At 41.3% G+C, this 144,179-nt stretch overlaps 2 protein-coding genes and 1 pseudogene across 6 annotated transcripts; 1 reads left to right on the forward strand and 2 right to left on the reverse strand.

The window, feature by feature from the left end:
* Nucleotides 1–15,269: 15,269 nt before the first annotated feature.
* Nucleotides 15,270–101,534, reverse strand: USP18 (ubiquitin specific peptidase 18). Of its 5 annotated transcripts, XM_055315649.1 has the most exons (11): nt 101,399–101,534; nt 65,774–65,860; nt 64,583–64,679; nt 55,251–55,396; nt 44,040–44,119; nt 43,598–43,744; nt 43,113–43,208; nt 42,458–42,625; nt 28,577–28,708; nt 27,519–27,568; nt 15,270–15,899 (listed from the first exon to the last, which is right to left on the reverse strand). In XM_055315649.1, the coding sequence occupies exons 2-11, from the start codon at nt 65,829–65,831 to the stop codon at nt 15,854–15,856; spliced, it is 1,020 nt and encodes a 339-aa protein (XP_055171624.1). In that variant the 5' UTR covers nt 65,832–65,860; nt 101,399–101,534; the 3' UTR covers nt 15,270–15,853. The 5 variants fall into 5 exon arrangements, with proteins under 5 accessions (XP_055171624.1, XP_055171625.1, XP_055171623.1 ...); XM_055315650.1 differs by lacking the exon at nt 65,774–65,860; XM_055315648.1 differs by lacking the exon at nt 101,399–101,534 and having other exon boundaries at nt 65,774–66,033.
* Nucleotides 86,312–87,984, forward strand: LOC129503510 (meiosis-specific nuclear structural protein 1-like; annotated as a pseudogene).
* Nucleotides 101,535–123,649: 22,115 nt separating the features above from the next.
* On the reverse strand, nt 123,650–142,511 carry TUBA8 (tubulin alpha 8). Its single transcript, XM_055315448.1, has 5 exons — nt 142,386–142,511; nt 131,479–131,701; nt 129,566–129,714; nt 127,215–127,895; nt 123,650–123,963 (listed from the first exon to the last, which is right to left on the reverse strand). Exons 1-5 carry the CDS (start codon nt 142,386–142,388, stop codon nt 123,670–123,672), a joined length of 1,350 nt encoding a protein of 449 aa, XP_055171423.1. The 5' UTR covers nt 142,389–142,511; the 3' UTR covers nt 123,650–123,669.
* Nucleotides 142,512–144,179: the final 1,668 nt, after the last annotated feature.

Below are 144,179 nucleotides of genomic sequence, written 5' to 3' on the forward strand. Positions count from 1 at the left end.
TGGCCGTGGCTGGAGCAGGACACACATCGATCCGATGAGGGTCGAACGGGTCAGGGTGACACCCACCCTCAGTGCTTTATATATTTCTAAATTCTATGCATTTTATTTGAGACAATTTGCAATTTGTAAACATACATAGTATGATGACCCCCAGATAATGCCCCCGGTCAAGCCAGGGCCCTGCACTGACCACACAGGGCCCCAGGGGCAGGTGTCACAGCAAACCCCAGACTGGGGTCACTTTTGTCTGTAGACATCTCCATGTGCATCTTAGAGAAAGGTGATGCCCTGTGTCTGCAGGCCCCCCAGGCCATCCCCCTCATTCCCCACCCCCACACCATCCCCCTACAACATCATCCCCCATGGCATCGCCCCCATACTATCCCCCCTACACCATCCCCCTCACAACCCCACAACATCCCCCCTACACCATCCGCCATATTCCACCACCATCATACCCCTGCCTCCACACCATCTGCCCCACCCCCCCACCCCCACACCATCAGCCCCCACAAGGACCCAGTGCAGCTGCTCCCTGTGGGACATGCTCAGCCTCCCCGGGCTTCTCTGGATACCCTGCTCCCATCAGAAGCACGGGTGTCCCATAGAGTACCCAGGGGTTGCAGGGAGGAGGGAAGGCAGGGAGACCCGACAGGGTGGGTGTAGGTGGGTGGAGCAGAGGACGCACTGTGCCCTGCCTCCTCCCACTGTCCTTCTTGGAGGGCGGCACACCCTGCACAGGACACCAGCCCGTAACCCAGAGGGACCTGGGCTGGCCTGGCCCCGGGATCTGTGGGGGCTGGGGTGATTTGAGCCCCCCCCCAGGCCCAACACAAAGACTAATGGGATCCAGCCCCCCATGGCCCTGGCCAGCCCTGGATTCTGACCCCGGCTGAGCGAGCCCTCTCACAGCTGGATGTGGCCTCCTGGGCCCTGGGCGTGCCCCACAGGTCCAGGTCGCTGACAGAGGGCAGCCCTGGGGATCCCGGGACACCCCAGGGTGGGGAGAACAGGGGTAGGCTGGTGGGCCACACCCGCACCCACACCAGGAGGCAGGCTCCTCCAGGTGCTGGGGCCCCAGGGCCCCGAGGCCGGGGTCCAACTGCCCTGCGGGGACACAGCGCAGAAGCACATGAGCTGCAGGTCCAGGTCAGCTCTGCTGTCCTCAGAACCGTCTCTCAGGCCGCAACTTCAGGACACACACCCCCACCCAGTGTCCACACATGCTCCCAGGTGGGGGACTCCAGCACCCGCCCTCCCACCCCGTGTGATTTTTGCCCTCCCCTAAAGGACAGAAAGGTTTCCCTCCCCAGGGGAAGGCACACACCCTCGGCTCTGAGCCCGTTTGCTGTAGAAAGTCAATAAAGTGTTGTGGTGCGAAAATGCACAGCCAGCCCGTTTCTCTGTCTCCCAGAACTGTGTGCATGGGGCGTGGAGAGACCTCCAGAGAGGAGGAGGGGGCACCACCCAGGCCCCAACCAGCCCCGGCAGGGGCACCACCAGGCACACACAGCTGACGTCCCCACATGCCTTCCAGGGGCGGCCAGACGCCAGGGTCAGGACCCCACAGACGTTACTGTGACTCAGCCTGTAGCCCGCAGGCCAGGAGGGACTGGGAGAGAGTGACAGCCAGGGAGCCTCAGGTCACCAGGGTCTGTGCAAAGCGACCTGGGAGGTTTATGCTTCCTCAGTCCAGGGGCCCGGGGCTGGACGTTTCCAGGGCACTTCCTCCCCTCCCTGCATCCACTTGCCTGTGTGCCTGGGGCACAGAGGGCCTGCGGGGCGGCCAGCGTGGCCCTGGAAGGGATGTCAGGACAGCAGGCCCTTGTGTTGTGCCCAAGATTGCGAATCTGAGAAACCACCAAGGAGCTGACACCGATGCAAACACACGAGGGTTTATTTACAAGCTCGGGCTTGGGTCCAAGTGCACCTGACACAGTGGAGTAGAGACTTGGACCCGAGACTAAGAGGCGAAGCAGCTTTATAGGGGCCAGTGGCCCATGGGATACACAGAAAGTTGCACAGTCATGTCGGTCCACACACAGGTGGCCGATTGAATTACACCTTAGCCTATAGTATCCACTTGAGCTGGCCTATTACTTTGGTCAGAATTGGCATGCAGTTTTGGCGGGCACAAAGCAGGGTTACATTGTTATGAGGCGATTTCCAATTAGGGTGTCCCCAGCGGCTTGACTAGGGTGAGGCAGCGCCTTAAGCAATAAGCAGGTCATGTGGGGGTCATACGGGAGGTGGCAGGTGTAGCACAAAATGGAATCAGTCCTGCTCTGCTTGTCCTGGGGTAGGGGATTTTTGTTAAATTTCCTGGGTCCCACACTTGGTGCTCGCACCGCTGGGCCACCAGCACCAGGTGGACTCAGCGTGCACACCTTGTGGTGCTGGATCTCTCACACCAGCGTGTGGAGGACACCCTCCTCCCCCTAGCGAGTAGGGGCTGGGTGAGCATGGGGCTCGGCCTGAAGGCCAGGCAGCACAGGGGACCGAGGAACCCCAGCTCCGTCCCCACCCCGACTCCCACACACAGGCAGCCCCAGGGCTCCCCGCCACGGGCAGCCGGCTCCTCAGGAGCTCCCCCCAGGGCGGCCCCGAGGTCTGGCTCCCTGCTGGAGAGGCATCAGTGAGAAGAGAAGCAGCCGGCACTCGGCGGGACCCCCTGCTGGACATGGGAATGTGGCTGAGCCGGACCTTCCAGGTCAGCTGACCCTCCAGCCAAAAGTCACTGCACGAGCGAGCCCCGGGTCGGCCAGGAGAGCCCAGCTAGCCGCCCAGCACCAGCACCTGAAATGATGTTGTGCCAACCATTTCAGCGTTAGGGTGACTCAGCCAGAGGATCAGATAGCTGCACGTGATAGACACACACACCCCAAAACCAACAAAAGTCGGAATCCCCCCGAATGTTGTCAAACAGCAACCAGATGGTTACATACACGATGCTGTAGTCCCCAATAGGATACATGGAAGACAGTATAAACCATGACTGCAGAGGTGCTGGAGGCACGGAGATGTGCCTGCTGGGTTTCAACAAGGAGCGCAGAGGGGCAGGAAGCATCCTATGGGGGGGGGGCCCTCCTAGGAAAGGACACCAGGTCCCTGTGAAGGCTAAGGATGGTGAAATCTGTCCTATTCTCTTTCAGCTTCTGGTTTTCCTCCTATTTTGTTCTTCCTAATTCTACTTTAGCCTCCACCCTGCACCCAAGCCAATGACCAAAGAGGCTTCGTTATGACATCGGATCCTAAAAGGAGGCCGAGCTCTGGCTACCAGGTTCGGGAATGATCATCACCTAGGTTTATGCTGATCCACCAAACTCATGCCTTCAGGGCTCTTCTCTCCCTGCAGAACGAGGGGAACCACAGGTCTTACAATGAAAGACGCCCACTTCCACTCGGGTGGGACTGTCCCTTGTGGAGGACATCATCTGGGCCAAGTAGTGCAAGAGGGGCGATCAAGAATAGGTCGCAGGTGGAGGAGGGGCAAGATGGCGGAAGAGTAGGGTCCCCAGGTCACCTGTCCCCACCATATTACCTAGATAACCTTCAAATCATCCTGAAAATCTACGAATTCAGCCTGAGATTTAAGAGAGACCAGCTGAAACGCTACAGTGAGAAGAGTTCGCGCTTCTATCAAGGTAGGAAGACGGGAAAAGATAAAGAAACAAAAGGCCTCCGACGGGGAGGGGCCCAGCGAGGAGCCGGGCTGAGGCCGGGACGAGTGTCCCCAGGACAGGAGAGCCCCGTCCCGGAGAAGCAGGAGCTGCACCAACCTTCCCGGGCGGAAAGGGGCTCGCAGGGAGTTGGAGCAGGACCCAGGAGGGCGGGGATGCCCTCGGGCTCCCGGGGACACTAACAGACACCTGCGCCCCGGGAGAGTGCGCCGAGCTCCCTAAGGGCTGCAGCGCACACGGTGGACCAGGTGGACCCGGAGCAGCTCGGAGGGGCTACGCAGAGGGGGCTGCGGGGCGGGAGCGCGAATCCAACAGCGCAGGCCCCTGATCACTGGGCGCCCGGACACAGCCCAGGATCCGGCCTCCCCAGGACAGGCAGAAGCCGGGAGGGCCCAGGACAGCAAGGACGCTCCTGCCCCAGCTGAGCAGATCAGCGGCCCCGCCCCGGAGCCTCCAGGCCCTGCAAACGGAGAGCTCCGGAGTTCCTGCGGAGCTGAATCCAGGCTTCCAGAGTTGCCATAGCAACTGGGGCTGTTCCTCCTGGGGCCTCACGGGGTAAACAACCCCCACTGAGCCCTGCACCAGGCAGGGGCAGAGCAGCTCCCCCAAGTGCTAACACCTGAAAATCAGCACAACATGCCCCTCCCCCAGAAGACCAGCTGGACGGACCAGTTCCAGGGGAAGTCAAGGGACTTAAAGTCTACAGAATCAGAAGATACTCCCTCGTGGTTTTTTGTTTTTTTTTCTTTTTCTTTTTTTCTTTTTCTTTTTTGATTTCTGATTGCTTCCCCCACCCCCCCTTTTTTTTGACCTTTCTTTCTTTTTCTTTCTCTTTTTCTTCTCTTTTTTCCTTTTTTTTTCTTTTTCTTTTTTCTCTTTCTCTTTTCTTTCCTTCTCTCTCTTTCTCTCCTTTTCCCAATACAACTTGTTTTTGGCCACTCTGCACTGAGCAAAATGACTATAAGGAAAACCTCACCTCAAAAGAAAGAATCAGAAACAGCCCTCTCTCCCACAGAGTTACAAAATCTGGATTACAATTCAATGTCAGAAAGCCAATTCAGAAGCACTATTATACAGCTACTGGTGGCTCTAGAAAAAAGCATTAAGGACTCACGAGACTTCATGACTGCAGAATTTAGATCCAATCAGGCAGAAATTAAAAATCAATTGAATGAGATGCAATCCAAACTAGAAGTCCTAACGACGAGGGTTAACGAGGTGGAAGAACGAGTGAGTGACATAGAAGACAAGTTAATGGCAAAGAGGGAAACTGAGGAAAAAAGAGACAGACAATTAAAAGACCATGAAGACAGATTAAGGGAAATAAATGACAGCCTAAGGAAGAAAAACCTACATTTAATTGGGGTTCCCGAGGGCGCCGAAAGGGACAGAGGGCCAGAATATGTATTTGAACAAATCCTAGCTGAAAACTTTCCCAATCTGGGAAGGGAAACAGGCATTCAGATCCAGGAAATAGAGAGATCCCCCCCCTAAAATCAATAAAAACCGTTCAACACCTCGACATCTAATAGTGAAGCTTGCAAATTCCAAAGATAAAGAGAAGATCCTTAAAGCAGCAAGAGACAAGAAGTCCCTGACTTTCATGGGGAGGAATATTAGGGTAACAGCAGACCTCTCCACAGAGACGTGGCAGGCCAGAAAGGGCTGGCAGGATATATTCAGGGTCCTAAATGAGAAGAACATGCAACCAAGAATACTTTATCCAGCAAGGCTCTCATTCAAAATGGAAGGAGAGATAAAGAGCTTCCAAGACAGGCAGGAACTGAAAGAATATGTGACCTCCAAACCAGCTCTGCAAGAAATTTTAAGGGGACTCTTAAAATTCCCCTTTAAGAAGAAGTTCAGTGGAACAATCCACAAAAACAAGGACTAAATAGATATCATGATGACACTAAACTCATATCTGTCAATAGTAACTCTGAACGTGAACGGGCTTAATGACCCCATCAAAAGGCGCAGGGTTTCAGACTGGATAAAAAAGCAGGACCCATCTATTTGCTGTCTACAAGAGACTCATTTTAGACAGAAGGACACCTACAACCTGAAAATAAAAGGTTGGAGAACCATTTACCATTCAAATGGTTCTCAAAAGAAAGCAGGGGTAGCCATCCTTATATCAGATAAACTAAAATTTACCCCGAAGACTGTAGTGAGAGACGAAGAGGGACACTATATCATACTTAAAGGATCTATCCAGCAAGAGGACTTAACAATCCTCAATATATATGCCCCGAATGTGGGAGCTGCCAAATACTTAAACGAATTATTAACCAAAGTGAAGAAATACTTAGATAATAATACACTTATACTTGGTGACTTCAATCTAGCTCTTTCTACCCTCGATAGGTCTTCTAAGCACAACATCTCCAAAGAAACGAGAGCTTTAAATGATACACTGGACCAGATAGATTTCACAGATATCTACAGAACTTTACATCCAAACTCAACTGAATACACATTCTTCTCAAGTGCACATGGAACTTTCTCCAGAATAGACCACATACTGGGTCACAAATCGGGTCTGAACCGATACCAAAAGATTGGGATCGTCCCCTGCATATTCTCAGACCATAACGCCTTGAAATTAGAACTCAATCACAAGAAGAAGTTTGGAAGGACCTCAAACACGTGGAGGTTAAGGACCATCCTGCTAAAAGATAAAAGGGTCAACCAGGAAATTAAGGAAGAATTAAAAAGATTCATGGAAACTAATGAGAATGAAGATACAACCGTTCAAAATCTTTGGGATGCAGCAAAAGCAGTCCTGAGGGGGAAATACATCGCAATACAAGCATCCATTCAAAAACTGGAAAGAACTCAAATACAAAAGCTAACCTTACACATAAAGGAGCTAGAGAAGAAGCAGCAAATCGACCCGACCCCCAGCAGAAGAAGAGAGTTAATTAAAATTCGAGCAGAACTCAACGAAATTGAGACCAGAAGAACTGTGGAACAGATCAATAGAACCAGGAGTTGGTTCTTTGAAAGAATTAATAAGATAGATAAACCATTAGCCAACCTTATTAAAAAGAAGAGAGAGAAGACTCAAATTAATAAAATCATGAATGAGAAAGGAGAGATCACTACCAACACCAAGGAAATACAAACGATTTTAAAAACATATTATGAACAGCTCTACGCCAATAAATTAGGCAATCTAGAAGAAATGGACGCATTCCTGGAAAGCCACAAACTACCAAAACTGGAACAGGAAGAAATAGAAAACCTGAACAGGCCAATAACCAGGGAGGAAATTGAAGCAGTCATCAAAAACCTCCCAAGACACAAGAGTCCAGGGCCAGATGGCTTCCCAGGGGAATTCTATCAAACGTTTAAAGAAGAAATCATACCTATTCTACTAAAGCTGTTTGGAAAGATAGAAAGAGATGGAGTACTTCCAAATTCATTCTATGAGGCCAGCATCACCTTAATTCCAAAACCAGACAAAGACCCCACCAAAAAGGAGAATTACAGACCAATATCCCTGATGAACATGGATGCAAAAATTCTCAACAAGATACTAGCCAATAGGATCCAACAACACATTAAGAAAATTATTCACCATGACCAAGTAGGATTTATCCCCGGGACACAAGGCTGGTTCAACACTCGTAAAACAATCAATGTGATTCATCATATCAGCAAGAGAAAAACCAAGAACCATATGATCCTCTCATTAGATGCAGAGAAAGCATTTGACAAAATACAGCATCCATTCCTGATCAAAACTCTTCAGAGTGTAGGGATAGAGGGAACTTTCCTCGACATCTTAAAAGCCATCTACGAAAAGCCCACAGCAAATATCATTCTCAATGGGGAAGCACTGGGAGCCTTTCCCCTAAGATCAGGAACAAGACAGGGATGTCCACTCTCACCACTGCTATTCAACATAGTATTGGAAGTCCTAGCCTCAGCAATCAGACAACAAAAAGACATTAAAGGCATTCAAATTGGCAAAGAAGAAGTCAAACTCTCCCTCTTCGCCGATGACATGATACTCTACATAGAAAACCCAAAAGTCCTCCACCCCAAGATTGCTAGAACTCATACAGCAATTTGGTAGCGTGGCAGGATACAAAATCAATGCCCAGAAATCAATGGCATTTCTATACACTAACAATGAGACTGAAGAAAGAGAAATTAAGGAGTCAATCCCATTTACAATTGCACCCAAAAGCATAAGATACCTAGGAATAAACCTAACCAAAGAGGTAAAGGATCTATACCCTAAAAACTATAGAACACTTCTGAAAGAAATTGAGGAAGACACAAAGAGATGGAAAAATATTCCATGCTCATGGATTGGCAGAATTAATATTGTGAAAATGTCAATGTTACCCAGGGCAATTTACACGTTCAATGCAATCCCTATCAAAATACCATGGACTTTCTTCAGAGAGTTAGAACAAATTATTTTAAGATTTGTGTGGAATCAGAAAAGACCCCGAATAGCCAGGGGAATTTTAAAAAAGAAAACCATATCTGGGGGCATCACAATGCCAGATTTCAGGTTGTACTACAAAGCTGTGGTCATCAAGACAGTGTGGTACTGGCACAAAAACAGACACATAGATCAATGGAACAGAATAGAGAACCCAGAAGTGGACCCTGAACTTTATGGTCAACTAATATTCGATAAAGGAGGAAAGACGATCCACTGGAAGAAAGACAGTCTCTTCAATAAATGGTGCTGGGAAAATTGGACATCCACATGCAGAAGAATGAAACTAGACCACTCTCTTGCACCATACACAAAGATAAACTCAAAATGGATGAAAGATCTAAATGTGAGACAAGATTCCATCAAAATCCTAGAGGAGAACACAGGCAACACCCTTTTTGAACTTGGCCACAGTAACTTCTTGCAAGATACATCCACGAAAGCAAAAGAAACAAAAGCAAAAATGAACTATTGGGACTTCATCAAGATAAGAAGCTTTTGCACAGCAAAGGATACAGTCAACAAAACTCAAAGACAACCTACAGAATGGGAGAAGATATTTGCAAATAACATATCAGATAAAGGGCTAGTTTCCAAAATCTATAAAGAACTTATTAAACTCAACACCAAAGAAACAAACAATCCAATCATGAAATGGGCAAAAGACATGAAGAGAAATCTCACAGAGGAAGACATAGACATGGCCAACATGCACATGAGAAAATGCTCTGCATCACTTGCCATCAGGGAAATACAAATCAAAACCACAATGAGATACCACCTCACACCAGTGAGAATGGGGAAAATTAACAAGGCAGGAAACAACAAATGTTGGAGAGGATGCGGAGAAAAGGGAACCCTCTTACACTGTTGGTGGGAATGTGAACTGGTGCAGCCACTCTGGAAAACTGTGTGGAGGTTCCTCAAAGAGTTAAAAATAGACCTGCCCTACGACCCAGCAATTGCACTGTTAGGGATTTACCCCAAAGATTCAGATGCAATGAAACGCCGGGACACCTGCACCCCGATGTTTCTAGCAGCCATGTCCACAATAGCCAAACTGTGGAAGGAGCCTCGGTGTCCATCGAAAGATGAATGGATAAAGAAGATGTGGTTTATGTATACAATGGAATATTACTCAGCCATTAGAAACGACAAATACCCACCATTTGCTTCAACGTGGATGGAACTGGAGGGTATTATGCTGAGTGAAGTAAGTCAATCGGAGAAGGACAAACAGTGTATGTTCTCATTCATTTGGGGAATATGAATAATAGTGAAGGGGAATATAAGGGAAGGGAGAAGAAATGTGTGGGAGATATCAGAAAGGGACACAGAACATAAAGACTCCTAACTCTGGGAAATGAACTAGGGGTGGTGGAAGGGGAGGAGGGCGGGGGTGGGGGTGAATGGGTGACGGGCACTGAGGGGGACACTTGACGGGATGAGCACTGGGTGTTATTCTGTATGTTGGCAAATTGAACACCAATTAAAAATAAATTTATTTAAAATAATATAAATAAATAAATAAATAAATAAATAAATAAATAAATAATAAATAAATCAGAGTGCAGGTGTCCTGCGTTTCATTGCATCTGTATCTTTGGGGTAAATCCCCAACAGTGCAATTGCTGGGTCGTAGGGCACGTCTATTTTTAACTCTTTGAGGAACCTCCGCACAGTTTTCCAGAGTGGCTGCAGCATTTCACATTAACAAAATATTTAAAAAGAAAAAATGATATAATCTCAAAAGAGAAAAACAAGAATCAGAAATGTAGACGATAAAAAAATCTAATTGATCTGATAAGAGGATTGCCACCCAACTTTCTTTTGAGGACCATTTATATGGTAAGTAGTTCTCCACCCCCTCATTTTCAGTCTTAAGTTGTCTTTCAGTCTAAAATGAGTCTCTTGTAGAAAGCATATATATGGGTCTTGCTTCGTTATCCTGTCTGTTACCTTGTGCCTATTGACTGGAGCATTCAGCCCTTTCAGGTTCAGAGTAACTATTGAAAGAAATTAATTTAGTGCTATTGTATTTCCTGAACATCTCATTTTATCTAATATTATGTTTATCTAATATTTCTTCCTCTGTATGTTAGGAATATCTTGTCTCTTTCAGGATTTTCTTTTTTTCTCTGAAATTTGTAAGCTTTACTATTATATGTCAGAGTGTTGCTCTATTTTTATTGATTTTGGGAGGGGTCCTTTCTACCTATTGAATATGAATGCCTACTTGCTTCCCCAGACTAGGGAAGTTCTCAGCTATGATTTGCTCAAGTATACCTCTGGCCCTCTGTCTCTCTATATCTCTCTGCACTCTCATAAATTCCAATAATTCAGATTTTTTTCATACCATCAGTTATCTCTCAGAGCCTCTCCTCATGGGTTATTGTTTTTCTCTCTTTTCCTCAGTTTACTTCCTTTTGATCAACTTGTCTTCTATGTCACTTATTCTCTCTTCTTCTCATTTACCCTGTTAGAGCATTCATTTTAGACTGCATCTAAGAGTATATTTAATCTCAGTATGATTAGATCTCATTTCTGGGTGAAAAGATTCTCTACAGTATTTTATGATTTTTTTCTTTTTTTGTATGTTTTTTATTGGAGTTCATTTTGCCAACATATAGTATAACACCCAGTGCTCTTCTCATTAAGTGTTTTATAATTTTTTTCTTTTTTAAAAAGATTTTATTTTATTATTTATTCATGAGAGAAACAGAGAGAGAGAGAGGCAGAGACACAGGCAGAGGGAGAAGCAGGCTCCACGCAGGGAGCCTGATGTGGGACTTGATCCTGGGACTCCAGGATCATGCCCTGGGCCAAAGGCAGGCGCCAAACCACTGAGCTTCCCAGGGATCCCCCTATGATTTTTTTTCAAGCCCAACCTGTAACTAAAATTGTTATGAACTCCATCTCCGACATTTTACTCAACTCCATATCCATTAGGTCTGATTCTTTTGTTGTCTAGTCATTTTGTCTAATGAAGAATGACTGTATGAGTGAACATAATAAAAAATATCAACCACACCCTAAGCAAAATGCACACTAGATAAATCTGAAGAGGTAAGGAACAGGAAAATAAAAAAGACAAAGACAAAGATAAAACAAAAAAAGAAAGAAGAAGAAGAAGAAAGAAAGAAAGAAAGAAAGAAGAAGAATAAGAAGAAGAAGAAGAAGAAGAAGAAGGAAGAAGAAGAAGAAGAAGAAGAAGAAGAAGAAGAAGAAGAAGAAGAAGAAGAAAGAAGAAGAAGAAGAAGAAGAAGAAGAAGAAGAAGAAGAAGAAGAAGAAAGAAGAAGGAGAAGGAGGAGAAGGAGAAGGAGAAGGAGAAGAAGAAGAAGAAGAAGAAGGAAGAAGAAGAAAAAGAAGAAGAAGAAGAGGAAGAAGGAGAAACTTCAGGGGGCAGGATATAATCTCACAGAATGGACAAAACAGGGTGATCCAGTTGGTCCTGAATATATTTTGGTCTCTGTGTTAGAAGATACTAAAATTCAAAATTATAAAGGAAGCAAAAAACTGTATATATACAAAAATAAAATTGAATACAGTGAAAGGGAGGGGGCACTTGGCGGGATGAGCCCTGGGGGTTACGCTATATGTTGGCAAATTGAACTCCAATAAAAAAAATTTTTTAATGAATACAGTGAAAGAAGCCAAAAACGAAGAATATATCCATAACATGTAATTGTAAAATATAAAAGTTTTTTAAAAAAACTTAAAAACAAAAAGTTGATAAGAAACTAGTTGAAAAGGGAAAAGAAAGTGGAATATTTTTAACTGAAAGGTAAACAAATTATAAGAAAAAAAACCTCAAGTTCTATATACTATTTCCCCCTAGCCATGGAGTTTTACAGTCCTTTTTGGTCAGTAAACTTGCTTTGCGTCTATTCTTCCAGCTGGTTCTCTGGGGAAGGGGCCTGCTGCACTGATTCTCAGGTGCGTGTGCCTGGGTAGAGTTGCACCACTCCTTGCCAGGGGGCCGGGCTCAGTGTTTTTGTTGTTGTTGTTGTTGTTGTTGTTGTTGTTGTTGTTGCGTATGGCTTTTGTCCCCTGAAGGCTTTCTGTGCCTCTTTAGAGGATGAAAATAAAAATAGCTGCACCCGATCTAGACTCAGAACTACAAGATTGGAGTGTGTGCCAAACTCTGCAGATTCCTGTTGACCACCCACCCAGATCCTACCTGAGAGAAGGCAGAGGAACACTGATTTGTGCAATTTGCAGGGCTCTGGTAAGGAGAGCTTTTGCCCCCTCGTGCAAAGACCCACTCAGCCCCTCCTTGAGGAAGCAGAGGGTCATCTCCTTTCTGTCCATTGCAGGGCCCTGGCACCAAGAGCATTCATCTGATGAAGTATGTACCACTCCAACACTCCTGGAAAAGGCAGAGTGTTGATGCACTGCAGTCCTTTGCAGGGACCCAACACTGAGAGTGGTCACTCAATCCCCTACATAACAGTTTGTGATTTATGGAAAAACATGCTGAGAGCCCCCTCCCAGCTAGCTAACCTAAATTCATTTCCTGCTCCAGTGCTTGGAAACTATGCTGGATCAGGCACCCCTGTTCTTTCTGTGGCTCCTGGGATATTGAGACCCCACTGTCCCACCTGCAATTCTGCCCCACTTCACCACTGAACACCCTTCAGGCAGGGAAATCTCTCACAGGAGATTTCTATAGGTCCTGATTTTGAGCTCCAGGGCTGCATCACTTTTCTGTGGCAGCTTACAAAGGCTCTCTCTCCCCTTTCTCTTCTCCTCAGTCCTACCTTACAAAAAGTGGGCACTTTTCTATTTGTAGAGTTCCAGCCATTCTTTCCTTACATCTCAAGTTGAATTCATATGTGTTCAAGATAGCTTGATAGTTATCTAGCTAAATTGAGGGGACTAGCTGAAATGAGGACCCCTACTCTTCCACCATCTTGGCTCTTCCTCATGTTAACTGGAATTTAAATAAAAACTTGGGAAAGGGATCCCTGGGTGGCGCAGCGGTTTGGTGCCTGCCTTTGGCCCAGGGCGCGATCCTGGAGACCCGGGATCGAATCCCATATCGGGCTCCCGGTGCATGGAGCCTGCTTCTCCCTCTGCCTATGTCTCTGCCTCTCTCTCTGTGTGTGACTATCATAAATAAATAAATTTAAAAAAAATTTAAAACTTGGGAAAGAAGAAGCCTAGGAGCACCTGGATGGTTCAGTTGGTTAAGCATCTGACTCTTATTCTAAGCTTAGCTCTTGATCTCAGTGTTAGGAGTTCAAGCCCCATGGTGGTCTCCATTGCTGGGCATGGAGCCTACTTTAAGAAAAAAGCCCCAAAAGTAACTGATGTTAATCAGCATCAATTTAGCAGTATCTACTACTATTTTTAGATACTCATGTCCTTTTTTTATTTTAAAGATTTTTATTTATTTATTCATTCATGAGAGACACAGGGAGAGAGAGAGAGAGAGAGAGAGAGAGAGAGAGAGGCAGAGACACAGGAAGCAGGCTCCATGCAGGGAGCCCGACATGGGACTCAATCCCACCAGGATCAGGCCCTGGGCTGAAGGTGGCGCTAAACTGCTGAGCCATGCAGGCTGCCCTAGATATTCATGTCCTTGACCTAAATAATTTCATTTCTCAGTACCCACAGAAATATTTATACATGCACAAAAATATGTCTAAAGGTGGTCATTTATTCTGCATTTTTTAAATACTAAAGAAATGGAAATGCCCTTAACATTCACCAATAGATGGGAATCTAAAAATATAATCATCTATCTATGGAATAAAACACAACTTTTGCAAGAGGATTTTCTAGGGCACTGTTAAATGAATAATTTATTATGTAAAAATCATATAAGTGATATATGTATGCAAATGCATAGAAAACAGCCTGTTGACATACACACCTTGTACTGCATTAGTGTCTCACAAAAATTCATGTCTTTCTGGAACTCTAAAATGTGAACTGATATGGAAACAGAGTCTTCACAGATATAATCAGCTAAGTAAAAATGAGGTCACAGTGGATTAGGGTGGGCCCTAAATGCAATGATTGGTATACAAAGGTCATATGAAGACCTACAGGAAAAAGGCCATGTGAAGATGGAGACATGGTGTGACATTAGGTACCAGTCAATGAATGGCAAGGCCTACTGGCAACCACAAGAAATTAGGAGAGAAGCATGGAACCTCCCTCAGAGGTGCCGAAAGGAACCAACTTTGCCAATACTTTACTTTGAACTTCTAGCTTTCTGAACTGTAAGAGAGAAAAAATCCTGTGGTTTTAAGCCATTCATTTTGTGATAACTTGTTATGGTAGTTCTAGGAAGCTAATTATATACCTGTTTAACAATGGTTTGCTCTAAGGAAGAGATTCTGTGTATTTCTATATGCTTGAACATTTTACATTGAGAGTTTATTATTGCATTGCTAACTTTTTGCCAACAAAAATAAATTATCCACATTTTATGTTGGAAGTTTTGACTCTGCCATTTATCAAGTATGAAATCTTGAGCAAGTCATTAAACATCTGAATGTTTCAATTTCTTCTTTTGTAAAATGGGGATAGTAATGTCTACCCTCCTCACCTTCCTGGTTGGTACTGGAGTCCTGCCTGGGCCCTTTTTCTCTCGCTGTCCACATACATTCTTTCTCCAAAATGGCTCTAGTGACTATGAACACCTTTCCATTCACAGTACCATCTCTGTCTCTAATTCATGTCACCAGCCCCCAACAGATTCATTTTGCCAAAAGCACCATATGTTCCTTTCCTCTTTGAACCCCTTCAACACTTCTTCATTACCTATTAAATTAGATCCAAACTTCTTACTTGTTTAAGACCTTCTCCATTCTGAGCGCCACCTACCCACCAGCCTTATCAGTCTCCACTGTTTCCTTGGTAGAGGGAAGCCAGGTTTGTGGATAATCTTTGAATCTTGAACCTTGCCTTTTTAAGCTATGCCATTGTGTATGCTTACTCGTGTGAATGGATTATCCTCCATCCTATCTCTCTTTCCATCCACAATAGAAATATTTTACTGTCCTTTGAATTTCTGTAGCATTTTCTGTCTTTAAATTCTGTAGACCTTAAGTTTCTTAATGTATTTAATCACACTCCCCCCCCCCATTAAACTGCAAACTCCTTCTGAGAAAAAGACCTTTATTCACTCTGGTGCCTAGCACACCATCTTATGGAGAGAAGGTGATCAATACATATTTGTCAAATAAATGAATAACAATTAAAAAACACTTGACTTTCGCAGAACTGATATGGGTTCTAAAATTGTTTTAAATCATAAACAAATGTAATATCCTGCCAGTACATACCAGGACAGTCACGCTAGCTGTAAAATACAGAAATACATCCCTACCACTGCCCCTTGCCACCTGAGAGCCTCCCACTACCACTGTTGGCCTGGTTTCTCCTCCTCCAAGGGGCGTGTGGACTCTTGCACTCCCCTAACTAAAGAACTGATGCCTTCCACAGCAGGCAGCATTCAGGTCCCTGCTCCAGCCATATGGCCGGGGTCCACAGGTGGAAGTCTCCATTCTGGCCAATCAAGACCCATGCAAAGTCACTGTCGAATATTTGATAATTACCCCTGATTATATGTAAAGTTTACACAATTTGAAAAATGAGGTTTCTTCTCACTGCAAAATCTCTTGAAAGAGTCAGCAAATCCAGGGATAGAAAGGAAAATGAAACTTTGTCAGTCTCTGAAGGTCTAGGGTACATCCATTAGGACTCAATCTTCATGTAAACCAGAAGGTAAGCAGTTTCCCGCCTAGAAAGAAAAAAAAATGCATCAACATAACAGAGATGAATCATTTATAGTCAATGGATCCATTTATTAATTCATGATGGCACAAGCATCAGAAAAGTTTCTGGTTGCTGGATCAAGTCTTCATCTATCCAATACCTCAGAGGGGGAAAATGGATAACTTGAAAAAATAGCCACTAATCTTCTACTAGTTGACATCTCTATCAGGGGTTGACAAACCAACAGCCCACAAGCCAAATATCACCATGTTTCTGCGAATGAATTTAGCTGTAACACAGCCACACCCATTCATTGAGGTATTGTCTGTGGCTGCTTCTTGCTACAGGTTAGAGTTGAGGACTTGCAACAGAGACTTTATGGCCCACACAGCTTTATTTACTCTCTGGCCATTTACAGAAAAAGTTTGCCAAACACTGATCTAAATAAAGGGAGAATTGATCACAGACAACCAGAAAGTGACAGAGAATGGGCATCTAAGGAAGATGTTCAGAAGAAAGAAAAGATAAAAACCAGAAGACTATAAGAGGATTTCAAAAACAAATTTCATCTACTTCATTATTTTTCACATAATCAGGCCTACTCCTGCTCCTGAAATCATTTCAAATATCACCTCTGGTATACAATGTCACTGCTAACCCAGAAACTCAACTTAAAAAAAAAAACTTACAAAGTCTCCCTGTTTTAACCTCATCCAGGAGGAGAGAGGTAAGATGGCGGAGGAATAGGGGACCCTAATTTTGCCTGGTCCCTGGAATTCATCTAGATAGCTATCAAATCATTATGAACATCTGCAAATTCAACTGGAGATCTAAGAAAAGAATTGCTGCAAATGTACAAATACAAAAATGACCACTTTTTGCAAGGTAGGAGGTGTAGAGAAGTGAATCTGAGGTGATATATCAGAAGATAAATCCTGTAAGACAATACTGGAGAGTGATAATAGCAGCAGAGTGCAAAATTGGAACCTTTAGAAGTCTGCTCTGGTGAAGGACGTCCCTGCCTGCAAGGTGCTCAGGTGGCGAAGGAGGGCAGAATCCTAGGTGGAACAGTGTGTCTCAGGATCCCCAGGGCCACAAAAAGAACGGGGGTGCCTGAGCGCAAAAGAGTTCCCAAGCATTGGAGCAGGGAACCCAGCTGCCAACAGTGAGCCCAAGGAGTGGGTTTTCTGTTTGGTGTTGCCATAAATCATGAAGTGTTGCACGGCTGGGTGACTACTCTCCAAGGAGGGGCCCAGCAAGAGGCAGAACAGCAGCAAGACCACGCTCCATGACATGGGAGAAGCAGTGCAGGTGCATGCCACTGCAAGAGTTTGTAAAGTTGGAGACTCAAAACAAGGTCTCATGCCTGAGATAAAATGTTCCATCACAGGCTGGGTGAGCTTGGAGTGTGGAAGGAAACCAGGGAGACAAGAGTGATTAACTGTTTTACCCTGAGGGCACACTAAGGAGTGGGGGACATGAGCTTTCAGCTCCAAGACTGGAAATTTGGGCACCAGAATTTTTATTTTCATCCCTCAAATTGGTGCTCAAAGCCTTCAGGGAACAAAAGCCACAGAGAACAATTGAGAGCTGATTATACTGAGCATGGCCCCCTTGGCAAAGGGAGCGCAATACTGCCCAAGCAAAGACACGAGAATCAATGCAACAGGCTCTAGAATATTAGTAAGAACATCTAGATAATACCAAGTTTACTGATCATAGAGAACTGCAAAATTCCAGCACTAGGCATGTTTCTTTCTCATGATTCTTTAGTTTTTCATTTAAATTTTTTTCCATTCCAACTTATTTTTTATTTTAGCAACTCCTTTTTTAATTTATGTTTTATATATCTATTTTTAATTTTTGGCTTCCTTTCACTGTATTCAATTTTATTTTTGTATACACATAAGTTTTTCTTTCTTTACAATTCTGGGATTTAGTTTTTCTAATAGATCAAAATACATGCAGGATCTAATTTATTGCTCTGTTTTGTTCACCTTCTGTGTGATTTTATTCCTTTTTTTCTTCTTTTCTGTAGCTTCTTAGTTGATCTCTTCTTAGTTGTTTAGTGTATATCTTTCTGGATTGTTGCCATTTTTATCCTTTTTGCTCTCTTTCATCTATTCTTCTCCAGACACAATGACAAAAGAGAACTCAACCAAAAAAAAAAGAGAGAGAACAAGAGCTAAGGACTGATTCAGTATGGATAGAAGTAAGATGTCAGAACTAGAATTCAAGACAATGACTACAAAAATACCAGCAGGACTTGAAAAAAGCATAGAAGACAATGGAGAACCCCTTTCTGGAGAAACAAAACAACTAAATACTAATCAGGTTGAAATAAAAAAGATATAACTGAGATGTGATTTTTTTTAAAATGGAGGCTCTAACTGCTAGGATAAAGGAGGCAGAAGAGAAAGTCACTGATACAGAAAAAAATGATGGAAAATTTAATAAATGAGAAAAAGAGAGAGAAATAACTACTGGATCATGAAGGGTAGAATTCAAGAGATAAGTAACACCACAAAGTGAAATAATATGAGAATACTTGGCATGCCAGAGAAAGAAGAAAGAGGGAGGGCAGACAGTTTATTTGAGCAAAATTATAGCTGAGAACTTCTCTAATCTAGAGAAGGAAACAAGTATTCTGCAGGAGACAGAGAGAACCAAAATCAATAAAAACAGATCAACACCTCGAAATACAATACTGAAGCTTGAATATTTCAAAGACAAACGGAAACTCTTGAAAGCAGCTCAGGACAAAACGTCCTTAATCTACAAGGATAGAAACATAAGGCTGACAGCAGACTTATCCACAGAGACCTGGCAAGCCAGAAAGGACTGGCATGATAAATTCAACATGCTAAATGGGAAAAATATGCAGCTGAGAATACTTTATCCAGCAAGGCTGTCATTCAGAATACAAGGAGAGGTAAAGATTTTGCAGGACAAACATATGCTAAAAGAATTTGGATCACTAAACCAGTCTTGCAAGAAATATTAAAGGGGGGATCCCTGGGTGGCGCAGCGGTTTGGCGCCTGCCTTTGGCCCAGGGCGCGATCCTGGAGACCCGGGATCGAGTCCCACGTCGGGCTCCCGGTGCATGGAGCCCGCTTCTCCCTCTGCCTGTGTCTCTGCCTCTCTCTCTCTCTCTCTCTCTCTCTCTGTGACTATCACAAATAAATAAAAAAAAAAAGAAATATTAAAGGGGATCCTTTCAGAAAGAGAGAGCCTAAAAGTAACACAGATCAGAAAGGAACAGAAACAATCTACAGAAACAGCAATTTTACAGGTAATACAATGGCACTAAATTGTGGAAGGAGACTTGGTGTCCATTGAAAGATGAATGGATAAAGATGTGGTATATGTATACAATGGAATATTACTCAGCCATTAGAAACGACAAATACCCACCATTTGCTTCAACGTGGATGGAACTGGAGGGTTATACTAAGTGAAATACGTCAATCGGAGAAAGACAAACATTATAGGGTCTCATTCATTCGGGGAATATAAAAAATAGCTAAAGGGAATAAAGGGGAAAGGAGATAAAATGAATGGTTAATGTTAGAGAGGGAGACCGAATATGAGAGACTCCTAACTCTGAGAAACGAACAAGGGGTGGTGGAAAGGGAGGTGGGCGGGGGGTGGGGGTGACTAGGTGATGGGCACTGACGGGGGCACTTGATGGGATGAGCACTGGGTGTTATGCCATATGTTGGCAAATTGAACTCCAATAAAATGAAATAAAAAAAACAATGGCACTAAATTTATGTCTTTCAATAATTAATCTGAATAGAAGTGGACTAAATGTTCCACCAAAAGACATAGGATATCAGATTGGGTTAAAAAAATATCAGAAAGGGACACAGAACATAAAAACTTCTAACTCTGGGAAATGAACTAGGGGTGGTGGAAGGGGAGGAGGGCGGGGGGTGGGGGTGAATGGGTGACGGGCATGGAGGGGGACACTTGACGGGATGAGCACTGGGTGTTATTCTGTATGTTGGTAAATTGAACACCAATAAAAATTAATTTATAAAAATAAAAAAATAAATAAATAAATAAAATAAAATAAAATAAAAATAAAAAAATAAAACAAGCAAGATCCGTTCATATGCTGTGTGTAAAAGACACATTTTAGATCCAAAGGCACCTCCGGGAGGAGGTGGCAAGATGGTGGAAGAGTAGGATTCTCCAAGTCACCTGTCCCCACCAAATTACCTAGACAACTTTCAAATCATTCAGAAAACCTACGAATTCAACCTGAGATCTAAAGAGAGAGCAGCTAGAATGCTACAGTGAGAAGAGTCTGCCCCTCTATCAAGTACAACTTGTTTTGGGCCACTCGCACTGAGCAAAATAACTAGAAAGAAAAATTCACCTCAAAAGAAAGAATCAGAAACAGTCTTCTCTCCAACAGAGTTACAAAATTTGGATTACAATTCAATGTCAGAAAACCAATTCAGAAGCACTATTATAAAGCTACTGGTGGCTCTATAAAAAAGCATAAGGATTCAAGAGACTACATGACTGCAGAATTTAGATCTAATCAGGCATAAATTAAAAATCAATTAAATGAGATGCAATCCAGGGATCCCTGGGTGGCGCAGCAGTTTAGCACCTGCCTTTGGCTCAGGGCGCGATCCTGGAGACCCAGGATCGAATCCCAGTGCATGGAGCCTGCTTCTCCCTCTGCCTATGTCTCTGCCTCTCTCTCTCTCTTTCTCTCTCTGTGTGACTATAGTAAATAAATGAAAAAAAATTTAAAAAGTGAGATGCAATGCAAACTAGAGGTCCTAATGATGAGGGTTAACGAGGTAGAAGAACGAGTGAGTGACATAGAGGACAAGTTGGTGTCAAGGAGGGAAACTGAGGAAAAAAGAAAAACAATGAAAAGATCATGAGGATAGGTTAAGGGAAATAAATGACAGCCTCAGAAGGAAAAATCTATGTTTAATTGGGGTTCCCCTGGCACAAAAACAGACACATAGATCAATGGAACAGAATAGAGAACCCAGAAGTGGACCCTGAACTCTATGGTCAACTAATATTCGATCAAGGAGGAAAGACTATCCACTGGAAGAAAGACAGTCTCTTCAATAAATGGTGCTGGGAAAATTGGACATCCACATGCAGAAGAATGAAACTAGACCACTTTCTTGCACCAGACACAAAGATAAACTCAAAATGGATGAAAGATCTAAATGTGAGACAAGATTCCATCAAAATCCTAGAGGAGAACACAGGCAACACCCTTTTTGAACTTGGCCACAGTAACTTCTTGCAAGATACAGCCATGAAGGCAAAAGAAACAAAAGCAAAAATGAACTATTGGGACTTCATCAAGATAAGAAGCTTTTGCTTTCGCACATCAAAGGATACAGTCAACAAAACTCAAAGACAACCTACAGAATGGGAGAAGATATTTGCAAATGACCTATCAGATAAAGGGCTAGTTTCCAAGATCTATAAAGAACTTATTAAACTCAACAGCAAAGAAACAAACAATCCAATCATGAAATGGGCAAAAGACATGAAGAGAAATCTCACAGAGGAAGACACTGACATGGCCAACATGTACATAAGAAAATGCTCTGCATCACTTGCCATCAGGGAAATACAAATCAAAACCACAATGAGATACCACCTCACACCAGTGACAATGGGGGAAATTAACAAAGCAGGAAACTACAAATGTTGGAGAGGATGCGGAGAAAAGGGAACACTCTTACACTGTTGGTGGGAATGTGAACTGGTGCAGCCACTCTGGAAAACTGTGTGGAGGTTCCTCAAAGAGTTAAAAATAGACCTGCCCTACGACCCAGCAATTGTACGCTTAGGGATTTACCCCAAAGATTCAGATGCAATGAAACTCTGGGACACCTGCACCCCGATGTTTCTAGCAGCCATGTCCACAACAGCCAAACTGTGGAAGGAGCCTCGGTGTCCATCGAAAGATGAATGGATAAAGAAGATGTAGTTTATGTATACAATGGAATATTACTCAGCCATTAGAAATGACAAACACCCACCATTTGCTTCAACGTGGATGGAACTGGAGGGTATTATGCTGAGTGAAGTTAAGTCAATCGGAGAAGGACAAACAGTGTATGTTCTCATTCATTTGGGGAATATGAATAATAGTGAAATGGAATATAAGGGAAGGGAGAAGAAATGTGTGGGAAATATCAGAAAGGGAGACAGAACATAAAGACTCCTAACTCTGGGAAACGAACTAGGGGTGGTGGAAGGGGAGGAGGGCGGGGGGTGGGGGTGAATGGGTGACGGGCACTGAGGGGGACACTTGACGGGATGAGCACTGGGTGTTATTCTGTATGTTGGTAAATTGAACACCAATAAAAATTAATTTATTAAAATAAATAAATAAATAAATAAATAAATAAATAATAAATAAAATAAAATTATCAGACTAAAAAAAAAAAGACTCCTAACTCTGGGAAATGAACTAGGGGTGGTGGAAGGGGAGGAGGGCAGGGCATGGGGGTGAGTGGGTGACGGGCACTGAGGGGGACACCTGACGGGATGAGCACTGGGCGTTATTCTGTATGTTGGTAAATTGAACACCAATAAAAAATAAATTTATTATTATAAAAAAAGATATGAAGAAGAACACTATATCATAATAAAAGGGCGTATCCAACAAGAGGATCTAACAATTGTAAATATTTATCCCGTAACTTGGGAGTAGCCACATATATAAATCAATTCATAACAAATTTAAAGAAGCATATTGGTAATAATGCATTAATAGCCGAGAACTTAACATCCCACTCACAGCAATGGGGATATCATCTAAGGATATCAAAAGGAAACAAGGGCTTTGAATAACACACTGTACCAGATAAACTTCACAGATACGTTCAGAGCATTCCATCCTAAAGCAACAGAATACATATTCTTCTCCAGTGCACATGGAATATTCTCCATAATAAATCACAAATCGGGTCACAAATCAGGCCTCAACCAATACCAAATATTGGGATTATTCCCTGCATATTTTCAGACCACAATGCTTTATAATTTGAACTCAATCACAAGAGAAAATTTGAAAGGAAAACAAATGCATGGAGATTAAAGAGCATCCTACAAAAGATTAGGAATGGGTCGACCAAGAAATTAAAGAATATTTTTTTAACGCATGGAAACAAGGAAATGAAAACCTTTTTGATGGAGCAAAGGTGGTCCTAAATGTAAGTATATAGCAATAGAAGCATTTCTCAAGAAACAAGAAAGATCTCAAATATACGACCTAACCTTACACCTAAAGGAGCTGTAGAAATAACAGCAAATAAAGCCTACATCAAGCATAAGAGAAATAATAAAGATTAGAACAGAAATCAGTGATCTAGAAACCAAAAGAAAAATAGAACAGATCAATGAAAGTAAGAGCTGGTTCTTTGACAGATTTAGCAAGATGGATAAACCCCTAGCCAGACTTATCAAAAAACAAAGAGAGAAAGGCCCCAAATCAATAAAATCATGAATGAAAGAAGAGAGATCACAACAACCACCAAAGAAATACAAACAATTATAAGAACATATTGTGAGCAACTATACACCAACAAATTAGCAATCTGGAAGAAATGGATGCATTGCTGGAAACCTACAAATTATCAAAACTGAAACAGGAAAAAATAGAAAACCTGAACAGACCAATAACCATCAAGGAATTTGAAGCAGTCATCAAACTCCTACCAAGAAACAAAAGTCCAGGGACAGATGGCTTCCCAGGGGAATTCTACCAAACATTTAAAGAACAACTAATACCTATTATTCTGAAGTTGTTTCAAAAAAGATAAATGGAAAACAATTTCCAAACTCATTCTATGAGGCCAGCATTACCTTGACCCCAAAACCAGAGACAAAGACCCTATCACAAAGGAGAATTACAGACCAATATGTCTGACAAACATTAATGTCAAAATACTCACCAAGATACTAGCCAATAAATGTATATTAAAAGGATTATTCACCAGACCAAATGGAATTTATTCCTAGGATGCAAGGATGGTTCAACATCTGCAAATCAATCAATGTGATACACCACATTAATAAAAGAAAGGACAATAACCCTATGATCCTCTCAATAGATGCAGAAAAAACAATTGTTTCAAAGTGTTTCAAAGAAAAAAACAATTTATTTATTAAAACTCTCCACATTGTTAGGGTAGAGGGAACATACCTTAATATCATAAAAGCCATTTATGAAAAGCCCACAGTGAATATCATTCTTAATGGGGAAAAACTAAGAGCTTTTCTGCTAAGGTCAGGAACACAACAGAGATGCCCACTCCCACCATTTTTGTTGAACATAGTACTGGAAGCCCTAGCCTCAGAAATCAGATTAAAAAAAATAAAGAAAAGGCATTCAAATTGGAAAAGAAAAAGTCAAATTCCACTCTTTGCAGATGACATGATACTCTATGTAGAAAACCCAAAAGACAGCATCCAAAATTGCTAGAACTCATACAGCAATTCAGCAATGGGGGAGGATATAAAATCAATGCACAGAAATCAGTTGCATTTCCCCTATACACTAACAATGAGGCAGAAGAAAGAGAAATCAAGGAATCCATCCCATTTTCAAATGCATCAAAACCCACAAGATACCTAGAAAAAAACCTAACCAATGAGGGAAAGGATCTTACTCCAAAAACTATAGAATATTCATGAAAGAAATTGATAAAGACACAAAGACATGGAAAAATATTCCACGCTCATGGGTTGGAAGAACAAATATTGTTAAAATGTCTATGCTACACAAAACAATCTACATGTTCAATGAAATCCCTATCAAAATACCATCAACATTTTTCAGAGCTGGAACAAATAATTCTAAAATTTGTATTACTCAGCCATTAGAAACAACAAATACCCACCATTTACTTCAACATGGATGGAACTAGAGGGTATTATGCTGAGTGCAGTAAGTAAATCGGAGAAGGATAAACATTATATGGTTTCGTTGATACGGGGAATATAAAAAATAGTGAAAGGGATTATAGTGGAAAGGAGAGAAAATGAGTGGGAAATATCAGAGAGGGAGACAAAACATGAGAGACTCCTAACTCTGGGAAATGAACAAGGGGTTGTGGAAGGGGAGGTGGGCAGGGGGATGGGGTGACTGGGTGATGGGCACTGAGGGGGGCACTTGACGGGGTGAGCACTGGGTGTTATACTATATGTTGGCAAATCAGACTCCAATAAAAAATATACAATATATATATATATATTTTAAGAATTTAAAAAATAATAATAACATAAAATAAAAATAAAATTTGTATGGAACCAGAAATGACCCCAAATAGCTAAAGGAATGTTGAAAAAGACTAAAGCTAGTAGCATCACTATTCTGGACTTCAAACTGTATTACAAAGCTGTAATCATCAAGACAGTATAGTACCCACCCAAAAACAGACACATACACCAATGAAACAGGACAGAGAATCCAGAGTGGACTCTCAACTGAATGTTCAACTAATCATTGAAAAAGCAGAGAAGAATATCCAATGGAAAAAAGACAATCTCTTCACCAAATGGTGTTGAGAAAATTGGACAGCCACATGCAGAGGAATGAAACTGGACCATTTTCTTATACTACACATAAAAATAAACTCAAACTGGATGAAAGACCTGAATGTGAGACAGGAATCCACCAAAATCCTAAGGAGAACACAGGCAACAACTTCTTTGACTTTGGCCACAGCAACTTCTTGCTAGACTCCTCTCCAAAGGCAAGGGAAACAAAGGCAAAAATGAGCCACTGGAATTTCAAGATAAAAAGCTTCTTCACATCAAAGTAAAGAGTAGACAAAAGCAACAGACAACCTACAGAATAGGAGATGATATTTGCAAATAACGTATCAGATAAAAGACTAGCATCCAAGATCTATAAAGAACTTCTCAAACTCAACACCCAAAGAACAAATAATCCAGTCAAGAAATGGGTAGAAGACATGAACAGACATTTCTCCAACGAAGACCTACACATGGCCAACAGACACATGAAAATAATATTCAGCATTACTCAGCATCGGGGAAATACAAATCAAAACCACAAAGAGAAACCACTTCACACCAGTGAGAATGGCTAAAATTAACAAGTCATAAAACAACAGATGTTGGTGAAAATGCAGAGAAAAGAGAATTCTCTTACACTGTTGGTGAGAATGCAAGCTAGTGCAGCCACTTTGGGAAAACCGTGTGGAGGTTCCTCAAGAAGTTAAAACAGAGCTACCCTATGACCCAGCAATTGTACTACTGGGTATTTAGCCAAAAGGACACAAATATAGTGATTCGAAGGGGCACTTGCACCCCAATGTTTAAAGCACAATGTCCACAATAACCAAACTATAGAAAAAGCCCAGATGTCTTTTGACAGGTGAATGGATAAGGAGGATGTGATAAATATATAGATAGATAGACATAGATATAGATATATAATGCAATAGTACTCTTCCATAAAAAAAAACTGAAATCTTTTGCAATGGCATATATAGAACCAGAGGGTATTATGCTAAGCAAAATGTAAGAAAAAGATAAATACCATATGATTTCACTCATATGTGGAATTTAAGAAACAAAATAGGATCTAGGGGAAGGGAGAGAAAAATAAAACAAGACGAAATCAGAGAGGGAGACAAACCATAAGTCTAAATCTAAGAAACAAACTGAGAGTTGCTGGAGGGGAGGTGGGTGGGGGAATCGGGTAACTGGTGACAGATAGGCTATAAGGAGGGCACATGATGTAATGAGCACATGTTATATACAACAGATGAATCACTGAACTCTACCTCTGGATATAATAATACACTATTTAAATTAATGAATTTAAATAAAAAATTTAAAAGACCTTCATCCAGCTATTTTCTCTACCTGCCCTCTGCAGTTGTTGATTTTTAAAGATGTACTTATAGCTACTTACTAAATGCAAGCCACTGTACCAGGCAAAGAAAAAGAAAAGAATGACCCTTGCTCCCAAATACATGGCCTGTTATAAAAGTTATATAAACAAACAATTACAAACAGGGTGGTCCTTGCTATAAAGGAAGTATGCTTAAAGTGCAGGGCAAGCATATGAAAAGCCCCTAAAAATCTTCTGGAGTCAATCAACAAAGGCTCTACAGAGTAGGAGAAGCCATCAACAGAGATATTATAGCATGAGTGGGATTTTGCCTCAATAATAAATTAGGAGAGGGCAAAACAGAGCAGGAACTGAATGTGAAAGCCATAGACGACATGACATTTGAAGCACTACTTATACTTTAGTATTATTGGAATCTAAATTGTGAAAAATGCATGGTTTGGTGAGATATGTAATGAGAGAGGAGGCTAAGCAGTCACTGGGGAGTTTTCCAAATATAAGTGGCAGCTGAATCCATGAGAGTTTCATACAGCAATAAGAACCTTGTGTACAGGATGCCTGGGTGGCTCAGCAGTTGAGCATCTGCCTTTGGCTCAGGGTGTGATCCCGGCTCCCAGTGGAGAGCCTACTTCTCCCTCTGCCTATGTCTCTGCTTCTCTCTGTGTGTGTCTCTCGTGAATAAATAAATAAAATCTTAAAAAAAAAGAACCCTGTGTGAACTCATTGGGCTTCCATCACACAAACACTTTTCTTACCAGCGGTAGTTATGATTTCCATAAGTACACTGGATGTCTTCCCAGGATACCTGGAAGTACATAAATAGATGAAGTGAAGCATCCAGCTGACATATGTTAAGCACCCAGAGAGTACAGGGTGCTACCATTTACCCTTCCTCAGTCACCCAAACAACCCCACCCCTAGTACCTCCCAAGACCTGGATCATCCAGTGTCAGGATGCCATGTTTATAAAGATGCTTTTAATATCCTTGGTCTCTCCATTTAAACTTGATTGTGCTTGGTTTTTGCATATATCTAACTCTTCTTTCTTTCCCACAGAGCATGAAGCTAGAACACCAAAAACCTGGATACTGTGCTACGTGGACTCTCACAGGGCTATACGCTAGATGGGGACTTCATGCAGAAAAGGACTTTAAGCAGAATCATACCTATAAATATAACAAACCAATGGTTGCTAGAAAGGTGGGGAGTGGGGATGGGAAAAATGTGAAGGGGATTGGAAGATACAGGCTTCCCATTATGGAATGAGTAAGTCACAGGAATAAAAGGCACAGCATAGGGCACCTTCATTGCTCAGTCAGTTGAGCATTCAACCTGATTTTGGCTCAGGTCATGATCTCAGGGTCATAAGATTGAGACCCATGTCAGGGCTCTGCACTGAGCATAGAACCTGCTTGGGATTCTCTCCCTCTGCCCCTCTCTCACCCCCACTTACTCGCACTCGCTCTCTCTCTCTCTCATAAAGAAAAAGGCACAGGGTAAGGAATGTAGTCAGTGATGCTTTGATAGCATTGTATGGGAACAGATGGTAGCTATACCTCCAGTGAGCACAGCATAATGTATGAACTTGTTGAATCATTATATTGTACACCTGGAACGAATGTAATATTGTGCCAATTATGCTTTAGTTTAAAAAGCTTTTCATAAAGAAAAGGACTTGTTTTTAAAGGCCCCATGCACAGAAATAACTGGCTCACAATGGGGCCTGACCTTGAGAACACATCTAGTCCTGGGCTCAGAATTTATTAGAGGTGGCTAACCCAGGACAAAATGAAATTTTGGACAACATTCTCACCCAAGAAACATTGGAATCATTGAAGCAGAACCAGTTTCCATCCACAGAATTCTGGATATATGCACAGTAATGACCAAAGTCAGCTGCTCCCACATGGGCAACCACAGCAAAGAGTTGATATTGTCTTCCAAGCTGGAAGGACATAAGGCACAGTATTATGCACCATCATCCCTCCTTTTCTAACTGTAGTCTAGAATAAAGAAACATTATTCATCACATATTTATTCAGTGCCTACTGTGCCAGGCACTGGTACTTCAAGGGTCCTAGAAAATAGTCCTTGAACTCAAGAATTTCACAATTAATTAAGCCACAATTCTATTGCCATGCCCCCGAAAAGGAGAAGGAACAATCACCTGGGGAAAGCTCCCCAGAGAAGATATGCTTTAATTGATCCCAAAGGATGAACAAGGCTAGCAGACAAGTTATAGGTACAAGGGATACTCAAATGGACCTAAAAATTGCAAAGACTTGGCAGCACGGCAAAACACAGCATGCTGAGAAAGTGGAAGTCAGAGGTGGTGCTGGGAACTCACAGGAGATGAAGCTACAAATGTCAAGTCAATAATTGGAACTTTATTGTAGTTTCATTTTTTAAAATTCCAGTTAGTTAACATAGAGTGTAATATTAGTTTCAGGAATAGAATTTAGTGATTTTTGAATGAGAATTAGAGTGACTGAGTGTCATCAGATGGGTTTAAGCAGAGAAGGAACATCATCAGATTTGTGCTTGAGGAAAACACCAGAATAACATGGTTTGAAAAATGGAATGAAAAGTCATGTGAGACAAATGAGGTAAGTTAGGGCACTGCAACAGTTCAGAGAAGAAATGGTGATAACCTAGATACTTACCATCATTAGTAATCATTAAATAATAATAATCATTCTTAACCTCATCATTATTAGCCAATTCTTGGCATTCACTATGCATTTAGCTACGTCTTTATATGAATTACTTCATTCAGTATTCACAACAATCAAGTAAGATGGATGCTAATATAAATCTTATTTTACAAAGGTGGAATCTAAGCTCAGGGAGGTAAAGTAAATTACACAAAGGTCAGAGCTTATAAATAGAAGAGGCGGGATTCCAACCTGGGCCTCACTTCAAAGTCCAAGCTATTAATCCTCACTCTATACTAAGAAAATGAGAATAAAGGTGGGGATGAAGGGACAAATTTGTGTAAAACTAGGGATAAATAACCAAAAATACTTTGTAAATGAATGGATATTGGGCAGAGGGCAAGTAGGAGGCATCACTGCTTAGAAATTAGGAACATATTGGTGCTGTAAAGTTAAATTGGAACAGAGCTATTTAGGAGTGAACATAATGAACTTGGGGACTATGTGACAACATTTGGTAGGAGGTGAATACATTGGTCTGGAGCTCAAGTGTAATACCTGGACAAGAGATACAGATTTGGAAGTCTTCAGATTGAAATGACTGTTGAAACCACAAGAATTAATGAGATGAAAATTTGAAAAATGGAAAACAGAAAGAATGAATTTTTTTGTTTTTTATATTAATTTATTTTTATTGGCATTCAATTTGCCAACATATAGAATAACACCCAGTGCTCACCCCATCAAGTGCCCCCCTCAGGGCCCATCACCCAGTCACCCCCACCTGCCACCCACCTCTCCTTCCACCACCCCTAGTTCATTTCCCAGAGTTAGGAGTCTCTCATGTTCTGTCTCCCCAGAAAGAATGAAAGTAAAACTAAATACCACATTCCAAATCTGGGAAGGGAAACAGGCATTCAGATCCAGGAAATAGAGAGATCTCTCCCTAAAATCAATAAAAACCGTTCAGCACCTCAACATTTAATAGTTAAGCTTGCAAATTCCAAAGATAAAGAGAAGATCCTTAAAGCAGCAAGACATAAGAAAACCTAACTTATATGGGGAGGAGTATTAGGTTAACAGCAGACCTCTCCACAGAGACCTGGCAGGCCAGAAAGGGCTGGCAGGATATATTCAGGGTCCTAAATGAGAAGAACATGCAGCCAAGAATACTATATCAAGCAAGGCTCCCATTCAGAATAGGAGAGATAAATATCTTCCAAGACAGGCAGGAACTGAAAGAATATGTGACCTCCAAAACAGCTCTGCAAGAAATTTTAAGGGGGACTCTAAAAATTCCCCTTTAATAAGAAGTCCAATGGAACAATCCACAAAAACAGGGACTGAATAGATATCATGATGACACTAAACTCATATCTTTCAATAGTAACTCTGAGCGTGAACGGGCTTAATGACCCCATCAAAAGGTGCAGGGTGTCAGACTGGATAAAAAAGCAGGACCCATCTATTTGCTGTCTACAAGAGACTCATTTTAGACAGAAGGACACCTACAGCCTGAAAATAAAAGGTTGGAGAACCATTTACCATTCAAATGGTCCTCAAAAGAAAGCAAGGGTAGCCATCCTCATATCAGATAAACTAAAATTTACCCCGAAGACTGTAGTGAGAGATGAAGAGGGACATGATATCATACTTAAAGGATCTATCTAACAAGAGGACTTAACAATCATCAATATATATGCCTGGAATGTGGGAGCTGCCAAATAAATCAATCAATTAATAACCAAAATTAAGACATACTTAGATAATAATACACTTATACTTGGTGACTTCAATCTAGCGCTTTCTACACTCGATAGGTCTTCTAAGCACAACATCTCCAAAGAAACAAGAGCTTTAAATGATACACTGGACCAAATGGATTTCACAGATATCTATAGAACTTTACATCCAAACTCAACAGAATTCACATTCTTCTCAAGTGCACATGGAACTTTCTCCAGAATAGACCACATATTAGGTCACAAATCGGGTCTGAACCTATACCAAAAGACTGGGATTGTGCCCTACATACTTTCAGACCATAATGCCTTGAAATTAGAACTAAATCAAAACAAGAAGTTTGGAAGGACCTCAAACACGTGGAGGTTAAGGACCATCTTGCTAAAAGATGAAAGGGTCAACCAGGAAATTAAGGAATTAAAAAGATTCATGGAAACTAATGAGAATGAAGATACAACCGTTCAAAATCTTTGGGATACAGCAAAAGCAGTCCTGAGGGGGAAATACATCGCAATACAAGCATCCATCCAAAAACTGGAAAGAACTCAAATACAAGGGCTAACCTTACACCTAAAGGAGCTAGAGAAAAAACAGCAAATAGATCCTACACCCAGCAGAAGAAGAGAGTTAATAAAGATTCAAGCAGAACTCAATGAAATCGAGACCAGAAGAACTGTGGAACAGATCAACAAAACCAGGAGTTGGTTGAATTAATAAGATAGATAAACCATTAGCCAGCCTTATTAAACAGAAGACAGAGAACACTCAAATTAATAAATCATGAATGAGAAAGGAGAGATCACTGCCAACACCGAGCAAATATAAACGATTTTACAAACATATTATGAACAGCGCTACGCCAATAAATTAGGCAATCTAGAAGACATTGACGCATTTCTGGAAAGCCACAAACTACCAAAACTGGAGCAGGAAGAAATAGAAAACCTGAACATGCCAATAACCAGGGAGGAAATTGAAGAAGTCATCAAAAACCTCCCAAGACACAAAAGTCCAGGGCCAGATGACTTCCCTGGGGAATTCTATCAAACGTTTAAAGAAGAAATCATACCTATTCTACAAAAGCTGTTTGGAAAGATAGAAAGAGATGGAATACTTCCAAATTCGTTCTATGAGGCCAGCATCACCTTAATTCCAAAACCAGGCAAAGACCCCAACAAAAAGGAGAATTACAGACCAATATCCCTGATGAACATGGATGCAAAAATTCTCAACAAGATACTAGCCAATAGGATCCAACAACACATTAAGAAGATTATTCACGATGACCAAGTATGATTTATTTCTGGGACACAAGGCTAGTGCAACACTCATAAAACAATCAATGTGATTCATCATATCAGCAAGAGAAAAACCAAGAACCATATGATCCTCTCAATTGATGCAGAGAAAGCATTTGACAAAATACAGCATTCATTCCTGATCAAAACTCTTGAGAGTATAGGGATAGAGGGAACATTCCTCAACATCTTAAAAGCCATCTACGAAAAGCCCACAGCAAATATCATTCTCAATGGGGAAGCACTGGGACCCTTTCCCCTAAGATCAGGAACAAGACAGTGATGTCCACTCTCACCACTGCTATTCAACATAGTACTGGAAGTCCTAGCCTCAGCAATCAGACAACAAAAGACATTAAAGGCATTCAAATTGGCAAAGAAGAAGTCAAACTCTCCCTCTTCGCCGATGACATGATACTCTACATAGAAAACCCAAAAGCCTCCACCCCAAGATTGCTAGAACTCATACAGCAATTTGGTAGCGTGGCAGGATACAAAATCAATGCCCAGAAATCAATGGCATTCCTATACACTAACAATGAGACTGAAGAAAGAGAAATTAAGGAGTCAATCCCATTTACAATTGCACCCAAAAGCATAAGATACCTAGGAATAAACCAAACCAAAGAGGTAAAGGATCTATACCCTAAAAACTATAGAACACTTCTGAAAGAAATTGAGGAAGACACAAAGAGATGGAAAAATATTCCATGCTCATGGATTGGCAGAATTAATATTGTGAAAATGTCAATGCTACCCAGGGCAATTTACACGTTCAATGCAATCCCTATCAAAATACCATGGACTTTTTTCAGAGACTTAGAACAAATTATTGTAAGATTTGTGTGGAATCAGAAAAGACCCCGAATAGCCAGGGGAATTTTAAAAAAGAAAACCATAGCTGGGGGCATCACAATGCCAGATTTCAGGTTGTACTACAAAGCTGTGGTCATCAAGACAGTGTGGTACTGGCACAAAAACAGACACATAGACCAATGGAACAGAATAGAGAATCCAGAAATGGACCCTGAACTTTATGGTCAACTAATATTCGACAAAGGAGGAAAGACGATCCACTGGAAGAAAGACAGTCTCTTCAATAAATGGTGCTGGGAAAATTGGTCATCCACATGCAGAAGAATGAAACTAGACCACTCTCTTGCACCATACACAAAGATAAACTCAAAATGGATGAAAGATTTAAATGTGAGACAAGACTCCATCAAAATCCTAGAGGAGAACACAGGCAACACCCTTTTTGAACTTGGCCACAGTAACTTCTTGCAAGATACATCCACGAAAGCAAAAGAAACAAAAGCAAAAATGAACTATTGGGACTTCATCAAGATAAGAAGCTTTTGCACAGCAAAGGATACAGTCAACAAAACTCAAAGACAACCTACAGAATGGGAGAAGATATTTGCAAATAACATATCAGATAAAGGGCTAGTTTCCAAAATCTATAAAGAACTTATTAAACTCAACACCAAAGAAACAAACAATCCAATCATGAAATGGGCAAAAGACATGAAGAGAAATCTCACAGAGGAAGACATAGACATGGCCAACATGCACATGAGAAAATGCTCTGCATCACTTGCCATCAGGGAAATACAAATCAAAACCACAATGAGATACCACCTCACACCAGTGAGAATGGGGAAAATTAATAAGGCAGGAAACAACAAATGTTGGAGAGGATGTGGAGAAAAGGGAACCCTCTTACACTGTTGGTGGGAATGTGAACTGGTGCAGCCACTCTGGAAAACTGTGTGGAGGTTCCTCAAAGAATTAAAAATAGACCTGCCCTACGACCCAGCAATTGCACTGTTAGGGATTTACCCCGAAGATTCAGATGCAATGAAACGCCGGGACACCTGCACCCCGATGTTTCTAGCAGCCATGTCCACAATAGCCAAACTGTGGAAGGAGCCTCGGTGACCATCGAAAGATGAATGGATAAAGAAGATGTGGTTTATGTATACAATGGAATATTACTCAGCCATTAGAAACGACAAATACCCACCATTTGCTTCAACGTGGATGGAACTGGAGGGTATTATGCTGAGTGAAGTAAGTCAATCGGAGAAGGACAAACAGTGTATGTTCTCACTCATTTGGGGAATATGAATAATAGTGAAGGGGAATATAAGGGAAGGGAGAAGAAATGTGTGGGAGATATCAGAAAGGGACACAGAACATAAAGACTTCTAACTCTGGGAAATGAACTAGGGGTGGTGGAAGGGGAGGAGGGCGGGGGGTGGGGGTGAATGGGTGACGGGCACAGAGGGGGACACTTGACGGGATGAGCACTGGGTGTTATTCTGTATGTTGGTAAATTGAACACCAATAAAAATTAATTTATAAAAAAAAAAGATTTGTGTATAATCAGTAAAGACCCTGAATAGCCGGGGGAATTTTAAAAAAGAAAACCATATCTGGGGGCATCACAATTCCAGATTTCAGGTTGTACTACAAAGCTGTGGTCATCAAGACAGTGTGGTACTGGCACAAAAACAGACACATAGATCAATGGAACAGAATAGAGAATCCAGAAGTGGATCCTCAACTTTATGATCAACTAATATTCGATAAAGGAGGAAAGACTATCCACTGGAAGAAAGACAGTCTCTTCAATAAATGGTGCTGGGAAAATTGGACATCCACATGCAGAAGAATGAAACTAGACCACTTTCTTGCACCAGACACAAAGATAAACTCAAAATGGATGAAAGATCTAAATGTGAGACAAGATTCCATCAAAATCCTAGAGACACAGGCAACACCGTTTTTGAACTTGGCCACAGTAACTTCTTGCAAGATACATCCACGAAAGCAAAAGAAACAAAAGCAAAAATGAACTATTGGGACTTCATCAAGATAAGAAGCTTTTGCACAGCAAAGGATACAGTCAACAGAACTAAAAGACAACCTACAGAATGGGAGATGTTTGCAAATAACACATCAGATAAAGGGCTAGTTTCCAAAATCTATAAAGAATTTATTAAACTCAACAGCAAAGAAACAATCCAATCATGAAATGGGCAAAAGACATGAAGAGAAATCTCACAGAGGAAGACATAGACATGGCCAACATGCACATGAGAAAATGCTCTGCATCACTTGCCATCAGGGAAATACAAATCAAAACCACAATGAGATACCACCTCACACCAGTGAGAATGGGGAAAATTAACAAGGCAGGAAACAACAAATGTTGGAGAGGATGAGGAGAAAAGGGAACCCTCTTACACTGTTGGTGGGAATGTGAACTGGTGCAGCCACTCTGGAAAACTGTGTGGAGGTTCCTCAAAGAGTTAAAAATAGACCTGCCCTATGACCCAGCAATTGCACTGTTAGGGATTTACCCCAAAGATTCAGATGCAATGAAACGCTGGGACACCTGCACCCCGATGTTTCTAGCAGCAATGTCCACAATAGCCAAACTGTGGATGGAGCCTCGGTGTCCATCGAAAGATGAATGGATAAAGAAGATGTGGTTTATGTATACAATGGAATATTACTCAGCCATTAGAAACGACAAACACCCACCATTTGCTTCGACGTGGATGGAACTGGAGGGTATTATGTGGAGTGAAATAATTCAATCAGAGGACAAACATTATATGGTCTCATTCATTTGGAGAATATAAATGATAGTGAAATGGGATAGGGGGAAGGGAGAAGAAATGGGTAGGAAATATCAGAAAGGGAGACAGAACATGGAAGACTCCTAACTCTGGGAAATGAACTAGGGGTGGTGGAAGGGGAGGAGGGCGGGGGGTGGGGGTGAATGGGTGTCGGGCACTGAGGGGGGCCCTTGACGGGATGAGCACTGTGTGTTATTCTGTATGTTGGCACATTGAACACCATTAAAAAATAAATTTATGGGATCCCTGGGTGGCGCAGCAGTTTGGCTCCTGCCTTTGACCCAGGGCACGATCCTGCAGACCCGGGATGGAATCACACGTCGGGCTCCCGGTGCATGGAGCCTGCTTCTCCCTCTGCCTGTGTCTCTGCCTCTCTCTCTCTCTCTCTCTCTCTCTCTCTCTCTCTCCTTTAAAAAAATTTAAAAAATTTTATTATTTTAATATATAAATAATATATAAATTTTATATATATATAAATACTATGGGCAGCCAGGGTGGCTCAGTGGTTTAGCACTGCCTTCAGCTCAGGGCCTGATCCTGGAGACCCGGGATTGAGTTCCATGTCATTCTCCCTGCATGGAGCCTGTTTCGCCCTCTGCCTGTGTGTGTGTGTGTCTCTCTGTGTGTCTCTCATGAGTGGATAAATAAAATTTTTTTAAAAACTAAATACCGGGACCCCTGGTGGCTCAGTGGTTGGGCCGGCTGCCTTTGGTTCTGGTCATGGTCCCGGGATCCGGGATCGAGTTCTGCGTAGGGCTCCTGCGAAGAGCCTGCTTCTTCCTCTGCCTATATCTCTGCCTCTCTCTCTCTCTCTCTCTCGAATAAATAAAAAAAAAACTAAATACCAATAAAAGGATGGGCAGGGAAGGATCCAGCAATGTAGTAAGATACCCTAGGAGGAAAGCCTAGAGTAGATTTTGAAGGAAAGTAGGATCAATAACAGAATATTACAAAAAGATCAAGTAAAGAAGGTATCCGTTAAATTTGGCAGTAAGTCATTCTACTTCCTCAAATTTCAGATGGGAGAGAATTTTCTGTGAAAAGGGAATAGTGGTAGGAGAGACAGAGTTCTGACTGATTGTGAGCAGGATCTCCACATTAGTCAGGAATCCTTTATTCTTTATTCTTCTATCTGAACATAGTCAAATATTGTCCCTAACCTGCGACTTTGAAATGCAATCAGTGAGGGAGACAGGGGTTGGTGAGTGTAGTGCAAATGAAGCTAAGTTACCCAAAAAGGAGAGCTCAAATTATCCTCTTTTTTCACTTGGGAACTTTATGCTAGATTTTTTTAATGCAGGGCAATATCTAGATCTGTTTACAAGAAATACAAGGATAAAGGTACATGTTAAATAACACCAGTCAGCAAACTCTGGATATATATAAAAACCTTCAACCAAATAAATTGCAAGGGCAAGAAAAGGAAGGGAGAGAAACTTAAGGTAAAAGAAGAAAGAAAAGCAGGTATGAAGAAAGGAAAGGAGGGAAAGAGAGGAGGAAGAAAGGATGGAAACAAACAAATGCAAGTGTAGCCCTTGTTGGGATCTATATTTAAACAAACCAATCTATTGGGCACAGAAATCTAAGTATTGACTAGGCATCAATGATATTAAGAAAGTAGGACATGCACTGTTGGTGGGAGTGAAAACTGGTACAGCCACTGTGGAAAAACAGTATGGAGGTCTCCCAAAAGGTTAAAAATAGAACTATTCTATGATCCAGTAATCACATTACTGGGTATTCACCCCCAAAAATACATAAACACTAATTCAATGGGATATATGCACCCCAATGTATATAGCAACATTATTTACAATGGCCAAGATATAGAAGCAGCCCAAGGATCCATCCTTTGATGAATGGTAAAGATGTGGTGTACACACACACACACACACACACACACACACACACTGGAGTATTACTCAGCCATAAAAAGGAATGAAATCTTGCCATTTGCAACAATATAGATAGAGCCAGAGAGTATAACGTCAAGTGAAATAAGTCAGTCAGAAAAAGAAAAATGCTGTATAATATTCTCAGACCATAACGCCTTGAAATTAGAACTCAATCACAAGAAAAAGTTTGGAAGGACCTCAAACACGTGGAGGTTAAGGACCATCCTGCTAAAAGATAAAAGGGTCAACCAGGAAATTAAGGAAGAATTAAAAAGATTCATGGAAACTAATGAGAATGAAGATACAACTGTTCAAAATCTTTGGGATGCAGCAAAAGCAGTCCTGAGGGGGAAATACATCGCAATACAAGCATCCATTCAAAAACTGGAAAGAACTCAAATACAAAAGCTAACCTTACACATAAAGGAGCTAGAGAAGAAGCAGCAAATAGACCCGACGCCCAGCAGAAGAAGAGAGTTAATTAAAATTCGAGCAGAACTCAACGAAATTGAGACCAGAAGAACTGTGGAACAGATCAATAGAACCAGGAGTTGGTTCTTTGAAAGAATTAATAAGATAGATAAACCATTAGCCAACCTTATTAAAAAGAAGAGAGAGAAGACTCAAATTAATAAAATCATGAATGAGAAAGGAGAGACACTACCAACACCAAGGAAATACAAACGATTTTAAAAACATATTATGAACAGCTCTACGCCAATAAATTAGGCAATCTAGAAGAAATGGACGCATTCCTGGAAAGCCACAAGCTACCAAAACTGGAGCAGAAAGAAATAGAAAACCTGAACAGGCCAATAACCAGGGAGGAAATTGAAGAAGTCATCAAAAACCTCCCAAGACACAAGAGTCCAGGGCCAGATGGCTTCCCAGGGGAAATCTATCAAACGTTTAAAGAAGAAATCATACCTATTCTACTAAGGCTGTTTGGAAAGATAGAAAGAGATGGAGCACTTCCAAATTCATTCTATGAGGCCAGCATCACCTTAATTCCAAAACCAGACAAAGACCCCAACAAAAAGGAGAATTACAGACCAATATCCCTGATGAACATGGATGCAAAAATTCTCAACAAGATACTAGCCAATAGGATCCAACAACACATTAAGAAAATTATTCACCATGACCAAGTAGGATTTATCCCTGGGACACAAGGCTGGTTCAACACTCGTAAAACAATCAATGTGATTCATCATATCAGCAAGAGAAAAACCAAGAACTTTATGATCCTCTCATTAGATGCAGAGAAAGCATTTGACAAAATACAGCATACATTCCTGATCAAAACTCTTCAGAGTGTAGGGATAGAGGGAACTTTCCTCGATATCTTAAAAGCCATCTACGAAAAGCCCACAGCAAATATCATTCTCAATGGGGAAGCACTGGGACCCTTTCCCCTCAGATCAGGAACCAGACAGGGATGTCCACTCTCACCACTGCTATTCAACATAGTATTGGAGGTCCTAGCCTCAGCAATCAGACAAGAAAAAGACATTAAAGGCATTCAAATTGGCAAAGAAGAAGTCAAACTCTCCCTCTTCGCCGATGACATGATACTCTACATAAAAAACCCAAAAGACTCCACCCCAAGATTGCTAGAACTCATACAGCAATTTGGTAGCGTGGCAGGATACAAAATCAATGCCCAGAAATCAATGGCATTCCTATACACTAACAATGAGACTGAAGAAAGAGAAATTAAGGAGTCAATCCCATTTACAATTGCACCCAAAAGCATAAAATACCTAGGAATAAACCTAACCAAAGAGGTAAAGGATCTATACCCTAAAAACTATAGAACACTTCTGAAAGAAATTGAGGAAGACACAAAGAGATGGAAAAATATTCCATGCTCCTGGATTGGCAGAATTAATATTGTGAAAATGTCAATGTTACCCAGGGCAATTTACACGTTCAATGCAATCCCTATCAAAATACCATGGACTTTCTTCAGAGACTTAGAACAAATTATTTTAAGATTTGTGTGGAATCAGAAAAGACCCCGAATAGCTGGGGGAATTTTAAAAAGGAAAACCATATCTGGGGGCATCACAATGCCAGATTTCAGGTTGTACTACAAAGCTGTGGTCATGAAGACAGTGTGGTACTGGCACAAAAACAGACACATAGATCAATGGAACAGAATAGAGAACCCGAAGTGGACCCTGAACTTTATGGTCAACTAATATTCGATAAAGGAGGAAAGACTATCCACTGGAAGAAAGACAGTCCCTTCAATAAATGGTGCTGGGAAAATTGGACATCCACATGCAGAAGAATGAAACTAGACCACTCTCTTGCACCAGACACAAAGATAAACTCAAAATGGATGAAAGATCTAAATGTGAGACAAGATTCCATCAAAATCCTAGAGGAGAACACAGGCAACACCGTTTTTGAACTTGGCCACAGTAACTTCTTGCAAGATACATCCACGAAGGCAAAAGAAACAAAAGCAAAAATGAACTATTGGGACTTCATCAAGATAAGAAGCTTTTGCACAGCAAAGGATACAGTCAACAAAACTCAAAGACAACCTACAGAATGGGAGAAGATATTTGCAAATGACATATCACATAAAGGGCTAGTTTCCAAAATCTATAAAGAACTTATTAAACTCAACACCAAAGAAACAAACAATCCAATCATGAAATGGGCAAAAGACATGAAGAGAAATCTCACAGAGGAAGACATAGACATGGCCAACATGCACATGAGAAAATGCTCTGCATCACTTGCCATCAGGGAAATACAAATCAAAACCACAATGAGATACCACCTCACACCAGTGAGAATGGGGAAAATTAACAAGGCAGGAAACAACAAATGTTGGAGAGGATGAGGAGAAAAGGGAACCCTTTTACACTGTTGGTGGGAATGTGAACTGGTGCAGCCACTCTGGAAAACTGTGTGGAGGTTCCTCAAAGAGTTAAAAATAAACCTGCCCTATGACCCAGCAATTGCACTGTTAGGGATTTACCCCAAAGATTCAGATGCAATGAAACGCCAGGACACCTGCACCCCGATGTTTCTAGCAGCCATGTCCACAATAGCCAAACTGTGGAAGGAGCCTCGGTGCCCATCGAAAGATGAATGGATAAAGAAGATGTGGTGTATGTATACAATGGAATATTACTCAGCCATTAGAAACGACAAATACCCACCATTTGCTTCAACGTGGATGGAACTGGAGGGTATTATGCTGAGTGAAGTAAGTCAATCGGAGAAGGACAAACAGTGTATGTTCTCACTCATTTGGGGAATATGAATAATAGTGAAGGGGAATATAAGGGAAGGGAGAAGAAATGTGTGGGAGATATCAGAAAGGGAGACAGAACATAAAGACTTCTAACTCTGGGAAATGAACTAGGGGTGGTGGAAGGGGAGGAGGGCGGGGGGTGGGGGTGAGTGGGTGACGGGCACTGAGGGGGACACTTGACGGGATGAGCACTGGGTGTTATTCTGTATGTTGGTAAATTGAACACCAATAAAAATTAATTTATTAAAAAAAAGAGTCTTATGGTTTGTCTCCCTCTCTGATTTCATCTTTCTTTCTCTCTCCCTTCCTCCATGATCCTCTGTTTTGTTTCTTAAATTCTACATATGATTGAGATCTTATAATTATCTTTCTCTGATTGACTTATTTCACTTAGCATAATACCCTCTAGTTCCATCCGCATCGTTGCAAATGGCGAGATCTCTCTCTCTCTCTTTTTTTTTTTTTTTTTTTTGGTGGCTGAGTAATATTGCATTGTATGTATACCACATCTTCTTTATCCATTCATCTGGCACCTGCACCCCAGTGTTTATAGCAGTAATGTCCACAATAGCCAAACTGTGGAAAGGGCCCAGATGTCCATTAACCAAAGCCTTTTGGATCTTTTTTAAAAAATATTTTATTTATTTATTCATGAGAGACAGAGAGAGAGAGGCAGAGACACAGGGAGAGGGAGAAGCAGGCTCCATGCAGAGAGCCCAACGTGGGACTTGATCCCAGGACTCTAGGATCATGCCCTGGGCCAAAGGCAGGCACCAAACTGGTGAGACACCCAGGCATCCCGGCCTTTTGAATCTTAAAAGAAAAGCAGCTGCAAACAGCAAATGTTGGTGATAGTAGTATGCTGATAACAACCCATCACTGTTATTCAAGAAAACATAGATTTCCATCATTAAAATACTGTTTAAAAAAATAAATGTTTCTTGAGCATATGTTTTATGAATCACACCAAGCAGCTGCTGGTGAGTTTTCCTCCCTGTATGTACCCCGAGCACAGCCAATAGAGGCCATGATTTATGAGACACTATAATAACACAGATGAGATGTCCAAAAGTGCTCTGTTGAGCAGGTGACTTCAAGCACCTTAGGGGAAGAGAGGCAAAATCAAGCAAAGGATCTGAAGAGATGGAGGATAGAGGGGAATTAAGGAGTTTCTCACCTGTTCCTCAGCATCATGGAGGTCTTCCTCCATCAGAAGGACCTGACTTAAATCCAAGCTCTGTGGGAAATAGAGTGAGTGGCAGATTTTTTCTGTCCGTGAATTCCTGATGGAGAACCGCAAGAGGTGGATTGTCAAGGTCTGGGGTAAATGGGTCAGCTTCAAGACCTGAAAAAGCAAAATTACTGTGGAGATGAAACCCTAAGGCACTTGAAATAGGTAGGTTTAGAGAAATGTCAGGGCCGATGGTGTGTTCTTCTTCCCCAAAAAGGATCAGAATGATATAATACAGAGTTAAGGGCCTCCTTCTGCTGAATCTGTTGAGCTCTCCCACAGAAGGCATGAGCAGCCCTAGTGTTCTGCACAGGAACCAGAGCCCAGGGGAACCACAGAGTCTGCTCTAGAGAGTCAGTCTAACCTTGCATGTAAAACTCTGCCTCCTGATCTTGGACCTTCTCTTCTCTTTTAAAACGCTCTGCCCCTCTCAGTGAGGGGCCTCTGAAAGTCAGAGGCCCCAGATTCCAGATATTAGCCTGATACATACTTCTTCCCTCAACAAACACATGGGACCCTCAAGGCCTCTGAAGACTCTATCAGGAAATCCACTAAAGGCAACCCCAAATTAGGGAAGCTTCTGGTTTCAGACAGTGAGTACCTGTTTCCCACAAGTCTTCTTCCCACATTTCTCACAGAAGCATTTGCTTTTGCCTGATAACTCCCTGGGCTGGAAGAAACATCGAAGGGCATCCTCCTGTCCCAAGAGATCAAAGAAAAAGCAGAGAGGATATTTACCATCTAGAGTACATCCCCTCACCCTACAGATAAGGATTTAAGTTTTCTTTCTGGTTCTTTCCATGTACCCTCTTAACACCTGGCCCAGTGTAGTGCATGTGGCAGGATCCCCCAAAGTATCTACTGATTGGAAAGAAAAATAGAAGGGAGCACTTGCTAAGGTAGCAGTATGAGGAAAGGAAGTAAAAGGAAACAAATTTTATTTCCACCAAATCAAAGGAGAAACTTAGAACTGTGCAAAGGAAATAGAAATTACTTTTTTAAAGGCAACAGTGATTAAAGAAGCAAGGGCACATTGGCAGCACTGGGTGTATGGAAACAGCAAGTTAACCAAGAAAAATCCCTCACCAGTGTTTTCAGGGGTTTTGAGTCCATATCAAAAAGAGGAAGGGGGAGGGTCAGCATGCTACTGTTTCTGCTCCTCTCCACAGTACATTCAAGGCAAACCAAGGACTCCTTCACCCGAATTGTATACAGAGCCTTCAGCCTCTCTACCTGTTAAAAGAGAGAAGGTGAGAGGAAAGAAGGGTACAGAGCCATAAACAAACCAGGTCAGGTCAATTTCCAGAAATGGTAGCCAGCAGACAGAAGCTCCAAAAATGGCAGCCACTGATGTTCTTTGCTCTTTGAAAAGGAGCAAAGTAATAACAGTAATAGTAATATGGAATTGTGATAAGCATTTTATGTGGATTTCTCTTTTAATCCTCTCTATACATTATATTAATGATTGCTGAATGAGCTAAATGAACAGCATCTTAAACTTCTGAGTTCTCTGATTCTAGTATCTCACCAAGTCCACATCTGTGATTTGGTCCTTAATTAGGTTCCAAACTGTGAGGTAGAGTTGAGCAGCATCATGCTGGACAAACACTGGCCAAAGAGAAAAATAACAGCCCGATCAGTGAGATCACCAGGGACATTTTTCATGCATACCCTTGTGCCATAGCTACCTAGATGTACATGAACACTCATCGCTTTGTCCTCTCCTAGCCTCCCCTGCTTTAGTTAGGCACTAAAAATGAAAAATAAGCTTGTTATTTATTTTTTAGAACTCCTGTTAAAACTTAAAATCCAATCCAACTGCATCACAGAAGTTTCCTTTCCACTGACTGGTCACCCATGCCTACTGGCCTCTACTGGGGGACCTAGCCAGATAAAAACAACATTCAATAGTGGATTCTCTCCTATTCCAAGCCAAGCCGGCATCCTAATTGGACTCTAGTGGCCACTTGTTTCTCTGTACCTTTATTTAATCTCTTTTTAATTCCCCAGAAATTGAGCAGTTTCCCAAAACTCATATCTGACCCAGGTCTTCCCCAAAGGTATCTAGGAGAACAGGAAAGGAAAGAACCATCTCAGTGTTGATGCTGGCTAAGAGGAAACAGGAATGAAGCAGTGAATTCTCCATATGTTATGTAAATAAATGTAAGCCCAAAAGACAGATGTAAATGAATTTCTGTCATTGAAAAGAAACATAGGACAACAAAGAACATGAAAAACACACTGAGGACTATTTTACAAAAAGATGGATGTCTGCCAACATGCAAAGATATTGCAAGAAAAGGTAGTTCCTGTAAATGTATTAAATATTCATATCATCGGGGGGAGGGGCAAGATGGCGGAAGAGCAGGGTCCCCAAATCACCTGTCCCCACCAAATTACCTAGATAACCTTCAAACCATCCTGAAAATTTACGAATTCGGCCTGAGATGTAAAGAGAGACCAGCTGGAACGCTACAGTGAGAAAAGTCCGCGCTTCTATCAAGGTAGGAAGACGGGGAAAAAGAAATAAAGGAACAAAAGGCCTCCGAGGGGGAGGGGCCCGCGAGGAGCCGGGCTGAGGCCGGGGCGAGTGTCCCCAGGACAGGAGAGCCCCGTCCCGGAGGAGCAGGAGCTGCACCAACCTTCCCGGGCGGAAGGGCTCGCAGGAGTTGGAGCAGGACCCAGGAGAGCGGGGATGCCCTCGGGCTCCCTGGGACACTAACAGACACCTGCGAGCGCAGGAGAGTGCTCCGAGCTCCCTAAGGGCTGCAGCACGCACCGGAGCAGTTCGGAGGGGCTCGGGAGCGGCTCCGCGGAGGGGGCTGCGGGGCGGGAGCGCAAATCCAACAACACAGGCCCCGGAGCACAGGGCGCCGGGACACAGCCCAGGATCCGGCCTCCCCCCGGGACAGGCAGAGGCCGGGAGGGCCCAGGACAGCAAGGACGCTCCTGCCCCGAGCTGAGCAGATCAGCGGCCCCGCCCCGGAGCCTCCAGGCCCTGCGGACGGAGAGCCGAGAGCCCCGAGCCCCGTAGTTCCTGCGGAGGCTGAATCCAGGCTTCCAGAGTTGCCATAGCAACTGCAACTGTTCCTCCTGAGACCTCACGGGGTAAACAACCCCCGCTGAGCCCTGCAGCAGGCAGGGGCAGAGCAGCTCCCCCAAGTGCTAACACCTGAGAATCAGCGCAACAGGCCCCTCCCCCAGAAGACCAGCTGGACGGACCAGTGATACTCCCCCGTGTTCCAATACAACTTGTTTTTGGCCACTCTGCACTGAGCAAAATGACTAGAAGGAAAACCTCACTTCAAAAGAAAGAATCAGAAACAGCCCTCTCTCCCACAGAGTTACAAAATCTGGATTACACTTCAATGTCAGAAAGCCAATTCAGAAGCACTATTCTACAGCTACTGGTGGCTCTAGAAAAAAGCATTAAGGCCTCACGAGACTTCATGACTGCAGAATTTAGATCCAATCAGGCAGAAATTAAAAATCAATTGAATGAGATGCAATCCAAACTAGAAGTCCTAACGACGAGGGTTAACGAGGTGGAAGAACGAGTGAGTGACATAGAAGACAAGTTAATGGCAAAGAGGGAAACTGAGGAAAAAAGAGATAAACAATTAAAGAACCATGAAGACAGATTAAGGCAAATAAATGACACTCTAAGGAAGAAAAACCTACGTTTAATTGGGGTTCCCGAGGGCGCCGAAAGGGACAGAGGGCCAGAATATGTATTTGAACAAATCCTAGCTGAAAACTTTCCCAATCTGGGAAGGGAAACAGGCATTCAGATCCAGGAAATAGAGAGATCCCCCCCCAAAATCAATAAAAACCGTTCAACACCTCGACATCTAATAGTGAAGCTTGCAAATTCCAAAGATAAAGAGAAGATCCTTAAAGCAGCAAGAGACAAGAAGTCCCTGACTTTCATGGGGAGGAATATTAGGGTAACAGCAGACCTCTCCACAGAGACCTGGCAGGCCAGAAAGGGCTGGCAGGATATATTCAGGGTCCTAAATGAGAAGAACATGCAACCAAGAATACTTTATCCAGCAAGGCTCTCATTCAAAATGGAAGGAGAGATAAAGAGCTTCCAAGACAGGCAGGAACTGAAAGAATATGTGACCTCCAAACCAGCTCTGCAAGAAATTTTAAGGGGGACTCTTAAAACTCCCCTTTAAGAAGAAGTTCAAGTAACTCTGAACGTGAATGGGCTTAATGACCCCATCAAAAGGCGCAGAGTTTCAGACTGGATAAAAAAACAGGACCCATCTATTTGCTGTCTACAAGAGACTCATTTTAGACAGAAGGACACCTACAACCTGAAAATAAAAGGTTGGAGAACCATTTACCATTCAAATGGTTCTCAAAATATACCCTAAAAACTACAGAACACTTCTGAAAGAAATTGAGGAAGACACAAAGAGTTGGAAAAATATTCCATGCTCATGGATTGGCAGAATTAATATTGTGAAAATGTCAATGTTACCCAGGGCAATTTACACGTATAATGCAATCCCTATCAAAATACCATGGACTTTCTTCAGAGACTTAGAACAAATTATTTTAAGATTTGTGTGGAATCAGAAAAGACCCCAAACAGCCAGGGGAATTTTAAAAAAAGAAAACCATATCTGGGGGCAACACAATGCCAGATTTCAGGTTGTACTACAAAGCTGTGTTCATCAAGACAGTGTGGTACTGGCACAAAAACAGACATATAGATCAATGGAACAGAACAGAGAACCCAGAAGTGGACCCTGAACTTTATGCTCAACTAATATACGATAAAGGAGGAAAGACGATCCACTAGAAGAAAGACAGTCTCTTCAATAAATGGTGCTGGGAAAATTGGACATCCACATGCAGAAGAATGAAACTGGACCACTCTCTTGCACCATACACAAAGATAAACTCAAAATAGATGAAAGATCTAAATGTGAGACAAGATTCCATCAAAATCCCAGAGAAGAACTCAGGCAACACCCTTTTTTAACTTGGCCACAGTAACCGGAGAAGGACAAACAGTGTATGTTCTCATTCATTTGGGGAATATGAATAATAGCGAAAGGGAATATAAGGGAAGGGAGAAGAAATGTGTGAGAAATATCAGAAAGGGAGACAGAACATAGAGACTCCTAACTCTGGGAAATGAACTGGGGGTGGTGGAGGGGGAGGAGGGTGGGGTGTGGGGGTGAATGGGTGACGGGCACTGAGGGGTACACTTGACGGGATGAGCACTGGGTGTTATTCTGTATGTTGGTAAATTGAACACCAATAAAAATTAATTTATAAAAAAAAAACCAACATTCTGAATAAGGAAATAAAAATCCAGAAAATATGAACAAATTAAAAAAAAATAAATAAATAAATATTCATATCATCTATCTCAACACCATTTTATTACTTCCTTCATGATACCACAGTTTGTACTTAATGCTTTTGGATTTCATTTTGCTTTATTTTACTCTTGTTTTGGCCTTTCTCTTCACTAAACTAAAGCTTCATTGATACAAAGACTCTATCATCAGCCTTATACCCTTATCTACAGAACCAGCACAATACCTGGCACATAATAAATATGAGCTGAATGAATTAATTAATTCATATTTAAAGGTAACAATCCCCAAACCTAAAGACAAACAGAGTGGAACTAGGATTGAACTATGCTATCTCCAGGAATTATTTGCAGAAGGCTACCTACCACAGAGCCAACACTGAACATAAAGGAAGTTAGATCACCTTGCCATATGAAGACATTTTGCCTCATCTGACCATACCAGAGCCAAGAGTCCTGATTCATCTAAAAAATAAAGGGTGTTATTCTGTATGTTGGCAAATTGAACACCAATAAAAAATAAATTTATTATTAAAAAAAAATAAAGGGATGGCACACCTGGGTGGCTCAGTGGTTGGGCATCTGCTTTCAGCTCAGGTCATGATCCCAGAGTTCTGGGATCGAATCCCATATCAGGCTCCCCACAGAGAGCCTGCTTCTCCCTCTACCTATGTCTCTGCTTCTCTCTGTGTGTCTTTCATGAATAAGTAAATGAAATCTTTTTTAAACTAAAAAAATAAAAAATATAGGGATATTTGCCCAACCCATAATTTACTTAACACCTGCTATGTGCAAGGCATTGCAATTGCTAGAGAAAGTCACTGTCCCCAAGAAACCTATATTCTGCGTTCTTGTTCTAGTGGACAAGTATCCATTAAGTCTTAATTCAAAGAATAAGAAAAATTCCCTAAGGTATATAAACTACTATGAAAAGCTATGTAAAAGCGAGAATACAACTGGAATAGTGGAGTGAGGATCTCTATAAATCTACTCCTCCAAAAAAGCAATGAAAATGCTGGCAAAAAAATGTCAAAATCAATTTTTCAGAACTCTGAAAATTACCTAAAGGTTTACAAAAATCCTAGGAATATTTATTCAACAAACACTGCAGAACCTAAGTAAGAAGAACAGGATTTGAGACTTTTCAACCTGGCCAATTTCCATTTCCTTCTTCCCAGCTCTGTAGTAGCCTTGAAAACAAGAAAACTTGCCATAATGAAAACTGTTAACCAGAAGCCTTGTGACCAGAAAAAGGAGTAGACTGGGGCTGGAGTTCCTCAAAAAGCCCCATACTGAAAACATTTTTATTATTTGACCTGTCTTGCAGCTTCATGGAAAAGCCCCATTTGAAGAAGTTTGTCATTATTTGACCCAACTCAAAGCTTTGAGCCCTATCCCCGGGGTATTTGTGGAAAAAAGCCAATGATAATTAATATTGTGACTGCCTAAGGCTGTAATACCAGTTGGGACAAAAAAAAGAGTCTGGCTGAAACTTAAAAGATGGTTGTGGGAACTGAGATGTCCATAGGGAACTTCTAGAAGTTCTGACATACTTCTGGTGATCTAGAAGGCCTTTTGCATGCCTCAGTAAGACCTGAGAAGGTCTCAGTCTCTCATATTTGGCTAATATTGACGCCCTATGCAAGCAAGAAAGGCAGGCTAAAAGTGTCACAAACAGCCTGAGCTTTGAAGGTAAGCCCCACTAGACACACAGAGTTCCTCATCAAAGACTGGAAGACTCACTGGTTCAAAGTATTTTAAAAAAATCTCTGACCAATCATTAGGTGACATTAAGCTAACCAGACAAAATCTTTAGTGGCCACACACTATAGGGAACATAACCTTTACAAAATTAGTCCAGGAGAGTCACTAAACAATAGCAATGACAAAAATAATAGCAACAACTCCATCGTGGGGGTTTCTGATTTCCACTGTTGTCCAAAATGTTTAGTTTTTAACAGAAAATTACAAGACACAATAAAACAAAAAAGTATGGTCCTCCACACACACACACACACACACACGAAACAATCAGTAGAAACTGTCATTGAGAAGACCCAGATGTTAGTCTCACTAGACTTTAGATTAATTATCATTATATGTTCAAAAGAACTAAATAAAACCATATCAAAATAACTAAAGTATGAAACAATGTCTCACCAAATGCAGAATATCAATAAAGAAAAAAAATTATTTAAAAGAATCAAAATAGAAATTCTTGAGCTGAAGAATACAATGACAGAAATGAAGAGTTTGCAAGAGGTGGTCAATAGCAGATTTGAGCTGATGAAAAAAGAATTATCAAACTTTGAAAACAAGTCAATTGAAACCATACAGTCTGAAGAATAAAAATAAAAATGAATGAGGACAAATAGAGCATCCAACGGGCTCAGTAATTAATTCTACCAAACATTTATGGAACAAATTATACCAGTTCTCAAATATACATATTTCATTTATATGAAATATATATATGTGTGAAATATATATATATATATATATATATATATATATAAGACCAATATATAAAGGTCAATCACTTTCCTATATTATCAGCAACGAACAGAGGAATTTTCAATTAAAAGCACAATATTGGAAGGGGAATAAAGGGAAAGGAGATAAAATGAGTGAAAAATATCAGTGAGGGTGACAAAACATGAGAGACATCTAACTCTGGGAAATGAACAAGGGGTAGTGGAAAGGGAGGTGGGTGGCAATTTGGGGTGACTGGGTGATGGGCACTGAGGGAGGCACTTGGTGGGATGAGCATTGGGTGTTATGGTATATGTTGGCAAATTGAACTCCAATAAAAAAACATTAAAAAAAGCACAATATTGTTAACATTAGAACCCATGAAAATGAAATACTGAGTTATAAATCTAACCAAATGTGTACAAGATCTATATATGAAAAACTACAAACTCTAATGACAGAAATCAGAAGAATTACATAAAAGGAGAGAAACCCCATGTTCATGGATAAGAGAACTCAATATTGTCAAGAAGCCAGTTCTTTCCAACTTGATCTATGCACTCAATGCAATTCCAATCAAGATCCCAGCAAGTTATTCTGTGGATATTAACAAAGTGATTATAAAGTTTATTTGGAGAGGCAATCACAGAATAGAAGACACAATATTGAGGGGAAAAAACAAAGTCAAAGAACTAATTCTGAACTTAGAATAAAGTGTCAGTAACTAAAACAATGTGGGATCAAAGGAATAAAACAGAGATCCCAGGAATACACCAACATAAACAACATCGACTGCTCTTTGACAAAGTAGCAAAGGCAATACAATAGAACAAAGATAGTTTTTCACCAAATGGTGCTGCAATCCTGAATATCTACATGCAAACAAATGAATCTATACACAGACTTTACATCCTTCAAGAACACAAATTCAAAATGTATAATAGACTTAAATGTAAAATGCAAAACTACAAAAGTCCTAATATAATACAGGAGAAAAATCTAGAAGACCTTCTGTTTTGTGATTACATTTTAGATACTTTTTGGCTAAAACTCCAATGTACAAGCAATAAAAGAAAGAAGCGATATACTGAACTTCATTAAAATTAAACATTTCCACTCTGTGAAGGATACTGTCAAGAACATGAGAAGACAAGTCACGGACTGAGAAGAAATATTTGTAAAAGGCCTGATAGAACATAAAGACTCCTAACTCTGGGAAACGAACTAGGGGTGGTGGAAGGGGAGGAGGGTGGGGGGTGGGGATGAATGGGTGACAGGCACTGAGGGGGGCACTTGACAGGGTGAGCACTGGGTGTTATTCTGTATGTTGGCAAATTGAACACCAATAAAAAATAAATTTGTTATTTAAAAAAAGCCTGATAAAGGATAGTTATCCAAATATAAAAAAAAACTCTTCAAATTCAACAATAAAACATAAAAACCAACCTAATTATAAAATGGATAAGAAACCTGAATAGACACTTCACCAAAAAAGATATATACAAATGGAAAATAAGCATAAGAAGCAGGGCTTGGCATATGTCAATGACAAATCACACATTAAAATAATGAGACACCTCTACAAACCTATCAGAATGGCCAACATTTAAAACATCAACATAATATTAAAAGTCCAAACCTCCGCAATCAGACAACAAAAAGAAGGAAAAGGCAAGTTGGCAAAGAAAAAGTCAAACTCTCACTCTTCACAGATGACATGATACTGTATGTGGAAAACCCAAAAGTCTCCACCCCAAAATTGCTAGAATTCATACAGCAATTCAGCAACATGGCAGGATACAAAATCAATGCACAGAAATCAGCGGCATTTCTGTACACTAACAATGAGGCTGAAGAAAGAGAAATTAAGGAATCGATCCCATTTTCAACTGCACCAAAATCCGTAAGACACCTAGGAATAAACCTAACCAAAGAGGTAAAGGATTTATACTCTAAAAACTACGAAGTCTTATGAAAGAAACTGAGGAAGATACAAAGAAATGGAAAACATTTTATGCTCATGGATTGGAAGACTAAATATTGTGGAAATGTCTATGCTACCCAGGGCAAGTTACAGGTTCAATGCAATCCCTATCAAAATACCATGGTCTTTCTTCACAGAGTTGGAACAAATAATCTTTAAGGTTTGTATGGAATCAGAAAAGACTGAATAGTCAGAGGAATATTGAAAAAGAAAACCAATGCCAGGGGCATCGCAATGCCAGATTTCAAGCTGTATTACAAAGCTGTGATGGTCAAGACAGTGTGGTACTGGCACAAAACAGACATATAGATCAATGGAACAGAATAGAGAATCTAGGAATGGATCCTCAACTCTGTGGTCAAATAATCTCTTACAAAGCAGGAAAGAATATTCAATGGAAAAAAGTCTGTTAAGCAAATGGTGTTGGGAAGACTGGACAGCCTCATGCAGAAGAATGAAACTGGACCACTCTCTTACACAAAGATAACACCAACACAAAGATAAGCTCAAAATGATGAAAGAAGTAATGTGAGACAAGAATAAAACCTAGAAGAGAACAAAGGCAGGGACTTCTTTGACCTCAGCCACAGCAACTTCTTGCTAGACTCATCTCTAAAAGCAAGGGAAACAAAGGCATAAAGGAACTATTTGAACTCATCAAGATAAAAAGCTTCTGCACAGCAAAGGAAAGAGTAGACAAAACCAAAAGAGAACCTACAAAATGGGAGAAGATATTTGCAAATGGCATATCAGATAAAGGGCTAGTATCCAAGATCTATAAAGAACTTATCAAACTTAACACCCAAAACACAAAAAATCTAGCAAGGAAATCAGAACACATGAACATACATTTCTCCAAAGTAGACACAAATGGCCAACAGACATGTCAAAGAATGTTCAGCATCACTCAGCATCAGGGAATACAAGCCAAAACCAAATGAGATACCACTTCACACCAGTCAGAATGGCTAAAATTAACAAATCAGGAAACAACAGACATTGGTGAGGATGTGGAGAAAGGGGAACCCTCTTGCACTGTTGGTGGGAATGCAAGCTGGTGCAGCCACTCTGGGAAACAGTATGGAGGTCCCTCAAAGAGTTAAAAATAGAGCTACCCTATGACCCAGCAATTGCACTACTAGGTATTTACCCAAAGAACACAAACATAGGGATCCAAAGGGGCACCTGCACCTCAATGTTTATAGCAGGATGTCTACAATAGCCAAACTACAGAGAGAGTCTAGGTGTCCATCGGCAGATGAATGGATATATATGGAATGGAATATTACTCAGCCATCAAAAAATGAAATCTGCCATTTGCAATGACATGGACACAACTAGAGAATATCATGCTAATAGAAATAAGTCAATCAGAGAAAGACAAATATATGATCTCACTCATATTTGGAATTTAAGAAACAGAGGAGCATAGGGGAAGGGAGGGGAAAAAAACAAGACAAAATCAGAGGGCAACAAACCATAAGAGAGTCTTAAATCTAGGAAATCTAGGTTGCTGGAGGGGAAGTGGGTGGGGAGATTGGGTAACTGGGTGATGGGTTATAAGGAGGGCACATGATGTAATGAGCACTACATGTTATATACAACTGATGAATCACTGAACTCTACCTCTGAAAATAATAATATACTATATGTTAATTAATTTAATGTAAATAAAATTTTAAAAGGAAAGAAAGAAAAAGGAAGGAAGGAAAGAAGAAGGAAGAAAGGAAGAAAGGAAGGAAGGAAAGAAGGAAAGGAAGGAAAGCCTTGGTATCTCCCAAATTTGGGGAGAGATTTAGACATCAAAGTTCTTGAAGCATGTCCACAATAGCCAAACTGTGGAAGGAGCCTCAGTGTCCATCGAAAGATGAATGGATAAAGAAGATGTGGTATATGTATACAATGGGATATTCCTCAGCCATTAGAAACGACAAATACCCACCATTTGTTTCGACATGGATGGAACTGGAGGGTATTATGCTGAGTGAAATACGTCAATCGGAGAAGGACAAACATTATATGGTCTCATTCATTTGGGGAATATAAAAAATAGTGAAAGGGAATAAAGGGGAAAGGAGGAAAAATGAGTGGGAAGTATCAGAAAGGGAGACAGGACATGAGAGACTCCTAACTCTGGGAAACGAACTAGGGGTGGTGGAAGGGGAGGGGGCGGGAGGTGGGGGTGACTGGGTGACGGGCACTGAGGGGGGCACTTGATGGGATGAGCACTGGGTGTTATTCTATATGTTGGCAAACTGAACACCAATAAAAAATAAATTTATATAAAAAAAAGTTCATGAAGCTCTTAGTTCCCTAAACATATTCAACTCAAATGAGTATTCTCCAAGACACATCAATAGTAAAGCTTTTTAAAATCAAAGACAAAGAGAAATCTTAAAATCAGTAAGAGAAAGGGAGTTTATCACTTACAAGGGAACCCCCTTCCCATAAGGCAATCTGTGTATTTCTCAGCACAAACCTGACAGTCCAGGAGACAATGGAATGCCATATTCAAAATGATAAAAGAAAAAACTGCCAATCTAGAAAACTTTACTTCAGAAATGAAAAATACATAAGGCTTTTCCAGACAACTGCTGAGGGAGTTCATCACTGCTACACTTGCCTCATAAGAAATTGCCTAAGGAGTTCAGTTTTTCAACTAACTGCAAAAAGGAAATTTGTCATTTTGAAACATCCTACAAAGAAAAGCCCAGGTCCAGGGGTCTTATTTTTTTAATAGTAAATTTATTTTTATTGGTGTTCAGGGGTCTTAATTCTACCAAATATTTAAGGAATTAATACCTACCCCTTCACAAACCTCTCCAAAACAAAGAAGAGGAGGGAACAGCTCCTGACCTATTCTTTGAGGCACTCCCTCTCCCCCTGTTCCCTCTCCCCAGCCTCCTCCCTCTCCCTGACTCTCAGAACTGAGAGGGCTGTCTTACTTGGAACATTGTACTTCTGGAGACAGTAGGCAAGCTCCATAGGTTGCACTGCTTTCTGACGGCTGTCCTGCATCCTCTCCAGTAGCAAGAGCAATTGGAAGGGGACACTTCTCCTCTGCTCTTCTGTTCCCCTTGGTACCGTTATCCTGCCAAATAAGCACATCCATGAACCTCCTTATTCCCAGAGTTCTCAATGTGAGCTGCATACTGAAATCACTTGGGAGACTTTCGAAACTCTCCATGCCCAGGCCACTCTGCAGACAAACTAAATCAGAATTTTTTTTAAATCAAAATTTCCAATGGTGGGGCCCAATTATCAGAATATTTAAGTTTACCAGATGATTTAAATGTATAGATAAGGGGCACCTTGGTGGCTGAGTTGGTTAAGATTCTGCCTTCGGCTCGGGTTAAGATCCCAGAGTCCTAGAATCAAGCCCCACATCAGGGTCCCTGCTCAGTGGGGAGTCTGCTTCTTCTTCTACCCCTCACCCCCTCATGCTCTCTCTCTCTTTCACTCTCAAATTAAATATAAATAAATAAATAAATAAACAAATAAAGTTGAGAAGCATCATATTAGCAAATTGGCTATAGAGAATATCCTCTCAAGAGGAGAATCAGACAACTGTTACCTCACCCCTCTCCCCACTCTGCCCAACAATCACACTTAAATGAAGGGCAGATAAGAAGTCCTAGGTCCACAGCAAAGTGGCCATACCCCAAATATCCAGGCTGAAGTACTCCAAAGTGAAAAGGCAAATACTGATCTAGGCTCTGGCAATAAAAGAAAACATGAAGTAATGTCAGTTTATTTTGAAAATGATTTGCCCAATAATAGGCGTCTCTCAGTTGCCCGTGCAATTAGAAGGGAGAACACAATTAGGAACACAACTAGATAACTATTGGATCATCTCAAAATCTGACCTGAAGACAGAACAAACTCCACAACTAAAGGTAGAAAAGAATACAGGAAATGCAGAGATGCGATTTTGGGGAGAAACAGACTGCAGGTGCTGCAGAGGGGATGGAGAAGGGGAGAAATAGAGAGAAACACACAGGAGAACACACAAAGAGAATATTTCCCCAAAGCTACTGGCTTAGAAAAGGAGAGGAGCAGAATTTCATGAGTTCTTGCAATCAGCAGGACTTAAAGCTTGAAATTTTAAAGATCAGAGGGTTTGGCTGGGCTAGAGCCCAGTGGGTTCACTACGCTGTTCCTGGAAAGAAGGCAGGAAACAACCTGGGGGAAGACAGCATTGAAACAGTGATCTAAAGACTGTCTGGGACATACAGTGGGAAGAGTATTTGCTCTTCTCAAAGCACGTCCCTGAGAGACAGCAAGCACAGAGACACCATCCAGGAATGAAAGAGCCAGGTGGCACCATTTCACTCCCCTGCCCCTCAGCATAAACACACAGCCACCTGTGGGAAGCAGCACAGTGACAACACTGGCTGCCTAACTTACCTACAACAAGCCCCATACTCCGTCACTCCAGTCATACTTGCCTGTATCCCAATGTGGTGATCCCCTCACCCAAAAGACCAGTACAAATCCCATACCACACTTCCCAACTAGAGAGTCCTGCAGGACCTCAGTTGTGGGGGAGGTGGTGACAGGTCTCATTTCACAAGCAGACCAGGGCACACCTAGTTTGAATTCACAACCTATTAAAATTCAGGCCAGGGACAAAACACTGCCTACAGCAGGCAAAGAGACCTCTTCAAACAACTGGCCTGAAGGACAGATCAACCAAAACACAACAGAAGAGAACATGCAGCACACACAGGAGACACTCCCTGAAGCAGCATGCCTTTGACACTATCTGACCTCCCTTCTTTAGGCCATTACTTCCAGGAAGAGGAGACACAGCTGGATTTTCTAACATAAAGAAGCAGGCAGAGACTTAGACACAATGGGAAGGCAGGGGAATTTATCCCAAATGCAGAACATGATAAGGCCATGCCAGAGATCTAAGTGAAACAGACATAAGTAACATGCCTGAGGGAAAATATAAAGTAACAATTATAAGGATACTCACTGGGCTTGAGAGAAGAATGAAAGACAACAGTGAGATCCTTACCACAGAGACAAGAGTTTAAAAAGAACCAATCTTGTCTGGGGGAAAGATGGTGGAGTAGGGGCTTCACCTCACCTGGCCCAAACTCACCTAGATAACTTCCAAACCATCCTGGATACCTAGGAATTCAACCTGAGATTTAAAGAGAGAATAGCCGAATGCTACAGAGAGAAGGGTTTTCGCTTCTAACAAGGTAGGAAGGCGGGGAAAAAAAAGAAAATAAAAAAGAATCAAGTGGGAGAGAGGCCCCGCGAGAACCTGCGGGACAGGAAAGCCCAGCCCCAGAGAAGTGGAAACTTTAAAAATCTGCACGGGATTCTTCCCTGACAGAGAAAAGCTCAGCAGGGAAATTGGGCAGAACCACAGGAGGGGGAAGTGAAGCCTCCAGTCTCCTGGAGTCACTACTAGAGGAAGTGCGCCCAAGGTAAGCACGGGCCAATCTCAGTAAAGGGCTGGGCTTGCACCCAGCAGGGCATCAGGAAGAAGCCGGTTGGTCAGGTGGGGGCTCCAGACCGAGGGGTCTGCACCCTGCTGCTTTCAGGAGCCACGGCCCCGGAGCGCGATTCCAGCTGCGCAGGCCCTGGATCCCAGGGCACCGGGGGACACAGCTCACCATCCTGAGCTCCCCCCCTACAGGCAGAGGTGGGGAGGGCATGAAACAGCGAGGACTCTCCTGCTGCCAGGTGCCCCAAGATGTGTAGGTCAGTGCCCCCACCCTGGGAGCATCTAGGCTAGTGTGGACTGGGAGATTGCGGGTGGTTACTGGGGAAGCTGACCCCAGAGTTGGAGTCAGTGTTGGCCACCGCCAGTGTTGTTGTTCCTCCTGGTGTCACCTGCTGCCTGGGAGGGGCGGAGGCCCAGGGGACAGAGGCCTCACAGGGTAAACAGCTCCCACTGAGCCCAGTACCCAGCAGGTGGTGGGGGCATCTCCCCAGGTACACACGCCTGAGAGTCAGCACAGCAGACCCGCCCCCAGAAGACCAACTGGAGGGACAGGGGAAGAACAAAATCTTGACCAATCAGCAATGGAAAGCTCCAGGGGAATTCGAGGTATTTATAGTATATAGAACCAAAGGGTACCCGTTCCTTTTTTAAAAATTTTTTAAAATATTTTCCCTTTTTCCATCACAACTCATTTTTATATCAGACTAAAAGTTTCCAATATTTTTTCTCTTTTCCCACCTTAACTACAATATTTCACCACTTCTTCATTTTTAAGTTTCTTCCTTTTTGACTTCCTTATTTCTACAATTACAGGTCTTAGATATATTTTACACTTCTAGATTTCCTTCACCATAATCAACTTATTTTGGGAAGGATATAAAGATAAGTTTTGTTTTGTTTTCTGTTTTTTGTTTCCTCTGCCTCATTTTGTTCTACAATGGAGGAAGTTAATATCTTCTAAAACATGACCAGCATGCACCCAGACCAAGTGGAATACCATGCTGGTTCATTCTGTGAGACTATATTCTCTCTTCATTCCCATCCTGCCCCCTTCTTTTATCTCATTTATGTTTTGGTGGTCAATGTTGGGGCTTTCTACAAGTATTGCTGGTTTACATAAATTTGGGACTGAGCATCTTCTAACATACAGAAATTAATATACTCAAAACCAAAGGATCACCATCTAGGACCCCTCAGGTAGATTATATTCTCCCTCCACTACAACTTCGTCACCACCACCATCTCCCAGTCCCCTGCCCTTTTTCTTTCTTCTCCTTTCTTTTTCCTCTTTTTTCTCTACTTTTGCTTATTTCTCTTCTTTTTTTCTTCTTCTTTGGGATTCTTGGCCTTTTATTACTTACTACTTTAAAATTGTTTTAAAATTTGTTTTTCACTTTAGTGGTCCTTTTGTTTAATTTTGTTCTGATCTTTGTTTTCAATTTCTGGTCTCTGACCTCATCAAAATCATCAAGGGTGAAATTTACTTAGGTCTTGATTGATACTCTGGAGTCATCCCACTCATACTCAGCACTGAGCAAAATGACTAGAAGTAAGAACTCACCACAAAAGAAAGAATGAGAAACAGCACTCTCTGCAACAGAGTTATAGAACTTGGATTAAAAGTCGATGTCAGAAAGCCAATTGAAAAACACAATTATAAAGCTCCTGGTAGCTCTGGAAAAAAAAACATAAAGGATTCAAGAGACTTCATGACTGCAGAATTTAGATCTAATCAGGTCAAAGTTAAAAATTAATTAAATGAGATGCAATCCAAGCTGGATGTCCTACTAATGACGAGGGTTAATGAGGTAGAAGAAAGAGTGAGTGACATAGAAGATAAGTTGATGGCAAGGAAGATAAAAAAAAAAGAAAAAGAAAAGACCATGAGGAAAGGTTAAGGGAAATAAATGATAGCCTCAGAAGGAAGAATTTATGTATAATTGCAGTTCCAGAGAGCGCCAAGAGGCCCAGAGGCCCAGAAAGCATATTTGAACAAATCATAGCTCAAACTTCCCTAATTTGGGAAAGGAAACAGGCATTCAGACCCAGGAGATAGAGAGGTACCCCCACACACCGAAAATCAATAAAAACCATTCAACACCTCAACATTTAATAGTGACACTTGCAAATTCCAAAGATAAAGAGAAGATCCTTAAGGCAGCAAGAGACAAGAGATCCCTAACTTATATGGGGAGATATATTAGATTAACAGCAGACCTCTCCACAGAGACCGGGCAGGCCAGAAGGGCTGGCAGGATATATTCAGGGTCCTAAATGAGAAGAACATGTAGCCAAGAATACTCTATCCAGCAAGGCTCTCATGCAGAATAGAAGGAGAGATAAAGAGCTTCCAAGATAGGCAGAAACTGAAAGAATATGTGACCACTAAACCAGCTCTGTAAGAAATATTAAGGGGGACTCTTTAAAAGAAAGAGGAAGCCCAAAGAAATAATCCACAAAAACAGGGAATGAATAGGTATTATGATGGCACCAAATTCATATCTTTCAATAGTTACTCTGAACATAAATGAGCTAAATGATCCCATCAAAAGACTCAGGGTTTCAGACTGGATGAAAGAGCAAGATCCATCCATTTGCTGTCTACAAGACACTCATTTTAGACAGAAGGACACCTACAGCCTGAAAACCAAAGATTGGAGAACCATTTACCATTCAAATGGTCCTCAAAGAAAGCAGGGGTAGCAATCCTCATATCAGATAAACTAAAGTTTATCTCAAAGACTGTAGTAAGAGATGAAGAGGGACACTATATCATACTTAATGGGTTATCCAACAAGAACCTAACATTCATGAATATTTATGCCTCTAATGTGGGAGCTGACAAGTATATCAGTCAATTAATAACCAAAGTAAAGACATACTTAGACTACTTACTACATACGTACACTAATAGTAGGAGACTTCAAAATGGCACTTTCTGGAAATGACAGATCTTCTAAGCTCAAAATCACCAAAGAAACTTTAAATGATACACCAGACCAGATGGATTTCACAGATATATAAAGAACTTTCCATCCAAATGAAACTGAATACACATTCTTCTCAAGTGCACATGGAAAAACTTTATCCAGAATAGACCACATACTGGGTCACATATCAGGTCTAAACCAATACCAAAAGAGTGGGATTGTCCCCTGCATATTTTCAGACCACAATGCTTTGAAACTAGAACTCAATCACAAGAAGAAATTTGGAAGAAACTCAAACACGTGAAGGGGACAGGGCATCCTACTAAAAGATGAAAGGGTCAACCAGGAAATTAGAGAAGAATTAAAAAGATTCATAGAAACTAATGAAAATGAAGATACAACTGTTCAAAATCATTGGGATACAGCAAAAGCAGTCCTAAGAGGGAAATACATGGCAATACAAGCTCCCCTCAAAAAATTGGAAAGAACTCAAATACAGAGCTAACCTCTCACTTAAAGGAACTGGAGATAGAAGAGCAAATAAAACCTACACCAAGCATAAGAAGACAGATAATAAAGATTCAAGCAGAACACAATGAAATAGAGACCAGAAGAACTGTGGAAAAGATGAACAAAACCAGGACTTGGTTCCTTGAAAGAATTAACAAGATAGATGAACCATTAGCCAGCCTTATTAAAAAGAAAAGGGAAAGACTCAAATTAATAAAACCATGAATGAAATAGAGAGATCAAAACCAATACCAAGGAAATACAAACGATTTTAAAAACAAAATATGAGCAGCTAAACACCAATAAATTAGGCAATCTAGAAGTGGATGTATTTCTGGTAAACCACAAACTACCAAAACTGGAAAAGGAAGAAACAGAAAACCTGAACATGCCAATATCCAGGGAGGATATTGGGGCAGTCATCAAAAACCTCCCGAGACACAAAAGTCCAGAGCCAGATGACTTCCCAGGGCAATACAATCAAACATTTAATAGGAAACAATACCTATTCTACTAAAGCTGTTCTGAAAGATAGAAAGAGATGGAATACTTCCAAACTCATTTTATGAGGCCAGCATCACCTTATCCAAAACTAGACAAAGACCCCACCAAAAAGGAGAATTACAGACCAATATCCCTGATGAACATGGATGCAAAAATTCTCAACAAGATACTAGCCAATAGGATCCAACAATACGTTAAGAAGATTATTCACCATGACCAAGTGGGATTTATCCTTGGGATGCTAAGATGGTTCAACACTCGTAAAACAATCAATGTGATGGATTATATCAGCAAGAGAAAAAACAAGAGCCATATGATCCTCTCAAGAGATGCAGAAAAAGCATTTGACAAAATACAGCATCCAGTCCCGATCAAAACTCTTGGGAGTGTAGGGATAGAGGGAACACTCCTCAGCATCTTAAAAGCTATCTACGAAAAGCCCACAGCAAATATTCTCAAAGGGAAAAAACTGAGAGCCTTTACCCTAATATCAGGAGCATGCCAGGGCTGTCCACTCTCACCACTGCTATTCAACAGAGTACTAGAAGTCCTAGCCTCAGCAATCAGACAGAAAAGAAATAAAAGGCATTCAAATGGGCAAAGAAGAAGTCAAACTCTCCCGCTTCACCGATGACATGATACTCTACCTAGAAAACCCAAAAGACTCCACCCCAAGATTGCTAGAACTCATACAGCAATGTGGCAGTGTGGCAGGATACAAAATCAATGCCCAGAAATCAGTGGAATTTCTATACACTAACAATGAGACTGAAGAAAGAGAAATTAAGGAGTCAATCCCATTTACAATTGCACCCAAAAGCATAAAATACCTAGGAATAAACCTAACCAAAGAGGTAAAGGATCTATACCCTAAAAACTACAGAACACTTCTGAAAGAAATTGAGGAAGACACAAAGAGATGGAAAAATATTCCATGCTCATGGATTGGAAGAATTAATATTGTGAAAATATCAATGCTACCCAGGGCAATTTACACATTTAATGCAAGTCCTATCAAAATACCATGGACTTTCTTCAGAGAGTTGGACAAATCATCTAAGATTCATGTGGAAGCAGAAAAGACCCGAATAGCCAGGGGAATATTAAAAAAGAAAACAACTGGGGGCCTCACAATGCCAGATTTCAGGTTGTACTACAAAGCTGTGGTCATCAAGACAATGTGGTACTGGCACAAAAACAGACACATAGATCAATGGAACAGAATAGAGAACCCAGAAGTGGACCCTGAACTTTATGGTCAACTAATATTCGATAAAGGAGGAAAGACTATCCACTGGAAGAAAGACAGTCTCTTCAATAGATGGTGCTGGGAAAAGTGGACATCCACATGCAGAAGAATGAAACTAGACCACTTTCTTGCACCAGACACAAAGATAAACTCAAAATGGATGAAAGATCTAAATGTGAGACAAGATTCCATCAAAATCCTAGAGGAGAACACAGGCAACACCCTTTTTGAACTTGGCCACAGTAACTTCTTGCAAGATACATCCACGAAGGCAAAAGAAACAAAAGCAAAAGTGAACTATTGGGACTTCATCAAGATAAGAAGCTTTTGCACAGCAAAGGATACAGTCAACAAAACTCAAAGACAACCTACAGAATGGGAGAAGATGTTTGCAAATGACATATCACATAAAGGGCTAGTTTCCAAGATCTGTAAAGAACTTATTAAACTCAACACCAAGGAAACAAACAATCCAATCATGAAATGGGCAAAAGACATGAAAAGAAATCTCACAGAGGAAGACCTAGACATGGCCAACAAGCACATGAGAAAATGCTCCGTATCACTTGCCATCAGGGAAATACAAATCCAAACCACAATGAGATACCACCTCACACCAGTGAGAATGGGGAAAATTAACAAGGCAGGAAACCACAAATGTTGGAGAGATGTGGAGAAAGGGGAACCCTCTTACACTGTTGGTGGGAATGTGAACTGGTGCAGCCACTCTGGAAAACTGTGTGGAGGTTCCTCAAAGAGTCAAAAATAGATCTGCCCTAGGACCCAGCAATTGCACTGCTGGGGATTTACCCCAAAGATACAGATGCAATGAAACGCCGGGACACCTGCACCCCGATGTTTCTAGCAGCAATGTCCACAATAGCCAAACTGTGGAAGGAGCCTCGGTGTCCATCGAAAGATGAATGGATAAAGAAGATGTGGTGTATGTATACAATGGAATATTACTCAGCCATTAGAAACGACAAATACCCACCATTTGCTTCAACGTGGATGGAACTGGAGGGTATTATGCTGAGTGAAGTAAGTCAATCGGAGAAGGACAAACATTATATGGTCTCATTCATTTGGGGAATATAAAAAATAGTGAAAGGGAATAAAGGGGAAAGGAGAAAAATTAGTGGGAAATATCAGAAAGGGAGACAGAACATGAGAGACTCCTAACTCTGGGAAACGAACTAGGGGTGGTAGAAGGGGAGATGGGTGGGGGTGGGGGTGAATGGGTGGCGGGCACTGAGGGGGGCACTTGATGGGATGAGCACTGGGTGTTATTCTGTATGTTGGCAAATTAAACACCAAAAAAAATAAATTTATATAAAAAAAAGTACAAGTCACTGTGAAAAATTATATATGTGGGGGATCCCTGGGTGGCTCAGTGATTTAGCACCTGCCTTAGGCTCAGGGTGTGATCCTGGAGACCCAGGATCGAGTCCCACATCAGGCTCCCTGCATGAAGCTTGCTTCTCTCACTGCCTGTGTCTCTGCCTCTCTCTCTCTCTCTCTCTCTCTCTGTCTCTCATGAATAAATAAAATCTTTTAAAAATTATGTATGTGAAAATATACAGTAATATATATGCTTATCAGCCTGAATAACAGTCTTACCTCTTCAATATCTTGGTGAATCCCACATTCATAATTAATATCTGAATCAAGGAGTTAAGACAGCAGGTCTGTCCAATGTTGTGTAAACCAACAGGGCCTATATAGAAAAGAGAAAAAAATACTGAGGACAAGATCAAGCTAAGCAATTTAACAAAAATCAAATGTCTTTCTAAGATCTAACAAGGACATGGAATCCCGCAAAATTCTCTCAGAGGTACAAAGACTTCACTAAAGAGCTTGCAACCAAATTGGAGAGGAGGGATAAAGCATGGGACTCTGAAAAGCAAACTAGTAGTAAAACTTTTGATAGTTCTTAGGAAAAGAGAGCTGTCACAAGAAAGTATTATGCAATGTCAAATGAATAGTACAAGCAATTGTTATAAAAGGAAAGAGAAAGAAAGAAACTACAGACAGTATAACTGGGAGCATTATGAGTTCCTCCCACTCAAGCTGTTCCTTATAGAGTTGAGTCAGAATGGGCATATATGGAGCTCAGAGATAGAAGTAATTTCCTAGCTAGTCTAGTTCAGACTCCAGTGAACAGGATCCTACCTAGTCCCCACCAGTTGAAGAATATCAGGGGAAGAAAACTCTGGGAGAGATTCACTAATCTAAGCTCACCTCCAGAGGCTGGAAACCAAAAGGAATTTATGAAGATGTGAAAAAACCAAAAGATAGCATTTCTCTGAAGTCTCCTTTTCCAACCCAACTTGGGGTCATCTGACCTCACAAAGTGAGTAATTTAAGAGGGAGGTAAAACCACTAAACTCAGAGTTCCTGAGGAAAGGATTTTTGTGTATATGAGATAGGGTATTAAGATAAAAAAAAAATCCAGGGACAGTAAGTATTCACAGATTTTGGCTCCTGAATCAGCAGAAGAACCTCTAGACATACTAGCACACAGGTGCAACAGTAAAGGCAGGAACTAATGCTGAGTGCCACTATATACCAAGCATTAATTTGAGGCACTTTCCACAGATTATTTCATTTACCCCTCCCAACAACCTTATGTACTCAGTACTAGGATTATGCCCACTTTACAGATGCAGAAATGGAGGCACATGAAATCAGGAGTCATTAACCACAAAGCTCTAGCCCATCTAGCCCATCTGTATACTGGTTCAGAATACAGTAGGTGAGCAAAGTATTTCTATACAGCCAAAAAGAGAAAAATGTGAGGTATCTAATGACCATGAGGACAGTCCCAGGCGCTGAGGCACTCCCTTCGCTGCTCCTTCTTCCTCTTCATATTGTTCTCTTCCTTATTTTCAGTGGGTTCTGCTGAGAAATGCTGAGACTCAGCCAGGATGCACTGGCAAGTTACCTCAGGAACCCCAACACCTGACCCATTAGTGATCACTCCAAAATCCCCAGGCTACTGGCTGCCCGGCTTGTCTTCAGGACTGCACACTTCCAGGAAGAGTTCACCTGAGTCAGCTTTGGTGGGAGCTCTGTGAAAACACACCACAGCTAGGTAAGAATAAGGGAGAAGGAAAGCATATCCATGTGATCAGTTCTGATTCCAAAGAGACAAGTCACATGGATGGAGGCAAAACATATTATGCTAAGTGAAATAAGTCATTCAGAGAAAGACAAAAATGTATGATCTCACTCATGTGTGGAATTTAAGAAAGAAAATAGATAAACATATGGGAAGAGGACAGAGGGAAAAAAAGGAGAGAGGGAAACAAGCCATAAGTGACTCTTAACCAATAAAGAACAAACTGAGGGTCTACTGACTAATATATGTAGTTAGAACTTGACTTTCTGGGAATCTGCTGAAAATCAATGAATGAATGAACGAACAAGCAAACAGCCAGCCAGCCAGCCAGCCAGCCAGCCAAACCAACCAACCAACCAACCAACCAACCAACCAACCAACCAACACCTCAGAAGGTTTCAAGACACGTGCCTACAAAGGATCACGGATCATTACAAAACTGAAAACATCAGTATCTGCTTCGCCAAGTTGGCCCTAGGAGATTCTACAGGATATTATAGAGTTGTCACCAAATGTAGCTCCTTTACTATTGAGAAGTTCTCACTCTCTTACGTAGGTAAAGACCAGATAAAAATGAATATAAAAATCTTGCTGTTCTGGGCAGGTAAAGGAATAAAACTATTGTCTTTTCTTCTCTGTTCACAATCTCTTCTCAAGAGTAGACTACCAATGCAAGAAAACTTTGGCATTTTAAGAGAGAAGAGGTAAATCTCAATGTTATACCAGTGCACTTGTAAAACTCACTTCTCCCAATCTCAGTCTGTCCAGACAATGCATAAAATTCCATTTCAAAAAGTCTCCTTCAGGGACACCTGGGTGGCTCAGTGGTTGAGCATCTGCCTTTACCTCGGGGCATCATCCCAGGGCCCTGGGATCAGGTCCCACATCGGGTTTCCTGCGGGGAGCCTGCTTCTCCCTCTGCCTATGTCTCTGCCTCTTTCTCTCTCTCTCTCTCTCTCTCTCTCTCTCTCTGTCTCTGTCTCTGTCTCTCATGAATACATAAATAAAATCTTTAAAAAAAAGGATCAATCTGAGGGTTGATGGAGGGAAGTTTGTGGAGGATGGGCTAGATGGGGGATGGGCATTAAACAAGGCACTTACCTGCAATGCCGTGGATGGAACTAGAGGGTTTTATCTGTCCGATAAAGACAAATATGTATCATATGTGGAATTTAAGAAACAAAACATAGGGGAAGGGAAGGAAAAATAAGTTAGAAACAGAAAGAGCAAACAATAAAAGATTCTTAACTATAGGAAACACATTGAGGGTTGCTGGAGGGGAGGGGGTTAAGGAGATGGGGTAACTGGGTGATAAGCATGAAGGAAGCACGTGATGGAATGAGCACTGGGAGGATGACAGAACATGAGAGACTCCTAACTCTGGGAAACGACCAAGGGGTAGTGGAAAGGGAGGTGGGCAGGGGGGGTTGGGGTGACTGGGTGACAGGCACTGAGGGGGGCACTTGACAGGATGAGCACTGGGTGATATGCTATATGCTGGCAAATTGAACTCCAATTAAAAAAATAATAAAATAATAAAAATTAATAAAAATTAAAAAAAAAAGAATGAGCACTGGGTGTTATATGCAACTGATGAATCACTAAATTATACCCTGAAACTAATAATATACTATATGTTAAGTATATTGAATTTAAATAAAAATAAATTAAATTGAATTTAAGTAAAAATTTAAAAATAAATAAATAGGGCACTTGTGATGAGCACTGGGTGTTATATGTAAGTGATGAATCACTGAATTCTATTCCAAGAAACCAATATTGCACTGTATGTTAACCAATAAAATTAAAAAACAAAAAGATAAATCTTAAAGGGAAAGAAATGTTCAGCTTATAAAGCCCTAGGGTTATAAGTGAAAACTGAACTATACATTCCTTACCTCTCCCACATGTTTCCGTTTTTTTTCTTCTTCAGAGCAGACAGCCATATGCTTTTTCCCGTAGGTTCTCTACTCTGGCAAATAGCACAACATTCACCAAGGGGGTCCAGACCAGAAACCTGGGTATCTCTTTTCTTCTCACCCCCAGGCCCAATCATTAAGGACTGTCAATTCTACCACTTAAAGGTTGCTCACAGGCATTCTCCTTGCTAACCATACCCTTGACTTCCTGGGAAACCTGTCCTGGCTCCTCAGCTGAGCCTCCACATTGTCTATGTGTCTGTGCACTTTGTACTCAGAGCTCTTCAAATAATTGGTTTGCTATATTCTACTGTGGGGAATAGCTATGTCTCCACTTGTACTGGAGAGTGGTGCACCACTCAGACTCTTCCTGCAGGGCAGACATGATTTCTCAGGCAGCACTGGTTGACAGCTCCCCACTGAATCCCTGTTCAGTAATTTACCCTTGAGAAGAAATGTATCCCTATCCAGTGACTGGACAATAGAGAGTATAAAAGTCTTATCACCTTGCCTCAAGGTGATATAGCTCTGATATAGCCCCTTAAGATCAGCTAAGGCCTCTGATGCAACTATCTGCCAGGACAACTCCTCCCTCTGCCCATTCCTGCTTTTCTCACCTCTCCAAATTGCTGTTCCCAAGGGTACTCCCCAGTAAACCTCCTGCATACACATCTCAGAGTTTCAGCATCTGACCTGAGACCCTAAACTGTGAATATCTGGAAGGCAGGGAATGTGTATCTTCAATTGCTACCATTACACTTTGCACAGAGCATAGTGGGAATTCAATAAATAACCACTGAATGAGTGAATGAATAATGAACGAATGAACACATACATGAATAAGGATCTATATGGAACAAAGAACTGTTTCCAAATATCGAAAAGACTATCATGTGGAAGAGACACGATTAGATTTAATTATATTTCTTGTCTTTGGGGCATGAGGGTGGGGGAGGTCAAATGATGTGATGTATGAAAACTATTAAGAAATAGATTTCATTTCAAAATAAAGAACTTTCTCACAGCTGGCAAGCCAACTCCAGAAGCAGTAATTTGTATGTAAGCAGAGGCTAGGCAAGCCCTTGAAAGAGAGTGTAGAAAAGAACTGAATGATGGGTGGAGGCTGAGATCTGTTGTTTACCTTCCAAACCTGAAGCCTCTGATCCCCTCTAGATATTCATTTAATTCAAGTGGATGCATTCAAATGTGTCCCACTGAATTATGTATTCTGGAGAATTACCATGGCAGCTGCAGAGAGAAATCACTGTTGTTCCTAGAGAAGACAGTCCCCTTATACATATATAAATACCCACCAAGGAAAGAAATATATATATTTTTTAATCTTTATTACAATTTTAAGCTTGTTATTTTTCAGATAATGCTAACTTATAAAGAATATTTGTAAAATTCAGAAACATAAAATGAAGAAAACATACATCATTCATTATCCTAGGATCTGAGGATAACTACTACTTGGTATGCACCAAGTCTTTTTTCTTATGTATTTGTGTGTGTGTGAGAGAGAGAGAGAACAGGTGAGGAATACAGGGAGAAGGAGACAGAATCCCAAGCAGGCTCCACATTCAGCACAGAATCCCACTCGGGGCTTGATCCCATGACACTGAGATTGTGACCTGAGCCGAAATCAAGAGTTGGATGTTTAATCAACTGAGCCCCCTAGGTGTCCTTTTTCCTAAATATGTTTTACATGGCTGATATTTTACTTTTTTCTCATTTCACATTATAACATGAATTTTCCCAAGCTCTTCATAAATACCTTTTGATGACTGATACAACAATAAAACATTGTGGAGTATTCTGGTTCTTTTTCAATATTTTACAATTATAACAAATACACTTTGGTGAACATTTTTAGGCATGAAACTTTTTTCTACCTATTTGATGTTTTTTCATGCAAACTAACACAACAAAACTTAGCTATAAATGAGGTCATATTAACCACGTAACCCAAATTCCCCCCTACTCTTTTACTTTCTCCTGACAACACAGACTTCAGCCACCCATAAATGCTCCCAGGCATATTTTGGAATCTTAAGAGGAGTCCCTTATGTGTTTTGGAACAAGGTGACAACCACTGTACCCTGCCTCTGCCCACTCCCGAATTTCCACTACACCTGCAAGGCAACGCAAGGTAAAACAATCAGTGAATTAAGGTTCCTTCCTATTTCCAAGTAGGGGCTTGATGTGGAAGTGGGATACATGCCCAGGTCCTCCCACTGCCCTGTGCCCTTCGATTTCACCAAATTCCTTCTGAAAGGGCTTCACCCTCTGCCTGCAGCTGCTCTCTGTCCAGGGCTTTCAGTCCTGTGCCCAGGTCTAAGTTGGGAAGCATAAACTATCCTGTCTTCTCTACGTGTCTACCCAGGGGCATACATGCAAGATTTCCTTATTTGTTCCCCTCTTTCCATGCAAGTAAATCTGCAGCCCTCTAACTATTCTGATCATCAGAAACAACCAGACATTTTATCAAGGTTTAGGACAGATGCTTAGAAATGTAATTATAGGGGATTCCGGGGTGGCTCAGCTGTTTGGCACCTGTCTTTGGCCCTAGGTGTGATCTTGGAGTCCCAGGATCGAGTCCCACATTGGGCTCCCTACATGGAGCCTGCTTCTCACTCTGCCTGTGTCTCTGCCTCTTTCTGTCTCTCATGAATAAATAATAAAAATCTTTAGAAATGTAACTACAATAGGATAATTGGGTAATGGGTATTAAGCCTCAAGGGCATGTGATATGATGAGCACTGGGTGTTAAACACAACTAATAAATTACTGAACACTACATCTGAAACTAATGATAATTGAATTTAAATTTTAAAAAGCAATGTAATTACAAGGTTGAAGTATACAATGTTTGAGATTCTTAATATATGTTGCTAAATACCTTGTACCAGTTTATACACCAACCAGTGGGGTGTGAGCAAACCCAACAGAACCCAAGGGTTAAATGAAATAACCTAAGTTCACTGATGTTTACAAGGACAGGCTTTCTGGAAAAAAAGTGAGTCTTGAATTAGGTTTATTAAAGAAGAAAGGGTATAGTTTGAAATAAGGGGCATCCTGAGGCAAGGCAGGTGATATGCAAAGATCATTGGTTGGAGAAGAGAATATGGGGAAAAGTGTACAAATGATCATATAAGCAGATTTGCATAAGTAAATCCAAACCAGGATTAGAATAAAATGTAAAAATTCCAAAATTTTAATTTTTATAAAAAGTAACTGGCCACTAGTAGCCAGGGAAATGCAAATCATGACCACAATGAGATACCATTTTATACTATTCAACTGGCAACAATGAAGAATTCTGACTGAACCAAGTGTTGGAGAGGATGTGAATAAATAGGATCGTTTATATACTATCAGGGAAGGCATGCAAAATAGTACAATCACGTGGGAAAACAATTTGGTATCATCTCCTAAGGTTAAACATTCATTTAACTTCAACCAAAAGGGATCCCTGGATGGCGCAGCGGTTTGGCGCCTGCCTTTGGCCCAGGGCGCGATCCTGGAGGCCCGGGATCGAATCCCACGTCGGGCTCCCGGTGCATGGAGCCTGCTTCTCCCTCTGCCTGTGTCTCTGCCTCTCTCTCTCTCTCTCTCTGTGTATGACTATAGTAAATAAATAAATAAATAAAATTAAAAAAAAAAACTTCAACCAAAAAATTCCAAAAGAAATTCTTACATGAAAAAAATAAATTAATTAAAAATAAAAATAAAAAAAAGAAATTCTTACATGTCCCTGCAGACATATAAAAAAAAGTTCTTAGCAGTACTGTTTATAATAGCAAAAACATGGGGGAGGGCAGCCCAGGTGGCTCAGTGGTTTAGCACTGCCTTCAGCCCAGGAAGATCCTGGAGATCCTGGAGACCCGGGATCCCACGTCAGGCTCCCTGCATGGAGCCCACTTCTCCCTCTGCCTATGTCTCTGCCTCTCTCTCTCTCTCTTCCTCATGAATAAATAAATATTTTTTTTAAAACATGGGGGAAAAAAATCCAAGCTTTCAATCCAATGGACAGAAGAATGGGGCATATGCTGTAATAAAGTGATACAATGAAATAATATTCATCAGTTGCATATGAATGAACTACAGTACATGTCATAATATGGTGACTCTTAGAAACATAATGAGTCAAAATATATTCAAATTCAAGGAGTCAAAATATATTCAAACTATGTTGTTTAGGCATAAATGTATATGTGTATGATAAAGTTTTTTAGATAAACAATGAAAACTGCAAGGATCAGATGTGACTGACCTGTGATGGGGAGGAAGACAGATGAGACCAGTGGAGAGCATGTTATTGCTAGCAACAGTCTAGTTTGGGGGTGAGGAGGCTTCCTAAAGGTTTTATTATTAATTAAGTAATTAATTGGAACTTGGAGTCAAGGCTAATGGTCTGAGGAAGACATGGTCTAACACAGGCCTGAAAGAATCATTCCCTCTGCACAGAATTTATACCACAGCTCAAGCAGTTAAGGCAGAATTAACACAACTGATGACAAATCTGAATTTATGACAAGTCACTTTGTGTACTTTCCCCAGAAACACTGAGTTTTAATTGATTATGATGAGGAGTCCTGAAAGGCAGATGTGCTGTCACAAAGCTCTTAATGTAGTGTGTTCTAGTGGAAAAAATTAAGCCAAACTAAGTTTGGGTATGTAGGCACTGTCCCCTGTGGAATATATGAAGAATATCCAGGTGGAAATGAGGTGAAGAAAGACTGCCAAGCAGTATACCAAGTAAATAAAAGTGAGCACACATTAAACAACATATAATAGAGAGGAGCCAAGATGGTGGAATTGTAGGGGTCCTCATTTCAGCTAGTCCCCTCAATTTAGCTAGGTAACTATCAAGCCATCATGAACACATGAATTCAACCTGAGATATAAGGAAAGAATGGCTGTAACTTTACAAATAGAAAAGTGCCCACTTTTTGCAAGGTAAGACTGAGGAGAAGAGAAATGGAGGGGATATATCAGAAGACAAATGGTGGGGGAGGGAGCCATTGTAAGCCGCCACAGAAAAATGATGCAGCCCTGGAGCTCAAAATCAGGACCTGTAGAAATCTGCTCCTGTGAGTTATCTCCCTGCCTGAAAGGTGCTCAGTGGTGAAGTGGGGCAGAATTACAGGTTGGACAGGGCAGATCTCAATATCCCTGGAGCCACAGAAAGAACAGGGGTGCCTGAGCCAGCAGAGTTCCCAAGCACTGGAGCAGGAAATGGGTTTAGGTCAGTAAGTCTGGGAGAAGGCTCAGCTACTTGTGCCATAAACCACTAACTGCCAAGGGATCAGGTGACCACTCTCTGTGCTGGATCCCTACAAAGGACTGGAACACAGCACCTTTCTCTGGGAGAGGCAGAGCCGGCACACACTGTCGGGGTAAACACTTTCCATCCAAGAGCTCTGCAATGGACAGAAGCAGGGTGATCCTCCACTTTCGCTGGGAGGGGTGGGAAAGGTGTGCATACAAGCAGGCAAAAGCCCCACTGGGGCTCTGCAAATTGCACAAATCAGTGTCCCCCGCCTGCCCCCTCCCCCAGGATCTGAGTGGGTGGACACAATAGGAGTCTGTAGTTTGGCACATGCCATTTTTTTTCCTTTCACTTTCAAAAGAGGCCCAAAAGAAACGAACTAGGGGTGGTGGAAGGGGAGGAGGGCGGGGGGTGGGGGTGACTGGGTGACGGGCACTGAGGGGGGCACTTGACGGGATGAGCACTGGGTGTTATTCTGTATATTGGCAAATTGAACACCAATAAAAAATAAATTTTTTTAAAGAAACTTCTTTTTTTTCTTTTTTTAAAATTTTTATTTATTTATTATAGTCAGAGAGAGAGAGAGAGAGAGAGAGAGAGGCAGAGACATAGGCAGAGGGAGAAGCAGGTTCCATGCACCGGGAGCCTGACGTGGGATTCGATCCCAGGTCTCCAGGATCGCGCCCTGGGCCAAAGGCAGGCGCCAAACCGCTGCGCCACCCAGGGATCCCAAAAAATAAATTTATTATTTAAAAAAAAAAGAGGCCCAAAAGACTCCAGGAACAAAGACCTAACATGGCAAACGGCATACACTGAGCCCAGCCACTTAGCAAGGGGCAGGGGCATCTCCACCCAGGCACAGACACCTGAGAATCAGCCCAGTAGGCCCCTCCCCCAGAAGACCAGCTGGAAGAACAGGCAAACAACAAGTTTACTGACAAAGCCTCACTGAAAAACTCCAGGACTGAGGAAAAACAGTATGTAGAAATCAAGGTTTCTCTCTTATGATGTGTTTATATTTCAGGTTAAATTTTTCCAATATTTTTTTCTTTTCTCTCATCTCAGTTTAGTATATTATCAATTCTTCAGTTTTAAGTTTTCTTCTTTTTTAACTTTTATATTTCACAATTACATGTTATACATAGATTCATTTCTGGCTAACTTTTCACCATATTCAATTTTAATTATGTGTATAAATATATAATATATATATATATAAATTGCTTTTTTAATATAATTTTGGAATTCAGTACTTTCTAACAGACAGACCAAAATACCCTCAGAACCAATTGGATCATTTTGGTCCACTCTGTGAGATTATATTCTCTCTCTCCACACTTCCCTGCATTTTTCTCTTTTTTTCTTTTTTGTGTTGTTGTCTTTCTATATAAGTTTTGTTTTTTTATAATTTTGGAATTTAGTACCTTCTAACAAATGGACCAAAATACACTCAATCAAGGGGATCACTGTTTTGGTCCACTCTGTGACATTATATTCTCTCCCCCACTATTTCCCCCATTTTTATTTGTTTTTCTTTTTACTTGTATTTTTTTATTTTATTTTCTGGTCCTTACGGTCTTCAGAACTGTCTAGTGTGTATTTTGCTTGGGTCATGGTTGATATTTTTGACTCTGCTCACTTGTACATCATTCTGCACTGGACAAAATGACTAGAAGGAAGAATTCACCACAATTTTAAGAAAAAACCAGAGGTAATACTCTCTGCCTCGGATCTAATGGATATGAATCCAAGTAAAATGTTGGAGATGGAATCAGGATTACAATTATAAAGTTACCAGTTGGGCTTGAAAAAAAGCATACAAGACTCTAGAGAATGTCTTAGTGCAGAAATGAGATCTAATCAGGCTGAAATATTTTTAAAAACCTATGAAATGCAATCTAAGCTGGATGCTCTAACAGCTAGGGTAAATGAAGCAGAAGAGAGAATAAGTGACTTAGAGGACAAGTTGATGAAAAGGAAGGAAACTGAGAAAAATAACTAAGAGTCCATGAAGAGAGGCTCCAAGAAATGTGTTAGTTTGAAAAACAATAGGAGGAAGGGCAGGATGGCGCAAGAGTAGGGTCCCCAAATCACCTGTCCCCACCAAATTACCTAGATTGCCTTCAAATCATCCTGAAAATCTACGAATTCGGCCTGAGATTTAAAGAGAGAACAGCTGGAATGCTACAGTGAGAAGAGTTCGCGCTTCTATCAAGGTAGGAAGACGGGGAAAAAGAAATAAAGAAACAAAAGGCCTCCGAGGGGGAGGGGCCCCGCGAGGAGCCGGGCTGAGGCCACGGCGAGTGTTCCCAGGACAGGAGAGCCCCGTCCCGGAGGAGCAGGAGCTGCACCAACCTTCCCGGGCGGGCGGAAAGGGGCCCGCAGGGAGGTGGAGCAGGACCCAGGAGGGCGGGGATGCCCTCAGGCTCCCGGGGACACTAACAGACACCTGCGCCCCCGGGAGAGTGCGCCGAGCTCCCTAAGGGCTGCAGCATGCATGGTGGACCCAGAGCAGCTCGGAGGGGCTCGGGCGGCGGCTCCATGGAGGGGGCTGCGGGGCGGGAGCGCGAATCCCACAGCGCAGGCCCCGGAGCACAGGGCGCCGGGACACAGCCCAGGACCCGGCCTCCCCCGGGACAGGCAGAGGCCGGGAGGGCCCAGGACAGCAAGGACACTCCTGCCCTGAGCTGAGCACATCAGCGGCCCCGCCCCGGAGCCTCCAGGCCCTGCAGACGGAGAGCCCCGTAGTTCCTGCGGAGGCTGAATCCAGGCTTCCAGAGTTGCCATAGCAACTGCGGCTGTTCCTCCTGGGGCCTCACGGGGTAAACACCCCCCGCTGAGCCCTGCACCAGGCAGGGGCAGAGCAGCTCCCCCAAGTGCTAACACCTGAAAATCACCACAACAGGCCCCTCCCCCAGAAGACCAGCTGGACGGACCAGTTCCAGGGGAAGTCAAGGGACTTAAAGTCTACAGAATCAGAATATACTCGCCCGTGTTTTTTGTTTTTTTTCTTTTTCTTTTCTTTTTGATTTCTGATTGCTTCCCCCACGCCCCCCTTTTTTTCACCTTTCTTTCTGTTTCTTTCTCTTTTTCTTCTCTTTTTTTCCTTTTTTTTCTTTTTCTTTTTTCTCTTTCTCTTTTCTTTCCTTCTCTCTCTTTCTCTCCTTTTCCCAATACAACTTGTTTTTGGCCACTCTGCACTGAGCAAAATGACTAGAAGGAAAACCTCACCCCAAAAGAAAGAATCAGAAACAGTCCTCTCTCCCACAGAGTTACAAAATCTGGATTACAATTCAATGTCAGAAAGCCAATTCAGAAGCACTATTATACACCTACTGGTGGCTCTAGAAAAAAGCATTAAGGACTCACGAGACTTCATGACTGCAGAATTTAGATCCAATCAGGCAGAAATTAAAAATCAATTGAATGAGATGCAATCCAAACTAGAAGTCCTAACGACGAGGGTTAACGAGGTGGAAGAACGAGTGAGTGACATAGAAGACAAGTTAATGGCAAAGAGGGAAACTGAGGAAAAAAGAGACAGACAATTAAAAGACCATGAAGACAGATTAGGGGAAATAAATGACAGCCTAAGGAAGAAAAACCTACGTTTAATTGGGGTTCCCGAGGGCGCCGAAAGGGACAGAGGGCCAGAATATGTATTTGAACAAATCCTAGCTGAAAACTTTCCCAATCTGGGAAGGGAAACAGGCATTCAGATCCAGGAAATAGAGAGATCCCCCCCAAAAAATCAATAAAAACCGTTCAACACCTCGACATCTAATAGTGAAGCTTGCAAATTCCAAAGATAAAGAGAAGATCCTTAAAGCAGCAAGAGACAAGAAGTCCCTGACTTTCATGGGGAGGAATATTAGGGTAACAGCAGACCTCTCCACAGAGACATGGCAGGCCAGAAAGGGCTGGCAGGATATATTCAGGGTCCTAAATGAGAAGAACATGCAACCAAGAATACTTTATCCAGCAAGGCTCTCATTCAAAATGGAAGGAGAGATAAAGAGCTTCCAAGACAGGCAGGAACTGAAAGAATATGTGACCTCCAAACCAGCTCTGCAAGAAATTTTAAGGGGGACTCTTAAAATTCCCCTTTAAGAAGAAGTTCAGTGGAACAATCCACAAAAACAAGGACTAAATAGATATCATGATGACACTAAACTCATATCTGTCAATAGTAACTCTGAACGTGAACGGGCTTAATGACCCCATCAAAAGGTGCAGGGTTTCAGACTGGATGATAAAGCAGGACCCATCTATTTGCTGTCTATAAGAGACTCATTTTAGACAGAAGGACACCTACAACCTGAAAATAAAAGGTTGGAGAACCATTTACCATTCAAATGGTTCTCAAAAGAAAGCAGGGGTAGCCATCCTTATATCAGATAAACTAAAATTTACCCCGAAGACAGTAGTGAGAGACGAAGAGGGACACTATATCATACTTAAAGGATCTATCCAGCAAGAGAACTTAACAATCCTCAAAATATATGCCCCGAAAGTGGGAGCTGCCAAATACTTAAACGAATTATTAACCAAAGTGAAGAAATACTTGGATAATAATACACTTATACTTGGTGACTTCAGTCTAGCTCTTTCTACCCTCGATAGGTCTTCTAAGCACAACATCTCCAAAGAAACGAGAGCTTTAAATGATGCACTGGACCAGATAGATTTCACAGATATCTACAGAACTTTACATCCAAACTCAAGTGAATACACATTCTTCTCAAGTGCACATGGAACTTTCTCCAGAATAGACCACATACTGGGTCACAAATTGGGTCTGAACCCATACCAAAAGATTGGGATCGTCCTCTGCATATTCTCAGACCATAACGCCTTGAAATTAGAACTCAATCACAAGAAGAAGTTTGGAAGGACATCAAACACGTGGAGGTTAAGGACCATCCTGCTAAAAGATAAAAGGGTCAACCAGGAAATTAAGGAAGAATTAAAAAGATTCGTGGAAACTAATGAGAATGAAGATACAACCATTCAAAATCTTTGGGATGCAGCAAAAGCAGTCCTGAGGGGGAAATACATCGCAATACAAGCATCCATTCAAAAACTGGAAAGAACTCAAATACAAAAGCTAACCTTACACCTAAAGGAGCTAGAGAAGAAGCAGCAAATCGACCCGATGCCCAGCAGAAGAAGAGAGTTAATTAAAATTCGAGCAGAACTCAACGAAATTGAGACCAGAAGAACTGTGGAACAGATCAATAGAACCAGGAGTTGGTTCTTTGAAAGAATTAATAAGATAGATAAACCATTAGCCAACCATATTAAAAAGAAGAGAGAGAAGACTCAAATTAATAAAATCATGAATGAGAAAGGAGAGATCACTACCAACACCAAGGAAATACAAATGATTTTAAAAACATATTATGAACAGCTCTATAGCAATAAACTAGGCAATCTAGAAATGGACGCATTCCTGGAAAGCCACAAACTACCAAAACTGGAGCAGGAGGAAATAGAAAACCTGAACAGGCCAATAACCAGGGAGGAAATTGAAGAAGTCATCAAAAACCTCCCAAGACACAAGAGTCCAGGGCCAGATGGCTTCCCAGGGGAAATCTATCAAACGTTTAAAGAAGAAATCATACCTATTCTACTAAAGCTGTTTGGAAAGATAGAAAGAGATGGAATACTTCCAAATTCATTCTATGAGGCCAGCATCACCTTAATTCCAAAACCAGACAAAGACCCCACCAAAAAGGAGAATTACAGACCAATATCCCTGATGAACATGGATGCAAAAATTCTCAACAAGATACTAGCCAATAGGATCCAACAACACATTAAGAAAATTATTAACCATGACCAAGTAGGATTTATCCCCGGGACACAAGGCTGGTTCAACACTCGTAAAACAATCAATGTGATTCATCATATCAGCAAGAGAAAAACCAAGAACCATATGATCCTCTCATTAGATGCAGAGAAAGCATTTGACAAAATACAGCATACATTCCTGATCAAAACTCTTCAGAGTGTAGGGATAGAGGGAACTTTCCTCGACATCTTAAAAGCCATCTACGAAAAGCCCACAGCAAATATCATTCTCAATGGGGAAGCACTGGGACCCTTTCCTCTCAGATCAGGAACCAGACAGGGATGTCCACTCTCACCACTGCTATTCAACATAGTATTGGAAGTCCTAGCCTCAGCAATCAGACAACAAAAAGACATTAAAGGCATTCAAATTGGCAAAGAAGAAGTCAAACTCTCCCGCTTCGCCGATGACATGATACTCTACATAGAAAACCCAAAAGCCTCCACCCCAAGATTGCTAGAACTCATACAGCAATTTGGTAGCGTGGCAGGATACAAAATCAATGCCCAGAAATCAATGGCATTCCTATACACTAACAATGAGACTGAAGAAAGAGAAATTAAGGAGTCAATCCCATTTACAATTGCACCCAAAAGCATAAGATACCTAGGAATAAACCAAACCAAAGAGGTAAAGGATCTATACCCTAAAAACTATAGAACACTTCTGAAAGAAATTGAGGAAGACACAAAGAGATGGAAAAATATTCCATGCTCATGGATTGGCAGAATTAATATTGTGAAAATGTCAATGCTACCCAGGGCAATTTACACGTTCAATGCAATCCCTATCAAAATACCATGGACTTTTTTCAGAGACTTAGAACAAATTATTGTTAAGATTTGTGTGGAATCAGAAAAGACCCCGAATAGCCAGGGGAATTTTAAAAAAGAAAACCATAGCTGGGGGCATCACAATGCCAGATTTCAGGTTGTACTACAATGCTGTGGTCATCAAGACAGTGTGGTACTGGCACAAAAACAGACACATAGACCAATGGAACAGAATAGAGAATCCAGAAATGGACCCTGAACTTTATGGTCAACTAATATTCGACAAAGGAGGAAAGACGATCCACTGGAAGAAAGACAGTCTCTTCAATAAATGGTGCTGGGAAAATTGGTCATCCACATGCAGAAGAATGAAACTAGACCACTCTCTTGCACCAGACACAAAGATAAACTCAAAATGGATGAAAGATTTAAATGTGAGACAAGACTCCATCAAAATCCTAGAGGAGAACACAGGCAACACCCTTTTTGAACTTGGCCACAGTAACTTCTTGCAAGATACATCCACGAAAACAAAAGAAACAAAAGCAAAAATGAACTATTGGGACTTCATCAAGATAAGAAGCTTTTGCACAGCAAAGGATACAGTCAACAAAACTCAAAGACAACCTACAGAATGGGAGAAGATATTTGCAAATAACATATCAGATAAAGGGCTAGTTTCCAAAATCTATAAAGAACTTATTAAACTTACACCAAAGAAACAAACAATCCAATCATGAAATGGGCAAAAGACATGAAGAGAAATCTCACAGAGGAAGACATAGACATGGCCAACATGCACATGAGAAAATGCTCTGCATCACTTGCCATCAGGGAAATACAAATCAAAACCACAATGAGATACCACCTCACACCAGTGAGAATGGGTAAAATTAATAAGGCAGGAAACAACAAATGTTGGAGAGGATGCGGAGAAAAGGGAACCGTCTTACACTGTTGGTGGGAATGTGAACTGGTGCAGCCACTCTGGAAAACTGTGTGGAGGTTCCTCAAAGAATTAAAAATAGACCTGCCCTACGACCCAGCAATTGCACTGTTAGGGATTTACCCCGAAGATTCAGATGCAATGAAACGCCGGGGCACCTGCACCCCGATGTTTCTAGCAGCCATGTCCACAATAGCCAAACTGTGGAAGGAGCCTCGGTGACCATCGAAAGATGAATGGATAAAGAAGATGTGGTTTATGTATACAATGGAATATTACTCAGCCATTAGAAACAACAAATACCCACCATTTGCTTCAACGTGGATGGAACTGGAGGGTATTATGCTGAGTGAAGTAAGTCAATCGGAGAAGGACAAACAGTGTATGTTCTCACTCATTTGGGGAATATGAATAATAGTGAAGGGGAATATAAGGGAAGGGAGAAGAAATGTGTGGGAGATATCAGAAAGGGACACAGAACATAAAGACTTCTAACTCTGGGAAATGAACTAGGGGTGGTGGAAGGGGAGGAGGGCGGGGGGTGGGGGTGAATGGGTGACGGGCACGGAGGGGGACACTTGACGGGATGAGCACTGGGTGTTATTCTGTATGTTGGTAAATTGAACACCAATAAAAATTAATTTATAAAAAAAAAAAAGAAAGAAAACCCAAAAGCCTCCACCCCAAGATTGCTAGAACTCATACAGCAATTTGGTAGCGTGGCAGGATACAAAATCAATGCCCAGAAATCAATGGCATTCCTATACACTAACAATGAGACTGAAGAAAGAGAAATTAAGGAGTCAATCCCATTTACAATTGCACCCAAAAGCATAAGATACCTAGGAATAAACCTAACCAAAGAGGTAAAGGATCTATACCCTAAAAACTACAGAACACTTCCTAAAGAAATTGAGGAAGACACAAAGAGATGGAAAAATATTCCATGCTCATGGATTGGCAGAATTAATATTGTGAAAATGTCAATGCTACCCAGGGCAATTTACACGTTTAATGCAATCCCTATCAAAATACCATGGACTTTCTTCAGAGAGTTAGAACAAATTATTTTAAGATTTGTGTGGAATCAGAAAAGACCCCAAACAGCCAGGGGAATTTTAAAAAAGAAAACCATATCTGGGGGCATCACAATGCCAGATTTCAGGTTGTACTACAGAGCTGTGGTCATCAAGACAGTGTGGTACTGGCACAAAAACAGACACATAGATCAGTGGAACAGAATAGAGAACCCAGAAGTGGACCCTGAACTTTATGGTCAACTAATATTCGATAAAGGAGGAAAGACTATCCACTGGAAGAAAGACAGTCTCTTCAATAAATGGTGCTGGGAAAATTGGACATCCACATGCAGAAGAATGAAACCAGACCACTCTCTTGCACCAGACACAAAGATAAACTCAAAATGGATGAAAGATCTAAATGTGAGACAAGATTCCATCAAAATCCTAGAGGAGAACACAGGCAACACCCTTTTTGAACTTGGCCACAGTAACTTCTTGCAAGATACATCCACGAAAACAAAAGAAACAAAAGCAAAAATGAACTATTGGGACTTCATCAAGATAAGAAGCTTTTGCACAGCAAAGGATACAGTCAACAAAACTCAAAGACAACCTACAGAATGGGAGAAGATATTTGCAAATAACATATCAGATAAAGGGCTAGTTTCCAAAATCTATAAAGAACTTATTAAACTCAACACCAAAGAAACAAACAATCCAATCATGAAATGGGCAAAAGACATGAAGAGAAATCTCACAGAGGAAGACATAGACATGGCCGACATGCACATGAGAAAATGCTCTGCATCACTTGCCATCAGGGAAATACAAATCAAAACCACAATGAGATACCACCTCATACCAGTGAGAATGGGGAAAAATAACAAGGCAGGAAACAACAAATGTTGGAGAGGATGCGGAGAAAAGGGAACCGTCTTACACTGTTGGTGGGAATGTGAACTGGTGCAGCCACTCTGGAAAACTGTGTGGAGGTTCCTCAAAGAATTAAAAATAGACCTGCCCTACGACCCAGCAATTGCACTGTTAGGGATTTACCCCAAAGATTCAGATGCAATGAAACACCGGGACACCTGCACCCCGATGTTTCTAGCAGCCATGTCCACAATAGCCAAACTGTGGAAGGAGCCTCGGTGTCCATCGAAAGATGAATGGATAAAGAAGATGTGGTGTATGTATACAATGGAATATTACTCAGCCATTAGAAACGACAAATACCCACCATTTGCTTCAACGTGGATGGAACTGGAGGGTATTATGCTGAGTGAAGTAAGTCAATCAGAGGACAAACAGTGTATGTTCTCATTCATTTGGGGAATATGAATAATAGTGAAAGGGAATATAAGGGAAGGGAGAAGAAATGTGTGGGAAATATCAGAAAGGGAGACAGAACATAAAGACTTCTAAGTCTGGGAAATGAACTAGGGGTGGTGGAGGGGGAGGAGGGCGGGGGGTGGGGGTGATTGGGTGACGGGCACTGAGGGGGACACTTGACGGGATGAGCACTGGGTGTTATTCTGTGTGTTGGTAAATTGAACACCAATAAAAATTAATTTATTAAAAAAAAGAAAAAAAGAAAAACAATAATAATATCCATATTATTGGAGTTCCTGTGGCTGCAGAGAAAGAGGACCAGAAGGTATATTTGAGCAAATCACAGATGAGAACTTCCCCAATCTGGAGAAGGTAACAGGCGCTCACTTCCAAGAGCTAGAGAGGACATCTCCCAAAACCAACAAAAATTGATCAACACCCAGACATAATAGTGAAGCTTGCAAATTTCAGATAAAGAGAAAATCCTGAAAGCAACTCAGGACAAGAGACTCTTAATATACGAGGAAAAATATTAGATTGACAGAAGACCTATCCTCACAGACCTGTCAGGACAGAAAGGGCTGGCATGATATATTCAGGGCTCTAAATGAGAAAAATATGGATCCAAGAATACTTTAACCAGAAAGTTTGTCATTCCTAATGGAAGGAGAGATAAAGAGCTTTCAGGACAGACAGAAACTGAAAGAATATGTGACTACCAACCCAGCTCTGTAAGAAATATTAAGGGGGGGATCCCTGGGTGGCGCAGTGGTTTAGCGCTGGTCTTTGGCCCAGGGTGCAATCCTGGAGACCCGGGATCGAATCCCACGTCGGGCTCCCGGTGCATGGAGCCTGCTTCTCCCTCTGCCTGTGTCTCTGCCTCTCTCTCTCTCTCTCTCTGTGACTGTCATAAATAAATTAAAAAAATTAAAAAGAAAAGAAGAAATATTAAGGGGGATCCTGTAAGTGAAGAGGGAGCCCAAAGAAACAGAGACAGTCTGCAGAAACAGGGACTGTACAGGTAATACAATGGCTCTAAATTCCTATCTTTCAATAGTTACAATAAATTTGAATGGGCTAAATGCTCCAGTCAAAAGACACAGGATATCAGATTGGATGAAAAAGCAAGACTCATCTTTATGCTATCTCAAAAAACTCATTTTAGACCTCAAGACACCTTCAGACTGAAAATGAGGGAGTGGAGAACCATTTACCATGCAAATGGACCTCAAAAGAAAGCTGAGGTAGTAATCCTCACATCAGATAAATTAGTTTTTATTTTATTTTTTTAAAGATTTTATTTATTTATTCATGAGAGACACACACACACAGAGAGAGAGAGAGAGAGAGAGAGAGAGAGAGAGAGAGGCAGAGACACAGGCAGAGGGAGAAGTGGGCTCCATGCAGGGAGCTCGATGTGGGACTTGATCTCCTGGGACTTCAGGATCACACCCTGAGCCGAAGGCAGGTGCTAAACCACCGAGCTATCCAGGGATCCCTAAATTAGTTTTTAAATCAAAGACTGTAGTAATAGATGAAGGACACTATATCATATTTACAGGGTCTATCCAACAAGAACACCTAACAATTATAAAGATTTACGCTCCTAATATGGGAGCAGCCAATCATATCAGCCAATTAATAACCAAAGTAAAGAAACACATAAATAATAATACATTATTGGGGGATCCCTGGGTGGCGCAGTGGTTTGGCGCCTGCCTTTGGCCCAGGGCACGATCCTGGAGACCCGGGATCGAATCCTACGTCGGGCTCCGGGTGCATGGAGCCTGCTTCTCCCTCTGCCTATGTCTCTGCCTCTCTCTCTCTCTGTGTGTGTGTGATTATCATAAATTAAAAAAATCTTTTTAAATAATACATTATTGGTAGTAAACTTCAATACTCCACTCTTAGCAAAGGATAGATATTCTAAACAGAGGATCAACAAAGAAACAAGGGCTTTGAATGACACACTGAACCAGATAGACTTCACAAATATATACAGAATATTCCATCCTAATGCAAGAGAATACACATGCTTCTCAAGTGTACATGTAACTTTCCCCAGAATAGACCACATATTGGGTCACAAATCAGGTCTCACTTTATACCAAAAGATTAAGATAATCCCCTGCATATTTTTGGACCACAGTGCTTTGAAACTAGAACTCAATCACAAGAAGAAATTTGGAAGAAACTAAAACACATGGAGGTTAAAGAGCATCCTACTAAAAGATTAATGGGTCACCCAGGAAATTAGAGAAGAATTAAAAAGGTTCATGGAAAATAATGAAAATGAAAATATAACTGTTCAAAATCTTTGGGATACAGCAAAGGTGGTCCTAAGAGGGAAATACATTTCAGTAACAGCCTCTCTCAAAAATTAAAAAAATCTCAACTAAACAAGCTAGCCTTACACCTAAAGGAACTAAAGAAAGAACAGCAAATAAAGCCTCAACCAAGCAGAAGAAGAGAGATAATAAAGATTGAGCAGAACTCAGTGAAATAGAGACAAGAAGAACAGTAGAACAGATCAATGAAAGTAGGAGCTGGTTCACTGAAAGAATTAATTAGATAGATAAACCCCTACCCAGACTTATTAAAGAGAAAAAAAGACTCAAATTAATAAAATCACGAATGAAAGAGGAGAGATCACAACCAACACCAAGGAAATACAAAAAATTTTAAAAACGTATTATGAGTAACTATATGCCAACAAATTAGGCAGGAATGGGAAGAAATTGATGCATTCTTGGAAACCTACAAACTACCAAAACTGAAACAGGAAGAAATAGACAACCTGAACAGACCAATAACCATCAAGGAAATTGAAGCAGTCATCAAAAACCTCCTAAGAAACAAGAGTCCAGGGCCAGATGGCTTCCCAAAGGAATTCCACCAAACATTTAAAGAACAATTAATACCTATTCTATGGAAGCTATTTCAAAAGATAGAAATGGAAAGAAAACTTCCAAACTTGTTCTTTGAGGCCAGTGTTACTCTGGCCTCAAAACCGAACAAAGACCCTACCAAAAAGGAGGCCCACCACAGCTTTTGCAGTGGGAGATGGTGACCACTAGAGCCCGAGAGGGGAATTTTTCTCTGCCAGGATGGCTTCTAGAAGGTAAACTTTGAGCTTCAGTGAAAGGCATCAGAAATCAGTAGATATAAATCACTGCAAACAATTGTAATCACTAAGAAAGATATAGAATAATGTCAGGGGCCAGGTGGTGCAGAATGAAAATGATGACTGCGTGGAGCACAAGAGATTCCTCAGATTATTACAGAATGAACAATTTGAGTTGGATATGGAAGAGGCCATTCAAAAGGCAGAAAAAAAACAAAAGACTGAGGAACTCCAGCTTGAACAAGAAGAAAAATTGGCTATGAAATTGGCAAAACTAAAACATGATAGTCTAACGGATAAAAAGATGAGGCGACAAGTAAGAGAAAACAGTATTAAGCTCAGAGAATTGAAGAAAAAATTAAAAGCAGCTTACATGAATAAAGAAAGGGCAGCTCAGATTGCAGAGAAGGATACCATTAAATATGAGCAAATGAAACAGTGTGCTGAAATAGCCAAAACCATGATGGAATAACATAAGAGAGCAATAAAGGAAGAGACTGCTGCAGAGGACAAAAGAAATAAAGTAAAAACACGGTATTATCTGGACTTAGAGAAACAACTTGAAGAACAAGAAAAGAGAAAGCAGGAAGTGTATGAGCAGTTCCTGAAAGAGACACTCATGATTGATGAAATTGTTTGGAAAATCTATGAAGAAGATTAATTGGAAAGACAACAAAAGTCAGAAAAAATGAATGTAACTCAAAGGTATATAGAAAAGTTTCAGAAAGAAGAAGGAAGAAGTGTGATGAGATGGAAAAAAAAAACAGAAAAATCATAGAATTTGCCAACATGCAGCAACAAAGTGAAGAAGATTGGATGGGCAGCCCGGGTGGTTCAGCCTGGGTGGCTCAGTGGTTTAGCGCTGCTTTCAGCCCAGGGCCTGATCCTGGAGACCTGGGATATTGGGTTCCCATATTGGGTTCCCTGCATGGGGCCTGCTTCTCCCTCTGCCTGTGTCTCTGCCTCTCTCTCTGTGTGTGTAACTATCATAAATAAATAAAAATTAAAAATAAATAAATAAATGAAAGAAAGAAGATTGGATGGCAAAAGTTCAAGAAAACGAGGGAAAAAGGCTACAGCTTCAGAATATGTTGACTCAGAAACCGGAAGACATGCTGTGGCAACGTGAAGATTTGGAACAAGTGAGACAAGAATTATACCAGAAAGAACAAGCTGAAATACATAAGATGAAACTAAAAGAGAAAGCAGAAGAGAAATTGAGAAAGCAAAAGAAGTTGAAGCAAAATTTTATAGAATAAATGGCCATGAAGGAACTAGTTCTCCAGGCTGCCAAAAAGGAAGAGTAAACTTTTTGAAAGGCTATGCTTGCTAAGCTTGCTGAGGATGATCAGATAGAACTAATGAATGCTCAGAAACAAAGAATGAAGCAACTAGAACACAGGAGGTCTGTGAAAAAACTCACTAAAGAATGTCATAACCAGTCCCTTACAAACAACATGAACTGGAAGAATGGCAGTTGTAGCAAAGAAGACAAGGATGCATTAATGGCATTATTAAAGAAGACTAAAACTTCTTAGAGAACATGCTACAAAATTACTAGGATATCTCCCTTCAGGGGTATTTAAAAAAGAGAATGATTTCAATATGCTTGGTGAAGAATTTAGAAAAAGGAATGGAATTTGTGAAGACAAGTGATACCATCAAGATTTGGTGGCAGCCTGGGTGGCTCAGCAATTTAGCACCGCCTTTGGCCCAGGGCATGATCTTGGAGACCCGGGATCGAGTCCCACGTCAGGTTCCCTGCACTGAGGGGGGCACTTGACGGAATGAGCACTGGGTGTTATGCTATATGTTGGCAAATCGAACTCCAATAAAACACACACAAAATTGGTAAAACATGGATTGTTTTTACCGCTAGATGTCACTATAACTTTCATTTTATGGATTCACTATCACTGAAATGTAATCTATTTGGATTTTCTAAAAGCATCTCTGTAATTCATGATTTGTAAACAATTATAAGAAAATATTTGCTTTATGATTTTAAAAATTACAGAATATTTTTAGCTGCAAAATTGATTTTAGTCAAACTCTTGTACTGATAATTTGAAGATCTGAGCTCCATACCACATCACAACCTCCATATATAAAAATACATGATGGGCCAAACCCAGGAAACTAATTTCTCCATACAACTTGCGCTGCTTAGAGCTTCTCCTGCATCTTCATTCAGACTATAGCTCCATAAGTATTTGTGTTTTAGGAACCTTACTCCTGGAATAAAGGGGAAAGGAGAGAAAATGAGTGGGAAATATCAGAGAGGGTAATAGAACATGAGAGACTCCTAACTCTGGGAAATGAACTAGGGGTGGTAGAAAGGGAGGTGGGTGGGGGTTGGGGGTGATTGGGTGATGGGCACTGAGGGGGGCACTTGGGGATGAGCACTGGGTGTTATGCTATATGTTAGCAAATCGAACTCCAATAAAAAAAAATATACAAAAAAAAAAAGAAAAGAAACTCAACATGCTAAAAAAAAAAAAGGAACCTTACTTCCCATATTTGGCCAAAGTATCTTTTTCTTTATACTAAAAGAAAGAGAATGTTAAGACTGAGGAATTTCAAAGGGCTTTATTGTCAATAAGAACTTAACAGAAAAAATAAAATAAAAAGAACTTAACAGAATTTCTATCACACAAACTATCATTTATGAACTAAAGCTGAATATCTAGAACATAAAGGGCAAGTGGGTCACAAGAAAGAACCAAAAGTTAAATTCTTATTATTTTACAAAATATTTCCTTTAATAATTACATGTCAATTCTGTATCCCTAAAATCTAAACAGGGATTTCTCCAGAGTTGCTTTGATTTTATTTGCTTTTCACCAACTATCTTCCTTACTTATAAAGAGTAAAAATAAATCATTATAACTTTAAATAAAATGTATATGGGTCACATAGTTATACAGACCTTAGTCTGTATACTTTTTTTAAAGATTTTATTTATTTATTCATGAGAGAGAGAGAGAGAGAGAGAGAGAGAGGCAGAGACACAGGCAGAGGCAGAAGCAGGCTCCATGCAAGGAGCCCGACATGGGACTCGATCCCAGGTCTCCAGGATCATGCCCTGGGCTGAAGGCGGCGCTACATCGCTGAGCCACCTGGGCTGCCCAGACCTTAGTCTGTATACTTTAATTATAAAGTAGATCATTTATGAATTTCCCCATTCAAGTGCCTTGATAAATTCCTCTTCAGTGAAAGACACCATCTTGGCAGCTTCAATATGTATCTGCGTTTATAACAGATCAATATTGTTTCAGTATTAAGAGTAGACCACAGAACAATAGGAAATTGATAAAGGTGTGTGTATAAATATGCTATCAAATTATAAGCTCTGTTGAAATGTGTACTCGAATTCCAACAAACATATTTGAAATAATTTTTTAAAAGACCCTATCAAAACAAACTAGGGGTGGTGGAAGGGGAGGTGGGCGGGGGTGGGGGTAACTGGGTGACAGACACTGAGGTGGGCACCTGACGAGATGAGCACTGGGTGTTATCCTGTATGTTGGCAAATTGAACACCAATAAAAAATAAATTTATAAAAAAAATAAAATAAAAGCAAAGCCAACTTAAAAAACAAATAAATAAATAAATAAAAAATAAAAGACCCTATCAAAGGCAGCCTCGGTGACTCAGCGGATTAGTGCCACCGCCTTTGGCCCAGGGTGGGATCCTGGGGACCCAGGATCAAGTCCCATTTCAGGCTCCCTGCAGGGAGCCTGCTTCTCCCTCTGCCTGTGTCTCTGCCTCTCTCTCTATGTCTCTCATGAATAAATAAATTTTTTAAAAGACCCTATCAAAAAGGAAAATTAGATACCAATGTCCCTGATTAACATGGATGTCAAAATACTCACCAAGAAGAGGATGTGGAGAAAAGGGAACCCTCTTACACTGTTGGTGGTTATGTGAACTGGTGCGGCCACTCTGGAAAACTGTGTGGAGGTTCCTCAAAGAGTTAAAAATAGACCTGCCCTACGACCCAGCAATTGCACTGTTGGGGATTTACCCCAAAGATTCAGATGCAATGAAACGCCGGGACACCTGCACCCCGATGTTTCTAGCAGCCATGTCCACAATAGCCAAACTGTGGAAGGAGCCTCGGTGTCCATCGAAAGATGAATGGATAAAGAAGATGTGGTTTATGTATACAATGGAATATTACTCAGCCATTAGAAACGACAAATACCCACCATTTGCTTCAACATGGATGGAACTGGAGGGTATTATGCTGAGTGAAATAAGTCAATCGGAGAAGGACAAACATTGTATGTTCTCATTCATTTGGGAATGTAGATAATAGTGAAAGGGAATATAAGGGAAGGGAGAAGAAATATGTGGGAGATATAAGAAAGGGAGACAGAACATAAAGACTCCTAACTCTGGGAAACGAACTAGGGGTGATGGAAGGGGAGGAGGGCGGGGGGTGGGGGTGAATGGGTGACGGGCACTGAGGGGGGCACTTGACGGGATGAGCACTGGGTGTTATTCTGTATGTTGGCAAATTGAATACCAATAAAAAAATAAATTTATTATTAAAAAAAAAAAAATATATATATATATATATACTCACCAAGATATTAGCCAATAGGATCCAACAGTACATTAAAAGGATTATTCACCAAGACCAAGTGGGATTTATTTCTGGATTGCAAAAGTGGTTCAAAATTCACAAATCAATCAATATGATAGATCACATTAATAGAAGACAAGAACCATATAATCCTCTGGATGCAGAAAAAGCATTTGACAAAATATAGCATCCATTCCTGATTAAAAACTCTTCAAAGTGTAGGGATAGAGAGAACATACCTCAATACCTTAAAAGCCATATGAAAAGCCCACAGCAAGTATCATTCTCAATAGGGAAAAACAGACCTTTTTCCCTAAGGTCAGGAACACAACAGGGATGTGCACTCTCACCATTGTTGTTCAAATAGTACTAGAAGTCCTTCCTCAGCGTCAGACAACAAAAAGCAATAAACGGTATGTCCAAATGGCAAAGAAGAAGTTAAACTCTGACTCTTCAGAGGTGACAAGATGCTGTGTATGGAGAATCCAAAAGACTCCACCTTAAAATTGCTAGAACTCTTACAGCAATTCAGCAATGTGGCAGGATATAAAATCAATGCACAGAAATCAATTGCATTTCTGTACACTAACAATGAGGCTGAGGAAAGAGAAATTAAGGAATCGATCCCATTTTCAATTGTGCCAAAATCTGTAAGACACCCAGGAATAAACCTAACCAAAGAGGTAAAGGATCTATACTCTAAAAACTACAAAAAGCTTATGAAATAAATTGAAGAAGATACAAAGAAATGGAAAACACTTCATGCTCACAGATTGGAAGAATAAATATTGTGAAAATGTCTATGCTACCCAGAGCAATTTACACATTCAATGCAATCCCTATCAAAATACCATGAGCTTCAGCGGTTTAGCGCCTGCCTTTGGCCCAGGGCGCGATCCTGGAGTCCCAGGATCGAGTCCCGCATCGGGCTCCCGGCATGGAGCCTGCTTCTCCCTCCTCCTGTGTCTCTGCCTCTCTCTCTCTCTCTATGTCTATCATAAATAAATAAATAAATAAATAAATAAATAAATAAATAAATCTTTAAAAAAAATACCATGAGCTTCCTTCACAAACAATCTTAAGATTTGTTTAGAACCAGAAAAGATTCCAAATAGCCAGAGCGATGTTGAGAAAGAATACCAAACCTGGGTATCACAATGTTCTCATATCACATCATATCATATCATAATATAGCTACTTTACAAGGCTGTGATCATCAAGACAGTACACTACTGGCACAAACACATACACATAGATCAATGAAACAGAATAGAGAACCCAGAAATGGACCCTCAACACTATAGTCAAGTAATATATTCAACAGAGCAGGAAAGAATGTCCAATGGAAAAAAAGTCTCTTCAACTGATGGTGTTGGGAAAAGTGGACAGCAACATGCAGAAGAATGAAACTGGACCACTTTCTTACACCATACACAAAAATAAACTTAAAATGAATGAAAGATCTAAATGTAAAATAGAAATCCATCAAAATCATGCAGGAGAACACAGGAAACAACCTTTTTGACCTCAGCTGCAGCAACTTTTTGGAAGATGTGTCTAAAGGCAAGGAAAACAAAAGGAAAAATGAACTATTGGGACTTCGTCAAGATAAAAAGCTTCAGCATAACAAAGGAAACAGTTGAAAAAACTAAAAGGCAACCTACAGAATGGGAGAAGATATTTGCAAGTGACAAATCAGACAAAGGGCTAGTATCCAAAATCTATAAAGAACTTATCAAACTCAACACCCAAAAAACAAAAATTCCAGTCGAGAAATGGGCAGAAGACCTGGACAGATATTTCTCCAGAGCAGACCTACACATGGCCAACAGACACATGAAAAATGCTCCGCATCACTTCCCATCAGAGAAATACAAATCAAAACCCCAGTGAGATACCCCTCAGGCCTCTCAGAACAGCTAAAGTGAACAACTCTGGAAACAACAGATGCTGGTAAGGATGTGAAGGGGAACCCTCTTACACTGTTGGTGGGAATGCAAACTGGTGCAGCCACTCTGGAAAAACAGTGTGGAGGTTCCTCAAAAAGTTGAAAATAGAGCTACCCTCTGACCCAGCAATTGCACTACTGGGTATTTATCCAAAGGATACAAACATTGATTTGAAGGTGCATATGCACCACAATGTTTATAGCAACAATGTCTACAATGGCCAAACTATGGGAAGAGCTGAAATATCCATCAACAGATGACTGGAAAAAGAAGAAGTGAGATAGATGATATAGAAATAGAAATAGAAATAGATATATAGATATATAATGGAATATTACTCAGCCACTAAAAATTAATACTTACCATTTACATCAACATGAATAGAACTAGAGGGTATTATGCTAAGCAAAATAAGTCAGTCAGAGAAAGACAAATACCATCTGATTTCACTCATATGTGGAATTTGAGAAATAGAACAAATGAACATTGGGGAAGGGAAGGAAAAATAAGATAAAAACAGAAAGGGAAAAAAAACATGAGAGACTCTTAACTATAGGAAACAAACTGAGGGCTGCTGGAGGGGTGGTGGGGGAGGATGGGGTAATTGAGTCATAGGCATTAGGAGGGCACTTAATGTAATGAACACTGGATGTTATAAGCAACTGATGAATCACTGACCTCTACCACTGAAACTAATTATATAGTATTTGTTAACTAAATTGAATTCATTTTTTAAAGATTTTTTATTTATCTATTTATTTATGAGAGACACACACACAGAGAGAGAGAGAGGCAGAAACACAGGCAGAGGGAGAAGCAGGCTCCATGCAGGGAGCCCAATGTGGGACTCCAGGATCACTCCCTGGGCCGAAGGCAGGCACCAAACTGTCAAGCCACCCAGGGATTCCCCTAAATTGAATTTAAATTAAAATTTTTTTAAAGAGAAAAGAAAAGCAGGTCTCCGGACCAGCAACATCAGCATTTTCTGGCAGTCTATTAAAAAGCATTTATTAGTCCCCACTCAGGCCTATGGAATTGAATCTGCAGTTCGACAAGATTTCTGGCTATGTACATATGCCTTAAAGCTTGAGAAAATGTTCTAGACAGCAAGTACTAAAGAAGCTTAGGATGTCAAGGGTTGACCAGTGACATACAGGATTCAATGCCAGACGACGACCTTTTAATTAGTTACATGAAAATTGTTCTGTGTCAGTTTCTCTAAAAGTGCATGATTTCCTGGTTGTTTTATTTGCATTTAAGGAAGTCATTAGTGAAAACCTCATGTTGCTTATTTGTAAAAATATGTAAGATACAAAGCTTTTGGGTGCAGGTCTAGCGGTACCAACCAACTTTCCATACTTACCCATTTTACAAGTATTCCACACTCTGCCATTGGGAGTAAAAGCTGCTACAGCCAGCCTTGACACAAATTTGGCAACATGTATCACAACCTCAACAATGATCAGTCAACATCTGTCATTTCTGCCAGCCCACTGCCCTGCCTTTAGGTAGCAAAATCACCTTTTCTTTAAAAAAAAAAAAAAAAGATGAATGGATAAAGAAGATGTGGTTTATGCATACAATGGAATATTAGCCATTAGAAACGACAAATACCCACCATTTGCTTCAACGTGGATGGAACTGGAGGGTATTATGTTGAGTGAAGTAAGTCAGTCGGAGAAGGACAAACAGTGTATGTTCTCATTCATTTGGGGAATATAAATAATAGTGAAAGGGAATATAAGGGAAGGGAGAAGAAATGTGTGGGAAATATCAGAAAGGGAGACAGAACATAAAGACTCCTAACTCTGGGAAACGAACTAGGGGTGGTGGAAGGGGAGGAGGGCGGGGGGTGGGGGTGAGTGGGTGACGGGCACTGAGGGGGGCACTTGAAGGGATGAGCACTGGGTGTTATTCTGTATGTGGGCAAATTGAACACCAATAAAAAATTAATTTATTATATAAAAAAATAAAAAATAAAAATAAAAATAAAAAATATCTCCATTTTCATACTTTGATGATTAGGTAGAGCTCATCCCAACTGCTCACACCCACTCTCTGGCTCAAATATGATCCAGGTCTGACCACATGGTGTCCTCAGTGGCTGTTTTAGCAATGGTCATGTGATCTAATCAGAGCTGATTATCATCAACCCTTAGACTTGTCAGATGGCATTCTGAGCTGGGAAAACATAAATCAGATCATCCTTCCTACCACAGAAAGAAAATCCACCAGCCAAAGAAGAGCCACTAACAGGAAACAGAACCAAGAGATGGGAAAGAAACTGAGACAGAATTCTGAGGCCAAGAGAAGCCCTCAAGCTGCCCACCCCCCCACCAAATTTCTCCACTCAGGCTCTCCTCTGCTATTTTGGTTTTTGTTTTAAGATTTTATTCATTCATTAATTCATTCATTTATTCATTCGAGAGAAAGAACACTTCAACACAAGCAGGGGGAGGGCCAGAGGGAGAAGAAGAAGCAGACTCCCCACTGAGCAAGGAGCCTGACCCAGGACTCGATCTCCCGACCCCAGGGTCATGATTTGAGCTGAAGGCAAACACTTAACTGACTCAGCCACCACGTGCCCCTCCTCAGCTGTTTTTAAAATTGCTTTGCAGAAGCTGTGGTCATCAAGACAGTGTGGTACTGGCACAAAAACAGACACATAGACCAATGGAACAGAATAGAGAATCCAGAAATGGACCCTGAACTTTATGGTCAACTAATATTCGACAAAGGAGGAAAGACGATCCACTGGAAGAAAGACAGTCTCTTCAATAAATGGTGCTGGGAAAATTGGACATCCACATGCAGAAGAATGAAACTAGACCACTCTCTTGCACCATACACAAAGATAAACTCAAAATGGATGAAAGATTTAAATGTGAGACAAGACTCCATCAAAATCCTAGAGGAGAACACAGGCAACACCCTTTTTGAACTTGGCCACAGTAACTTCTTGCAAGATACATCCACGAAAACAAAAGAAACAAAAGCAAAAATGAACTATTGGGACTTCATCAAGATAAGAAGCTTTTGCACAGCAAAGGATACAGTCAACAAAACTCAAAGACAACCTACAGAATGGGAGAAGATATTTGCAAATAACATATCAGATAAAGGGCTAGTTTCCAAAATCTATAAAGAACTTATTAAACTCAACACCAAAGAAACAAACAATCCAATCATGAAATGGGCAAAAGACATGAAGAGAAATCTCACAGAGGAAGACATAGACATGGCCAACATGCACATGAGAAAATGCTCTGCATCACTTGCCATCAGGGAAATACAAATCAAAACCACAATGAGATACCACCTCACACCAGTGAGAATGGGGAAAATTAACAAGGCAGGAAACAACAAATGTTGGAGAGGATGCGGAGAAAAGGGAACCCTCTTACACTGTTGGTGGGAATGTGAACTGGTGCAGCCACTCTGGAAAACTGTGTGGAGGTTCCTCAAAGAATTAAAAATAGACCTGCCCTACGACCCAGCAATTGCACTGTTAGGGATTTACCCCGAAGATTCAGATGCAATGAAACGCCGGGGCACCTGCACCCCGATGTTTATAGCAGCCATGTCCACAATAGCCAAACTGTGGAAGGAGCCTCGGTGCCCATCGAAAGATGAGTGGATAAAGAAGATGTGGTTTATGTATACAATGGAATATTACTCAGCCATTAGAAACAACAAATACCCACCATTTGCTTCAACGTGGATGGAACTGGAGGGTATTATGCTGAGTGAAGTAAGTCAATCGGAGAAGGACAAACAGTGTATGTTCTCACTTATTTGGGGAATATGAATAATAGTGAAGGGGAATATAAGGGAAGGGAGAATAAATATGTGGGAGATATCAGAAAGGGACACAGAACATAAAGACTTCTAACTCTGGGAAATGAACTAGGGGTGGTGGAAGGGGAGGAGGGCGGGGGGTGGGGGTGAATGGGTGACGGGCACGGAGGGGGACACTTGACGGGATGAGCACTGGGTGTTATTCTGTATGTTGGTAAATTGAACACCAATAAAAATTAATTTATAAAAAATAAAAAATAAAAAAATAAAATAAAATTGCTTTGCAGAAAGCCTGGGCAGCTCAGTGGTTGCCTTCAGCCCAGAGCGTAATCCTGTAGTCTTGAGATAGAGTCCCACATCGGGCTCCCTGCATGGAGCCTGCTTCTCTCTTGGCCTATGTTCTGCCTCTGTCTCTCATGAATAAATAAATAAAAACTTTAAAAATAAAATAAAATTACTTTGAAAAAGCTTCCTGGGGCACCAGGGTGGCTCAGTGGTTGAGCGTCTGCCTTTGGCTCAGAAGGTGATCCCAGAGTCCCAGGACTGAGACCTACATCAGACTTCCCGCGGGGAGCCTGCTTCTCCCTCCGCCTATATCTCTGCCTTTCTCTGTCTCTCATGAACATATATAAATAAACTCTTAAAACAAATAAAAGGAAGAAAGGAAAAGCTTCCTGTTACTTGTAGCTCAAAGAGTACCAATTAATACTGATTAAGAAAATAGTTGATGGGTGGAATAGGTGATGGGGATTAAGGAGTGCACTTGTTGTGATGAGCACTGGATGATGTATGGAATTACTGAATCACTATATTGTACACCTGAAAGTAATATAAAACACTATTTTAATTATACTGGAATTAAAATAAAAACTTAATAAATAAAAAATAATCAGAGATACATATAAAGATCTATTTAAGAGATTCATTTTTATGGCCTATTTTCCTTACGCGTTTTACAAATAAAATGAAACACTGATGAGGAAAAGTGCAGCGTTTAGGAGCGTGAAATCACTCTATTACCATTTTGTCTATTCTCTTAAATATCTTTTTGTTCCTCCTTAATTAACGTTAGATGATATTTCAAAGGGGGATTTTTTTGTTGTTGTCAACTGACAAAAAAAATAAAAGGATGCTTTCAAATCTAAGAGCTAAAGCACTACTTACATTGGCCAAAAGAAAAAAAAAAGGAAATTCAACAATAAAAGTTAAGTAAATTATGACACACTAATAAAATGAAATACTATCGTGACATTAAAATCATTTTAGACTAAGAAAGATGGGAAAATGACTAATATTTCACTGAATAAAAAAGAAATTATTAAAAAAATCACATGGTATTAACTTAATATTTTAAACATAAATAGAACTAAGAGAGAGAGGAAAGCCTGGATGAAATATGCCAAAAATGTCAATTAAAAGTGATTCTCACTGGTGGGATTACAAATCATTTTTTAAAAATTATTTCTCTTAATTTCCAAACTTCTTGTAATTAATTAATATGCAATTTTAAAATAAGCAATAATTCATTTAAGGAACAGATTTAATATCTCTTAAAGGAACTTTTTGGCAATAGTGTTCCTATTCCAAATTCCAAAAAATTAACAAGTTAAGAATGAGAAGAATTGTTAGAATTTCTTCTTCTTAATTCTTTTACAAAATGTAAAGCAAACGTGAAAATCTGAAATTGGAAAACACCTAAACATATAATTGACATATATTAATAAATCAAGTTAAATGACCCAGATTATAACCTCTTTTACTTGGCATTTATTTTCAACAGTCATAAGCAGTCGTAATAGTCTCTTCACCTGGCTGGCTCAGTCAGTAGAGCATGGGACTCCTGACCTTGGGGTTGTAAACTCAAGCCTCATGTTGGGTGCAGAGATTACTCAAAACAAAAAAAAAATTAAAGGAACGCCTAGGTGGCTCAATGGTTGAGCATCTGCCTCCAGCTCAGGATGTAGCCCCGAAGTCCTGGGATCGAGTCCCGCATTGGGCTCCCCACAGGGAGCCTGCTTCTCCCTCTGCTTGTGTCTCTGCCTCTGTGTGTGTGTGTGTGTGTGTGTCTCGTGAATAAATAAAATCTTTAAAAAATAAAAAATATTAAAAAATAAATAGTCCCTTAATAAATTAAATAAATAAAAATAGTCTCATAGTCTTATAAGGCTCATCCTGAAGGGTTAAACTAAGAGAGAAATGATGGCAGCTGGCAATTCCATGAGCAAGAAATAGGATTCTGAGACCACACTGAGGGAAATCTGATGAAACAGAGTAGAACAGGACCAGCCTGTGTTTTCCAGAGACACTATTCTATACTCCACTAAGCCCTCAAAACTATTTATGTCAGCCCAATATAGCAGTAAAACCCAGTGAAGAGTATCATTTGGGTAAGCTGGCAGGTCAGATTCCAAAAGGGCAATCGTCAGAGCTGATCATAGAGGGGAAACAGGTAGGTGTGGCTACAAAAGGAAGGAAAATGAAACCTATAGGTCTAAGAAGGTTGGAGAAAGGCAGAATGATCAGAGAACATGCGGTTGAACTAAGAAGGTGGCAAGAAGCATCAACCAGAGAAAAAAAGATGGTTTTATTTCAAGGAAACTGAATTTTCAAACTCAAGCCCTGACTCAAAAAGTTTGCTCTAACAAACGATTTTTAGGGCAGTGAAATTATTCTGTATGATACTATAATGGTAGATACTCGTCATTATACATTTGTCAAAACCCATATGACACCAAGAGTGAGCCATGTTGTAAAGTATGAACTTTTGGTGAAAATGATGGTGTCACCGTAGGCTCATTAATTGCAGCAAATGTATCACTCTGGTGCCAGGTGTTAATAATGGTCTCGATGGGGCAGAGGGAGGGAATGATCTGCAGGAACTCTGTACCTCCCAACTTTGTTCAACTTTGCTATGAACCTAAAATTGCTCTATATACAGTCCATTATTTTTTAAGTGCTTTTTGGTTCCAAAGAACTAAACTAATTTGGCTCCCAACCTCCCCCAAATTTTTATCCTTAAAATAAGTAGGAGATGTGAATGACAGAAGCAGGTCTAAGTCCATCATCACTGTGGCCACAGAATCAATCAGTCTTCCAAGAAACAGCAAAAAATGTGATGCAGGAAAACTGAGTGGTCTGGGTCTCTACCTGGGCTGGGCTCTTCACCACAACTAGGTTCTCCAGTCAGGAAAACTGACTGTCTTTAAATGGCCTAAAAGGAACAAAATTAACATGGCTATGACATGATACAAACCATATCACAGTCTTCCAAATCCAAATCATCATGGCAACAACAAATTTAGACCTTATCCTTAATCATGTGTTTTGCTTCTTGAGTAATGGTGATGTGCTGTGTACACCGCTTAGAGCACACCAGATGAAACCCCAAATAAGACGGAATAAATCTTGAGACTACTCTCTCCAAAAGAATCAACTCATGTGGAAGGCATTAGGATTTATCTTCTTTGAGGCCGTGTACATGTTAAGTATTTCCCCTTTGCAAGCCCATCATTGTGTAAAAGTGCCAAAAGCACAACACATTATTAATAGTGAAAAAGGAAAAAAAACTTTTTTAAAGTTCTTTGATAGTGCTCCATAAATCAAGATGGAACTGCTCTCCTACTCCCTCCTACTTATTTTGTTCCTATGAACACGTTAGACAGCCTAGGTATCTAGATCTAAACCTCCTCCCCACCTCACTCTGCCACCACATAACACTGTAAGAAATGTTTTTAAACATTTGCCTTATTTAAGGGGCACCCAGGTGGCTCAGTTGGTTAAGCGTCTGAGTCTTGATCTTGGCTCAGGTCACGATTGCAGGGTCCTGAGATTGAGGCCTCCCCCTCCCCCCTTGGGCTCTGCACTTAGGGTGGAGCCCGCTTAAGATTTTCTCTCTCCCTCTTCCAATGCCCCTTCCCCCCTCTAAAATTTTTAAATAAAATACTAAGTAAATAATTGCTTTGTTTTTCTGGAGTAATTTCAAAGTATAACTACCTCACTGCTATAAAATATGCAGTTAAAGCTACTGCTTTAATTTTCAAACACTCTGAAACCCATATTTTCAAGAGTTATGGAATGAAGTTTTATGTTTCAATAGATCTAAATTTAGTTCTCTTCCAGGAAAAAAAAAGGCAAAGAGGTTGGGGAAAGATCAAGATTAAAATACTCTGATTTGCACATTTTGACAAAATCTTTCAAATTTCTCAATATATACACCTGCTGACTGAGCAATTCCACCTCTAGGAATTTTTCACAAATATATTTGTATATTCACATGAATGTGTACATAAGATGATATCCACTGCTGCATCATCTATACCAATAAAAACTGGAAACAGGGATCCCTGGGTGGCGCAGCGGTTTGGCGCCTGCCTTTGGCCCAGGGCGCGATCCTGGAGACCCGGGATCGAATCCCACATCGGGCTCCCGGTGCATGGAGCCTGCTTCTCCCTCTGCCTGTGTCTCTGCCTCTCTCTCTTTCTCTCTCTGTGACTATCATAAATAAAAAAAAAAATTAAAAAAATTAAAAAAAAAACTGGAAACAACCTAATGTCTATGAATTGTTTAAATAAATAATGTACTTGCCATATTATGTACCAATTTTTCTAAATGAGGTTGATGTATCTATGTTTTGCTATGAGGAGAGGTCCATCGTATACTGTTAAGTGGGAAAAGGCAAATTACAGAACAATTTCAATGACTGGTCTGGATGAGAATTTAGCACCCAACTTGCCTCAAGTTCCACGAGACAGGCCAAACGTGCACTTCGAAGTTCGATGCTAGGGAGCCTCCTAGAAGCCGTCTCTGTCCTTGCCTGCAGCAAGCTCCGCGAAGAAGCCGAAGCCGCCGGGAGAGCACAGCCTGGCCGCGTCCTCAGGTTCCCGGGCTGAGCCGAGCCCGCGCGCCGCCCCGCCCCGCCCCGCCCCGCCCCGCTCCGCCCCCTGCGGCCGCCCAGCTTTCGTTTCCCACAGAACCGAAAGCGAAACTCAGCGAGGGGCTGGGTGCGCGGGCAGCCTCCGCGCGTGGGGGAGGCTCGGGGCACCCAGCGACGCCCCGCCCTCCCCGGGGGCCCGGGGGACCCCGGGAGCCACACGTGTTCCCTTGTAAAGATGCGCGCTGCTGGTGGGGGGGACGTGACCTGGGGCAGCCACTCTGGAAAACTGTGTGGAGGTTCCTCAAAGAGTTAAAAATAGGGATCCCTGGGTGGCGCAGCGGTTTGGCGCCTGCCTTTGTCCCAGGGCGCGATCTGGAGACTCCGGATCGAATCCCACGTCGGGCTCCCGGTGCATGGAGCCTGCTTCTCCCTCTGCCTGTGTCTCTGCCTCTCTCTCTCTCTCTCTCTCTCTCTGTGTGTGTGTGTGACTATCATAAAATAAATAAATAAAAAAATAAAAAAAAAGAGTTAAAAATAGACCTGCCCTACGATCCAGCAATTGCACTGTTAGGGATTTACCCCAAAGATTCAGATGCAATGAAACGCCGGGACACCTGCACCCCGATGTTTCTAGCAGCTATGTCCACAATAGCCAAACTGTGGAAGGAGCCTCGGTGTCCATCGAAAGATGAATGGATAAAGAAGATGTGGTCTATGTATACGATGGAATATTCCTCAGCCATTAGAAACGACAAATACCCACCATTTGCTTCAACGTGGATGGAACTGGAGGGTATTATGCTGAGTGAAGTAAGTCAATCAGAGAAGGACAAACCTATGTTCTCTTTCATTTGGGGAATATAAATAATAGTGAAATGGAATATAAGGGAAGGGAGAAGAAGTGTGTGGGAAATATCAGAAAGGGACACAGAACATAAAGACTCCTAACTCAATCCCTGGAGTCCTGGGATTGAGTCCCATATTAGGCTCCCACATGGGGCTTGCTTCTCCCCCTGCCTGTGTCTGCCTTTCTCTCTCTGTGCCACTCATGAATAAATGAAACATTCAAAAAATCATGTTTTATTAATTTAGCAATATAGATAAACCTATCAATATAGTCCTATTAAACAAGAAATGATTCAACCTTCGTAGTTTTAAGAAATTTGGAAATTATTTGTATAGTTCTTTAGATTAACCATAGCTAAACTTCAGCTCACTGTTCACATTTTTTAGCAATTTTCCAATTAGTAGGAGCTTATTAGATTTTCAGTAAGCATTTAATATTAGGTTTGAGTCTTTTCATTTTTCAAGGATTAAAGGAAAACTAAAACCAAAACATATTACAAATCACATATTTGGTGAAACAAAAAAAAGAAAATTGCAGACTCCAAATTGTGTAAGTGATGATGATAGCATTTAAACCAACAGAGTCAACTAAGAGTCCCACATGGGAAAATGTCAAAGGCAGAATTCACTGGACAGTTTAATGGATATATGTGGAAATCTATGCTCCCCTCCCCCACAAAAAAAAAAAGGCAACTTCTTTTTGATGTTTGATGATGTGGTTTTTTATTATTATTATTGTTATTTCCATACATTAGACCACAAAGAAAATCTCAAAAAATTTCAAAAAGTAGAAATAATCCAGAAAGTGTTCTCTGATTATAGTGTAATGAAGCATCTAATTAATAATAAAATTGATAGCAAACAAACTAAATAAACAAATATTTTCCATCTGGAAATTAAAGATTCTAACTGCTGAGTAATATTTCTTAGTAAAGAACAGCTGTGAAAACCTTACATCATAATGTCTGGGATTAATCCACTTGTTAAACAACATGAAGAAATGGCAAAACCAAAAACAAAATATGTTACTTTTGAAAAGAATAATAATAAATAACTGACTAAAAATTTTGAAAAAATGACAAAAACAGGAGCAAAATAATATTTAAATTAATAAACTTTCGGGGTATTTTTTTTCTTTCAGGGTATTTTAGTATCCAGTCTCATTTTATTTCTTTATTAATATTTGCAATGACTTTCTTTGCAATATTTTCAAATACATATGCAATATTTTCAAGCACAGTACTGAATTATGTCTTTTTCATTTTTTATTTTATATTTTTAAAGATTTTATTTATTTATTTGAGAGACGGAGAGAGAACACAGACATCCCTTATGTCTTTTTTTAAGTGCATGTTTATTATTTGATAATTTGGAACCTTCAAATATGGACCAATATAGGAAGTGCCATCTGTCTTTATTATTCCGAACATATATATACTAATTATCTTTCAAAAATAAAACTCTTGGAAATACAGAAAAAAAAAAAAGACTCCTAACTCTGGGAAATGAACTAGGGGTGGTGGAAGGGGAGGAGGGCGGGGGGTGGGGGTGAATGGGTGACGGGCACTGAGGGGGGCACTTGACGGGATGAGCACTGGGTGTTATTCTGTATGTTGGCACATTGAACACCAATAAAAAATAAATTTATAAAAATAAATAAAAAATAAATAAAGATCTGTGCTGTGCTTGCGGTCCTTGCGGCCCTTGCCCTTTGCCTGAAAGTCCAAGAATACAGGGGTCTTTTTTTTTGACACTTTGGGATCCTGGTAATTAGGATGCGCCTTACAGTCGTTTGTCACATTTTGTCTTTCATTATCACAAAATCGTGCGTCGTGAACTCGATGGCTGTAGGTTCACTGAGATGTGGCGCCCAGGACGACGTCTTTGTGCTGTGTCCTGCTGCCACTCTGAGAAGCCAGCAGAGGACAGACATGGGACAGTGGGAAAAGGGGGAAAGAAGTCAACTATTTACTCCTCCTTAAAACTTAGGGTGGCGAGATCTAACAAGATGCTGCTCTTTGAACGCACTGGTTGACATTTCTCAAAACTAGGCAAGAAAGAGGGTTTTTTTTTTTCATTTGTTTTTATTGAAGTTTGATTTGCCAACGTATAACACCCAGGGCTCATCCCATCAAGTGCCCTCCTCAGTGCCGGTCACCCATTACCCCATCCCCCACCCACCTCACCTTCCACAACCCTTTGTTTCCCAGAGTTAGGAGTCTCTCGTGGTTTGTCTCCCTCTAATTTTTCCCACTCAGTTACTCTCCTTCCCTTAGAATCTCTTTCACTATTTCTTATATTCCCCGTATGAATGAAACCATATGATGATTGTCCTTCTCCCACTGACTTACTTCACTCAGCATAATACCTTCCAGTTCTATCCATTTTGAAGCAAATGGTGGGTATTCATCTCTTCTGATGGCTGAGTAATATTCCATTGTATACATAGACCACATCTTCTTTATCTATTCATCTGTAGAAGGACATGCAGGCTCCTTCCACAGTTTGGCTATTGTGGACATTGCTGCAATGAACTTTGGGGTGCAGGTGTCCCCGTGTTTCACTACATCTGTATCTTTGGGGTAAATACTGCAAGAAAGAGTTTAAATTGAACCTGAGTAATAATTGTTTCAAAATAAAGTTTGGGCCCTGAGAAGTATTTTCTGTAGCTTGCATGGTGTCACTGAAAATTGCAAATGGATTTCGTTCTCTTTTCCCTTTTTAATTTAAAGTGCAAGACAAAAAGCCACACCTAAGTGCTAAAATTGAAATTCTGCCTAAAAATTTGGTCAGAGAGGAAGAAGCTTGGCTGACTTTATGGGATTATCTAGTTATTCTCCTTAGAGAAAAGTTAATTGTCAAAAATGATAAACAATTTATAGAACCTGATGCTAATTTTTGTTCTAGGAAAAGGACGAACTTTGTTGCATGGGATAGGGGCAAGTGGTGTTTTAAGAAAAAGGAAAAATGGGCAGCCCAGGTGGCTCAGCAGTTTAGCGCCGCCTTCAACCCAGGGCCTGATCCTGGAGATCCGGGATCCAGTCCCACTTCAGGCTCCCTGCATGGAGCCTGCTTCTCTCCCTCTGCCTGTGTCTCTGCCTCTTTCTCTCTCTCTCTCTCTCTCTCTCTCTCTCTCTCTCTCTCTCTCTCTCTCCTCTGTGTGTCTCATGAATAAATTAAAAAAAAAGAAAAAGGAAAAAAATCAATGACTAATAAAGTACATAATTGGTAGTTCTTTCCATAGCTCATTTGTCCACAAACACATCTATTTTCAGGTGACCGGTTTGCTCTTTTTCTCTCCACAACTTGTCTATTTTCCTCTGCATTTTATCAAGATGTGCTTTTTTATTTTAAATTTTATTTTATTTTGCATGGTCCCTAAAACAAATTATACATTTGCTTTTCAGGTATATAGATTGAATCTCTCTCATAGAATTCCTTTGGGTAAACAAACATATTCTATTAAGAAGAAGTGAGTGGAGATAAATTGAAGCTGTCAAACAGAACTCTTAAGTTTCAATTTCCTGGCATGGATGACAGGGTGGAACTAAAACAGAGTACTGGTTAGCATCTATTAACTTTCCTAAATTATTCTGTATCCTCTGGCAATTTATTGCCTTAATGGAGGACTCTTTAAATCAAATATTTTATATTTGGAAAATAAACAGAGAAGTTACAAAAATATTACAATACCCCATATACTCTTTACTTAGTATTAACGTTGCAGTACAGTTGCTTAATTACTTTTCCCTCTTGTGTACACACACGCACACACACACACCCTGTATATATTTTACATCAGTGTTGTTTTGTTTGCTGAACTATTTGGGAGGAAATTGCATATCAAGATTCACCACCCCTAGATAATCCAAAGTATTTCCTAAGATCAAAGAAATTTTCTTACATAAAGCAAGGGCAATTGTCAAAATCTGGAAATTTAATATTGATACAATACAATTTTCTAATGTATACAGTAAATATTTAAATGTTGCCAATTATCCCAACTTGTCCTTTATATTAACTCTTTTTTACTTGTAGAGAATCCAAGCCATAATATTATTCATTTGGGTTTTTTATTATTAAATGTTATATTTTGAGATAATTGTAGAGTCACAGTACATGTAGAAATACAGAAGAGAAATTTCACTTTTCTCATCCTGTAAAACTATGGCATACATCAAAACCACGGTATTGACACCCATGCTGTCAATGTCAGTACAGGATGTTTCCATCAACACAAGAATCCCTCATGTTGGGACACCTGGGTGGCTCAGTGGTTGAGCGTCTGCTTTCGGCTCAGGGCATGATCCTGGAGACCTGGGATCGAGTCCCACATCGGGCTCCCTGCAGGGAGCCTGCTTCTCCCTCTGCCTGTGTCTGCCTCTCTATCTCTCATGAATAAATAAATAAAATCTTTTTAAAAATTCCTCATGTTGCACTTTTATACCCACACCTAATTCCTTCCTGCCCTGCCTTCTCCTCATCTGGTATTACTCATCTGTTCCCCTTTTCACTACTTTGTCATGTATTTGGAATCACACAGTATGTAAACTTTTGGAATAGTTCTTTTTTCACACAGTATAATTCTCTGAAGACATATCCAGATTATTGAGTATATCAATACTTTGTTCCTTTTTATTGCTGAGTAGTATTCCATGGTACCACAATTTGTTTAATGATCCATATGTTGAAGAATATCTAGATTATATCCAGAATTTTTATAGGTTTCAGAGGTAGAATTCAGTGATTCATCAGTTGCATATAACACCCAGTGCTCATTTCATCAAGTGACCTGCTTAATGCCCATCACCCAGTTACCCATTCCCCCCACCCACCACCCCTCAATTTGTTCCCTAGAATTAAGAATCTCTTATGGTTTACTTCCCTCTCTGTTTTTATCTTATTTTATTTTTCCTTCCCTTCCCCTATGTTCATCTGTTTTGTTCCTTAAATTCCACATGAATGAGATCAGAAGTTAGGTGTCTTTCTCTGACTTATTTTGCTTAGCATAACACCCTCTAGTTGCATCCACATCCTTGCAAATAGCAAGATTTCATTCTTTTGGATGGCTGAGTCATATTCCTTTGTGTTTATATATCCAGTTCTTCTTTATCCAGTCATCTCTCCATGAACAACTGGGCCCTTTCCATACTTTGGCCATTGTAGATATTGCTGCTACAAACATTGAGGTGCAGTGCCCCTTCCAATCACTATGCTGTATCCTTTGGAAAAAATACCTATAGTGCAATTGTTGGGTCATAGGGTAGCTCTATTTTTAATCTTTTGAGAAACTTCCATACTATTTTCCAGAGTGGCTGCACCAGTTTGCATTCCCACCAACAGTGCAAGAGGGTTCCCCTTTCTCCACATTCTCTTCAACATTTGTTGTTTCTTGTCTTGTTAATTTTAGCCATTCTCAGCAGTATGAAGTGGCATCTGATTGAGGTTTTAATTTGTATTTCCCTGATGCCAAGTGATGTGGAGCAGTTTTTCATGTGCTTGTTGGCCATGTGTAGGTCTTCATTGGAGAAATATCTATTCATGTCTTCTGCCCATTTCTTGACTGGATTTTTTTTGGGGGGGTGGTGAGTTTGGTAAGTTCCTTACAGATCTTGGGTACTAGCCCTTTACTGATAAGTCATTTGCAATTATCTTCTCCCATTCTGTAGGTTTTCTTTTGGTTTTGTCTACTCTTTCCTTTGCTGTGCTGAAGCTTTTTATCTTAATGAAATCTTAATAGTTCATTTTTGCTTTTGTTTCCTTTGCCTCTGGAGATGTGTCTTACAAGAAGTTGCTGCACCTAAGGTCAAAAAGTTTGTTGCCTGTGTTCTTCTCTAAGATTTTGATGATTCCCTGTCTCACATTTAGATCTTTCATCCATTTTGAGTGTCTCTTTGTGTGTGGTGTAAGAGAATGGTCCAGTTTCATACTTCTGCATGTGGCTGTCCAATTTTCCCAACATCATTTATGGAAGAGACTGTCCTTTTCCCATTGGATATTCTTTCCTGCTTTGTTGACTATTAGTTTCCTATAGAGTTGAAGTCCATTTCTGGGTTCTCTATCCTGTTCCATTGATCTATGTGTCTGTTTTTGTGCCAGGACCACACTTGATGGTGCCCAAGAAATGGGCACATCTTGATCACAGCTTTGTCATACAGCTCGAAGTCCAGCATTGTGATGCCCCTGGCATTGGTTTTCTTTTTCAACATCCCTTTGGCTATTCGGGGTCTTTTCTGGTTCCATAAAAAATTTAGGATTATTTGATCCAGGTCTGTGAAAAATCCTACTTGGTCCTGGTAAACAATACTTTAATGTACTGTTGGATCCTCTTGGCTAGTATCTTGGTGAGAATTTTTGCATCCATGTTCATCAGGGATATTGGTCCCTGATATTCCCCTTTTTGGTGGGGTCTTTGCCTGGTTTTGGGACAAGGGTGATGCTGGCCTCATAGAATGAGTTTAGAAGTTGTCCTTCCATTTCTATATTTTGAACAGTTTCATAAAAATAGGTATTAAGGGATCCCTGGGTGGCGCAGCGGTTTGGTGCCTGCCTTTGGCCCAGGGCGCGATCCTGGAGACCCAGGATCGAATCCCACATCGGGCTCCCGGTACATGGAGCCTGCTTCTCCCTCTGCCTATGTCTCTGTGCCTCTCTCTCGCTCTCTCTCTCTGTGACTATCGTAAATAAATAAATAAATTTAAAAAAAATAAAAATAAAAATAGGTATTAATTCTTCTGTTAAGTCTGTCCTGCCAAGTATGTCATTCAAAGCCCTTGTGTCCTTGTTGATCCTCTGCTTAGATAATCTGTCCATTGCTGTGAGCAGGTGCTAAAATCCCCTACTATTATTACATTATTACCTATGAGTTTCTTTAATTTTGTTATTAATTGGTTTATATGATTGGCTGCTGCCAAGTGAGGGGCATAAATATTTACAATTACTAGCTCTTGTTGGACAGGCCCTTTTATTATGATATAGTGTCCTTCTTCATGTCTCATTACAGTCTTTGGTTTAAAATCTAGTTTATCTGACATAAGGATGGCTACTCCAGCTTTCTTTGGATGTCCATTGTCATGATAAATTGTCCTCCACCCCCTCACTTTCAATCTGGAAGTGTCTTTGGGTCAAAATGGGTCTCTGGGCAGCCCGGTGGCTCAGCAGTTTAGCGTCACCTCCAGCCCAGGGTGTGATCCTGGAGACCCTGGATCGAGTCCCACGTCAGGCTCCCTGCATGGAGCTTGCTTCTTGCAAGCTCTGCCTGTGTCTCTGTCTCTGTCTCTCTCGCTCTGTCTCTCTCATGAATAAAAAAATAAAAAATCTTATAAAATGAGTCTCTTTTAAGCAGCATCACCATGGGTCTTGTGTTTTTATCCATTCTGATACCCTATGTCTTTTGATTGGAGTATTTAATCCATTTACATCCAGAGTAATTATTGAAGGATATGAAGTTAGTGCCATTGTATTACCTGTAAAGTTGCTGTTTCTCTAGATTATCTCTGTTGCTTTCTGGTCTTTGTTGCTTTTGGGCTCTCTCTTCACTCAAAGGATTCCCCTTCAATAATTCTTGTAGAGCTGGTTTAGTGTTCACAAATTCCTCTAGTTCTTGTTTGTCCTGGAAACTCTTTATCCACTCTGTATTCTGAATGACAGCCTTGTTGGATAAAGTATTCTTGGCTGCATATTTTTCCCATTTAGCATGTCGACTGTATCATGCCAGTCTTTTTTGTCTCGCTGGATCTCTGTGGATAGGTCTGCTGCCAACCTTCTGTTTCTACCCTTGTGGGTTAAGGACCTGTCCTGAGCTGCTTTCAGGGTTTTCTCCCCATCTTTGAAATTTGCAAGCTTCACTCTTATATGTCGATGTTGATATATTTTTATTGATTTTGAGGGGGGTTCTCTGTGTCTCCTGGATTTGAATGCCTATTACCTTCCACAGATTAGGGAAGTTCTCCATTATAATTTGTTCAAATAAAACTTCTGCCCCACTCATTCTCTCTTCCTTCTCTCCTCCTTCTCTTCTGGGACCGTATTATTTGAATATTATTTCACTTTATGGAATCCTGAGTTCTCAAATCCTGCCTTCATGATCTGGTAGTTGTTTTCCTCTCTTTTTCTCAGATTCTTCATTCTCCATCATTTTGTCATCTATATTCCTGACTCTTTGCTGCTTCCTTTATCCTACCCGTTAGAGCATCTCTGTAATAGCATTTTTAATTTTGGCCTGGTTAGAGACTTTTATTTCTGCATTAAGGAATTCTTTACTCTCCTATATGCATTTATCAAGCCCAGCTACATCTTTTTTTTAAGATTTTATTTATTTATTCATAGACACAGAGAGAGAGAGGCAGAGACACAGGCAGAGGGAGAGGGAGAAGCAGGCTTCATGCAGGGAGCCCGATATGGTACTCGATCCACGGTCTCCAGGATCACACCCCAGGCTGCAGGCGGCGCCAAACAGCTGCGCCATCAGGGCTGCCCTGGCTACATCTTTATAACCATTGTTGTGAATTCTAGTTCTGACATCTTATTTATACCCATATTGATTAAATCCCTGGCAGTGGGTACTCCCTCCTGTTTTCTTTTGGGGTGAATTTCTCCATCCTGCCATTATGTCTAGAAAAATAGAAGAAAGAAAAAGAAAAAGACAACAGTAAAAACAACAACAATGGAAAAAGAACAAAACAAACCAGAAAAAGGAAAAAGAAAAATCAAACAAAAAACAAAGCAGAACAAAACAAAAAACTAGATCCTAGGTGTATTTGGTCCGCTTGTTAATAGAAACTAGATCCGGTAGGGGGAGGGGCAAGATGGCGGAAGAGTAGGGTCCCTAAATCACCTGTCCCCAACAAATTACCTAGATAACCTTCAAATCATCCTGAAAATCTACGAATTCGGCCTGAGATTTAAAGAGAGACCAGCTGGAACGCTACAGTGAGAAGAGTTCGCGCTTCTATCAAGGTAGGAAGACGGGGAAAAAGAAATAAAGAAACAAAAGGCCTCCGAGGGGGAGGGGCCCCGCGAGGAGCCGGGCTGAGGCCGGGGCGAGTGTCCCCAGGACAGGAGAGCCCCGTCCCGGAGGAGCAGGAGCTGCACCAACCTTCCCGGGCGGGTGGAAAGGGGCCCGGAGGGAGGTGGAGCAGGACCCAGGAGGGCGGGGATGCCCTCGGGCTCCCGGGGACACTAACAGACACCTGCGCCCCGGGAGAGTGCGCCGAGCTCCCTAAGGGCTGCAGCACGCATGGTGGACCCAGAGCAGCTCGGAGGGGCTCGGGCGGCGGCTCCATGGAGGGGGCTGCGGGGCGGGAGCGCGAATCCCACAGCGCAGGCCCCGGAGCACAGGGCGCCGGGACACAGCCCAGGACCCGGCCTCCCCCGGGACAGGCAGAGGCCGGGAGGGCCCAGGACAGCAAGGACACTCCTGCCCTGAGCTGAGCACATCAGCGGCCCCGCCCCGGAGCCTCCAGGCCCTGCAGACGGAGAGCCCCGTAGTTCCTGCGGAGGCTGAATCCAGGCTTCCAGAGTTGCCATAGCAACTGCGGCTGTTCCTCCTGGGGCCTCACGGGGTAAACACCCCCCGCTGAGCCCTGCACCAGGCAGGGGCAGAGCAGGTCCCCCAAGTGCTAACACCTGAAAATCACCACAACAGGCCCCTCCCCCAGAAGACCAGCTGGACGGACCAGGTCCAGGGGAAGTCAAGGGACTTAAAGTCTACAGATTCAGAAGATACTCCCCCGTGTTTTTGTTTGTTTGTTTGTTTTGTTTTCTTTTCTTTTTGATTTCTGATTGCTTCCCCCACCCCCCCTTTTTTTCACCTTTCTTTCTTTTTCTTTCTCTTTTTCTTCTCTTTTTTTTTCCTTTTTTTTCTTCTTTTTCTATTTTCTTTTTCTCTTTTCTTTCCTTCTCTCTCTTTCTCTCCTTTTCCCAATACAACTTGTTTTTGGCCACTCTGCACTGAGCAAAATGACTAGAAGGAAAACCTCACCTCAAAAGAAAGAATCAGAAACAGCCCTCTCTCCCACAGAGTTACAAAATCTGGATTACACTTCAATGTCAGAAAGCCAATTCAGAAGCACTATTATACAGCTACTGGTGGCTCTAGAAAAAAGCATTAAGGACTCACGAGACTTCATGACTGCAGAATTTAGATCCAATCAGGCAGAAATTAAAAATCAATTGAATGAGATGCAATCCGAACTAGAAGTCCTAACGACGAGGGTTAACGAGGTGGAAGAACGAGTGAGTGACATAGAAGACAAGTTAATGGCAAAGAGGGAAACTGAGGAAAAAAGAGACAGACAATTAAAAGACCATGAAGACAGATTAAGGGAAATAAATGACAGCCTAAGGAAGAAAAACCTACGTTTAATTGGGGTTCCCGAGGGCGCCGAAAGGGACAGAGGGCCAGAATGTGTATTTGAACAAATCCTAGCTGAAAACTTTCCCAATCTGGGAAGGGAAACAGGCATTCAGATCCAGGAAATAGAGAGATCCCCCCCTAAAATCAATAAAAACCGTTCAACACCTCGACATTTGATAGAGAAGCTTGCAAATTCCAAAGATAAGGAGAAGATCCTTAAAGCAGCAAGAGACAAGAAATCCCTGACTTTCATGGGGAGGAATATTAGGGTAACAGCAGACCTCTCCACAGAGACGTGGCAGGCCAGAAAGGGCTGGCACGATATATTCAGGGTCCTAAATGAGAAGAACATGCAACCAAGAATACTTTATCCAGCAAGGCTCTCATTCAAAATGGAAGGAGAGATAAAGAGCTTCCAAGACAGGCAGGAACTGAAAGAATATGTGACCTCCAAACCAGCTCTGCAAGAAATTTTAAGGGGGACTCTTAAAATTCCCCTTTAAGAAGAAGTTCAGTGGAACAATCCACAAAAACAAGGACTAAATAGATATCATGATGACACTAAACTCATATCTGTCAATAGTAACTCTGAACGTGAACGGGCTTAATGACCCCATCAAAAGGTGCAGGGTTTCAGACTGGATGATAAAGCAGGACCCATCTATTTGCTGTCTATAAGAGACTCATTTTAGACAGAAGGACACCTACAACCTGAAAATAAAAGGTTGGAGAACCATTTACCATTCAAATGGTTCTCAAAAGAAAGCAGGGGTAGCCATCCTTATATCAGATAAACTAAAATTTACCCCGAAGACAGTAGTGAGAGACGAAGAGGGACACTATATCATACTTAAAGGATCTATCCAGCAAGAGGACTTAACAATCCTCAAAATATATGCCCCGAAAGTGGGAGCTGCCAAATACTTAAACGAATTATTAACCAAAGTGAAGAAATACTTGGATAATAATACACTTATACTTGGTGACTTCAGTCTAGCTCTTTCTACCCTCGATAGGTCTTCTAAGCACAACATCTCCAAAGAAACGAGAGCTTTAAATGATACACTGGACCAGATAGATTTCACAGATATCTACAGAACTTTACATCCAAACTCAAGTGAATACACATTCTTCTCAAGTGCACATGGAACTTTCTCCAGAATAGACCACATACTGGGTCACAAATAGGGTCTGAACCGATACCAAAAGATTGGGATCGTCCCCTGCATATTCTCAGACCATAACACCTTGAAATTAGAACTCAATCACAAGAAGAAGTTTGGAAGGACCTCAAACACGTGGAGGTTAAGGACCATCCTGCTAAAAGATAAAAGGGTCAACCAGGAAATTAAGGAAGAATTAAAAAGATTCATGGAAACTAATGAGAATGAAGATAAAACCGTTCAAAATCTTTGGGATGCAGCAAAAGCAGTCCTGAGGGGGAAATACATCGCAATACAAGCATCCATTCAAAAACTGGAAAGAACTCAAATACAAAAGCTAAACTTACACATAAAGGAGCTAGAGAAGAAGCAGCAAATCGACCCGATGCCCAGCAGAAGAAGAGAGTTAATTAAAATTCGAGCAGAACTCAACGAAATTGAGACCAGAAGAACTGTGGAACAGATCAACAGAACCAGGAGTTGGTTCTTTGAAAGAATTAATAAGATAGATAAACCATTAGCCAACCTTATTAAAAAGAAGAGAGAGAAGACTCAAATTAATAAAATCATGAATGAGAAAGGAGAGATCACTACCAACACCAAGGAAATACAAACGATTTTAAAAACATATTATGAACAGCTCTACGCCAATAAATTAGGCAATCTAGAAGAAATGGACGCATTCCTGGAAAGCCACAAACTACCAAAACTGGAACAGGAAGAAATAGAAAACCTGAACAGGCCAATAACCAGGGAGGAAATTGAAGAAGTCATCAAAAACCTCCCAAGACACAAGAGTCCAGGGCCAGATGGCTTCCCAGGGGAATTCTATCAAACGTTTAAAGAAGAAATCATACCTATTCTACTAAAGCTGTTTGGAAAAATAGAAAGAGATGGAGTACTTCCAAATTCATTCTATGAGGCCAGCATCACCTTAATTCCAAAACCAGACAAAGACCCCACCAAAAAGGAGAATTACAGACCAATATCCCTGATGAACATGGATGGAAAAATTCTCAACAAGATACTAGCCAATAGGATCCAACAACACATTAAGAAAATTATTCACCATGACCAAGTAGGATTTATCCCCGGGACACAAGGCTGGTTCAACACTCGTAAAACAATCAATGTGATTCATCATATCAGCAAGAGAAAAACCAAGAACCAAGAACCATATGATCCTCTCATTAGATGCAGAGAAAGCATTTGACAAAATACAGCATCCATTCCTGATCAAAACTCTTCAGAGTGTAGGGATAGAGGGAACTTTCCTCGACATCTTAAAAGCCATCTACGAAAAGCCCACAGCAAATATCATTCTCAATGGGGAAGCACTGGGACCCTTTCCCCTAAGATCAGGAACAAGACAGGGATGTCCACTCTCACCACTGCTATTCAACATAGTATTGGAAGTCCTAGCCTCAGCAATCAGACAGCAAAAAGACATTAAAGACATTCAAATTGGTGAAGAAGAAGTCAAACTCTCTCTCTTTGCCGATGACATGATACTCTACATAGAAAACCCAAAAGCCTCCACCCCAAGATTGCTAGAACTCATACAGCAATTTGGTAGCGTGGCAGGATACAAAATCAATGCCCAGAAATCAATGGCATTCCTATACACTAACAATGAGACTGAAGAAAGAGAAATTAAGGAGTTAATCCCATTTACAATTGCACCCAAAAGCATAAGATACCTAGGAATAAACCTAACCAAAGAGGTAAAGGATCTATACCCTAAAAACTACAGAACACTTCTGAAAGAAATTGAGGAAGACACAAAGAGATGGAAAAATATTCCATACTCATGGATTGGCAGAATTAATATTGTGAAAATGTCAATGTTACCCAGGGCAATTTACACGTTTAATGCAATCCCTATCAAAATACCATGGACTTTCTTCAGAGAGTGAGAACAAATTATTTTAAGATTTGTGTGGAATCAGAAAAGACCCCGAATAGCCAGGGTAATTTTAAAAAAGAAAACCATATCTGGGGGCATCACAATGCCAGATTTCAGGTTGTACTACAGAGCTGTGGTCATCAGGACAGTGTGGTACTGGCACAAAAACAGACACATAGATCAATGGAACAGAATAGAGAACCCAGAAGTGGACCCTGAACTTTATGGTCAACTAATATTCGATAAAGGAGGAAAGACGATCCACTTGAAGAAAGACAGTGTCTTCAATAAATAGTCCTGGGAAAATTGGACATCCACATGCAGAAGAATGAAACTAGACCACTCTCTTACACCATACACAAAGATAAACTCAAAATGGATGAAAGATCTAAATGTGAGACAAGAGTCCATCAAAATCCTAGAGGAGAACACAGGCAGCACCCTTTTTGAACTTGGCCACAGTAACTTCTTGCAAGATACATCCACAAAAGCAAAAGAAACAAAAGCAAAAATGAACTATTGGGACTTCATCAAGATAAGAAGCTTTTGCACAGCAAAGGATACAGTCAACAAAACTCAAAGACAACCTACAGAATGGGAGAAGATGTTTGCAAATAACATATCAGATAAAGGGCTAGTTTCCAAAATCTATAAAGAACTTATTAAACTCAACACCAAAGAAACAAACAATCCAATCATGAAATGGGCAAAGGACATGAAGAGAAATCTCACAGAGGAAGACATAGACATGGCCAACATGCACATGAGAAAATGCTCTGCATCACTTGCCATCAGGGAAATACAAATCCAAACCACAATGAGATACCACCTCACACCAGTGAGAATGGGGAAAATTAACAAGGCAGTAAACAACAAATATTGGAGAGGATGCGGAGAAAAGGGAACCATCTTACACTGTTGGTGGGAATGTGAACTGGTGCAGCCACTCTGGAAAACTGTGTGGAGGTTCCTCAAAGAGTTAAAAATAGACCTGCCCTATGACCCAGCAATTGCACTGTTAGGGATTTACCCCAAAGTTTCAGATGCAATGAAACGCCGGGACACCTGCACCCCGATGTTTCTAGCAGCCATGTCCACAGTAGCCAAACTGTGGAAGGAGCCTCGGTGCCCATCGAAAGATGAATGGATAAAGAAGATGTGGTTTATGTATACAATGGAATATTACTCAGCCATTAGAAACGACAAATACCCACCATTTGCTTCGCCGTGGATGGAACTGGAGGGTATTATGCTGAGTGAAGTAAGTCAATCGGAGAAGACAAACAGTGTATGTTCTCATTCATTTGGGGAATATGAATAATAGTGAAAGGGAATATAAGGGAAGGGAGAAGAAATGTGTGGGAAATATCAGAAAGGGAGACAGAGCATAAAGACTTCTAACTCTGGGAAATGAACTAGGGGTGGTGGAAGGGGAGGAGGGCTGGGGGTGGGGGTGAATGGGTGTCGGGCACTGAGGGGGACACTTGACGGGATGAGCACTGGGTGTTATTCTGTATGTTGGTAAATTGAACACCAATAAAAATTAATTTATTAAAAAAAATAGAAACTAGATCCCAAAATAGGAAAGAAAGAAAAACTTACATATGTACAAAAAGAAAATAAAATGTAATGAAAGGAAACCAAAAATAATATGTATATAACACATATATAAAAATTAAAATTAAAAATTGATAAAATAAGAAAATAGCTGAAAAAAATAATACTGGAAGACTAAAGAATTTTAAAACCACAGTTGCTATATACTGTTTTCCCCAAGAGCTGAAGCTTTGCAGTTTCTTTAAAAAAAGTCAACTTGGTGCTAAACAGTTGTTCCTGCTGATCCTTTAGGGATCTCACAGGTGTCCTCATCCTGGTGGTAATGGGCCTCCGTTGCCAGAGAGCTGGGCCAGTGTAAAGGGCTCTGAATTGCACTATATGGTGCTGTTTTGCTCTCTGAAGCCTTTCAGCACCAATGGACAGGATTACAGGTCATCCACCTGAGATCTCATCCTAGAATTGAAAGTTCGCACTACTCACTCTTCAGTGAACCCTCACAGAAAAGCAGTCAGTCACTCATCAACCTGGTTTCTGTCCTAACTCTGTATTCACCCAACCTGTGATTGAGCATTTTTATCTCAGGCACATGACTGAGTTTCAGGACTCCAAATTTTATGTACTCCTACATCTTGAACCTGTGCCATTCCTCCCTGGAGAGTGAAGGAGGTTTTGCCCTGCTTCTGTCTTTTGCTGGGCCCTCCTAGAGAGCAGTCATCTGACCAGCAGTGGCTTACTATGGCAACACTAAGTGGAAATCCAACACCTAGACTCACTGCTTTCAGCCAGATTCACTGCACCAATGCTTGGGAACTCAGGCATCCTCATTCTTTTTGTGACCCTGGGATCCTGAGACCATACTGTCCCACTTGGGATTCCACCCTACTTCACCACTTGTGCACCTTTAACCCAGGGACAGACCCAACTTTTAGACTTTTAGATGGTTCAATATTCAAAAGTCAATGTAATCCACCATATTAGCAGGCTGAAGAAGAAAATCACATGATCATATCAACTGATGCAGAAAAAGCAGTTAACAAAATTCAATTCCTAATTATGACTTAAAACTCTTAAAGAACTAGAAATATATATATATATATATATATCCCCATATATAGCATTTTCAAAGTAACAAAACTATGGAGATGGGAAACAAATTAGTGATTTCCAATGGTTAAAGGTTAAGGGAGGAGGATGAGTAGGAATACAAGGGGGTAGCAGGAAAGAGGTCTTTGTGGTGATGGAACAGTTCCTTATCTTGACTGGAGTGGTAATTACACAAATCTACGTATGTGACAAAGTGACATAGAGATATGCCCACAAATGGTGTCAACATCAATTTCCCAAATTTGATATTATGTAAAATACAATTGCTGGAGGAAACTGGGTAAACCTCTCCGTACCATTTTTGCAACTTCTCGTGAATCTCTGTCTCACAATAAAAATTTTTTTTAAAGAAAAAAATACTTTTTAAGAAAAAGCAATGGGCATTTTTATTGCATTACGTTAAATTTATAAATTAACTCAGGAGAATAATGTGTTACTATCCAATAATAAGAAATATATTTAAATTTGCTTGTCTATTTTTGCGTCTTTGAATTTAAAGTTTTCTCATAAAAGCTGTTGTTTCTAGTTAATTTGTTATTTCTAAGTATTTTTTTGTTTCTGCTGTTAATGGAGGAGTCCAGTAACCAATTATTGTATTTGCTAAATCAAGCCTATTAATTCTTGGAAGTTAATTTAATACCCTGCTACCATACTGACATATTTGAAGTTAATCTTATAGAATAGGGCTTTCCAAATGTACCATCATATCATCTACAAATAGAAATAGTTTTACTTCTTCGTTTCCAACTATTATTCTTCTATTTTCCCTCATTTAAATGTATTAGCAAATCCTCCCAGTACAATTTAAATAGTAGCAGAGATCCTAGGCATTCTGTATCCCTGCCTTATTCTTGATCTTAGTGAAATGCCTTATTATTTCCCCACTAAGATGCAAGCTTTAAGACTGATGGAATTCCTAATATTGAACTATGGTTGAATTCCTAGAATATATCCCACTTGGTTATGCTATATTTTTCAATGTATGAATTCTATTTGACAGTATTTTACGAATGATTTTTGCATTGGAATTTATAAGGAAAACCATTTTATGTTTTTATTTCTTCTCCTCCCACTGTAAAATAATGGAACCTGCTTAGAGAGTCTATGTTTTCAGAGGGGGGGGAGCACCTGGGTGGAGTAGTCAGTTAAGCATCTGACTCTTGGTTTTTGCTCAGGTTGTGATCTCAGGATTGTGAGATGGAGCCCTGCATTGGGCTCCACACTCAGAGTGGAGTCTCCCAGAGATTCTTTCTCCCTCTTCCTCTGCCCCTCCCAATTGTGCACTCTCTCTCTCTCTAAAATAAATAATTAAATCTTTTTTTAATTTTTTTTATTTATTTATGATAGTCACAGAGAGAGAGAGAGAGAGGCACAGAGACATAGGCAGAGGGAGAAGCAGGCTCCATGCACCTGGAGCCCGATGTGGGATTCGATCCCGGGTCTCCAGGATCGCGCCCTGGGCCAAAGGCAGGCGCCAAACCACTGCACCACCCAGGGATCCCAATAATTAAATCTTTAAAAAAAAAAAAAAAAGAACATGGGGATCCCTGGGTGGCTCAGCGGTTTAGCACCTGCCTTGGTTCTGCCCAGGGCGTGATCTTGGAGTCCCGAGATGGAGTCCCACATTGGGCTCACTGCGTGGGGCCTGCTTCTCCCTCTGCCTGTGTCTCTGCCTCTCTCTCTTTCTCTCTCTCTGTGCCTCTCATGAATAAATAAATAAAATCTTTAAAAATAATAAAATGAAATAAATAATTTAAAAAAGAACAGTAAAGCAGAGTCAGAAAGGTTAAAAGTATAATTGGAAGTGTTTGAAGGTATTAGCACTTGGGGAAGGTGGCAAAAGTGATTGTATTAGACTATATTAAGTAAAAGACTCATAATCTATTTATTCATGAGAGACGCAGAGAGAGAGACATAGGAAGAGGGAGAAGCAGGCTATTCACAGGGAGCCCAATGCAGGGCTCCATCCCAGGACCCTGGGATCACACCCTGAGCCCAAGGCAGACACTCAACTACTGAGCCACGTAGGCATCCCATGGACTCAAAAGAAAGAAAGAAGAAGAAAGAAAAAGAAGAAAAGAAGAAAGAAAGAAAGAAAGAAAGAAAGAAGAAGAAGAAAGAAAGAAAGAAAGAAAGAAAGAAAAAAGAAAGAAAGAAAGAAAGAAAGAAAGAAAGAAAGAAAGAAAGAAAGATGAAAGAAGAAAGGAAGGAAGGAAGAAAGGAAGAAGAAAGAAAGAAATCAGGGCAGAAAACTAAAGAGAATTTCACCAGAAATTCTTTGGAATTTCTTTGGATTTTTCTAAATTCCTGGGATAAAGTATTTAAAAAGTAATTTTTAAAATGCCTTTTTTTTCTTTTGGTAAATGAGAGTGACTTGGAAATCCCTTAGAGCTGGTGTTAGGATTCAAGAGCCTGGATAATCCAGACTCAGTGAGCTAAACAAGCAACCAGCGAAAGGCTGTTGTACAATTGTCTTATCTGCATCTGCCAAATTTGTTTTACAATCTTAAGAAGCCTCTTCCTAATCCCCTGCTAGAGAAAGAATTATGAGGATGCCTATCTCAGGGAATGGTACAGAATCAGCCACTTTCCTATTTACCCTCTTTGAAGGGATACTTAAATCCAGTTCTAAAATTAAATAATCCTACTTCATGACCAGAGTCATAAAAATTGAGTGGGGCTGGAGGTACGCAGTTCCATGATTGGACAGACTTAACCAAATGAAGAAAAATAGAAAAGAAATGAGAAAATACATCCAAAGGCTTTGTGTATCATCCGTCAAACTTTCCTGCAGCCCTATCCTCCTTTATTCATATCTCTTAAACATCACTTCTATGACTTTGCCATTACTGTTAATTTAACCTAATTCACATAAATCTAGAGGAAAGGAATACATCATAAGTGATTTACCACAGCCCTAAACCCTGGCCTTGAGAGTGTGTTATTTTCTCCCTAATTAGGTCATATATACCAAGGAATTCCTTTGAGGCTTATCTGAAATCATGGGCAGATCTCTCAACTTCCATCAAAAGAGAATATGCCCCTTCCTGATCTCTTGACCTTAATTCTCTAATACAATTCTCTAACAAATTTGTCTATGCATATACTTATGGGACATGATACAGGAATGATCTTCAGAGTGTTAAATGTAACTGATAAATTATTGAACAGTACATCTGAAACTAACAATATGTTGGCTAATTGAGATTGAATCTTTACAAAAAGGAATGATCCTCAGGCAAGGGAGGTCATAATGGACAGCAGATCTGGACTTCCTTTTTTTCTTTTTAGCACCATGATCACTTTCATGGAAGAGCAAAAAAGTATGGTCTATCTAAAAACAATCCTCTAGAAGTGATTAGCATTACTTCTTACCTAACCTTCCTTTTCTTGGAGCATTTTATTCTGTTTTTCTCAGGGCTTCGAAAAAATATACAATAAAAAATAGGGAAAATCAACAATTAACAAGATGTACATTTAATACACAAGGACCTACTATGGTCCCAATCCTGGGTATCTTAACAATAATAGTTACTTAAGAACAGCTTTTTTGTTTTCTAAAATCCTACCAGAGCTGACTACTTCAGGAAAGAGATGCATTAACTCATCTTCTCTTTTGTAAATATTATGGACTTTTGCTTCTCCCCCATCCATCATTTTGTGAAGCAACAGTTGGATCTGGGGCACAGATACCAAGGCATAGAAATGGTGTAGGGCAGACAATAGATCTGGTAGTCCCTGCTATCTGAGTTCTCTTACTTTGTGCAACATGTTAACTCTGCTTGTAGTTTCTTCTATAAAATGAGCAGAATATCCATTTTGAGATTGTTGGGAAGATTAGAGATAAGGTATACATGTATATAAAGTATAATATATTGGGGCAGCCCTGGTGGCTCAGTGGTTTAGTGCCACCTTCCGCTGGGGGTGTGATCCTGGAGACCCGGAATCGAGTCCCCTGTCGGGCTCCCAGCATGGAGCCTGCTTCTCCTGCTGCTTGTGTCTCTGTCTCTGTCTCTCTCTGTGCCTCTCATGAGTAAATAAATAAAATCTTTAAAAAATAATAGTATAGTATATCGTACTTAAAACCTTCCAAATATTTCACATAGAGAAAAACCTAAACTCCTCACCATGGTCTACATAGGCTAAATATGCTCTGGGCCCAGGTTGGCTCTTAGATCTCATCCCCATCTCACACCATCTTCCAGGCACATTGACTTCCTTTATGTTCTTCATACAATCTAAGATTGTCCCCATATCTGTGTTTTTGCTCTATATCCAGCATCCTCTAACTCCAGAACTTCACGCGATGCCTTTCTCCTGTCATTCAGATCTCTGAGAGGCATTTTCTGATCACCCAATCTAGAGGAGCACTCCCCTGGAAACTTTCTCTCATCACAGCTTTTTTTTTTCCTTTTACTTCATATCAGTTAACACTACCTGAATTATCTCACTCATTTATTTGTGTTTTTACAAGGGCAGAAAATGTGTGTGTCTTGTTTCTCATTCTCTAACAGTACCAATCTCTTCCTAGAATCTTCCCAATGCCCAGATCTTTCCTTTCTGAGTGTTTTACCATTCCACAGCCAGTAAGCTGCATTTTGGAGTGGGCCCAGACTAACCTAGAATTTAAAATCCTGATTAGTCTCATTCATTTGGGGAATATAACTAATAGTGAAAGGGAATAGAGGGGAAGGGAGAATAAATGGGTAGGAAATATCAGAAAGGGAGACAGAACATGAAAGACTCCTAACTCTGGGAAACGAACTAGAGGAGGGTGGGTGGCAGGCACTGAGGGGGGCACTCGACGGGATGAGCACTGGGTTGGGTGTTATTCTGTATGTTGGCAAATTGAACACCAATAAAAAATAAATTTATTATTAAAAAAATAAATAACAATAAAATAAAATCCTGATTAGTCCTCTTCACAACATGTAACCTGGCCTCATCCTAACATAGACAGTGACTCTCATTTTTTTTAATGACACAAAGCTGCTTTTACCCAAGGGAGGGTCTGAACAGTTCAGCATCCATTTTTGGCCCAGTTACCCACAGGCACTGGTGTCAGATACCTCTTCCAAATGGAAGACAGAAATTAGGCAGGGCTTGGGAGTGTAGTCTGTTATTCTTGGAATATTTGAATATGCTTTGAGTGGAGCAGTATAAATAAAGAGACATAGCCAAGGAGAAAGTGTTATATTTAAAACTCCTCCCCTTCATTTTCTTCTTCAAATGAATCAGTCCCCACTTCTTCATAATCCTTCTCCAGTGCAGCCAGGTCCTCCCTGGCCTCAGAAAATTCTCCTTCTTCCATTCCCTCTCCAACATACCAATGCACAAAGGCCCGCTTGGCATACATGAGATCAAACTTGTGGTCCAGGCGGGCCCAGGCCTCTGCAATTGCTGTGGTGTTGCTGAGCATGCAAACAGCCCTCTGGACTTTGGCCAGGTCCCCTCCTGGTACCACAGTGGGAGGCTGATAGTTGATGCCCACCTGAGGAACAGAAAAAGAAGAGGAGTAACAAAAGAAAATGCAGAGCAGCCAAAGGATAACTCAAGATGGGGTTATCTTGGTAACATGGTGTGGTAGCAAGACATAGTCATGGGTTGGGAATGGGAGCAGGCCTGGATGTGAAAAGAGGGAATCAAGAGGTTGGAGAAACAGACAGGTAAAGAGAGGTAAGTGGTGAAGAGAAATTAAAAGTGAGTGGAATGAGGTGCAGGCAAATTCAAGAGAAGGGCTATAAAATCTAAAGACTGCAAAATACTAGGTGGAATTTAAATTAAACGTTGGAAGAAAAAACTGCAAAAGAAAAGGGTGAAAGAGCTGGTATAGGTAGAAATGTTAGTGGAGGGATTCAAGTAGACAAATGAGAGTAATGAATGAGATTATTGTTAGGAAGGGTGTACAATATATGTTTATCTTGAAAAGGGAAATAGGTCCCCTTTAGAAGCAAATTAATTTCTAGACTTGGTTTATTGTTTTATGCATGGTCATCTAAAGTTTCTCTTAGTTATACGGTCAGCAAATTTAGGTAAGTTTCTCTACCAACAGTAAAGGGCTGTTTAAAAGATCATGGAGATAATGCAGAGTGATAAATTTAAAAATCTAAAAGGTCCTAGAGATGGTGTTAGTGTTAACCAGGCCCCATATTTCAGGGGAGGAAGGCTTGTTAGACGAAAAACAAGGACTTCAGTCAAAGAAAGTTAATTAAAACTCTTGCCTGAACAAGCCAACTTCCCAAGATCTGGTAGCATGGCAGGGTCCTCTAAGCTAACCTTAACCCCATCTGATGTTAGGGATCTAAGAAATCTCCCTTCTGCTCATACACATATCACAAACCAAAGCCAATCCCAGAAACTGTAGAAATTTGGAAGAACTCTAAGGTGACAAATTATGATAATATTTATGGGACACTAAGAACCACAGTTCTAACCAAAAAATACCCCTCCTACCCAGGTCATCATGCCTTGTCAGCCTCTCAATTTTATAGCATTAAAATGTATTTCCTCTTGAGAGATGTAGTTGGGAGTTGCAACAGGCTATATAGCCAAGGTGGGTAGCCCATGAAATGACTTTGCAATTATCTATCATTCCTCTTAGACAAAAGTAGCATCTTGGTGGTGGAAGTGATGCTGAGCCAGGGGCAAAGGACCAAAAATGAGAAGAGGAAGGGCAATGAATATAAACTTTGCTGCATCACATATTTTGCTAGATCTGACCCTGACCAGCAAAAAACTTTGTGCCTGGAGCCAACTCTTCTCTCTCGAACAGTAATTATCCCTTCAACTGAGTCAAGTAGGGACAAACTCCTTTGAGTAGGTTATGAGAGGATGAAGTTCAATAGCATGTGCCTTTCTGAAAAGCAGCTAAAGATGCTAGTACTACCTATCTTTCTGGACATAATCCCCAAACTTCAGCTTAAAATAACAGAGTCAGAGTAAGAGGCATCTCCTTTTTGTTTACTTCCCCACCACCCTCACATCTCATTTCTTTTATCCTATTCATTTTCCTACTAGCTCACTTTGTTGTTTGTTTCCATTTTAAAAATTTAAAAAGAACTCCATATTTTGGAAGATCTTGACAGTTTTCACAAGAATGACCAAAACTTACCCATAAAAATTGGTGTAGTCTAGAGGGAAAAGATTGTGTATATAGGTAGGAGTACAGCAGTGAGGAAAAATCCTACAAAAGGAGATCAGCTACTAGGGTCAACGCTCCATATGCAAATAGGTCAGTCAAGAGAGTGGCACATGGTACCTTGTTTTTATAAGTCCCATCAAGGAAAAATAGAAATGCTCATCTCCATATCTGTAGCAGCTGGTATAACTACCCCTAGTGCTGAGTGAGCCTCTTAAATTATTAGCATGACTGGGGGTTACTAATTAATGTAAATGATGGTAGTTATTTTGATAGTAGAATCTCATTAAAGACCATGGAGGGAGGGCAGCCCCAGTAGCTCAGCGGTTTAGCGCTGCCTTCGGCCCAGGGCGTGAGCCTGGAGACCAGGGATGGAGTCCCACATCAGGCTCCCTGCATGGAGCCTGCTTCTCCCTCTGCCTGTGTCTCTGCCTCTCTCTCTCTCTCTCTCTCTCTCTCTCTCTCTCTCTCTGGCTCTCATGAATAAATAAATAAAATCTTAAAAAAATAAAAAGACCATGGAGGGGCACCTGGATGGCTCAGTTGGTTAAGCGTCTGCCTTCAGCTCAGGTCATGATCCCAGAGTCCTGGGATGGAGCCCTGCATTGGGCTCCTTGCTCAGCCGGGAGCCTTCTTCTCCCTCTCCCTCTGCCTGCTGCTTGTGCTCTGTGTCAAATAAATAAGTAAAATCTTAAAAAAAAAAAAAGACCATGGGAAGACAGGACAAAGTGGTCAAGCAGTTCACATGCACAGAGCATTACCTTGTGCTCTCAGCTGCATTACCTTGCCAGGGCAACTCAAAGGAGTGGCTTCTAACATTCAACATCTACTAGTTCTAAGATCCATGGTTTTTCTCTGGCTATTATATCTACCCACTGACCCTCAGAGTCTGAGGCATTTTCTAGATTGCAGACACCTGCTCTACAACAGGCTTCCTCAGCTTCTGCTTATTCCTGGTTAACGGAAAATGTTGGGGCTTCACAAAATAAGTGATTCACAATCCTATAGTACACATATAATTTCTTATCCTCACTCTAAGTTAATTGAGACTTACAGGAAAAATATTTAATTTTTCAAAATAAATTGGAGAGGAACACATCTTTTGTTAAAGGAGGGAATTATACCTCTTTGGTAATTTGAATCATTTGGTTAACTCCGTTCTCTAATCTATTGTCAGATAACAACTACCTCTGCTCATTCATCCTGTACATCCCACTTGCCTGCAAGGGTTTTTTCTAGCGTGTTCACTCTTCCTTCTTAGAGAAAGCCCTTCTCTAACTGACCTTTGGGATACTTGCAGATATTAGGGTAGGAACAGTTGGCACTTTCTCCCTCTGTTGTATTGTCCCTCTGAGTATTGCAATTGTTCTCCTCCCCTTCTCTCAATTATCCTTTCAAATAGTCTCTTCCTTACCTAAAATGAATGAATTAATGATATCATGGTTATATGTGTATTAAGCCTTCTTCCCATGTCATCCTGTGAAGCCTGAAGCTCCCATGGAATTTTATGTCTAACATCCTGGAATTTACATGTATTTCTCCCCCATCTCCTTCTGCTTCTCTAATTGTCTATCTTCTCCCTAAGTCAAGTCATCAGCTCTCACCTTGAAGCCTGTAGGACACCAATCTACAAATTGAATAGTCCTCTTGGTCTTGATGGCGGCAATAGCGACATTCACATCCTTAGGCACCACATCCCCCCGGTAGAGCATGCAGCAGGCCATGTACTTCCCATGTCTTGGGTCACACTTCACCATCTGGCTGTTGGGCTCAAAGCAGGAGCTGGTTATCTCAGCCACAGAGAGTTGTTCATGATAGGCTTTCTCAGCAGATATGATGGGTGCATAAGTGACCAGTGGGAAGTGGATGCGGGGGTAGGGCACCAGGTTGGTCTGGAACTCAGTGAGGTCCACATTAAGGGCCCCATCAAAGCGGAGAGAGGCAGTGATGGAGGACACAATCTGACTGATGAGGCGGTTGAGGTTGGTATAGGTGGGGCGCTCGATGTCTAGGTTCCTGCGACAGATGTCATAGATGGCTTCATTATCCACCATAAAAGCACAATCTGAATGTTCCAGTGTGGTGTGGGTGGTCAGAATGGAGTTGTAAGGCTCCACCACTGCAGTGGAGACCTGAGGAGCTGGGTAAATAGCAAACTCTAGCTTGGATTTCTTGCCATAATCCAAGGAGAGGCGTTCCATCAACAGAGAAGTGAAGCCAGAGCCAGTGCCCCCACCAAAACTGTGGAAGATGAGGAAGCCCTGCAAGCCAGAGCAGGCATCTGTCTGGGGAGAGTAGAGCATGAGAAAAAAACCATGGAGACAAGTTTATGAAAATATCTTTATGTGAACAAAGGCAGGCAATCCTCTCTATCTGCCCCACTCTATTCCTCAACATTTTTATGTAGGTAAAATAAAAACAGCCTTGAAGTAGTAAAATAAAAAGGAATTGAGTTGATCTGGAGAGAACTAGCTAAAATATATTGGGTGGCAAACTGTACAAGTATATGCCACTAGGTACATATACGGTTCCAGCCCAGTGACTTGGTTGAATCAGGAATAAGAGTGTCAGAACCACAATGGTTAACGACTTTGCCCTTTGAGAACCCCAAATCCTTGCCCATTTTCCCTGCCCTTGTCACTGGTTTTGTGGGAACTTGTGACTATACATCTCAGCCAGCCTTGAAATGTGGCTCGGGGTATCAATTTCAGACATATATATGGAGTTAGAAAACCTGAGTTTTAATATCAATTTTGTCATTTCCCAGCTGTAAAAACTTGAGCAAATTATTGAACCTCTCCAGATTTCTGTCTCTTCCTGACTGAAGTAGGGCAATAACAAAATACTCATCTCACAAGGTTATTGTGATTATCAAATGAGATAGCATGATATGCTGAGCAAGTACTTGACATGTAGTAAGCACTCAATGTTAGCTCTTATCAGAACGAAGAGAATCCATAACAGTCACAAATTTTCCCATTGGGTATGATCTATGATATTGGTTCTGAACTTTTGGAGCCCACAGACAGCTTTGAGACAGATAATTCCTACGAGCTCTCCACTAAGCAGAAAAAGTGAACAAAGGGATGCCTGGGTGGCTCAGCAGTTTGGTGCCTGCCTTCAGTCCAGGGCGTGATCCTGGAGTCCTGGGATCGAGTCCCACATCAGGCTCCCTGTATGGAACCTGCTTCTCCCTCTGCCTTTCTCTCTGTGTGTGTGTGTCTCTCATGAATAAAGGAAAGAGAAAGAAGAAAGAAAAGAAAGAAAGAAAAAGTGAACATATACAAAAATTTGGCATCCTTAGCTCCCAAGAACCACTGACCAAGTCCAACCATTTCCATTGTAAAGATAAGGAAATGAAAGTTTGAAGAGATAAACTGGCCCACCCTATAACTCACAGCTTTTTAATCATACAACCGGATTCAAATCCCAACTCTACCACTTTCTAATTGTGTGACTGAAGCTAAATAATTGAGCCACACTGGCCCTCAATTTCTTCACCTGTAAAGTACAGGAAAATGACTTTCTCTGTATCATCGTTATGGGAATTAAGTGAAGGAATGTATTTAATTGACATTTGTAATGGTATTTTTAAGTTCTCAAATGTATCAACAATCTCTTCCTCTTCTCTTCCAAGTTAAATTCTTTGTTAACTTATGCTTTCAACAAGCAAAGAGCTAGCTTTCCTTACTTATATCTAGAATTTCCCCCAGATACTACCATAGGGTATCAATAAGAATTGGTAGGGCATCAACCTGTAGGGTAGTTCATAATGTCCAGGTGAAGAAAGGGGCATCATCCCTATGAATGCTTCTTATAGAACATAAGCAAAAAGTCTCAAATCTTAAGAGCTCTATTCTGTAGCTAGGTGTCATGTGCCTTCACTAATTCTGTTCAGACTTAGCCTATCCATTTTAGCCTAAATCATCAATTCCCCACCCTTGTTAATACTTACCAGCTTCCGTATACGATCCAGCACCAGGTCGATGCTCTCCTTGCCCACTGTGTAGTGGCCCCGGGCATAGTTGTTAGCTGCATCCTCCTTCCCTGTGATCAACTGCTCTGGATGGAAGAGCTGGCGGTAGGTTCCTGCCCGAACCTCATCTACCAAGGGACAGAAACCATCAGGTCTTTCTACCTTGTTTCTAAAGAAGTGTCCCTCATTAAATATCATATAATACTTTTCTGGGTCTCCATTTCCTCTGCCTATAAAACTCCACTGAGGTAGAACCAGACAACCCTATAATAAATCTGCAAAAATGGGCAGGCCAGGTGGCTCAGCGGTTTAGTGCCACCTTCAGCCCAGGGCCTGATCCTGGAGACCTGAATCGAGTCCCATGTTGGGCTCCTTGCATGGAGCCTGCTTCTCCCTCTGCCTGTGTCTCGGCCTCTGTGTGTGTGTGTGTGTGTGTGTGTGTGTGTGTGTGTGTGAGGTGAATAAATAAATAAAATCAGTAAAATAAAAAAAATAAATCTGCAAAAGGTTAAGAGAATTCCAGGGTAACATAGGCACTAATTGAATCAGAAGCCTGTGACTCAAATAGGCAAAGAGAAGCCAGCTGCTCTGCTGGCAGGAACTTTTAAAAGCATCAGGTTCACAAAGTTCACGAAACATCAAAGCTAAGTGCCCTGGCTTCCTTCTACTTTGACCCCTCAAGTCTTCCTTTTGTTTTTCATGCTGCAAGGTTACCCAAAACTTTAACCCAATTTAACTTGCACTAAAATGCCCTAGGTACACAGATAAAAATTCCAAGTAATCTGCTCTCTGATGAATTGTTCTATCCCTAACCAAATAAATGTCAGGCATTAGGCATATTTTAGGATGATCTTAAAGCAGAACCATGCTCCAGGTTCTAGAAGAGCAGGAGCCCTAGAGAGGGTGGCTATTCAGCTCACCTCCAAGAGTCCACACAAAATAGATATATGGCAGACCAAGATGTATCAAGCCCCAGCTACATGTCCTCTTTTCTTCAGAGTTATTCTAATCTCCTCACCCCAAGAAAATCAGTCATTTACACAGTTGTCTGGGGGAGTAATCTGTACATTTTGTATTTAGACAATGTATCCAAGGGCTGTATACCTATAGTCTGTTGTCCCTGGAAATTAGTGTTCAGGCATTACAGACCTTAGCCTAGATATCTCTGTGAAACGTACCTATTCCTTGTTTGGTGAACCAGCCTTGAGGCTGAGGAAATCCTGATGTTGAGCTGAGGACTGACCCAGGAGTCCAGGGAAGTGATGTAGGGGGTGAGGGGGACCTCAGGGGTAAGGTGAAGCACTAAGAACCTGTACCAACACAAGTCAGAATTCCTGTTTTCTAGGATCCAGAAGAGGTTCATTCTGGAACTACAGCAACTTCTGGCTGTAAGACAATGTGTCTGCTCTTACTCCATTTTGTATAAGGTAATACAAGGTTATATCAGACCCATGGGAAAAGACTGCAATTATTATGAAATCAGAAACCCTATGCTTTGGAAAATTGACTATTTGGAGACCTCTTACAATTCTTAAAATTATTATTTTTATTTTTTTACTCTTAGTATCTAGTAAAGAATCTTGACTAAAAATTTAAATCTTTCTTAGCAGGTTAAGGAGTTTAAGTATAGGTTCTTTCGTTCTGCATAGGTTACAGCTAAAATGGGGGAGCAGAGATCTGTGATTTCTATCGTATCTGGAGACTCCAAAAGACTGGAGATTTCAAGGATCTAACAGAAGTAAATGTGGGGTGGGGAGGTTCTAGTTGAGCCACTCCCACCCTCCAATTAGAGATTCTGCTTCCTTAGCTATCATGGACCAAAACCTCTGCAGCTTTATGTTGTTTTCTGTGGAAAGGATCCTAGCCCATACTCACCTACAGCCCATACTCACCTACTACAGTAGGCTCCAGATCTACCATGACAGCCCGAGGCACATGTTTCCCATTACCAGTCTCACTGAAAAAGGTGGTGAATGAGTCATCATCATTGACCTTGCTGCCTTGGACACCAAAGGTGCCATCTGCCTGGATGCCATGTTCCAGACAGAAGAGCTCCCAGCAGGCATTGCCAATCTGAACTCCTGCTTGACCCACGTGGACTGATATGCATTCCCGCTGTGAGGAAAATGCAGAATCAAGGTCAAAGAGTCCTACACCTTCGTCATGGCTTTATGCTATATCCTGCACATCTGAAGACTTGTCTGTCTCTGGCATCCAACTCTCAGGATATCCATCCCTCCAACCATGCCATTTAGAACCAGGTGGGGTTTGACGTGTCAGGTGTCTGGGTACCAATGCATCTGGACTGAGACTTGGCTCAACAGGGGGTTAATTCAAAACCATGAATTCTTGTACTGATGAAGGAGGTCAAAGGATGAACAAATGATAACAGCAGAAACTGTCCATAAATTCACTACCATACACAGTGATAGTATTTGTATTCATGCCTAGGCCTTCCTAAACAACATCACCTCTCCTGTCCCCTTTCTCTCTCTTTCCTTCCATTCATCTCTCTTCCTCTCCCCCTCTCTCCCTCTTTCTCTCATGCACACACACACACACACACACACACACACACAAACACACAGTCTCAGAATATCATAGAGCAGATAAACACTAATGAATATACTTTGTAAATAGGTATCATGGGTGTCTTTAGTGTTCTGGTTACAAATGTAGAAGAAGAAAGGATTTACATCAGCAAAGGAGAATTGGGAGTATATAAATGAGCTCTTCTTAAACTCTGATAAGTTGGAAAACTTATTTATAGCCACCATAACCTGCTCCCTTGCCTATGTCAGGCCAAGTATTAAAGGGGACCTTTAGAAGGTCCTTACCTCTTTGTTACTCTGGTGTGAAGTCATGATTACCTGATTGATCCCAGTGCTAATAGTTGAGGATAAGGATGGGTGTCTGTGTGTGTGAGAGAGAGAGAGAAAGAGAGAGAGTATGAATGTGTGTGTTTGAACAGAAGCTGGGGTTTTACCAGGAAGTATGGCCTCATCACCTCCACATAACCCACCTGTGAGGAAGCATGGCCAGCACAAAGTGGCCCTGTGCACATGATGCCTCCTAAAGCCCAGCTGGGAAGCATGTGCTTGGTCCGTGGGTTTCTATTCTTATCCATGACGTGACCTGGCATTTTCCAGCACTAGGTAACCCAGGCCAGAGCAGAGCCTCTAGAGGATTTGGCTGGGCACTGAAACACATGGAGTCAGAGGGAACTTGGACGTTCTTTGGCCATGGGAACAGGGCAGCTGCCCTAATAACTCAAAGAGTCAGAGATTCCAGGACTCATTACCTCCTAATTTGATTTTAGAACTGAGACCTACCCTACACCTGTCTTTATGCCCTTGCCTTGGGGACCACAGAGCACAGGTGTTCACAGCAACCAGTATGAAACATATCTCTTTCTGGAAATACAACCCAGCTATATTTCTGTGAGTCTGATGGCCAGGGAAAGGCTTCACTCACAAAGTTGTCCACACCCCAGGGTTTAAATTGCACCTTCTCAATTTACTTATGCTGTGTGACCTTGGCTGAGTTACTTAACTTCCTCTCATCTGGAAATTAAAAGTTAGCCATGATTATTGTTGTTTTTGCCTTTACCATTATCATTTTCATTATGATACTACCTTGTAGCTTTATTCTGCACCCAGAAGAAACAGGAGTGGAAAGTTAGAGACCCCAGGTTCCCATTCCACTCACCCCTACTCTGAGGTCTATTTTCTGCCTTCACCTTACGTCTTTTTTTTAATAAATTAATTTTTTATTGGTGTTCAATTTACCAACATACAGAATAACACCCAGTGCTCATCCCGTCAAGTGCCCCCGTCAGTGCCCGTCACCCACTCATCCCCACCCCCCGCCCTCCTCCCCTTCCACCACCCCTAGTTCGTTTCCCAAAGTTAGGAGTCTTTATGTTCTGTCTCCCTTTCTGATATTTCCCACACATTTCTTCTCCCTTCCCTTATATTCCCTTTCACTATTATATATATTCCCCAAATTAATGAGAACATATAATGTTTGTCCTTCTCCGACTGACTTACTTCACTCAACATAATACCCTCCAGTTCCATCCACGTTGTTCACCTTACGTCTTAATTCAGAATTTTTGAAAAGTGTCCTATACTTTGATGCCCCTTTAATCTCACACACACTAATAGAGATGCCAGTCTTCACAGACCCATTCTCTCTCTCTCTCTCTCTCTCTCTCTCTCTCTCTCTCTCTCACACACACACACACACACACACCTTAGAAAGAGCTATTTTCTCTGTTAAACTCACTTAAAGAGACTCAGAAATAACTGACATGTTGATAGGTGCTTCCAAAACCCAAAAGTGGCTACACCAATCAAGAGAAAAGGAAGGTCCCTCAATACCATTGCCACTAACAGGAACCAGGGCTCCTGGAAGAAATGAGTTCTAGGTCTGAGATAAGGAATATACAAGATGATCCTGGAACATGTTATGGTGCCTGAAAGCACAGAAGCTATCACAGACTGGAATGATGTTAAAAGAGCTCAGAAAGCTCCCATTGCCAAAGATGAGTCAGTATGAGCATGAAAAAGAAGAAGGATGGTACTTGATTGAAATAGGATATATAGGGAAGCCCAGGTGGCTCAGCGGTTTAGCGCCACCTTCAGCTTAGGACTTGATCCTGGAGACCCGGGATCCAGTCCCACATCGGGCTCCCTGCATGGAGCCTGCTTCTCCCTCTGCCTGTGTCTCTGCCTCTCTCTCTCCGTGTATCTCATGAATATATAAATAAAATCTTAAAAAAAGAAATAGAATGTATATAAAAATCCATACTCCTTTGTGTTAAGAAAGGAAAATAAATAAAACTGATTTGTCCCCATTCAAACAGTACTCTTTATGAGGGAAAGCTCTTTTTTTTAACTGAAGAATGTCAGCTAATCAAGGTACAAGGAATAATATATTAATAAATGTTGCCATATGATAGTTCCTAATTACATAAGAAATAGATATTCAGATAGTGCCAAAGAATCAGTTACTTACAGGTTACAATGAGAAAAAATAACTACAGCAGTTACTACCCTAACACTGGGATCAATTTTAACAGTACTGATAGTGAGAAAACCAGGCATTAAGGACCTCCTGATGTGATGCAATACGACATACACAACACCACCCATGCAGGAATTCTTGTACTTAGTCTTGGGGTTCTGGGGTGGCTCAGTCCGTTAAGTGTCCAACTCTTCATTTTGGCTCTGGTCATGATCTCAGGGTCATGAGATTGAGCCTGTGTCGAGCTCCTCACTGGAGGATGACTGGAGCTCCAGATGGAGCCTGCCTAAGATTCCCTCTCCTTCTGCCCCTCTACCCCCCCCCCCCGCTCACATTCTCATGTGCACGCTTTCTCTAAAAAAATAAAAAATAAAAAATAAAAAAAAAGCTCAGCCTTAATCTATGAAACACTTTAAATTTAGTTTTCACATTATAGAAAACACAAGAATCAGAGTAATAAATGACATGAGAAAAGAGTAAAATAAATCCAGAAAGTGAAACATTCTACAGGACAATTGATATATTTTTAGTTTATGGAAAATAAAGATAGGAGAGATTGTTCCAAATCAAAAGAAACTTAAGAAACATAATGCCCACATGTAGTATGTGCACTTGGCCTAAATTCTGGTTTGAACAAATCAAAATTATTTGGGGGACAAATGGAGACATTGATTAGTTTTATTAAACATTATAATGAAAGTATAGTTAAGTATGACAATGACTTTATTTTTTAGAGTCACTTCTAAAGCATTTGGGGAAAAATACTAAAACATCTGTATTTTACTTTAAAATACTTCAACAAATACAGCAGATAAAGTAAATATGGCAGAAAAATTATAATTACTAAATCTAGATCATAGATGAATGAGTGGCAGTATAGTACTATTCCAGGGATTTAAATTTTTCCAAACTAAAAAGAATAAAAAAAAAAACTAAAGAAAAAAAAACATTTAAAGTATCTTATTCTGCAGGGTCCAGGCTCTTCCTGTCCCATTTCACTTAGTCATTGATTAAGCTGGCAATACTAAGAACTAATTTGCCAAGGCACTGAGCTAGCCTTCTCCAGCCATTGCCTCATCACTGCCCCCATCTTCCTGCCTGGAAGTTCTACACAGATAAACACAGAGCAGACACAGTGCTGTTGGCCTTGTGAGGCCACCCCTCATGCCCAAGAAAGGTCATCCATCTGGCCTAAGCAGGGATGTTATGTCAACTGCAAACATTTAGGATACTAGAACTGGACTGGCTTTATGGATCACCAAATATGATTCCCTCCCCATTTTACAATGAAAAATCTGATGCTCAGAAAGGTAAAAGAACAGATTCAAGATTTTACAACTCTGTAGCAAGAGCCCAGACTGGAATCCAGGTCTTCTCTGACCTCAGCCTGAGTTTTTTCCTTTACATCACACAACCTCCTGGCTCATTGCACTCTGAACTTCCAGGGCCCTGGGGTGTGCCCATATCTACATCAATGCAAGCCTGAGAGTATATAACAAGGCCAAACTCTTATAGCAAAACTCCAAACAGAAAAAAGCTCCAATGCAGAGAGAAACTGAGAATGGCTTATGGTAGTAGTCTCTTTGAAAATGGGTCATCCTTCTCTGATAGAACCAGGAATCTGTATCTCAGGGGCTGGTGTGTGTACAAGGAGAAGGAGGAGCTGAAGTGCAGAGGAAGCTGACCCAGCAGAGGATATTTATGTCCTAAATTTACTCCAAACTCAGATTTCAGATTCCCCTCTCTAGCCAATCAGGCCCAGGCTTTCTCCTCTCGCAGTATTTCTCTTTCAGTTCCATTTTGTTTTTTGTTTTTTAATTTTTTGTTTTTATTTACTTAGGATAGTCACACAGAGAGAGAGAGGCAGAGACATAGGCAGAGGGAGAAGCAGGCTCCATGCACCGGGAGCCCAACGTGGGATTCAATCCCGGGTCTCCAGGATCGCGCCCTGGGCCAAAGGCAGGCACTAAACCGCTGCGCCACCCAGGGATCCCTTCAGTTCCATTTTGAATCTGAGTTTATACAGCTCAGACCACTTCTGTGCTCCAGGGATGTTGTGGGGTGAAGGGGGTCCCGTGTATGCTGCTGGACCTCTCTGCCCAGCAATCCAGGGAGTGAAGATGAGGGAGAGGGGAGAGACCTAATAAAGGAATTTCGTTTCCTCAAGAAAAGTATGACATATCCTTACACAGACCTAGTGCCAGGATAACTACAAAAGTTACTCACTGTCTTCATTTCTACAACAAATATTTATTGTGTTATTATGTGTGAGGAAGTGTCAAAAGATACTAGGCTAACTCCTACCCATCCTATTTATTAAATGTCACTTCCTACAGGAAGTCTGGAAAACCACTAACCAGCATAGGGCCCCTACTATGTGCTCCCACAATCCTCTTCTTTCCTATCATGGTATTTATCACACCATATTATAGTTGCTTGTTCAATTTTCTGACTTTCCTAGCAGAGAGAATAAGTTTTATGAGGGCAAGTAACCCTTATTTACTTACTGCATCCCCAGCATCAAGCACAGTGCTTGAATGTAGTGGGTGCTCAATAAATACATGGATGATTAGAATGAAAACTCTGCCCAGAGAGGTCTTATAATCTATTTAACCAGAGTAACCAGTGCCTAAGAGACAATGGGAGTTCAAAGGAGAAAAAAAACAACCCTGGCTTGGTTTCCTGGAACAGGAATATCTGCAGTGACCTTGACGAATTTAGACATGCCAAAATGATCATTTTAGTTGGGCTTGGGAACAATATGAACAAGAGGCAGGAACATTTAGGGCAGGTCCCACAAATGGCAGTTTGCCTGACATGTAGGCTCATGAAAGGCAGAGCAGATGAGGCATCTATGCCACCTACCTCCATCTTCCATGGGGAGAGAAGCCTACATTTTGCAGAACATCAAAAGGAAATTCTAGAATTTTACAGCCCTTTTATAAATCCACCCTAAGAAACCTTTTCTTATATAAATCTTATATTATTTCTATTTTAATATTAGTCATTCCCATTCATTTTGTTCTCAGAGGACTAAGATCAGCTAGTTAGGATCCTCTGTAGAAGGAGGCTTTGTAGCTTTAAAAATCATTTTGAAGTATCATAAAATAGTAAAACTGGCATATTACCTAGGAAAGGAACTGACATGGACCAGTGGTATATGGCATGTAAAAACCTGAGACCAGTTCACATCCCCTGAGCACCAATGTAATCAAATGCCACATAGGTGCTTTCAGGGAGCATATTATTATATCAAATTATATCTAGATGCCAGGCTGGGCTAATAACTCACCTATATTTTAGGATCTAGGTCAAAGATGGCAAATAAAAAGTAGATCCACAATGTCATGGAGGAATAACTAAAGTAAGAAAAAATGTGATTCATAAAAGATTGCTTGAATTATCCCTGTTCAAAACCCTTCAATTACAGCATATTTGGAATCAGAACAAAAAATAGATAGCAAGCCAGAAACAGCAAGAACAAAAACTTGACCTAAATTAACATCAGTGAGTGAAAGTAGCTCAAGAGAGGGGGCTCAATTCAAAGACATTGCATTTAGGGCAGCAATAGGGATGACATAGACCAACTTTAGGAGTGGCAGGGGTATGTGGTAAATGGACTCCCAGCATGAGGGACCCATTGGTGTCAGAAGGCCCATCAGCTTTAGCTGACAATGGGGGCAAGTGTGAGAGACAGTTAAGGAATTTTAAACTGGTGTACACTGCCCACTCCATTTTCCCATTCTCTTCCTACAGTTCTTTATCTGGGAGAAACTTTTTTTTTAATAAATTAATTTTTATTGGTGTTCAATTTACCAACATACAGAATAACACCCAGTGCTCATGCCGTCAAGTGTCCCCCATTCTAATAGGAAGACACAGACAGGGAAATGTCGACCACAAAGGCCACAGATAGCATTACTGGTCCATTGGTGGCCAGAGGGAAAAGGAGCAGTTGGTCCACTTCTGCCCTCAAGGAAAGAATAGTGAAGTACACCCACCTCCTATCACTAGTCCTGAATTCACCAGCTATTGCTTCCTCAGAAGTTATTTCTTTTTTTTTTTAGATTTATTTATTTATTTTCACAAGAGACAGAGAGAGAGAGAGAGAGAGAGGCAGAGACACAGGCAGAGGGAGAAACAGGCTCCATGCAGGGAGCCTGACATGGGACTCAATCCTGGGTTTCCAGGATCATGCCCCGGGCCAAAGGTGGTGATGAACCCCTGGGCCACTGTGGCTGCCCAGAAGTTATTTCTAACTTTTCATCTTCCTCTCAAAGTCACTCAAGAGCCCCCTCAGAAAGGACACTGCAACAGCATTGGCCCTTTAGCTCTGCAGGGACCTGACCTGATCCTGGAAGCTTCCTATGAAAACGCCTCATTTAATCAGCACCTTTGCCCTAGCCACTGCCAAGGGAAATTCTGTTCATCAGGCTCCTCTGCTGCTCAGAGGCATATACCCCTCCACCAATGTCTGGGGGATTCTGCCCTTAGTAGCCGGAAGAGCAGATGCAGGGGTGACTCCAGCAGTGGTCTGAAGTCAGAAAGTAAGTACGGACCCTGCAGAGCTCAGCCATGCCTGACTACATGGAGGCAATTTGCAGAGGACTGCAGACACAAAGGCAGTCCATCTCACCCCCAAAACACTCTCCCCTCCTCTCTGTTTTTTGAGGTTTTGGTTTTGTTTTGTTTTGTTTTGTTGTTTTTGAGAAACAGGCTTTTTGTTGCCACTTCATGCCTATTCCCATCTGAACTGGTGCTCCACAGTTGAGGAGGAATGCAGTAAGGAGGCTGAGTTGCAGATGTTTTCACCTCTCCGTAAACCCAAGCAGTTTCTCTGTGCCTGAGATCATAGACATGGGCTTGACTTGGGGCACCTGGCCAGAAGTCTCCAACCACTTTCCCCAAAGGTGTCCTAGCCTCAGTTCCCAAAAGAACTGCTTACTGGAGGGACACTGGGAGCAGATGGGAATGCTCAATTATAGGATTAGTTAACGCATTTCTTACTCATAACATACAGAAATGCTGAACCTAATTCTTTTTAACACAGCAGAATTCTTCCTCCAACCCCCAAGAGGGAAGGAAATCCTAGAGAATGGCTGCCTGAAGGAAATGAAGTCCTTTCTGCATGGGTGGGATTCTTTGGGTCTATGTTTATTAGATATGTCATTTTAGCCTTTCAGGAACAAGTCAAGAGGTTTTTAAAAAGAGGTTCCTTGAGTGAAAAATGGTCAATTAAATATGTTTTCCCATTAAGACAATGCTGCCAAATACCCACCATTTGCTTCGACATGGATGGAACTGGAGGGTATTATGCTGAGTGAAATAAGTCAGTCAGAGAAGGACAAACATTATATGGTCTCATTCATTTGGGAAATATAAAAAATAGTGAAAGGGATAAAGGGGAAAGGAGAAAAAATGAGTGGGAAATATCAGAAAGGAAGACAGATCTTGAAAGACTCCTAACTCTGGGAAATGAACTAGGGGTGGTTGAAGGGGAGGTTGGCAGGGGGTGGGGGTGACTAGGTGACGGGCACTGAGATGGGCACTTAGTGGGATGAGCACTGGGTGTTATTCTATATGTTGGCAAGTTGAACACCAATAAAAAATAAATTTATTAAAAAAAGACAATGCTGCCAATGTAATTAAATATTTTAAACAGAACCTGCTTTACAAAATTCAGTTTCAAAATAAATAAAAGAGGGATCCCTGGGTGGCGCAGCGGTTTAGCGCCTGCCTTTGGCCCGGGGCACGATCCTGGAGATCCGGGATCGAATCCCACGTCGGGCTCCCGGTGCATGGAGCCTGCTTCTCCCTCTGCCTGTGTCTCTGCCTCTCTCTCTCACTGTGTGCCTATCATAAATAAATTAAAAAATTTAAAAAATAAATAAATAAATAAATAAATAAAAGATATTTTTTTCTTTCCAAAATATTCAACCATAGGTTTTCAATTAAACATCTACATATAAAATAAGGTTTTACTGTTGAAAAATTTTATTTACCTGACATTTTCAGAAACTTGCCTATTAAATACACAAAGTTTGCTCAGAGGGCTAGATTATGATCATTGGATCCCCTGTAAATTCCCTGTAGGCTCTACTATGAGAGTTGCTATGGCACTCAGGTCAAAATTAAAACATGCAAGAAAAGGCACTTTGAAAATTACACAGCATGACAATACTAGACATTATAAATATTAAATATCAAATTTTGAGTATGTTGCCTAGGATTTGCTTCAAAATAATAGGAAGTGTGGAAAAGGGGAATAAATGAAGCAAGACTTGTCAAAAGTAGGTAATTGTTGAAATTGGATGAGGCATATACATTGGTATATTGGGGTTCATTATACCATTCTCTCCTCTTTTGTTTATGTTTGAAATTCTCCACAATAAAAAGTTTAAAACAGTAAAGCTATGTGGAGCCTTGGGAATTGTATTGTAACCCTCTTTCATGTTGTAAAGGAGAAAACCAGTTTTCTCTAGAGAGGTTAAACGATCTTCTTGAAGTCACATAGCTAGCTGCAGAGCCAGGAGTCAAAATTCTTCTTTGGGTCTCTTCTATGGCCTCACAGCAGGGGCCTCGGGCAGGAGTGGGTTCCTTTGGCCACTGTCACCAACATCCCCCAAGTTCTTCAAGCTGCCAGGTGGGTCTGGGAGCATGCTCCGGAGAGAGAGGCTGCCAACAGCGGAGCTGGACCTGGAGCGGGCGCCAGAGGCCCTGGGCGCAGTCCAAACTGAGTAGAGCAGGGGGAGGAGGGGAGTTTTCCCGCCCGCCCGCCCTGCTGGGTCACTGACACCTACAGCAAGACTCCCTGGAGAACCTGACCTTGGCCTAAGAGACAGGCTTATTCTCTTCCCCTCCGCCACGCCATCTTTCCAACCCACCACCCGCTGCCAAAATACCAGGGCTCTGAACCGGGAGATGCTGGGGTGGGTGTCAGGGCGTTCCAGGAAGTAAATTGGTGGCGATTTTACCCACTCCAGGGACGGGAAGGACGGGAAGGATTCTAGAGGGTCTGGAGAGGCCCGCTCCAGCAGGATCTGTGTCTGCAAAAGGATATGGATTGGAGGAGGGAGAAAGGAGCCGCCACTGAGCCCTTCGCCATGGTAGTAAACAAAAAAGGAAGTCTGAGGTCCCCTTGCCTTCCGGAGGGAGACTTCTGTGTGCCAAAATTCTTCAGATTTTGACCGCTGGAAAAACTGGGGAGTTGGCGTGGGTGCCAGTGGGGTGCACTAAAATTGTAAGTGCCCCCAAACCCAAGAAAATGTTCAGAGACGAGAAAGGAAAAAGACTTCAAGACTGGGGATACTATGACTAAGTCCTCTGTCACATTTGATTGGATGTGGGGACCTTTGATGGCCCGGTTGCCCGTCAGGAACCCCTGGACTGCATCCTCCTGACCCCGCTGCCGTCGTCCCCAAGTCCCCAAGCCGCCAGCCCGTTGGGTCCCTCTGAATCCCATCTCTTCCGCGTCGGCTCACCGCGTCCCCCCATTCCTCACCTGCGTGCACGAATCTCCCGAGGTCCCTCTGGGGGCCAACTCGCCTCAGGTCTCTACTTTGTCTATTAAGAAGGGTCCTGGCCCCGGGTGTCCTCCGCGCGAGGGTACGGACCCCCTCGACCCTGAACTGAAATCCCAGGAACTTCTAGCTCTGCAGACGCAAAGCGACGGGCCCACTAGCCCCCCAGGTATATGCGGCTTTTGGCGGGGTGCCAGCCCCGCGCCCCCGATTCCTGCCCACCCCCAGGCCGGGGCCCTGGAAACGCTCACCATCGCGGCTGCTCTCCTCGCGGGCTCGCCTCCCAGCTGGGCCTGCCCACCCCAACTGCTCCAGATACAGCCGCCTCCGCTGTTGTGACACACTGGGCGGGAGGGGGCCGGGGACAGACAGGCCCGGCCAGCAGCTGTCCCGCAGCATCACAGTGCCCGGGAGGGGAGGGACCGGGCAGGTCACAATTGCTCCTCCCCGCCCACCCGCGGGGCCCCGCCCCCGCCCCCGCCCCCGGGTCCACCCTGTGGACCTGGGCGCCGCTGAGGCTGGGGATCGCTCGCGGCTCCCGCTCCCGCTCCGCTGGGGAGGCAGTCCTATCACCAAAGCGCACTCTCACTCTGTGTGATCCGCCACTAGCTGGAAAGCTGCTTAGGAAAGATATGTAAAAGTGCTGCAAAACAAAATGTGTATCACTGCCCAAACTTTTATTCTTTTCCCGCTGCCAAATACTAGCTGCCAGGAAGGCCTAAGACAGCAGGAAAGGCACCTGATTGGGGTTTAGTTGACGGCAGTCACCCTAAGCCCGGGAGAGTGCAGGGCTCACTGCTACGAGGAGTAGGCTACCAAGCTCAGCTCTGCTTCTTACCTGCCAGTGCTTGAGCAAGTTGCTGAGCTTCTTCTCTAGTAACCTGTTTCTACTTCCATCAAAGCCGATGTACATTAGAGAATTAAGTGAGAGAACATATACAAAGCCATAAAGCTCCTGACACACAGCAGGTGCTCAATACTCAAGCTGTTTCTATTTCTACTGCTCTATCCCTGTACATCACTCTTCCATTATTTTCAAATCTGTCTTGATCCATTTATCATCACTCCCTCTTCCTACTTTTAAGCCCAGAATGGACTAAATGATATCAGGGTTCTGGCTTTCTCCTTACCCAATAATAGGGCCTCCTGGTGGTGGCCACAATGATGCCAAAGGGCAAGGGATCCCAACTCTCTAGTCAAAGAGGCTGGGGGCAACTGAGTCTGGCCTTGGTAAGAGCCCCTCTCTTTATACTTCAGATTTTGGCAACATTATTAAACCTCCATCCACTTTCCCCAACAGAGAACAATCCCTGCTGAAACATGAGACCCAGTCTCCTATCTCACTTTCCTCTGACACCTGACTACCAACCATCAAGTCATTCCAGGCAAATTCATGGCTTTTCTGCAAGATACTGTAACACAGAGCTGTTTTGATCAGGGTACTATGCTTTACCCACTGATACATACAGTACTTATTAGATTATGAGTTGGATTTTTGCCTGTCTTATAATGTTAAGTTTCCCAAGCATATAATGGTAAATGCTCAATAAAGGATACTATTACTAATTTTATTTTTCTTTCTCTTCCAAATCCCATTGCATATTCCATTACTTCTTCCATTACATTTATCACTTTCCACTTTGGATTCTAGGTATGTGTGAGTGTGGATGTGTTTAGACATTCCCACAAAATTTGAAGACCTTAAAGGCAAGGATTGTGTTGTCTTCCCCATCAAAAGTATCGAGTTGAACCTAGGTATTTAATCAAAGGATACAAAATTACAGATTTGAAAGGGTACATGCACCTCAATGTTCATAGCAACATTAACAAAAATAGCCAAACTACAGAGAGAGCCCAATGTCCATCAATTGATGAATAAAGAAAATGCGGGAACATTCCTCAATATCATAAAAGCCTATTATGAAAAGCCCACAGTGAGTATCATTCTCAAGGGGGAAAAACTGAGAGCCTTTCCCTTAAGATCAGGAACTCAACAGGCATGTCCACTCTCACCACTGCAATTCAACATAGAAGTCCTAGCCTCA

The sequence above is a fragment of the Nyctereutes procyonoides genome, unplaced genomic scaffold (genome assembly GCF_905146905.1).
Source record: "Nyctereutes procyonoides isolate TBG_1078 unplaced genomic scaffold, NYPRO_anot_genome, whole genome shotgun sequence".
In the NCBI taxonomy this organism is placed as follows: Eukaryota; Metazoa; Chordata; class Mammalia; order Carnivora; family Canidae; genus Nyctereutes; species Nyctereutes procyonoides.

What these genes read in the sequence shown, in the direction of transcription:
- USP18 (XM_055315649.1), bottom strand. Translation starts at nt 65,831, where the DNA reads ATGAAGAGGAAGAAGGAGCAGCGAAGGGAGTGCCTCAGCGCCTGGGAC. An exon ending in TTCACCAAGATATTGAAGAG is followed by an intron (nt 55,397 to 64,582) that starts GTAAGACTGTTA and finishes CTTATTTGGCAG; the next exon opens with GATAACGGTACCAAGGGGAA. An exon ending in AGAAGACTTGTGGGAAACAG is followed by an intron (nt 42,626 to 43,112) that starts GTACTCACTGTC and finishes TTGCTTTTTCAG; the next exon opens with GTCTTGAAGCTGACCCATTT.
- TUBA8 (XM_055315448.1), bottom strand. An exon ending in TCTGGAGCCTACTGTAGTAG is followed by an intron (nt 129,715 to 131,478) that starts GTGAGTATGGGC and finishes GTCCCTTGGTAG; the next exon opens with ATGAGGTTCGGGCAGGAACC. An exon ending in GGTGTCCTACAGGCTTCAAG is followed by an intron (nt 123,964 to 127,214) that starts GTGAGAGCTGAT and finishes TCTGTTCCTCAG; the next exon opens with GTGGGCATCAACTATCAGCC.